The sequence below is a fragment of the Schistocerca americana genome, chromosome 6, assembly GCF_021461395.2.
Source record: "Schistocerca americana isolate TAMUIC-IGC-003095 chromosome 6, iqSchAmer2.1, whole genome shotgun sequence".
NCBI classification, from domain to species: Eukaryota; Metazoa; Arthropoda; class Insecta; order Orthoptera; family Acrididae; genus Schistocerca; species Schistocerca americana.
The window spans coordinates 198,180,895-198,325,073 of record NC_060124.1 but is presented as its reverse complement, the minus strand read 5'-3'; the positions used below and the strand labels follow the sequence as shown (position 1 = coordinate 198,325,073).

Here is a 144,179-nt window from a genome sequence, read left to right as displayed (position 1 = left end):
GCCTCTGGTTTAGTCAGTTTATCCAGGTCCCATCTCCGTAAATTCCCACCTTTTTGCAGTTTCTTCAGTTTTAATCTACAGTTCATAACCAATAGATTGTGGTCAGAGTCCACATCTGCCCGTGGAAATGTCTTACAATTTAAAACCTGGTTCCTAAATCTCTGTCTTACCATTATATAATCTATCTGATACCTTCCAGTATCTCCAGGATTCTTCCATGTATACAACCTTCTTTTATGATTCTTGAACCAAGTGTTACCTATGATTAAGTTATGCTCTGTGCAAAATTCTACCAAACGGCTTCCTCTTTCATTTCTTACCCCCAATCCATATTCACCTAGTATGTTTCCTTCTCTCCCTTTTCATACTCTCGAATTCCAGTCACCCATGACTATTAAATTTTCGTCTCCCTTCACTACCTGAATAATTTCTTTTATATGAAACTAGTTACTAACAGAAATATTGTGCTTTTACTGATAACACAAATCACTTTCGATTCAAATACACTGGCATTGTAGACTGCAATAATGCATCACAGGCTAGACAATGTTATGCGTTTGTGATGGTGAGGCAAGTGGGAGACAATGGTAGGAAGCTTGTGAATCCCCCAACTAACGTTCATCCCATCAGTGCACTGCTGCTAGTTGAATCCAGTGTTGCCAGACAGAGACAGGTTTCCCACAGAATTGAATATGTGGCCATTTTTAAGACTGGTGGGAACTTTAATGAAACACTGGACATTTTTATATTAATTTTGAATATAAGATCCACTCAAATTTTGGAGGCAATTTTTTGAAGAAAATAGTATGTCTTATAGTCAGTAAAATATGGTATTATGATGAGATATTATTAGGTTTGATACTATAGTTAAATTCCATTTATACATTTAAAAAAAATTCTTAAATTTTATCTAAAAACAAAGTACATAGAAATGAATGTTAACTCTGTAACAGCCAGATAAGAAAAGACACTACAGAATGATGAGAAGAAACAAAATGCCATATCATTTGTTTTACAGCAAAAAAATATACAGATTTTGTTTATGTGTGGCCTCTTTACCAAAAGTCTCTAACCAAATGATTTTATTATGATTTTAATTACAAAACTTATTTTTACATAGAAAAACAAAACAGAAATTCACAGTATATCAGAGTATTAACATGCTTCTATTGGTATTTTTCATCCCTGTCTTTACAAGATCATGATGTTGCAAGGGGGCAAGGCAATGTGTATATGTATTTCATAGCGAGTATGTATAACATTATACCTACCAACACTGACTTGTATCTACTGGCTGGTAGTTGGCACTGTCTGGCTCAGTATGAAGTTAGTTCACAGGGTCCATGCCATTTCAGACCCTGAGAGTTTGTGAGTATAATTAATCTATATTGATGTCACCTACCTGAATGAATATAAGGCATGTGTCCTTGGGGACTTTAACATAAATACAACTAAAACAGATGACACCAGTAACACATTTACTAATATGCTACATAGTTTTGGTATATCATCACTAGTTAACTGCGCAACAAGGTTAACCACACATTCATTATCTACCATTGACCACCTAGCTACAGATGTAGGCAGAGAAAACTGTGATGTACTTGAGTCAAAAATCTGGGACTGTCTGACCATCTATGTCAGATTATAAAAGTAAAAGCTTGTGTAAAAAAAGAATCAAAACTGCTTGTACACAAAAGAGTCTACTCTCCATCAGCTTTGCAAGAGTTTTCCTTAAAGTTAGCACATGAAAGTTGGGAAGGAGTATACATAGAAACTAAAGTGGATAGCAAGTTCACCAATTTTATGTCTGAGTTTAAATTAAAATTTGAAGAGACATTCCCCAAAGCATTAATTCCCATTGGAACACCCACCAACAATAAATAGATTACTAGAGGAATACATAAAGTGCTCAAACTTGTAAATACCTAAACTCCATTAAAAAGGACAATAGTGATCCAGTTTTTTTGCGCTACTATAAAAACGACAGAAGGATCGAATTAGCAAATTATGTGAATACCTACTTTAGCAGCATTGCATCGAACTTACAGAAAATTTTTCCAAAAGGTGCTAATCAACCGATGCAGAAGCATGTAGCAAACTCAATGGTATTGCTTCCAACTACTGAGGAGGAAGTATGCAATGTTGTAAGGCAATTAAAGAACAAAAACTCGGCAGGTTTAGATGAAATCCCAATGTGTGTGCTGAAAAAATGCATAAACGGTATCAAAGCACCACTAAAAAAAAATCATAAATGAATCCTTCAAACTGGTTTGTTTCCCTGACTATCTGAAGCATGCCAAAATTTTACCAATTCACAAAAAAGGTGACATAGAAAACGTTGAGAACTACAGACCAATAGCCCTATTGTCATGCTTTTCCAGAGTGATAGAAACAATAATGAAAAACAAGCTTTTGAGCTATCTAAGTAAATTCAACCTCCTCTGCAATGACCAGCTTGATTTCAGGCCTGGTAGAGGTACAAAATCTGCAATAGCACAATTTACAAAAACAGTTTTAGAAGCACTAGATGAGAACAGCTATGTAACTGGCATTTTCCTAGACCTGTCTAAGGCATTTGATACAGTTGACCACCAGAAGCTGTCACATAAATTAGAGGCACTAGGTGTAAGGGGAGTGGTTCTCAAATGGTTTGGTTCATATCTAGAAAACAGAGTACAGTCAGTAGAGATCACACGTCTCCAGTGGATCAAAGTACATTGAGAAACATATATCTGATCCCTCAAGGAAGTGTACTAGGCCCTGTATTATTTCTGGTGTATATAAATGATTTCCCGCAACGTATCAGCCATGGAGAGAAGATATTGTTTGCGGTTGACGGCAACATAGTAATCACCAGTAAGACACCAGCACAAATGTTGGAATATTCTACTGAAGTGCTGAGGGATGTTCACAAATGGTCTCAGGAAAACAAAGTAACTCTCAATGTAAAGAAAACAAATACAATGTGCTTTAGAATGAACAGAAAACAGAGTCCCTTAAATTTAAAACTAGATAACATCTCCATTGATGATGTACCTGCAACAAAATTCTTAGGATTGCACATTGACAGCCAAATGAAGTGGAATGAACATGCTATGAAACTCTCGAAAAAGATATCCACAACATGTTATGCACTTAGAGTCCTTGTATCCACATGCAGTAGTGAATGTTTGAGAACTGTATAATTTAGTTATGTTCAATCAGTAATCAGTTATGGTATTATTTTCTGGGGAAACAGTGCTCAGAATTTACAAACTGTATTTAAAATGCAAAAGAGAGCAGTAAGAATTATAACAAAAAGCACTAAGCGGGCCCACTGCAGAGAACTTTTCAAAACGTTAGAAATTCTAACTGTTCCTTGTGAATTTATATTCCAAACCATAGTGTACATCAAGAAAAATATAGAAAATTATAGCACAAATAGCAGTTTTCATAACTATAGTACAAGAACAAGTCACCATCTTCATCTAGACAGGAAGAATAAACATAAGACTCAAAATAGCTTCTTGTATGAAGGTGTAAAACTGTATAATAAACTGCCACAGAAAATAAAAGAAGCAGATAACATGTACCGCTTTAGGAAAAATCTTAAATTGTTTTTGCAGGAACACTGCTTTTACACTATAAGTGAATTCCTTAGTACAAAATGATTGTAAATAGCTTTTGTTTCACAATATTTTGATAAGGAGCAAAAATGATTGTAAATAACTTATATGTCATAATGTTTAACTACATGTAACAATAAACTGTATAAATATATGAATGTACACAACTGACAACATCCATACATTTTAAAATGTCCACGGATGGCTAAATAAATAAATAAATAAAGTTGTGGCATGTCATATATTCATCAGACAATGAAGGATCAGTGTACTGGCCATAAGTGTCATACAAGCTTACAACAGCTAAGCAAATCAGCTATTGCAGAACATTATCTCAGCACTGGTCATTCTATGGACTGTAACAATACAGAGATTCTGGCACGCACTTCCAGCTTTTGGCATGGTGTTATTAAGGAAACAGTTGAGATTAAATCAGCAAGTAAGCTGGTAAATAGAGATGGAGATTTTTGCTTGAATCCTGTATGGAATCCTGCTCTCTCCCTTGTCAAAAAAAAACAGAGGGCAGAGTTAATTCTACCTCACCTGTTGTTTAGTAATTTTCACTCTAGATAACTCCTGGCACCGGTCATCAGAGAGAGAGAGAGAGAGAGAGAGAGAGAGAGAGAGAGAGAAAATCTGAATTGCCCTGCAAACCATGGTTTTAAATTCATTGCACAGTTCTTGCTAGCTGCAGTTTTGTGTTGAAAATGATAGGATGTCAAAATATTGGTGGTTGTCAATGATGTTACCCAGCTGTATTCCCATTGTATATGCTGAGAGAAACTCAGGTTAAGCAGATAATAGCATATGGTGATTTCAATGTTCCAATAAGCAAAATAATCTGGCAACCTTATTTGGATCCTACAAATTGATCTCAGTGATTAACTTTCCTATATGAGTAGGTAAATAAAAACAGTAGGATCCTAATCGATAATGTTTTGTATGATGAAGCTTGAAGCAAGGAAATAGCCCTATACTCAGTAACAAATGCTCTCTCTCATTAATATGGACAGTTAGTTAGGACAAATAAGATACTGTTGTCTATGTTTACATGCCACTTATAACATTTTCACTATTTACATTTTAATTTTCTAATAAATTATGAATCTCTCTATTGGTTTTTCCTTTAAATACCACAGACTTTAATTTAGATACTGTTTTAACACAAATCCATCTCAGTTTCAAAGAAATTACTTTGACCATTGTACTCAATCATTTGTTCCAGATTTCACCTAATTACATTAATCCTAAATATTCCTACCAATTACAGGACCTATATACATCAATACAAATATAATTTAGTAACCAGTTTCATTGTAACAATTTGATAAGTATAGGTTTACCTATACCACTACCTTTTGTTTACGTCAGTGATTCCAGTTTATTTCAAATTGGATTAAAAAATGTGTGTTTTAAATGGGTTTCAATGGACTGTTACTTCTCACAAGGCACGATACCACCACTCTCCCCTCCCCCATGCATGCACCCCCCTCTCTTTCTCTCTCTCCCTCCCCCTTTTTTCAACCCCTCCCCCTTCTCTCTCCCCTCCCTTCTCCCTTGTCATCTTCTCCTTTCTCTCTTTTTCCTCCCTCTCCCTCTTCCTGAATCTCTTTCTGCTCTACCCTCTGTACTCTTTTCGTATTATTGTGCAACTGTGGAGTCATCTGTCCAAAGACCTGCCTCTTTCATGCTGCCCTTCCTTGTGTCCTTTCCCGCCATCAGCTCAGGAAACTACTTTCAATAATCCAGTATCACTCATCAGCCTTTCCATGGCCACAGTAGTGTCCATTTGCTAGAAAAGGAGCTAGAGTTTGAAAGCTAATGTAATTGCTGTTTGCTGTTATGTGTTTCTATGTTTCATGCTCCAATCCACAGATTGTCTTTGCTTTATCTTAAGTACTACTCTTGTCAAATTCAATCACTTGAATATGTCACCGACTTCTCCTTCTGAAATTAAGAAAATTACATATTCTCTCGAAAATAAATTCTCATTTGGATTTGATCGTCTTTCCAGTAAAGATTTGTTCTCATATAACAAGCTCTGTCTTATCTGAAATATATAATGCATCACTAACTCAAAGCATTTTTCTAGAGAGACTGAAATATGCTATTGTTACCCTCTATAAGAAACGTGGTAGCAGAGATGTCAATTACCACTAAGATGTTTCACTACTGACGTCATTTTCCAAAATTTTTGAGAAGGTGGTGTATTCTAGAACAGTAGCTCACCTGAACAACAATAATATCCACAGAAAATCACAGTTTGGATTTCAGAAGAGTTTTTCTAGTGCAAGTGCTGTTTATTTGTTCACTCACTAAATGTTAGAAGCATTAAATAACAATACAGCACCAGTTGGTATTTTCTGTGATATGTGTAAGGCATTTGACTGAGTGAATCACAATACAGTATTCTCCTAAGTAAACTGATATTTTATGGGATTGATGACATAGCCAGTCAGTGGATAATGTCATATCTAATCAGAAGAATATAGAAAGTTGTACTTTCTAACTTAACCAATGTAATCAGAGGAGATTATTCTAACTGGCGAAAAATCATGTATGGGGTTCTCTAAGGCTCAATCTTAGGTCTGCTAATGTTCTTCATATTTGTAAATGATATTCTGTCTAATATATAACATGTAGAATTAGTTCTCTTTGTGGATGACACTAGTATTGTAATCAAACCAAGTATACATATGACAACAGACAAAATAGTAAACAAATGTTCTCACATTTTGGAACTCCTAAAATAACTTAGCTCAGCCACATTTGCACTTAGAATCATTGCAAATCTAGGAGAGAGACAGATCAGTAAGTTGACATATTTTGCATATTTTCATTCAATGATATCATATGGAATAATGTTCTTGGGTAACTCACCTTTAAAAAAGAAAATCTTCACTGCTGTAAGAATAATATGTGGTGTTTACCCACAATCATCTTGTAGACATCTGTTTGAGGAGTTACGCATTTTGACAGCTGATTCACAGGTATACTCATTCCCCCATGAAATTTGTTGTGAATAATCTAGTTCAAAGGAACAATAGAGTACATAAATGAAATGACATTCACTAAATCACAGCAAGGTTGTCTTTAGCATAAAATGTGGTGTACATTGCTGCACCAAAATTTTTGATAACTTACCCAGTGATATAAAATGTCTGAGAGACAGAAAACTAAAATTTGAAAATAAAATGAAAACGTTTTGCCTTGACTATGTGTTCTATCCATAGAAGACTTTCTGTTGACATAAAGTTTAAAAAATGGTGACTAGAAATTGCTAACTCACATCTGTATGTCTTTCCTTTTGTTTCTAAAAACCATTGTAAATGATCAGCTTGTAGGCATATTTATAAAGTTTGTGATGTGAATATAAACTGACTCATTTGACATCATTACGATTTGTGCAAATGATCTATGGAACATGACGCTAACTAGAGACTCAACAACAACCCGTGAGTTTAAGATTCTTTCCTAATATGAGTTGAAACTGAGACTGTAATATAACAGAAGGTGAAGAACTGAAAGTCTACATTCAGTTTTATTTATTTATTTATTTATTCATGTTCCATAGATCCAGCATATAAGAGAATTGAATGGATGTGGAACAAGTCCTAATTATACAAGAGAACAGTAGCCTATTAATAGCTATGTGGGGACGTAGAACCACTGGCTCTACCCCACAATGGTGCTCTATCCCCTGGCATCACTACAGACGATTCATTCGTACATCTATCTGGTGTTCCCACTGATTCCCAGATGATATAACAAGTGCAACTGTGGTTCTTGAATGGCCAACAATGTTCCCATTGTTTCAACAACAGTCAAACCAGGGCTTGTTACCTCTCGCCAAATGGACGAACACACTAAATTGCAAATCAGGTACAATGTTATCAGTGAAGGTGGTGAGATGAAGCCTGCCACTCCCTTAATTAAGTGTGCTTCATCAACAGTGACCACACACTGTGAACAATGGCTGCCTGACGCCATCCGCACCTCCCACCTAACAAGTGCTACTAATATACTAATCAGTGACAGTGTTAATGGACTACACCACACTTATTTTCATTCTAATGACTCAGCACATATCGACATTCCGTGTGCAATGTACCAAATTACAGACAACCTCCAGAATATCGGAATTGTTGACAAACAATCGCCACCATGTATGACCACCTTCCGTTGCAGAGAACCAATATTTATGGGTTATTGCGGACAAATCCATCCTACAAGTGATCTTCCTGTGCTAGACTATGTTTTTTCATGGCCTAAGTCCTGAACTTTACATTCCGTGCGATACCGTACATCACCCCGGTGACATCACACTTGTTATGGCAGCGCCGCAACCTGTGGCACGTCATCACGATGACGTCACACTGACAACAGCTGCACTGCACTCTGGGACACACCTGCCATGTGACAACAAGCAGGCACACCGTGTTTACCTGCAACTACGCAAGTTTTTCACACCTCATGACCACAGCACATCAATACAGTGAGCATGACCGCAACTACAACCCACAAACTGTGGGAACACAAGGATTACCTACAACTGCCACCGTGTTGGGTGGCCTACACCGATGCACCATCCACCACGATTGCCACAAACCAGGACCTGTCTAACGTGCCGCATTCCCCATTTCCCCCACTATGACACCATCCTCCGTGACGCCGATGCACCTACGTGGCTACTGCACTGCGACCCCAGCTGCCGCCTCTTCCAGTGCCACTAGACAGTGTTCATGAACCTGCACCATATACTTCGCACGACTACAACAACCTCTTACAGGTCCCAGCCCCTCACCACCAGGCAGGTTACCACTGGCCACACACTAAATTACATCTGCCACCGCTAGAAGTTGATTCTCCGCAAGCATGGTTCGCACTTTGCGAGTGCGTGATGCAGTCGACCGGGATCACAGACAACCATGACAAGTTTTTGGTGCATTTGAACCATCTCCACACCAACACCGATCTTATCAGCGAGCTCCTATTGCATGCACCAACCACTGACAGATATCATACAGTGAAGATGCGCATACTACAGTGCCTGTTGCATTACCCTGAACAACAACTCCACCTAACCATTGCTGAGATGTCGCTGGGCCACGATACCTCATCAGTGGTGTGGGGCAGGTTACACCTCCAAATCGACACAAACCTCTTACCAGATCATGCACTCTGGTCACTGTGGCTTCTCAAGCTGCCTGAAAACATACAGACGGCCATGCTAATGCATGAGGACAAACTGCTGGAAACACGGTTATGCCTTGCCAGCTGCATGCTTGCCCTCACATAACATCATGCCTTGATAAACACTCACATCATCTCTGGCACCGATGTCAACACCTGTTACATCTACAGCCAGCCCAGGCTAGACTGCACACCGGCTGCACCCGCGGAGACCACCATGCAGCACCCACTGTGGCCAACTGACAGTCACCGGGCTACTCTGGCTTCAGCTGAGCCCTTCCACACTGTGCCCTCAACAGCCTCACAAGAGACCAACTATCAGATACCACGATAGACCCAGGCACCACGTTTGTTGTGCATGTAAACAACTACCTGCCACATACACGCACAGCCATTGACCCACGCCTAACCATCACAACAACTCACCTGGCCAGGATGCTGCGCCTGCTTGACTGCACCATCCCTTCTGGTTCTACGCACAGTTTGGTTCCAACGCAAGCCGGTGTTGTCCATACTGCAGCTACCCAAATTTGCACAGCGGCCTTTACAGGTACATCAGGTCATTCCCCTGCTTCAAGCCACCTCGCTACGAAACCTGACAACACTCATCATATTCTGTGTCTATATTACAATGGCGTGCAGATCTTTGTCTATAACAACCATCTTAGAGCATACTTCCCAATCGACATAGGTGCCAACATTAGCACACTGCCATCTCAGCTGGCACTGAGGAAATGTACACCATCCACTACACAACTATGTGCTCGAACAATTCAGAGGTTCCCTTGATAGGCACAGCCTTTATCACAGTTCAACTGGAGAACCACACCTCTCACCTATGGACATTTTTTGTGGTCAACACGACAGAGCCAGCATTGGGGGCAGATTTTTTGAGGCATTATAACCCTCTGACAGACCTGGGTAGGGCCTTACTAATACATCATGACAGCCGCATGCCAATCACTGGAGTAAATAGTGAACACCTACTGATGGACGAGGCTCTGTCACTTCCCCCTTACACCTCCAAAACATTACTGGACTTCACGCTAAAGTGCCAGGCATTGTTTGAGGAGCTTAAAACCACAAATAGTGTGCACACTGACTTCCACCGCACCAATGCCAGCTCACAAGCAGTTAACGAACACCACCGCAACTGCTGCTCCGAGCTCACAGCACAACTGCACATCACACAGCAACAGTTGTCGTCACAGCAGCCTGACCGAGATGCTGCCAGGCCTTCAGAACCACAGGTCAGTTCAGTGCCTCTTAACTTCTGGTGATGATGCTCTAGTGAGTAGGCCGTGCGAAAACAGTGATATTGATATCATGAGCAGGTCGAGTGTAAACAGTGACATTGCCTCCATGAGCAGATCATATGCCTCACGTGCTATTCCACAGCAGCCCCATAAAAAGAATAATATTGTACGTGATGGTACTGTACACAGAGGATCATACAAACATACCGCCGTTTGAGTCTCGTACATATTCCCGTATGGAGGACATAGTGATAGACATCCCTGGAGTTGTGAAGCAGCTGAATGGGTTGAAAATAAATAAATCGCCAGGTCCTGATGGGATTCCAATTCGGTTTTACAGAGAGTACTCTACTGCATTGCCTCCTTACTGCCATTTATCGTGAATCTCTTGCCCAACATAAAGTCCCGAGCGACTGGAAAAAAGCGCAGGACGGATCCTCAAAATTACAGGCCAATATCCTTAACATCAGTTTGTTGCAGGATTCTCGAACATATTCTCAGTTCGAATATAGTGAATTTCCCTGAGACAGAGAAGTTGCTGCCCATGCTTCAGCACGGCTTTAGAAAGCATCGCTCCTGCGAAACGCACTCGCCCTTTTTTCACATGATATCTTGCGAACCATGGATGAAAGTTATCAGACGGATGTCATATTCCTTGACTTCCGGAAAGCATTTGTCTTGGTGCCCCACTGCAAACTCCTAACCAAGGTGCGAGCATATGAGATTGGTTCCCAAGTATGTGAGTGGCTCGAAGACTTCTTAAGTAATAGAACCCAGTACGTTGTCCTTGATGGTGAGTGTTCATCGGAGGTGAGGATATCATCTGGAGTGCCCCAGGGAAGTGTGGTAGGTCTGCTGTTGTTTTCTATCTACATAAATGATCTTTTATTTAGGGTGGATAGGAATGTGCGGCTGTTTGCTGATGATGCTGTGGTGTACAGGAAGGTGTCGTCGTTGAGTGACTGTAGGAGGATACAAGATGACTTGGACAGGATTTGTTTACGGCATAAAGAATGGCAGCTAACTCTAAATATAGATAAATGTAAATTAATGCAGATGAATAGGAAAAAGAATCCTGTAATATTTGAATACTCAATTAGTAGTGTAGTGCTTGACACAGTCACGTCGGTTAAATATTTGGGCGTAACATTGCACAGCGATATGAAGTGGGACAAGCATGTAATGGCAGTTGTGGGGAAGGCTGATAGTCGTCTTCAGTTCATTGGTAGAATTTTGGGAAGATGGGGTTCATCTGTAAAGGAGACCGCTTATAAAACACTAATACGACCTATTCTTGAGTACTGCTCGAGTGTTTGGGATCCCTATCAGGTCGGATTGAGGGAGGACATACAAGCAATTCAGAGGCGGGCTGCTAGATTTGTTACTGGTAGGTTTGATCATCACGCAAGTGTTACGGAAATGCTTCAGGAAGTCGGGTGGGAGTCTCTAGAGGAAAGGAGGTGTTCTTTTCGTGAATCCCTACTGAGGAAATTTAGAGAACCAGCATTTGAGGCTGAATGCAGTACAGTTTTACTGCTGCCAACTTACATCTCGCAGAAAGACCACAAAGATAAGATAAGAGAGATTAGGGCTCGTACAGAGGCATATAGGCAGTCATTTTTCCCTCATTCTGTTTGGGAGTGGAACAGGGAGAGAAGCTAGTTGTGGTACGAGGTACCCTCCGCCACGGACCGTATGGTGGATTACGGAGTATGTTTGTAGATGTAGATGTAATACTACCCCTGGCCCACCGGTCTGACACGGCCCCATCGCTTCGCGCCTCACAAACTAAAGACGGCCAAGGGTGCAATCGAGGAACAGTTACATGAGGGCACCATCAGGCCATCAGACAGTGTGTGGGCCTCAGCGATTACTATGAGAATGAAAACAATAAAATGTAGAAACTGTGTAGGAACTTACAGACATTGGAACGTGCACACCATCATTGATAATTACCCCATACCCAATATTGAGGACTTCTCCCAGGAACTGACTGGTGCAGTCATAATTAGCATGACCAACTGCAAAAGAACTTATTCGTAGATCCCAATGGCCACAGAGGACATCCCAAAGACAGCAATAATTACACCATTTAGCCTATTGATTTCCTCTTTATGCCCTTCAGACTAAAGAATGCAGCCCAGACTTGGCAATGGTTCAATGATGGCTTGTTTTTTACCACGCCCTTTTGCTATTGTTACTTGGATGATGAAATTATCTTCTCACAAGCAACTCAGTATCATGAGAAATAACCTCCAAGCAGTACTCAACAAACTAGCATGACATCGTGTTGTGGTAAACGAGAACAAATGCCAACTCCAGCAAATATGTGTTACATTCATAGGCCACCTTGTTGACGCTTCAGGCATCCACCCCAGCCCAGAAAAGACAGGGCAAATCCGTAACCTACCACCCCCAACAGACTATCAAGAGTTACAGCGTTTTTTAGGGGTTTTACTGACAACATCTCCCCCATGCCGCAGAAACACTTCTGGCACACACGGAGTCACTCCGCAGCAAGAACATGGCAGGCAAACGTAAGCTCACTTTGACTTCTGATATGCAAGCAACTTTTGAGAACATCAAAACTGAGTTCGCTGAGACCTTCACCCTGGCACTTCCATCACTGAATGCCCATATGGTTATAACGGCCAACACCAGTGACCAAGCAATTGGTGTGGTGCTAACAACAGGAAGTCCCCGGTGCAACCCAACCCCTAAGGTTGTTCTCATGGAAATTTACCGACTCCCATAAAATGTGAACAGCCTTCAAATGTGAGCTTTCGGTGATACACAAGGTGGTTCAGTACTTCTGAGACGACATCAAGGACCGGTTAATTACTGTCTACACAGACCACCACCATCTGGCTGATGCTTTTAAAAGCCCACCAGCCAATACCTCCCCTCAATGATTCCACCATCTGGACTTGATTCCACAATAGACTACGGACGTCCGCTATGTACGGGTAGCAGAAAACACAGTGGCTGACTACCTCTCATGACTCGCTGCCACATTGGCACACCTTGACTTTGACCACCTAATGGAGGCACAAGCAACTGACACCGACCTTCTAAACCTGCTATCTGGACACACAACGGGCCTACAGCTCAAGCAGTGCACCTTCGCAGGCACAACCAAACTAGTTTGGTGCGACATATCCCAGGGTAGGCAAACACCGGTCATCCCACAGAATTTCAGGAAGGCAGTTTTTGACATCCTCCACAACTTGTCTCACCCCAGAGTACGCCCATACTCATTATACGTATGCTTTAGCGATGACCATTGATATTGCTGGTACTTTCGATAACCTGTGGTGCCCATCTTTCTTTGGTCGCCATAAGGATCTGGAGTGTCCAGAAGTGCTGTATAATTGCCTGAGAGATTATTGTCATGGCCAATATGCTTCTTTAACATGCCCAGGAAAGAAAATAACAAAGACAATAACAAAAGTCTGTCCGCAGGGAGTAGTGTGTGGTCCAGAGTTTTGGGATGTAGCACTGGAGCCCATACTACAGAAGTTACATGATAGCAGTAACATAAGCAGACTGGTAGCATTTACAGATGATGTGCTGTTCATTCCAAATGGTGACTCTGAAAGAATTACAGAAGATAAGTGTAATGTGATGCTCCACAAACTTGATGGCTGGTGCCAAAGTGTTAAACTGTCACTAGCACACCACAAAACAATGTACCTCCTGCTAAAACGGAACTTAATAAGAAACCCTAAAATAAAATTAAATGATGTAATGATTAGGACAAGTGCAGTAACAAGATATCTAGGGGTATTTCAGGATAAACATCATAACTTCACATATCATGTAGAGGAAACAGACAGGAAAGGTACCAGCGTAATGAATAAAACTATAATCATTGCAAATGGACAATTTTGGCTTCCATTGAAAACAATCAGATTATACCACCAATCTATATTAGCATCAGTTATGGGATATGGTGCGGGTGTCTGGGCTCATGGATTGCAGATAGTGAAGTCAGTCTCAATAGTGAGAAGAGTTCAACAAGGCATGCTCCTAAGATTAACGGGCACCCACTGCACTACCCCAAATGAGGCTTTGTAACTAATTCTAGGAATATGCCCACTGGACTTGGAAATTAGGAAAAGGGGAGCCTTTTACTGGTTAAAGAAAGGCGATCAAATGGAAGTACAAGTGTGCTTGGATCTGAGACCAATTCAAAAATAAGCAATAAAAGATTGTATTTACAACTTTGACACTGGCAGGAGAATATATGAATTTCTCTCTAGCATTAGGGAGAGATTAAAAATGAGATTTCTTAACTCATCAAGTGGCCTGATACGTTACCTGACTGGCCATGGCCCTTATGCCCTGTATCTATACAAAACCAGAAGACAGATTAATGATAGCTGCACGTGTGGCAGTGTGGGCACACCAGAACACAATATTGTGGGACTGCATGCTCTATGAAGATACAATAGGTAATGGATGTCAGGTATTAAGGATAAGGGATCCCAAAGCATCACTAATGAGAGTCGACTTCGCACATCTTGGATGATACTCCAGCCATAGTATCCAGGAAGGTCAAGGAAGAGTTTGCAAGGCATTCACCCATAAGTCATCATGCTGCTGTCTAGGCTAGACAACATACTCAGCAGACAGAGAGAAGATGACTTAGGTTGGTGACCACTGAGTGAAACGTTGTCCCAAGAATCTATATTGCATTGGTGCAAGTGGTCATGGAAGTGCGGACTTTAAGAAGTAACAGTGATGGGTGGAATTACTCGCTACAGTGGAAACACTGCCGACATGCTGCCTGACATCCAAGGAATCCAGCAGACTATGGATGTTGACCAGGGTACCACGAGGGCAGATCCAATAGCAGAAAGAACCATCCACAAATTAAATGCACCAAAATAAATGAACAAACAGAGAACAAATTCTGTAGTGTTTGTAGTAGATTAGTAGCTGTGTAACTTGTTAAGGTTTTTAATGTAGTTTTGTAACAGTAGAAACAGTTGTTGTTCTTTTTTTTAATCTCTCTTTTTTTTAAAATAGGTATCAGAAATAAATAATTAATACATAACTTCTAACTCTCCAAGGGAATGTGATTTGTATCACCTTTTTTAGATAACAGGCTGTAATTATGAAAAATAGAATTACGAAGAATAAATAAATAAATAAATATCAGTACTGACTCAACCTGAAAGGTATGTGGAGGGGCCTCAAACAACTTGAAAAGAAGAGAGAAACATTTACGTAATAGAAGCAGAAAAATTAAATGATGAACAAGAAGACCTATTAGAAAAACGTGTTATAATGAAAGATAAGCCAATAATCACTCCTATAATAAATGTTAAAATATGCGGGCATATGATTAAATCATTAGTCAACCTAGGAAGCCAGCTGTGTACAATAGCAAACAATGTGCGTAACAAATTACTGAAATCAGGAGATGAAATACTGACTTTACTGGTCAGTGGATCCAAAATAAAAGCTGTAGGTGAGTAAGGGAAAACAATTAACTGTCAGGTAATGCTGCAGCACGAAACAGAAGGAGAATCATATTGAATGGACACTGCAGTCATGCTAATTTGCAAGAGAACGTTACTATAGGCTCCAATTGGTTGACGGACACAATGCAGAGATAGGTTATGGCAGAAATGAAATGTGGAGGATGGAGAAAAAAGTAGAATTTAATGACAAAACAGTAGATTGAAACAAGGTTTCTTCCATGTATACTGATCATAGTAATTGGAAAGTACAGAGAAGTTTTAGGAAAAAAGATTGGGAATAAGAAAAAGCGCGCCATATTCCATAAAAATAAAGCCTCATTTAACCACATTTTAATGCATTGTATCCTGTTCCACATGCCAGAAAAGTAGTAGAATAAGAATTACAAAAAATGCTGAGTACAGGAATAACAGAGAGGGCTCAGAGGCAGTACAATAGCCCATTAGCCATTGTGGAAAAGAGAAATGGAAATGTGAGGCTTGCTTTGGACACAAGGCAATGCCCCAATGTATTTGAACCAGAAGGGACTGATCATTAAGCACAAGCTTATACAATAATTTGAGGGAGCAAGAATATTTATGTCTTGATTTATGATCTGGGTCATCAAGTCCTGCTGGACCCAGAATCGAGGCTGTCTAAGTTCTATATGAAAGAAGATGTTACCAATACAGAGTGCTACCTCTTGGACTGAATGTATTGGTATCAGCTTCTATCAGGACAGTAGACCAAGTGCTAGGGTAAAAATTAGCAGTTATGCGGACGATATATTGATAGCACATGAAACATGGGAGGAACACATACAGACATTAGAAGAAATATTAGAAAAGTTTAACTTGCACGTCAAAGACTCAATGTTTCAAAAATCAGAATTTGGAAGACTGGAGACACCTTTCCTATGACACATAATTGGGCTAGAAGAGATATAACCTGATGCGGAAAATCTGGTAGCCATAAGAGATTTTCAGATACCAAGAAATAGGAAGCAGTTAAGAAATTTTTTAGGCCTCTGAGCATTCAGTGATGTACAAACTATAAATAGTGTGATGCTGGACAGATTACTGAAGAAAAACAATGCATGGTTTTGGACAGTAGAATTTATGACAGATTTTGAGAAAATGAAACAAAAGCTCCATAATGATCCAATATTGACCAATACAGATAAGACAGAAACATTCTATCTAGCTTTTGATGCATCAGATTATGGTCTTAAGGTCCACTTATATCAAAAGGAAGAAGATGGTAAGTAAGTGACCAAAACAGTTGTCTTTGGTAGTCAGGTATAATGTCCAGGTACTATCTGGCAGAGTGAAAAGCAGTTGTTACAAGAGATCATAAGACCTTGTCATTTTTGTTAACATGTTGACTTTGGCACAGCAGATTGATGAGGTGGATGTTTGCAAGAATTTGATTTTGATATTCACTATGTGCCAGACACACAACAAATAGTGCCAGATGCACTACATTTGCCTTTAGGTCTCAAGAACAAATCAACACCACCTCAGACAAGGGAAACTAGTATTTGTCTTATAAAAGAGGTTACACGTGTAGGGGTAGGAAGAAAGATAAAAAAAATTCAGGAGAGACCAAAACAATGACGAAGAGCTAGTGCTGATGAAGAGAAAATACAACAGTCCCAGTGAAGATAGAATCAAAACATATTACCTTGTGTACAATGGTGTATTGTACTTCAGAAACAATGCAAATGAAGATCAATAAAGAGTGTGTATCCCAGAACAAGGTATAGAAACAAGCTGCAGGCATTTTAGTCCAAAAAATTTATGGAAAAGCTTCAATGAGATTGTTAGTTTAGAATATGGCTAGTCGAATAAGGAAATTATTGGAGAGTTGTGAGATACAGCTGGAAACAAAATGTAGTACACCTGGAGAGATGATGTCAATTTTGACATGATGACATATGCCACCTGGGGTATAGTAGATATACTGATAATGGTTTCAACATTGGCCACCAACGGATAGTGTAGTAGCATAACTACCAGAGCACTATCTATGTCAATCCTTCAATAAGTAACAAACACAGCCAGAATGCTCAGTGTGGAGGAATCGTGAAGCAAGCAGGCAACTATGCCATGGAGACAGACTTGTTCATCCTACAGCCAACTGAACGAGTTTGAAAGGAGTCAAATTGTGGCCTTCCAAGTAGAGGGGTGGTCCCTTTGGGGACCTGCCACACAAGTTGTATGTGCTGAATCAGCTGTGCAACAACGCTGGTATCAGTGGTCACGTTAACATTTTCACACCCGTGGACTAGGTACTGGATGTCCATGCAGCACAGATGCCCACCAGCATCATCATATGGTAAGGGTAGCAGTGGCAGATCGTACAGCTACAACAGCACAGAGAAGAGGGCTTATGAGCCTAGATGCGTCAACTGTTCTGGTTATTAGAAGCAGGATTACGAGCATGCCCAGCTCTAGCCTGTTTTCTGTTCATGCCACAGTATCAACATGCATGGTTTGACTAGTGCTGTCAGAGGAACACCTGGAAGATGGAATGGTGCACCGAGGTCGTCAGCAATGAAGGCAGATTCTCCCTGCATGCAAGTGATGGTTGTTTGCCTGTACAACATAGACATGGAGAGGATGGTCTTGTACAGTGCATCTGTCCAAGACATACTGGTCCCACCCCAGACCTTATGGTATGGGGTGCAATAAGCTACAACTCTCTTTCACCTTTGGTGTTTTGGAAGGGATGATAACCACTTCTCGGTGCATGCAGCATGTTGTTACACCCGTTCTTTTGCTGTTCTTGCAACAACTTCAGCATGCTCTGCAAGACGTGCAGCAACTTCCCTGGTGCGACTTGTCTCTGACTGAGCATCTGTGGGATAGGATGGGACGAGACAACAGCCCTGTAGGCATCTCAACACGCGATATCAGCACATTACTCAACATTTCACCGTGAGTAATAGTCGCTGGAGATCTGAACGCAAAACACCCAGAATGGAATTCACGCATACGAAATCCAACGGCAAAAAACTATACGAACATTCACTAGGCAGAAACTACATTATACTAGCGCTGACTGAACCGACGCACATTCCCTATCAGAGGGGACACAGGCCAGACGTGATAGACATGGCCCTCATCAAGGGCATTACAGTGACACTCAATGTTGCCGTTGAAAACGATCTGCCCTCAAACCACTAACCTGTAATACTATACATTGAGGAAACACTGCAGCACATGGAACAACGCAGGATGTTGGACTACGGGCGTGCGAATTGGACATTGTTCAAGCAAACACTCGATAGCCACATCCCACCTATACACGAAATTAATGAAACAGCACAAATTGACGAGGCAGTAGAAACCCTCACTAACGCCGTCCAGGACGCAATGGCAGGCACCATACCTTATCGCACCTCACAACAACGCAGTGTGGCCCTGCCCCAGGAAATCCTGGGCCTAATCTCAATGAGGAATCGCCTCAGGAGACAATGGCAGCGCACCAGGCGTCCGTACTTCAAACGGCACATTAACAGACTACAGGGCATCATACACGATAAAATACAAACACGTAGAACACAACAGTGGAACCAAAAACTCGAAGGGCTGGACACCCCATGACCTGGCGTGTGGCAACTAGCCCGACACTTCACCAGGGAGAAAATATACGCCCCAACACTTCAAGGGCCTGACGGACCTGCATACTCAGCGGAAGAGAAAGCAGAACTAATGGCCTGAACACTCACAGCGTCATTCACACCGAACCTGGTACCATCAGATCCAGTGTTCACACTTGCTACTGACCAAGAGGTTACACGCATTCTAGCCCAACCATCGCGCGACGACATTCGACATGCTAGCACAGCCGAAGTCTCCTGGGCTATAATGCATTCCGCTGTTAGGAAAGGCCCTGGTCATGATGGCATTCAAAACCGTGTCCTCCAGGAGTTCACGGATAAAGCAACTGAGTACCTAACACACATAACGAATGCCATACTAAATCACCAACACTTCCCCGCCTTTTGGAAGACGGCCAAGGTCCTGATGTTCAGGAAGCCGGGGAAAGACCACAGCCTCCCACAAAATTACTGACCCATCAGCCTTCTGAGCTCGCTCAGTAAGATTGTTGAGAAGGTGATCCTCAAACGCATCACTAGGCACTGCATAACAAATGAAATCCTGAGACCAGAGCAATTCGGCTTCAGGAATCACCACTCCACAACACAACAACTCCTACGGGTCGTTGAACATATAACACATGGCTTCAACATAAACAAGGCTACAGGGGCAGTGTTCCTGGACATCGAAAAGGCTTTCGACCGTCTATGGCACAACGGCCTCATCCGCAAACTCAGCGATGCGGGATTCCCCGACGGGCTGCTGCGTCTAATACACTCATACCTCACAGACAGGAGTTTCACCACTGACGTGCAGGGAAAACAATCAACACGACACGGTATACATGCGGGAGGACCCCAGGGAAGCATCCTAGGGCCCCTACTGTTTAACCTCTACATAAACGATCTCCCAACCACACACAACACAATGATGGCAATCTACGCGGATGACACAGCCATCCTTGCGCAAGATTGGAAACCGTCAAACATTACGTCACGCCTACAGACTGCATTCACAGTGGCCGAGCCTTGGTTGGAGAAATGGCGTGTTAGAATAAACGTCGACAAGTGCGAAGCTGTTCTGTTCACTAGAAGACTGAAGCAACTGCGCAAACACCGCTACTGCAGACCAATAACTCTACATGCACGTCCAATACGTTTCTGCGAGAAAGTCCAATACCTCGGTGTCTGGCTCAACCGGAAACTACTCTGGGGGGACCACATACAACACATGACCAACCGAGCTAGTGCGAGGCTCAAACAGCTCTATCCTATGCTCAACAGGCGTAGCACACTGAACAGAAGGGTGTCGAGGTCCATGTACATGACACTTATCCGACCCCTGATGACGTACGCATCTCCTGTCTGGGGATACGCTGCACCTACATGCCTGCGCCGTCTGCAGCTCATACAAAACAAAGTACTCAAAATCATAAGCAATGCTCCACGATACACACGCATCGCGGACCTTAACCGGGAATACCGACTTGAGACTCTCACGGAGGTAATCCACACACTCACCACAAGACTATACAGAAACTCCAGACATTCGCAGAGCCCGTTTATTCTGAATCTGGGGAACTACGACCACAACCATAGATGGAAACATAAAAGACCAAAAGACATACTTGTAAGGACATAACATCTATCGCCAAGCATACGCAAACATAACGGCACAGGTGAGCCCCTGTTAAACAGACACCATTGCTGGATATCCAGCTGAAATACACTGCCGAATAACTGGCACCACACAGGGAAGCCGTACCGTACACTGCATGAAAACAAGCTCCACACATCCCCCACACAGTGAGATGATCTATGGCCGATCTCCCACTACTGTATAACGATCTTGATTGTTCCAGGAAAGTAGCAGCTGCAGCAACTGGGACACATCGCCATCGCTTGTTGCGGTAATGATGCATGATACCTATACTAACAAATCCAACCTTGCATGAGCTATCGCAGCTAGTAAGCCACTACTGCTCTTACTACCCATCCCACTGTCACAGAGGTTTTTTTCCCACGGCACGAGCCATGGCACTTTTTTCCCTCTGCTCTTCAAATCGCTACCCTCACTCGCGTTTCGTCCACTATCTATCACCTCATGGACCGTGTTAATGCGTAGTCTTACCCAGACGCATGGATAACATTACAGCCCAGCATCCTGTGTTCCACTTACTAGATAACTGACATGTTTACGGAGGTGACAGTAGAACTTTTGGTTTGGTCACCATGTTGGTGCGGGTGTGGAGGGGCCCTATCTCTTTTTTTGGGACAAGAAGTGACTTGCAAGACTTGTCACCCAACACCTCTTTCAAAATTACGTGAACAGGTTGAGCAGGCATGGCATAATGTGTCCTAGGACAGTATTCCCCATCTGTATGATCGACTGGATGCCAGAGCCAGTGCCTGCATTGCTGCCTGTGGAAGCTACACCACATACTAAATACAGATGTTTCACCAAGAATCAATATCTGCTATCCCATAATTGCTTGTGCTATTGATCTGTAAATGTAATCATTTCAAGTACTCCATATGCACTGTTGTAACAATAAATCTTGAGTGAACTGGAAACCTCTAAAAGAGTGTAGTAATTTTTTTTCCAGCACTGTATGACAAGAAACGAAAAGTACTGTGTACAACACAAAGGATTTATGGATGCTACACTGTCAAAACCACAAAAAGAAACAGTCACAGTGGACTGTCTAGAGCCCCTTCCAAAATCTAGCAGGTGAGTAACTTATTTATTGGTGGCAACTGAGCAGTTTTTATGTTATGTACAGTTGTAGCCACTAAGGAAAGCCACTGATATCTAGATGACAGAGAAGATAGCCAAAGACTACTTCGAGATATAGGCCTGCTTCAAATCTGCCCGAATCTTTAACGTCTAGTAAGGTCATCCAAAGACCAGTATCAGTTGCAAAGCAATTTAGAAAAGATTGCTGTATGGTGTGGCAGGTGGCAGTTGACGCTAAATAACGAAAAGTGTGAGGTGATCCACATGAGTTTCAAAAGAAATCCATTGGAATTCGATTACTCGTTGTCAATTCAACTAAGTACCTGGATGTTAAAATTACGAACAACTTCAGTTGGAAAGACCACATAGATAATATTGTGGGGAAGGCGAGCCAAAGGTTGCGTTTCATTGGCAGGACACTTAGAAGATGCAACAAGTCCACTAAAGAGACAGCTTACACTACACTCGTTCGTCCTCTGTTAGACTATTGCTGCGCGGTGTGGGATCCTTACCAGGTGCGATTGACGGAGGACATCGAAAGGGTGCAAAAATGCGGAGCTCGTTTTGTATTATCATATAATAGGGGAGAGAGTGTGGCAGATATGATACGCAAGTTGGGATGGAAGTCATTAAAGCAAAGACGTTTTTCGTCGCGGCGAGATCTATTTACGAAATTTCAGTCACCTACTTTCTCTTCCAAATGCGAAAATATTTTGTTGAGCCCAACCTACATAGGTAGGAATGATCATCAAAATAAAGTAAGAGAAATCAGAGCTCGAACAGAAAGGTTTAGGTGTTTGTTTTTCCCGCGCGCTGTTCGGGAGTGGAATGGTAGAGAGATAGTATGATTGTGGTTCGATGAACCCTCTGTCAAGCACTTAAATGTGAATTGCAGAGTAATCACGTAGATGTAGAGTGATAAAGCAGATTAATAGATTATGTACAATATATTTCCACAACAGACATAGTAAGGTCATTAGAGACGGAGCACAAGCTCGGGTTGGGGAAGGATGGGGAAGGAAATCGTCCGTGCCATTTCAATGGAACCATCCCGGCATTTGCCTGAAACAATTTAGGGAAATCACGGAAAACCTAAATCGGGATGGCTGGAGACGGGATTGAACCGTTGTCCTCCCGAATGCGAGTCCAGTGTGGTAACCACTGCGCCACCTCGCTCGGTGCATAGTAAAGGTCTGCAATGGATTAGACAGAAGGAAAAGATTGAGAGGGTTGAACAGACGCTTATTAAAAAAGCTGAAGCAAGAAAAAGACAGCATGATAAACTGGTGCAAGGTTGGGGATCTGGTGTTAATACATGCACATGCTCAGTCAAACATTGGAACTTTAGTGACATGGTAAGTACCATGGCAATGAACATATTGAGAGTGTAAACGACTAAGTTAATAGCGATCTGTCACTAGAGAAGAGGAGGCAGAGGAAATTTGAGAGTAAAATTAGTAGTGTTGAAGAAGTAATTAAGTGTAATATATGTAACTGTCAGTATTGAGCAGTGTCAATAATATATTGATATATTTGACTAAATTTTCTTCTATTTAAGTTTATGCATGTTTATAGTGACTCTTGTAATGGGCAGTGCTTAGAAATCAGAGTATACAAGGGCAGTTCAATAAGTAATGCAACACATTTTTTTTCTCTGCCAATTTTGGTTGAAAAAACCGGAAATTTCTTGTGGAATATTTTCAAGCATTCCCGCTTCGTCTCGTATAGTTTCATTGACTTCCGACAGGTGGCAGCGCTGTACGGAGCTGTTAAAATGGCGTCTGTAACGGATGTGCGTTGCAAACAACGGGCAGTGATCGAGTTTCTTTTGGCGGAAAACCAGGGCATCTCAGATATTCATAGGCGCTTGCAGAATGTCTACGGTGATCTGGCAGTGGACAAAAGCACGGTGAGTCGTTGGGCAAAGCGATGTCATCATTGCCACAAGGTCAAGCAAGACTGTCTGATCTCCCGCGTGTGGGCCGGCCGTGCACAGCTGTGACTCCTGCAATGGCGGAGCGTGCGAACACACTCGTTCAAGATGATCGACGGATCACCATCAAACAACTCAGTGCTCAACTTGACATCTCTGTTGGTAGTGCTGTCACAATTGTTCACCAGTTGGGATATTCAAAGGTTTGTTCCCGCCGGGTCCCTCGTTGTCTAACCGAACACCATAAAGAGCAAAGGAGAACCATCTGTGCGGAATTGCTTGCTCGTCATGTGGCTGAGGGTGACAATTTCTTGTCAAAGATTGTTACAGGCGATGAAACATGGGTTCATCACTTTGAACCTGAAACAAAACGGCAATCAATGGAGTGGCGCCACACCCACTCCCCTACCAAGAAAAAGTTTAAAGCCATACCCTCAGCCGGTAAAGCCATGGTTACAGTCTTCTGGGACGCTGAAGGGGTTATTCTGTTCGATGTCTTTCCCCATGGTCAAACGATCAACTCTGAAGTGTATTGTGCTACTCTTCAGAAATTGAAGAAACGACTTCAGCGTGTTCGTAGGCACAAAAATCTGAACGAACTTCTCCTTCTTCATGACAACGCAAGACCTCACACAAGTATTCGCACCCAAGAGGAGCTCACAAAACTTCAGTGGACTGTTCTTCCCTACAGCCCCGATCTCGCACTGTCGGATTTCCATATGTTTGGCCCAATGAAGGACGCAATCCGTGGGAGGCACTATGCAGATGATGAAGAAGTTATTGATGCAGTACGACGTTGGCTCCGACATCGACCAGTGGAATGGTACCGTGCAGGCATACAGGCCCTCATTTCAAGGTGGCGTAAGGCCGTAGCATTGAATGGAGATTACGTTGAAAAATAGTGTTGTGTAGCTAAAAGATTGGGGAATAACCTGGTGTATTTCAATGCTGAATAAAACAACCCCTGTTTCAGAAAAAAAATGTGTTGCATTACTTATTGAACTGCCCTCGTATGTAGTTTAATGACTTGAACTAAAATAAGTTACATCTGCCTAATATCGCATAGGGCCCCCACGAGCATGCAGAAGTGCTGGAACATGACATGGCATGGACTCGACTAACGTCTGAAGTAGTGCTGGAGGGAACTGACACTATGAATCTTGCAGGGCTGTCCATAAATGCATAGGAGTACAAGGGGTGGAGATCTCTTCTGAAGAGCACGTTGCAAGGCATCCCAGATATGCTCAATAATGTTCATGTCTGAGGAGTGTGGTGGCCACCGGAAGTGTTTAAGCTCAGAAGAGTGTTCCTGGAGCCCCTCTGTAGCAATTCTGGACATGTGGGGTGTAGCATTGTTCTGCTGGAATCGCCCACGTCCGACGGAATAATGCACAATGGACATGAATGGATGCTGGTTGTCAGACTGGATGCTTACGTAGTTGTCAACTGTCAGTGTCATATTTAGATGCATCAGGGGTCCCCTATCACTCAAACTGCACATGCCTCACACAATTACAGAGCCTCCACCAATTTGAACAGTCCCCTGCTGACATACAGGGTCTGTGGATTCATGACATTGTCTCCATACCCGTACACATCCATCCGAATGATACAATTTGAAACGAGACTCCTCTGAGCAGGCAACATGTTTCCAATCATCAACAGTCCAATGCCAGTGTTGACGGGCCCAGGTGAGGTGCAAAGCTTTGCGTCGTGCAGTCATCAAGAGTAGACGAGTGGGCCTTCGGCTCCATAAGCCCATATTGATGATGTTTTGTTGAATGGTTCACACACTGACATTTGTTGATGGCCCAGCATTGAAATATGCAGCAATTTGTGGAAGGGTTGCACTTCAGTCACACCAGGGTGTATACGGGGACAAAGAAAAAAATTCCCGGATTATTCCCGGATATCCCGTTTAAAAAATGCTTTTTCCCGGGCGAAAATACACTTTTTCTGTGCTAAGTGACAGTAGGTTTTCCGTAGATTTTCCGTCGGAACTGTAAAACTTATCAATCCTTTGAATGGTTAACGTTTTATATAATCGTGTAGAACTTCCCGGAAAAAAAAAGAGAAGACGGAGCAGAGAAGTTTTGGAGAGACTTTTAATAAAAAAGGAGAGAAGTTTTGGAAATACCTTTGATTTGCAGCAACATATACGCTGCATATTTTCGTATTACGAAAGTATAAATTCGAATTGCACCAAAAACAGCGCGTTAGTTTCCGGAACGTTGCAACCGAGGTTGCGATGTCCTTTAGTAAGCGAGTCATATCTCAAGCCACGAGATCTCGCCAGCCGAAGACAGCAGCTATTCATAGCACAGGACACGTGTTATAGTCAGCCAATAGCAAGATTACTGGTTACATAGCGCGAACACACAAGAGGAAAAGTTAACAGTTTACATAAATGTACACAGTACCGTATATCTACAAGAAATGCTAAGCTTCCACATATAATATTGGTCTCTAAGATTAACACGCTACAATAGAAGCTAAACTTTCACATGTAATATTGATCTTTTTTTGCGTGTGTTATACTTTAAGATACATCACACAAATGTGCCAGTTAATTTAAAATTGTGACATACATGCCTCGGCTCGAAATTCTTGTAAGTGGCTGGTCCTCAAACTGTTCAGTTTCGAACGCTCTGTGATTTAGATATCCATCCCACTTTCTCACACGTAACATAATTCATCATGCGTGAAAAGAAATTTACTTTGAAAGTAACGCTTTTCTAACCACCGTTCGCAATTCTGTTAGAAATAGATTCGATTTACCAGTTGCCAGAGAGCTCCAGAAAAAGCAATATTGTGCGTGTGCAATTGCAGTGGTGTAGGAAGCCCGCATGCTCGTGTGTATAAAGCACTAAGAGAGCTTACATTGCACCATAAAAGAAACAGGGCATCAGAGGATACTCCAACGAGCATCGAAATTTCGTAAACCATACTAAAATGCATAATTCGGCTTGAAGTGCAAATTGGCTTTTTCCAGATCCACAATGAAGTAGGTCCCATCTGATATTAAGCTTTTCAGTGTGGTTTTTGGGATGTAAATTTTCTTGGAGTACCAGTACTCTACGATCTCATATTTGGTTCTTTATTATGGCATAATGCCATACATGGCAGAAGATGATAACGTGCACTTGAAATTCAGCGAACAGATGGAACTAGCTAATACTGTAGAATGAAACACTTCGTTTCAAATAAAATGATTGCCTCGGCGGAAATTCTTTAGTAAACTTGCAAAAATAACTTCATTCTTCTGCAAGGCGATTAATGCTTGACTGCTACTAACTTGGAAAGAAAATAAAACAGAAACTGAAATTAATAATATATTTTTGCCCTCCGTAATTACGTGAATGTATTTTAATTCACTTGATAGCTCCCGGCCACAGAAATCCGTTTTGTTTTCATTTGACGTGGGAGCTGTACACGAAGAGAAGCATCGAAATCACTTAACTTAAACACGGGTCACGTAGGACTAACCCCCTCCCCACTACAACTCTGTGCAATCGCGAATCTGGCAGCTAGGGCGCGCGAGAAAAAATTTTCTCGCTTGCATCTGGCTGCTTGCTGCTACTACCGATACAGCTAACAGCCAAACTTCAAGTAGCAGGAGAAGGTACTGCTTAAACGCTGGCCAAATGCGCTGGCAACTGGTCAAACGAACCTAATGTGAACAGTTGTTACGTCATGCTCATAGCAAGCAGTTTATTGTTACGAAGAATTACAGTCTGCGGCCTACGGCCTTTGACATATTTTTGCTATCTGCAAACGCTTGTGCGGGCACGGTGTTTTGTTGTCGTAAATTGCACATTTCCTTTGCCACTAAATTTTTTCCCCCTCTCGTTTATATTTTATTGCTGCAGTACCAGTAGCAGGATACAATAACATTCTTTGCTAGTGAATCAATTCTGCAGTCAACATTACAAAAATTTAACTGAAAGCTAAAAGAATGAAAAATTCCCGGAATCCCGAAAAATTCCCGGTTTTCTCGGGTCGTTTACCCCCTGTACACTGAACAATTCTCTTCAGTTGTCGTTGGTGCCGTTCTTGCAGGATCTTTTTTCGGCCACATCTTTTATTGGATTCCTGATATTCATGGTACACTCATGAAATGGTTGTACGGGAAAATCCCCATTTCATCACTACCTCGGAGATGCTGTGTCCCATCACTCATGTGCCGACTATAGCACCATGTTCAAACTCAAAGCTTGATAACCTGCCATTGCAGCAGCAGTAACTGACATTGCAACTGCACCAGACACCTGTTGTCTTATATAGGCGTTGCTGACCACAGCGCCATATTCTGCCTGTTTACATACCTCTGTATTTGAATACAAATGCCTATACCCATTTCTTTGGCGCTTCAGTGTATTTTGACTGTTGTTTTAAAGCGCAGTGATTCAAAAGCTAGAAAGAGTGGCAGATGTAAGCGGCCGCAGAGAAATTACTAACAGAAGCTATGGCTGACACAGCCTGAGGTGCTGTTACGTGTCGAGAGCCACCGGAGCGAGGTACTGCATTTGACTGCAGAACAGTTCCACGAAGAGCAGCCTGGCTGTTGGGCAAGACTTCAGGCAGCGAATGAAGCAGCAGATGGGAAAGGGAGAATTCAGCAGTCAGATGGACAGCTTCAGTGAGAGCGAACAATGATCGTATCAGCTGACAACAGCAGGTGTGGGCCAGCTATCAGCAGCTTGTCTAGTTGTCATGTGGTGTAATGCAGCTCCAAACCAGGGCAGCGCGTGAGGAGTGAGTCTGCAGATCATCACAGCGATTTAAGTGTGTGCACGTATTCTATCTGGTAACCCAACGCTGTCCCCCTGTCTGTTTATCTCTGCTTATGAACGCAGAAAATTATTTTTTCCCTTATTTGTGATATTTTTCAGAAACTGAAATTTTCATTTATAATTGAGACTCGATTAACTGCATAAATCATTTGGATAATGGAAAATCTGGATAACTGAATGTATGAAGAAAAGAAATTTTTGTGTTATTAACGCTCATTGCCCATGTATGGTTAATTTTTAGGCAAGCTATCACATGGTTTTCTTTCTAGAGTGAACACAAAAAGTTAGATAATTATTCAAAACAAAAATAAAAACAGACTTACTAAAATAAACAAAAGTCAATGGTTATCAAGAGATTAAACAGTTTTGTACCTACTTTCTTAAAATTACTAAAACACTGCAACCTTAGTCATAATATACTTCGAAAAAGTCAGATAGGGTAGTCACTGTAGTTTTATTTTGTTTAAAATATTCAGTAATTGCCATTCAATGTAAATAATTTTTTCTCTTCATTGCTGCTATATTAGGAACTGATTTTGATTTTAGTAATCTCACAGTATCACTTTCTGATTTTTGAACTCTTTCAAAGTGGTTTCACGCCTTGACGTGCTTCTGCATGAGAAGGTCCTACACATCTACGTTTTTCTCTGTTTCGTCATCTTCCGTTTCTTGCTGTTTGTTTGCCCACAATATATTTTCAACGATTGCGTCATCCGACATGATCTAAAGACCTTTGTCATTATTGTCACAAGTCAGACACACTTTCATATCATCACCACGTTCCTGGCATATCTGTAGGTTTGTCGTTACCTCATTTATATCCCCCAAAAAGACTATTCTGTATCAGCTATTCTAATTTTTGTGCTCTCGTTTTAGTATTCTGTTTCCAGCTTTGTTCAAAGTCTTTCTTTCAGTCAAAGCCCGTACCTCCATAACTATGTAGCAACATATCTTTAAATTCATTTCCTTGGAAAATATCAAAAATACTACTACTATGTTACCTTCGTTGACAAAAGTTTTTTATACATAACGCCATTTTAGTGTTTCAACAACACTTTGATCCATTGGTAGTAGCAAGGATGTTGCAGTAAACATTACATTTTCTTTCTGTAACAGTTCAGCAATGGAGGGGTTGGTGCATTATGCAGTAAAAGCAGGACTTTTCCTTGTTTACCAGTTTCGGTTTTTTTTGTATTTTTTTTTAACTTCAGGGATAAAAGTGCTGTCATACCAGTCAATGAATGTTCATCCATGTGCTTTTTTTTTATTTTTATAAATCAAGTTACTCATTCTTTACTAGTTTTACATCCTGGAACTGAACTCACTCACCAAGATGCTAAAAATATGATCGTACTGATTCCAAAAGCCATCCGGTTTCATCAGCGTTGTAAACAAAGTCCAAGCCATAGTCATTTTCGTCCAATTCTTTTTTAAAACCATCTTTAAAAGAATTTGCTGCATCTGCATCAGCTGACTTTTTTCACCTTGCATTTCCAATTTGCAAATTCCACAACAAGATTTAAATCTGTACGAACATCCATTACGTGCCACAAACAATTCATCGCTACCTATTATTCAATTTCACTATAATGGCATTTTACAGGGTAAAGAACCACATATCTTTTGCCCAGTTGTCCGTTTCTGCAAAACCCAACAATTCATAAACTTCTTCCAAAAGTTCATTTTTCGGTTTCTTCTTCACTTTTTGATAGTTATTCCCGCCTTCACTATCAAGTTTGCTATTGTACTTCAGAAACTAATCGGTATTCTTCTTAATGTCGCTTATTGAATAAGTAGGTGTCAGCTATCGTATGACCAGTTTCCTCTTTTTTTTTTTAATGACTCAATGTTTATTTTATCTTTAAGCACTTGGATATTTTTAAGCACAGATGCGACATGACGGCACCAGCGTAGCAACTCAAACAATAATGATATAGCAGCAAGTTATGTCCTTAGAATGTAACATGCCGTGTCTTTCAGTTACATGTTATTCATATGTAAACTCAGTTCTTAGCTATGGCATTCTTTTTTGGGGGAACAAACGCACAAAACATGAACACAATTTTCAAACTCCAGAAAAGAGCCATAAGAATAATAACCAAAAATACTAGTCGAGCTCATTGTAAAGATCTGTTCAAAACACTGGGGATTTTAACTGCTCCACGTGAATACATTTACCTGTCAGTTGTACATATCAAAAATAAAATTGGTAATTACTGCACAAACCGGGCGCGGTTGGGCCACCCTCTCCCCCAAGGGGCGTGGCGGGCTCAGCGGCGTTCGTGGCGCACGAGGCGGAGGGTAAATGTGAAGGCTGGCCGTGTGGCATCGCCCGCTCTGCCTGTGAGTGGATATGTGGCTGCTCCTTCAACAAGGTCCGAGCATGCACACGGGGGGAGGGGTTTATTAGTTATTGGGAGCTCCAACGTTAGGCGGGTGATGGAGCCTCTTAGGGAAATAGCGGAAAGGTCGGGGAAGAAGGCCAGTGTTCACTCTGTCTGCTTGCCGGGGGGTCTCATCCGAGATGTGGAGGCGGCCTTGCCGGCGGCGATAGAGAGCACTGGGTGCACCCGTCTGCAAATTGTTGCTCATGTCGGCATCAATGACTCCTGCCGTCTGGGTTCAGAGGTCATCCTCAGTTCGCACAGGCGGTTGGCGGAATTGGTGAAGGCGGAAAGCCTCGCTCGCGGGGTGGAATCAGAGCTAAATACTTGTAGTATTGTTCCTAGAACCGATCGCGGTCCTCTGGTTTGGAGCCAAGTGGAAGGCTTAAACCAGAGGCTCAGACGATTCTGCGGTGATCTTGGGTGCAAATTTCTCGACCTCCGCTATCGGGTGGAGAAATGTAGGGTCCCCCTGAATAGGTCAGGTGTGCACTACACGCCGGAAGCGGCTACAAGGGTAGCGGAGTACGTGTGGAGTGCACATGGGGGTTTTTTAGGTTAGAGAAATCCCTCCCTAGGCCCGACAAGACGCCTCCTGAGATGCGGCAAGGTAGGAGTAGGCAAAATGCAACAGGGAATAACAATATTAATGTGCTAATAGTAAACTGCATGAGCGTCTATAGAAAGGTCCCAGAACTGCTCTCATTAATAAACAGTACTAGAGACAGGAAGTTGGCTGAAACCAGACGTAAACAGTAATGAAATCCTAAACTCAGATTGGAATGTATACCGCAGAGACAGGCTGGACAGTGAAGGGGGAGGCGTGTTTATAGCGATAAGAAGTGCAATAGTATCGAAGGAAACTGACGGAGATCCGAAATGTGAAATGATTTGGGTAAAGGTCACGGTTAAAGCAGGCTCAGACATGGTAATTGGATGTCTCTATAGGGCCCCTGGCTCAGCAGCTGTTGTGGCTGAGCACCTGAAGGATAATTTGGAAAATATTTCAAGTAGATTTCCCCACCATGTTATAGTTCTGGGTGGAGATTTTAATTTGCCGGATATAGACTGGAAGACTCAAACGTTCATAACGGGTGGCAGGGACAAAGAATCCAGTGAAATTTTTTTGGGTGCTTTATCTGAAAACTACCTTGAGCAGTTAAACAGAGGACCGACTCGTGGCGATAACATATTAGACCTTCTGGTGACAAACAGCCCCGAACTATTTGGAACAGTTAATGCAGAACGGGGAATCAGCGATCATAAAGCGGTTACGGCATCGTTGATTTCAGCCGTAAATAGAAATATTAAAAAAGGTAGGAAGATTTTTCTGTTTAGCAAAAGTGATAAAAAGCAGATTACAGAGTACCTGACGGCTCAACACAAAAGTTTTGTCTCAAGTACAGATAGTGTTGAGGATCAGTGGGCAAAGTTCAAAACCATCGTACAATATGCGTTAGATGAGTATGTGCCAAGCAAGATCATAAGAGATGGAAAAGAGCCACCTTGGTACAACAACCGAGTTAGGAAACTGCTGCGGAAGCAAAGGGAACTTCACAGCAAACATAAACATAGCCAAAGCCTTGCAGACAAACAAAAATTACGTGAAGCGAAATGTAGTGTGAGGAGGGCTATGCGAGAGGCGTTCAATGAATTCGAAAGTAAAGTTCTATGTACTGACTTGGCAGAAAATCCTAAGAAATTTTGGTCTTATGTCAAAGCGGTGAGTGGATCAAAACAAAATGTCCAGACACTCTGTGACCAAAATGGTACTGAAACAGAGGATGACAGACTAAAGGCCAAAATACTAAATGTCTTTTTCCAAAGCTGTTTCACAGAGGAAGACTGCACTGTAATTCCTTCTCTAGATTGTCGAGCAGATGACAAAATGGTAGATATCGAAATAGACGACAGAGGGATAGAGAAACAATTAAAATCGCTCAAAAGAGGGAAGGCCACTGGACCTGATGGGATACCAGTTCAATTTTACACAGAGTACGCGAAGGAACTTGCCCCCCTTCTTGCAGCGGTGTACCGGTCTCTAGAAGAGCGTAGCGTTCCAAAGGATTGGAAAAGGGCACCGGTCATCCCCGTTTTCAAGAAGGGACGTCAAACAGATGTGCACAACTATAGACCTATATCTCTAACATTGATCAGTTGTAAAATTTTGGAAAACTTATTATGTTCGAGTATAATGACTTTTCTGGAGACTAGAAATCTACTCTGTAGGGATCAGCATGGGTTTCGAAAAAGACGGTCGTGTGAAACACAGCTCGTGTTATTCGTCCACGAGACTCAGAGGGCCATAGACACGGGTTCACAGGTAGATGCCGTGTTTCTTGGCTTCCACAAGGCGTTTGATACAGTTCCCCACAGTCGTTTAATGAACAAAGTAAGAGCATATAGACTATAAGACCAATTGTGTGATTGGATTGAAGAGTTCCTAGATAACAGAACGCAGCATGTTATTCTCAATGGAGAGAAGTCTTCCGAAGAAAGAGTGATTTCAGGTGTGCCGCAGGGGAGTGTCATAGGACCGTTGCTATTCACAATATACATAAATGACCTTGTGGATGACATCGGAAGTTCACTGCGGCTTTTTACAGATGATGCTGTGGTGTATCGAGAGGGTGTAACAATGGAAAATTGTACTGAAATGGAGGAGGATCTGCAGCGAATTGACACATGGTGCAGGGAATGGCAATTCAATCTCAATATAGACAAGTATAATGTACTGCGAATACAAAGAAAGATAGATCCCTTATCATTTAGCTACAAAATAGCAGGTCAGCAACTGGAAGCAGTTAATTCCATAAATTATCTGGGAGTACGCATTAGGAGTGATTTAAAATGGAATGATCATATAAAGTTGATCGTTGGTAAAGCAGATGCCAGACTGAGATTCATTGGAAGAATCCTAAGGAAATGCAATCCGAAAACAAAGGAAGTAGGTTACAGTACGCTTGTTCGCCCACTGCTCGAATACTGCTCAGCAGTGTGGGATCCGTACTAGATAGGGTTGATAGAAGAGATAGAGAAGATCCAACGGAGAGCAGCGCGCTTCGTTACAGGATCATTTAGTAATCGCGAAAGTGTTACAGAGATGATAGATAAACTCCAGTGGAAGACTCTGCAGGAGAGACGCTCAGTAGCTCGGTACGGGCTTTTGTTAAAGTTTCGAGAACATACCTTCACCGAAGAGTCAAGCAGTATATTGCTCCCTCCTACGTATATCTCGCGAAGAGACCATGAGGATAAAATCAGAGAGATTAGAGCCCACACAGAAGCATACCGACAATCCTTCTTTCCACGAACAATATGAGACTGGAATAGAAGGGAGAACCGATAGAGGTACTCAGGGTACCCTCCGCCACACACCGTCAGGTGGCTTGCGGAGTATGGATGGAGATGTAGAAACAGTTCTGCCCATGACCATGCAACAAGAGAGAGACTCAACTTACATTTACCAAGAAAAAATAAACATAAAACTCAAAACAGCATTTTCTACCAAGGAATAAAACTGTACAATAAATTACCAAAAGAGGTTAAAGAAATTGCAAAAATCCACTTATTTAAAAAGGCAACTAAGAAGTACCTGTTATGCAATACACTTTATAAGTTGAAGGATTACTTACATAAAACAGGGTAGGGTTTTGATAAAAAAAAAAAAAAATGTTGTACAAATAAATAATAATAATGATTATAAAACATCCAACATTCCACATAACACCTTCACTTTATGTTTCTTTCCTTTCTAGAAATACTTACCCCCAAGCTATGCACAGCACAATACTAACACCTCTTCCTCTTTCTGAGCTCAACATCATCTCGCTCATTATGGAGAGATGCTGACTCAGTTTTTCAGAATAGCAAATGGGAAGTTGTGGTGCAGAAAATGGCCCAGAGATCATCAGTGTGTGTGTGTGTGTGCGTGTAGCGAGTGAAGTGTTATGAAACTGTGTGTGTGTGTGTGTGTGTGTGTGTGCAGTGACTGATAGTGAAATATGAGTGAACGGTGGGGCATTACATTATTTTAATAAGTTATTTGTAAAAAAAAGTATTGTATACCAGGAGTAAATCTAATGATTATGTTTAACTAGAAGTCTGTAAATATATACATACATGAATTGGCTTATTTTAAATTAATCTAAACTTGTAAATACTTTGACATGTCTGATATCCTTGTAAAAAGAGATATACGGATGAATAAAGCTGATACTACTACTACTACTACTACTACTACTACTACTACTGCATATGCAGGTTGGTACTGGTAGTGCACAGTGTCATTTCTGTGCATGCACGAACTAGACTACAAATATGTTTACTTCCGGTTGACAATTCGGATAATTGTGAATCCGTTAACTGAGCTCCAGATAATCGAGTTTCCACTGTATGTCATGTTAATTGTGTCATTTGTGTTTATTAGATTTCAAAAGCATTGCAATAAGCAATGGTAACCTTAGGGCAAAGGAAAGGGGACTTTGGGCAAAAAAACCTTTTTGTGACATACTTGAATAATTTGGAACATTTTATTGATTTCTAGAGTTGTTGTCATACAAACACCACCCCCCCCCCCTTTTTTTTAAAAAAAAAAAAGCTTAAATACATATCTGAAGTGGACTACTTGGTTAAAGTGAATAACGAAACATGATTTGAAAAATTTTGAGAAATGTGTTTCTACGTATTTTTCTTTCAGCATGAGCATTTTTCATTTCATGAATTTTGAAATTGCCCGACACAAAATGTCATTGTAAACTTTAATTTGATCTTTTTCTGCTTAAATAATTCTATACATTGTGAAACTGAATATAACTTTGTTTATAAAAGGATAGATGGATGTGGTGCATGAAAATATTAATACTGAAAAAAGTTACCAAGCTACGAGGGCACCATTGCTATTTTTGATAATTTTCAGTTACAGGAGAATTTTCTTTTGCAGTAGTTGAGAGGATTTTTATTTATTTTCACACAAATTCTAAAAACAATTAGCCGGGGAATGTAAGGACACAGATATTGCTCTTGTACGACTACACGACAGATCAAATCTACCCTTACGCTTCTTTGCTATAGCACAGCAGCAACGTTGACGGGGATGGTCCATAGTTCTAAAAGGAACAGCTTAGCATCTAGAGAACTTTTGGCTCAAAGGAGTGAGTCAGTCGCGCCAGAGGCATCATGCAAATGGGACAGATGTGTATGTGAGAAAACTGATTGTGGTTAAGATAATAAGTTTGACGCACAGGATTAATTGCGTATTGGGGGAGTGACTGTAATTGTAGTGTGCGCGTGACTAGAATAAGAAAGGACGCGATACTTGAAATTAAACTGAAATAATTTATGTCATACAAAAGTGTTGATGTATTGCAACCACTTCATTATTATTATTATTATTATTTTGGAAGGGTCTGAGTTACAGAGCAGGTAGGGCATGTCTCATAGTTATTACACAGTGCACAAGCACTCACCGATACCTCTAAACCACTGGGCCAATTTCAACCAAACATGGTACTACACATATTGCTTACTGTCAGGTAACAATCATTGTGGGGATAAGAACCCTCTACTTACCATAGTTCGGGAGAGATGACGTTAAACAATGATGTGTGAAAAACTTTGTGCCATCCCCTGGTAATTCGATAAATATATATATAAAAAAAAAAGCCTCTGACAGTGACTGTAGTATCATAAAATGTTCAAAGTAATGTCAGATTATTTTAAATCTCTTTTATGTGATAACTTTTGCCCATTCTGATTTGTGTGTGTGTGTGTGTGTGTGTGTGTGTGTGTGTGAGAGAGAGAGAGAGAGAGAGAGAGAGAGAGAGAGAGAGAGAGAGAGAGAGAGAATCTCTGTACTAGCGTATCTGATTAAGCGATGGAATTATCATCTTGTTGGAGCAATGTGTATCATGTAAGTGTGTTCGAGTAATGTATACGCTATTACTTTCAAGTTGTCATGGTTTCCTTTAACTTCAGTTCTCTCCTGTAACACGGAATTGAATAGCAAGAAGTGTTACACTGTATCTCCGTGCAAAGCTCCGCCATTAAAGCTTTGTTGGTTCGCGGCCATATGTCAACTTCACCCCATAAATAAAGCACCAGTTACATTATTTAAAGGCGGTCACACATGTAACTGCACACTTGACAAGCATTAGTTTGTTTATCAGAAAATGTCCGAGCTCAGAAGATGATGTGTTGGCTGGCAACTTTTTAGAACATTATATAAAGTGTGATATATGGAGTAAAGAGAAGTTAAACTAAAATATTATTCCCTTATTAACAATATTATGAAAAGGAAAGTTGCTACTTACCATATAGTGGAGATGCTGAGTCGCAGATAGGCATAACAATAAGACTGTTCCAAATACAGCTTTCGGCCCATAGGCCCTTCGTCAAAAACACACACACACACACACACACACACACACACACACACACACACAAAGGCAACTCACACACCCATAACTGCAGTCTAAGGCAACTGCAGCCACACCAAGACCATGTCATAGACTGCAGTCATATGTGTGTGATTTGCGCAAGTGTCTATCGTCTACTTTTGAAGAAAGCCTTACGGGCCGAAAGCTTTATTTGGAACAGTCTTTTTGTTGTGCCTATCTGCGACTCAGCATCTCCTATATGGTGAGTAGCAACTTTCTTTTTCATAATATTGTTACATTCCACCCTGGATTTTCCATTGCTTGATCATCCCCTAATTCAATATTCATGCAATGGAAACTGTCTCACAGTACTGTCGACTTTCTTCTGTCTTTCTCCATGTAATATTATGTCCTTTCTCTTGATCTACAATTCAGTATAACCTCGTACAGAACGTAATTTAATATAACGAAATAAAAATTAAATCAAACCAGATCACTGACAAACGCTTGCACAAGCTTCCCTATTATTGGTACACATGCTCAAGTACGCACACGCTTTCAGAAAACACATAATCAAAATTCACAAAACGTGTGGGGCTGCCTTAAGAGAGAATGCTATAGTGATCATCTTTGAACAAACAGAGTGTTAACTGAAATAGATTCTTTCATGAACACATTAAAAAGTCTTATACAAAAGTGTAATATACAATAGTGCCTGTACTGCAAATTACATCTGTATCATACATTAAGATATTGTTAATGTGAGTGAAAGTTTAACAACTGTACATACCTTATTAGGGCATTGTAGTGAGACAGCTGACCTATTTTGTGCAGCAGGAGTTGTTTAAGGTGGCTTTTTGTAGTTTAAGTCAGACTCGCCGAGGTTATACACTTGATCCAGGATCTGCTTAAACTCTTTAGCCAAGTTTTCAAATTTTGAAACAAATTCATTGGCAGCAGCTGTTTTGTCAGCACATAGCTTCCTGCTGGAAGTAATTACATTTCCATCAATGTAGCCAGCTTTCACTCATTGTAAACTTTTCATTTTCATTGTCTCGGTCTAATTTTTTAATAGAAAAACAGTGCCTTTCCTTTAATGATAGGTCCAGGCAATGGACAAGCCACATCACAAAGCATTATCTAGAATTTCACTTTTAGGCTTCTTCAAAGTCTTGCATATTTTCAGTCCTCCTCCTCATCAACCTTCACAGTATGACTTTCAAGAGTTTTCCTATTTTTTTTTTTTCCTCGTGTCTTAACAGCTGTTATACCAACCCCTATCTCACATGCAATGTTTTAGAGAGACTCACATTTGTCTATCCTTTTGTGCAATTTGTTTCTCCACTCAGGAATACATTGCATTTACATTCAATAGATACCATAATTTAGTTTTACGCACTTTAATATGTAATAAGAACACAGTCACTAATGTGTAATTTAAATGTGTGTGCAATATCACTTATTGAGTTGGAAACAAATTATTTCACTCTAAAACTCTTCGTACTATTGCACCTATCAGTGGCCAATTGCCTAAACAGATCACCTGAGATCAGATTACAAAAGTTCTACTGTAGTTACTTGAAACTTTCTACCTGTTTATTCATCATCTTGAACATAAGAAACAAATGAAAAGCCTTTGAATATAATAGTTAAATTGCTATACTAGAATCTCAACTATGGAGCAGTTATGCTTCTAGTGCCAAATATTTTCTAATCACGAAGCAATATTTCTGTAGAAAGCGGCTGCTATAACTTTCAAATATCCTTGTTTTTGCCATTACATTTGGAAGCTAGTATAGTGCCACAAAGCAAGAATTTTAGTTTCTACATGCAAGAGTTTAATAGCAATGAATGTACAGCGATTGTGGACTACTTTGCATGTTTTGCAGACAAATCCATCAGATTTTTGGAAGATGTGAAGAATGAGCGTAACTCCATCCTCAGTCTGGATTGTGAGACTTCGGCTGGTCGAATTTCAATAACATAATACCAGTAACCGTTATTTAGGTTTTATTTTCACACTACCAGTTTCGACAATACATTATGTCATCTTCAGGCCTGTGTGAATTGAGAAACCGTCTTGTTACAAACCACTGCAGTTAACAGTACTGCAGTGGTCTGCAACAAGAGGGTTACTCAATTTACACAGGCCTGAAGATGACATAACGTATTGTCGAAACTGGTAGCCTAAAAATAAAACCTAAATAACGGCTATTGGTATTATATTATTGGGATGTGAAAAGTGACAATAAATTTAGTAAATTAAGGAACCATGAATATCTCCTTCATGTAAACACATAAGTAGGTGGTATCAACACAATATGTTAATGGCCTTTATTTTTTCCCTCAATCAGTTTATTCAGTAGACACCCAGTTTGTCAACAAAGTCAAAAGTTAAACAGCTACATTCAACACTGTTACCCTAGGAGTTACTTTGGGAGTGATTTTCAAAATGACATTGGAATGCCACAGATATCAGTTAGTGGTCTATTAATGAAAACACTCTCTCCCCATGAGTTTGAGAACTGTTATCTCAGAGTGAGTTTTAGTTCTGGAATTTTTTTTGCATTTCACAGGTAACTCTAAATTGCTCTCATCTGGTGTAATTGTAAATTATGTTTCATATAAGTTATTTTCTGTAACAATATTTTCTAAAATATGAGAATAAAATTGATAACTGCATGTGCCTTTCACTGAACACAGTCAAGCCAAGTATCGAAAAATGAAATAAAGCTTCTATTTTAATTAGTTTTTTCCTAAAAACTCATTTTTTCCACTGATACCACGTGTGTCAATAAAATACATAGCAGAAATTACTGTAATAAGATAGTTATTACAAATGACAAAAAACCAGACTCCTATTCTAACAGCTCAGATTTACTGTAATTTGAAGGTATAATAAATATTTCCACAATTTTGTACAAAATTTTATGGCTGTTTTAATGAGATACCTTGAGAAATGCATGACAATAAAAGTTATAAAAGAACAAAGGAAAGTCATGGTACTGCAGTCATCTGCATAGGCAGAAGAAAACAAAAACCACTTCCACAATACTGGCAAAAATAAGAGAATAAATTAAACGTGGAAACTAAGTAAGTATATTTTAATATGCTGAAAACAGTAACCAACCACACATGTTAGTTCTGAACAATACTATTTTTACTGTAGAAATTTACATAAAAACAAATTTTGTAGCTGATTACATCTGTAGTGTTGTTTACAATCCAAATGGAGAAAATACAGACTAATGGCAAGTGGCAGGAGGCACAGCAACAGTTCTTTGTCGTTTTCTTGCTTCCAAACCAGAGAAGAATTCGTGAATGTCTTCAGCCCGCACAACCTTTTTGCTGTCAGCAAATTTCCGGAGGTACTCCTTTAGGCATGTCTTCATATCATTATACCCTGGAACAGGTAAGTGTAGTTATATCATATACCAATTTTACTGACCAGAATATTTGCTAACTGCACAAATCCATCACAAAATCACCCAGTTCCAAACCCCCCCCCCCCCAAAAAAAAACCACCCCCGACACACACACCACACCACACCACAAAGAAGACATAATGGTAGTATGAGTAAGCAAACAGGAATGTTTGCTGCAGGTAATACAAGGATGGAGTGCGAGGGCAAAAGAGTACACAAGAGCTGCTGACACGGAGAGTTCGTTCTGAAGTGAAACGCACTGGGCTAGGCCACACAGGATTGAATAGAAAGAACACTGGAATGGGTTATGAAAGCTACTACACAAATTGCTAGTACTTTTAGGAAATGGGCAAGGTTGTGATACAACTCTCTAAAGCAAAGCAATTGAGTTTGAAAATGCAGTATAACCCCACTTTTAGGTTCCTAGAATTAATGTTTTCCCACCGTTTACGACATTTTTTCGTTTCCGTCAAAATTCCTATGTCCACAATGTCAATTTGCACCCAATTTTGTGCCGTCATATTTATAATTTTCCAGTGATTTACACATTACGAAAAAAATGACGCTGGCAAGATGTTGGCCGTCCAATAGCTTTTAGAAATATTACGTGGTTAAGTCTCTTGACACCCGGCACTCTGCTCAGCAGATTTTAACAGGTAAATGTGTAAAAGTTGGAACAATTTGTGTATCTCCTGCTGCTGCCAGGCTCTAATTGGTATGGTGGCTGATGGGAGTAACTAGGTTCATTCAAGTAAAGATATCATGACCAATCACAACTATTCCCAAACTGTCTCCACTGCGCAAGTGCAGTTTCGTGGTTGTTGTGATCATCGTGACACCTTTGTCGAACCATATATAGCGTGTTTTTGTGTTTGGCCACTTGTAGTGCTAGCTGACACTGTCATTCACTTTTCATGGCTCAAATGTTTTTAGTTTAAAAACAGTGCCAGTTATGCATTTTATTCATGCCGAGCAAAACTTGTTAGAAGAATTTATTCTCATTGTCAAGTGCAGCATACTTATGCATTTTTTGTGATGTTACACAAACAATGGGAGTGATTGTTTTAGTGTGTGTGGTTTTCCAGATAACTGAGGCGGTACAGTACCTGATAACCTCAAAAAGATGACTACAATGTAAGAGACACAGAACAACACATATTCAAACACCACACAAAATACTTATGCACAGATTTGGACTCGACACCGAGAAAAAATTCTCGAAATGCATCATGCTAAGTATGAAAAAATATGTAACTAGTGTAGTATTTCATTATTTAAATAATGAATGGCAGCCACAGGCTTTCAAAAACATCGATTATGATGTATGAAATTTGAGTCAAATGTTTCTAATTCCCAGAAAGTTATCGATTCCAGTTACATCGGCAGTTTTTATTAGATAATAAACAAGACCCTGAAAAGTCTTTTGATGCTTCTTATGTACATATATCATACATAAAGTGAGAAAATGCAAGGGGGTATCCTATATGTAACTTTTACACCTTAAAAGGTTATTTCCCATGTGTTACATTTTCTCGCATATCACTGTACTATTCAAACTTGTGGCCTGCTACTTTCTTTATCATAACTCTTACATGTTTTCTCAGGAGTACCATCAATCTAACCCATTTCTGAACTTCCGATGATCCACGCTTTCTGTCAGGAGTTTGAGTTACAGCAGAAAAACCATTTTGTTCTCACAATGCTCTAGGAAAATTAACATCTTCTCAGGCAGACCTACGCTGGCCAGGGTAACCACACGCAACTGGGAGACAACTGATGCCACAGTAATTGGCTGCTGGCAACTATCTTGGCTTAACGGCAATCCATCTTGATAGAATGTAGCATACCTTGAGAGTGAGGTTTTTACAGTCTTTGTGAAACAGGCAATTTTAAGTTGATTCACATGTTCTCCGAGACACAGACAACATTGCACTTGCACACTTCACAGTGGTTGCTTAAGATTTTATTGTGACAGTGAGGGATGCTGATGAGCCAATAGCTCGAGGACTCCAGGGATCACCAGGCCACTACACAGCCATCATTGCCTGGGCCTCTGAAAGAAGACTAGATTTGCAATAGAGAAAGGGAAGCAGTACCACAATTGTTGCACAATTATGAGTATGAATACCTGCATCTGGTTTGAGCGTGCCTGAAAATTTCCAAGAATAATTTGTGTGTGGAGAATGGTGTTCCGTGTCACTTTTAACGACTCAAGACATCCTGCAAATGGCCAGAGGGGAACTCCCGAGTGTGCGTTACTGTATATTAAATATTTTCAGCGAGGAATGTTGACATACTGCTGATGATTTCTTTCGAAACACTGCACAACAGGATGGTTCTGTGTGTAAATGAGGCACAGACAATCATGTGTACACTTTCGGGTCTTCTGCAAGTTGGTGTTCCCATTTTACAGAAAATATTTCAGTGACTGACTCAGTCGTCTTATTCAGGTTCTTTGAATTTTGGTGTTATGTGTGCTCACTGCCTGGACTCCAATCTGCCTGGTTGGAACTGAGCCAGTGAGTACAGACAACAGCAAAACTCGCAGCACCAGAAGATGACAGATGGGTCAGTTGTCAAAATACTGTGCGTAAAATTGAAGCAACAACTCGGCAGAACACGCATAGTAAGACAGAATTTCCTCAAAAGCAAACTTAAAAACATTTAAATGTGCACACCATAGGATGTAAAACTGAGTCAACTTATTTCCCGATTCCCACATTCTTACTGGGTGTCAAAACGGTGAAGATTACTTATATCTTAGGTTAGAAATAGAATATATATGTTAATGTAATGGTACGAAAATAATATGAGAAATACCTAATACTGAACCCTTAAAATTAAGTATGTTTACTAAGTCAGCTAAACTCTGCGACTGAATAACAGAGAAAATGACTAATTCAGGTACAGTTATTAACACATCGAAAATGACACAACTTTTAACGTAGTGTTTTATGAGAAGCAATTAATTTGGATATCTTTTTCATAAAACTCTTCTTATTAATGTTGGCTGATCGGTTCAAAAGTTGCAGAATTTGTAATGCAATGCAAGTCACTTTGAGTGGTGTATAGTAGGGAGAAGAGAATATCAGTGGGTGGGGGTATAGTAAGCCTGAAATTTGTGTTTAGACTAGTAAGGATGAGGAGCTCTCTTCAGAATGCCAGATTATAAAGTTTCGTGTTTTATATAATTTCTGGGAATAAAATGGCAGTGCAGAGAAGCATTGATCCTTAAAGTATTTTGCAAGTGCAATTCACATTGCAACTTGGAATTATTCTTCCTGTGAAGCCACGGAGGAACTTTTAAAATTTTTATAGGGAAGTGTTTTCAAAGTGTTGCCAAAAAAAACTAATGCTGCTGCAAGAGAGCTGCATTTTAGTGAATACACTCCTGAATTTAAAACCAATTCCTTACATTGCACAGCTGATTCTATAACATCAACTCTGGATAGAAAATCAACTCCAGCTATATCAGTTTGTATTGCCATTACAAAGGCTTCAAATAACATTAAGAACTTCTCATATTTTTAAAAAGGGAACTGCTGTGCAGCTGTGTGCAATTGGCCTCTAGACAACAGATGAGCCAAAATCATTTCAAGTACATCTGATTCTGCATTTATTTCCCTTCGCAAGCTACAGTGTTTGCCAATGACATACTCAGAAAAGAGTAGCGAGCTCCTTGTGGCTGTACAGGAGTTTCCCTGGGATATTTAAATTATGTCCCAGAATGTCCCTTATGTATTTTCTGCTAACAACAAAAACATGTTGTACATGAATTATGTTATACACAAACACATATGACATACACAAGCACCATGAAAGAGTCAAGGAAATAATTTTCACATAGACTGTATTTTTATAAGTTTCTGAGCACATTTTCCTTGCAAGAAGTCATGATCCTATCTAGCTTTTTCATTTGTCTGTGTAGGATACTGTATTTTGAAGACTGTTTATTCAATGAGCTCGCATTCAAGGAAGTATACAGGACCATATTCAACACACTACTGACAAATCACCTGATTATTAGAGTGATCAACTGCTGATTCATGCTGCCTGCATAAGTATATATTTTCAGTGTACATTTCTTGAACGGATTCATATCCCTGAAGGTTCCTTTCCTAACGGTATCTATTATGGATGAATGAATGATTGTGTAACATCTCAAGACTCCAATGTAAGAAAAGCAATATTATTACAATATATTTTAATACGCTGCCCTTTGCGATTCTTAGCAAGGCAGCGATGGGCGTTAATTTAACACTCTGACTGAGCAATTGCCTTTCTTTCTTCGAAGATGTGGACGTTATCAGAGATTAGTTCTGGTTAATTATTTGTAGGAGATAGATTTTTTTTGTAATAAGTTCAGCTGCCATTTTGAGGGAGCATATTTGTAGGAGATAGATGTTTCTTGTAATAAGTTCAGCTGCCACTTCTTACGTTTTAGCGTACAAAAAGGGCATATATGAGTGTAGATTGCCAATCTGAACTCTACAGTGCTCTAGCAAAAATTGAAAGGAAAAGTAAATGAAGCTTTCTCTTTATCATTTAATAGTTACTACTAATTCCCTCAGACTTCCAGGTTCGCAGATTAAGCTGCCGGACAGTGACAAGGTTGTGGAGAAAGCAAATTGTTCTCATGCCTCATAATTTCAACTACCACAGTCACAATAATAATGTCAAAGAGACTTTAAATTTACCATAATATCAATTTACTAAATCTACAACTTTATACACAATGAAATTCAAGGATACAGCAGAGGAAGAGACTAACTATACAGAGAGTTAAAGATAGAGGGAGACACTGGTGCAGACAGATGCTTACATCTAAAAACATTATACGATTGAGAATTTGTCTTCTCGGTACCCTACCTTCAATAGCTTCCACTTGCTGAACACGCCCAAGTGAAGAAAGAGCTCGCATGCCTCTTTCATATTGTGATTCTGTTTCCGTACCACTTCCTTCTGCTTCGTAAGCTTGTACAGTGTCCTTTTCATCAAGAAGAAAAAGTACTCCTTCACTTTCATACATAGCCTGCGTACAAAGAAAAGATATAACACCACAATGCCAAAATAATGCAGTGTGCCATGTTGCAACACAATTCTATATCAGTTATCCAGATTTTGTTTCTGGATTAAATAATATTAATTTTAGTAAACATTCATTTTAGTCTACAAACTAAGTATTGGAGGGAAATGAATAGTGCACTAATTATTAAAATGCTGATGCTTAGTGTTTTCCTGACTTTCTTATTACCAAGTTCAGACTGTATGAACTTTTGTGTTTATTTGCCTTAAATCCTGAAAACAAAAATTCATATATCTAATGCAGTGTGGAAATACATCCAAAGTGCACCACACTGTGTGTTCTGTGCAATTCAGGCATATGAAAATAATTACTACTGTCAGGAGAGAAGCATAAAATTGAGAACATTATTTATCAAACAATGGACAATACTTTAATCATGGTCGATAAATACATACCACGAAAAAAAATTAGTTATTGCGGAAAATAAAGCAAGCAACAATTCTATAAAAAAAAAAAAAAAAAAAAAAAAAAAAAAAAGGAGAGAGAGAGAGAGAGAGAGAGAGAGAGAGAGAGAGGCACAGTTCTGTTGGATGTGGTATTCTGTTGCCTCCCCCTGACCTCTGAACTGACTTACCCAGACAGTTATGAGGGGACCTTCAGTTTAACTTTGATTCCGACTCACGGCGAAACTTGGCATTTTTCACGTTAACAAAACTTGCCAGCGAGGAAAGAAGTAGTAAGTGACAGATAAAAAACCCTAGGACTGACTGGGGATTGAACCTGAGACCTTTTGATTTGTAGTCTAGTGCTTTACCACAACCCAGAAAAAACAAACTGTTTAACATAATGTGTGAGAACACGAACTGTCATCACAACAGCTTATTCATGCATAGATTGAATGCCTTATAGAGAGAGTGTGCACGTTTTGGTTGTGTGTGTGTGTGTGTGTGTGTGTGTGTGTGTGTGTGTGTGTGTGTGTGTGTGTGTGTGTGTGTGTGTGTTTTGTTTTATGGTGCAAAAAAACAACTGAGGTCATACGTGTCACACTGCCACAGTCTGGGATTTCTGCAGAAAACCATTCATGACGTGGGTAGACAAAGTAAAGAGATGATCAACTGCAGAATGCTCCGATCTAAATCTACACTGTGCATTCATGAGTAAATGGCGAGATTCAATCCACCACACCAGCCGGCTAGGAATCATACGTCCCATCACCTTGCAAACGCAGCTGGTAAGAGAGATGGGGCGGTAGCTGGGAGGAAGGGATTTGTCCTTAGCGGGCTTAGGTATGGGCTTCATGACAGCATCCAGGAAATGTGCCCTCAGCCCAGATGCGGTTGTACGTGTTTAGCAGAAAGTTCTTGCCCGCAAGAGAGTGGTGCTGCAACATCTGAATGCGGATAGCGTCCAGCCCTGGGGCGCAGGACCAGGATGAACTGAGAGCATGAGCTAGCTCCCTCATAGTGATGGCGGCATTGTAGCACTCACGATTCGGAGAAGAGAAGGGTATCGCCTGAGCCTCTTCCACTTGTTTCCTATGGATAAAGGCAGGGTGATAGTAAGAAGAGGGCGGCCCAAGGTGTTGGAGATAGCAACAGGATCCACGGTGACAGCGGCACCTACTGTCAGGCTGGGAATGGGGGAATGGATCTTGGTTCCAGAGAGCCATCAGAGGTTGGCCCACACAACAGAGGAAGGTGTGAAACTGGTAAAAGAACTAGTGGACGAAATCCAACTAGCTCTTTTGCTATCCCGAAGAACTCGACGACACTTTGCACGCATCTGTTTATAATGAATGCAGTTTTCCCACGAAGGGTGGCAGTTAAAAACACGGAGAGCACATCCCCGTGCGCAAACTGCGTCGCGGCGCACCTCAGTCCACCAAGGGACTGGGACATGATGTGGTAAAGAGGAAGTGTGAGAAAAGGAACGTTTTGCAGCAGTAAGGATAATGTTTGTAAGATAGTCCACCCGGTCATCACAACTGAGGAAATCTTGATCTGCGGAGATTGCCAAGAAGAAGTAAAGCTGCCAGTCAGCCTTAGTAAGCTGCCATTTGGGCATGCATGTGGATGGGGTAGGAGTCAGAAGATGGACAGCACATGGGAAGTGGCCGCTCGAGTAGGTGTCAGAAAGAACGGACCACTCAAGACGATGGGCAAACTGGGCAGGTGTGCGAGGAGTCAGAAAAGAAAATGGGTGCACCAGTGTTAAGGCAGAAGAGGTCAAGTTGGTTAAGAATATTGGCCAAGACGGCATCTCCCTGGCAGGCCCTGGGAGAACCCCAAAGGGGATGATGCGCATTAAAGTCACAGAGTAGCAAAAACGGTGGAGGTAGCTGCCCAGTAAGCTGAAAAGCCAGCCCCGGTGACATCAAAGGACGGAGGTACATAAATGGTACAGAGGGTGAAAGTCGGGTGGGGAAGGAAGAGGCAAACAGCAACAGCTTGAAGACTGGTAGTCAGGGAGATGGGTTGACTATGAAGGTCATCCCATATAAGCAGCTTGACACCCCCACGAGATGGGACGCCGACCTCAGGGGGAAGGTCAAAACGAATCGGTAAGTAATGTAGAAGCTCAAAGCGGTCCTCAGGGCACAATTTCATTTCCTGAAGGCGAAGTACAAGGGGATGCTGCGATGCTAGAAGCAGCCGTAAATCCTCGTCGTGGGACCGAAGGCAGCGAACGTTCCATTGGAGGACAGTCACGAGGAGGAAGAGATGTAGGGGTGTCAGCTCAGTGTCCGTCGAGGGACAGCCAGTGGAGAGTTGCTACTGGAGGGCACAAAAGCAGGAGGATCCTGCTCCACGGGGTCCACACAAGCATCGGCGAGCTTGTGCGGTCAGTCGGTGGAGTCTAACATCGAAAAATGGTTGGTGGTGTGCACCAGCAAGACAGAGACCGGCCAGGCTAAGTGACCACGTGACGACGCCATTGAGCAGGATCTTCGAGTTGGTGAAGGGGAAGACCGTTTGTCTTTAGCGGAATTGTTCGAGCCCTTCAGCTTAGAGGAAGACTTGGGTGTTGGTTGGCTGGAGGGACGGAGGAAGTCTTCCCGGGAGTACTCCTGGCCTTTCCTGCCTGCCGGTTGTGTAGTGGGTAGCTTCGCCTCATGAGGCGAGGGTTTGACAATTTGTTGCACAGCAGGACATGGGGACGGTGATGCTACCTTGCACGGGCTACTTCACAATCTCGGAGTAAAATTTGAGGTCGCACGTCTGTGTAGCCGTGTCCTTCATGGAGCGAGGGGTAACAGACACGAGAACACAGGGTTTACGGCTAGCCCGTAACTTGCGAGGTACTGGGTAAGGCACTTTTTCCTTTACCCGAATCTCTTGAACAGCCCACTCATTGAGATACACGGGACAATCCCGGGAGGAGGCGGCATGGCCGCCATTGCAGTTGATACAGCAGGGAGAAGGAGGCAAACATTCACCCTCGTGTGCATCCCTGCCACAGGTTACGCATTTGGCCGGGTGTCGACAAGAATGTTCTAGTGTGATTCAACCGATGACACTGGTAACAGCGCATCGTATTCGGAATGTACGGCCAGACTGTGATGATTTCGTATCCTGCTTTAATCTTGGACAGCAGCACCACCCTATCAAAGGTGAGAAAAAGAGTGCGGGTGGGCACCAAGGAAGAATTGACCTTTTTCATGACACGGTGAACAGCAATGACACATCGGCCGGAGAGGTACGATTGTATTTCAGCCTCGGTTAGACCGCCAAGCAGCCCGCTGTAAACTATACCGTGAGAAGAATTCAAAGTTCTATGTGCCTCGACACGAACAAGGTAGTCGTGGAGAAGCGAGGTAGCAAAAAGTAGTTGTGCTCGAGTATCACAAGCCGTCTCCAAAAGCCAAGTGCCATTCCATAAATGAGAGCAGGATTTCACAGGGCCCCCAATGGCATCAACATCTTTCTGAATAATAAACGGATTGATTGTGATGAAGGACTGACCATCTTCAGTATGTGATACAACAAGGAACTGTGGTGCAGCGGGAAGGGTCTTCAAATCAGTAGCCTCATTAAGTTTTTGGTTCGTTGACGTTGATGGAGTGACTCATCATGAGGAAATTCCCCACGATTGCCAGTGTCTCCGATGGCGTGCTCCTTCTGACTGGGGGGGAGGGGGCTACATAAGGGGACGCACCTGCCTTCATACCTCAGGTCACACCTCCCAAACATCTGATGAGGGACCAATGGGCAATCTGGGAAGGTTATAGCTCAGGCAATCACCCCTCCCTGGGCCTGGCCTGTACCATGGGGTACGTGCGAACCCTACCTGTCAACCCGGGGCTGGGAATTACGCATTACCCAGTCACCTTTTACATGTCAGACGTGTGGGTGGGCCTTCAGGAGTGCACAGGGAGGAAAGTTGAGACTGTTCACAGGTCAGCAACAGAATGCAGAACATTCCCAATAATACCCCAGACATGTTCCCCAAGGGAGGGAAAAAAAAAATAGCAAGAGGATAGACATGCAGCACGGAAGGGAGAAAGTGCTGCAAAGGCTAAGGCCCCGTGGCAGCCAAGCACGAACCCAGCAAGTTTAATGCATCAAAAAAGAATACACGTGGCTGACTCGGTCTTATGCTGCAGCTCTGTAGTGACAACTTAGCATTGACCAATTCAGATACAAACAATTGTTCAATTCTTCCATCAAGTATAATACCCAGCAGAAGAGTACATATCTAGAGGACAGCATGCTGTTGTGTTTCAACTGTGGACACACTGTTCGGTACAGCAGAGAAAGACGATGAGTGTCTAACGACTATTATGCCACTACACATCAATTATCACAACCGTCCTATTTGGTCCAGTGAACTGCATACAATTAGAGTCAATATGTGGGACGAAAGTTGTTGTCTTAGCCTGGATGAGATCGCTCCCCAACACACTGCAGCCACTCCACATTGCTGTACAGAAGTATCGGCCACTTGCCTAACTGCTGACTGAAGGGAAACTAAGCAAAGTGACTATCTATAGAGGTCAGGCCGCCACATATGAAAATCCTCCTCACGCAACAATTACCCAGATGCTCAGAAATCGCACCAATGGCCAACCTGTCTGGGTACCAGTGAGCTCACGTGCTTCTTTCCTTGTACGTCAAATGCTTATCATTGCCATCTTAAGAACACTCGTGTCCTGTGATAAGAAAGTGATTGTACTGAAGGTCGCAAATGAGGAATACTTCCACCCGATAGGAGCATATATTACAAGAATAGCTATCAATGACAGAATCCAAGCTTTTGAACTTGTCAGAATGTAGCCATAATGTTATTCGCAGGCATCACAAGCAGTCATAGGCAATGGAAGATCAGAGCTTCAGCTTGATGAAGCTGTTTCAACTAGCACAGAACAGAGTACTCTGGACATTCATTTGCCACTGATGACAGTATAATTCTGCTGTCATCAATGACATGAGCACCAGTTGCCAATCAAGATTCAGTTAAACTGCAAAGCTACTGTTGGTTCCAAAAAGTTACAAAGGCTTATAAAAGGAAACTACATACTAATGACGATCACAATCACTGCAGGCAGTCAAAGAGAACTTGTGATCACTAATTTTTATGAGCAGCCATAGCTCACGCGTAAATGTGCATGCATAAGAGCAGCTTACTGTCACTGACTAACAATCATGCTCTGCTTCTCCTGTAGACAGTGCAGTTTTTATTTTGACACCTCCGACTGCCTGAAAGAGCAAAGTATTTCTCAACTACGGACATGCTGAAAGGCTATTGGCAAATTAAGAATGATGAGGCTCACCAGGAAACTACTGCCTTCGTAACAACTGACGGTCTCTGTTTCAAAATTATGCCATTTAGATTGTGTAATGCTCCAGCCACCTTCGAGCATACTATGCGCAACTGGCTTTTGATACCTTATATGGGCAGTATGTCTACTATCTGGATGACATTGTGGTTTTTTTGAAGACACTTTAAGAAAATCTAAGCCTCCCAAAAACCACACTGAACTATGTTCAGACCATAGGCCTCCACCTTAATCCAACAAAATGCTTCTTGATCACCCAGAAATAAATATGTAGTTAGTCCCAATCCACAGATAATAGGAGCAGTCATAGATTTTCCAACTCCTTCGCATGTTCACGACGTGACAAGTTTTTTCAGAATGTGCTCCCGTTACTGGTGATGTCTACAAGACTTCTGCACTGATGCCCGTAGCCTTAAGAATTACTGCAGGGAGACACCAAATTTTTCTGGACCAAGCACAAAGAAATATCTTTACTTGTCCTTAAGAAGGTGTTAACAACTTCTCCAGTCCTAGCATTATATGACGAGAATGCCAAAATAGTCATAATGACACTATCGGTTATGGGTTGGATGCAGTGCTAGTGCAAAATCAAATTCAGTAAGGTGCTGGAAAGGTGATAGCTTATGCTTCCAGGGCACTCTCCAAGGCTGAGATAAACTACACTCTACTGAGGAAATGTGCTTTGCAATTATTTGGGACACCAACATGTTCTGACTTTATTTATTTGGCAGTCCATTCACTGTTGGGAAAAACCAGCATTATGCTGCCTGACTAACCTGAAGGATCCATCATGTTGACTGGCAAGATGGGACATTGAGGCTTCAGGTGTATGACATCACAGTGGTATACAAAACAAACACAAGGACGCCGAATACCTTTTGAGGAATCCTTGAACATAGCAGTGTAGATGAAGTCTGAGTCAACACCACATTAAACAATGTTGGTGCCAACCACAGGGAAGTTCAAGCACTGCCCAAAACCACAGAAGCCTTAATGGAGGGGGAATTGGTCTGAAGAGATTTCCGATCAACGAACAGAACATTACATACGACACACTGTAATCCAATATGGTGGAAACAGTTACCTCTCTTCCCAGCCCATCTAAAGCTAACTATCCTGAAGTATTTCCACGATGCACTAACATCTGGTCACCTGGGCTTCACAAAGACTAGAAAGAGTCAGATGCAGGTGTCACTGGCCACGTCTCTATTAATCTATTGAACACAACTTGAGCTACAGTGAGGTATGCGAGCAAGTGCTTCAATTACCACCAGAGAATCTGATATCAATTCCACATATAGTAGTGCTATTGCAAAGGACTGGCTTCAACCTATTGGGGATGTTCCCGAAGTCCATGAACTGGAATCTATGGATAATAGTCTGCACTTACTACCGGACCTGCTAAGCTGTCAAAAAAGGCGTTGCCAATGGCTGAAGCCCTGGAAATCGCAAGATTTCTTGTAGAAGACATCATTCCGAACCAAGGAGCACCCTGTGCAATGGTGTCTGATAGTGGAAAAATTTTCCAGTAAAAGCTAGTATCACCAGTAATTTCATGTTGCAACATTGCCTACAAGATAACTACCTACCACCCGCATACAGATGGTCTCACAGAACTCTTTAATAAGAAACTGACAGATATGCTCTTGATGTATGTCTATGATAAACAGTGAGATAGGGATCCGTTAATCCCCTTATGACAGCCACTAACAGCACACCGCTCTTTGTGCTCAATGGTCGTGAGGACAACGATGTGTACACTGTTCCTGTTACAAGCAAACGACACTCAGCATGACTAAACACAACACATCATCTGGACTGAGGAACCAAGTCAGTTGGGCTTCACACTGACCTGGATGTGTCTGTTGGTGGAAGACTTGGTACAGATTTTAGGCCTGTGCAGACAATGGGACTACCTGAAGAGTAATTAAAGCGCTACTTCAGACCACATATTGCACATGACATACAAAGTCAAGGACTATGACCCTTCAATAATAAGATGACAATAGCACAGAGACGCTGTCCTTGTCCTCCTTATGAAACTCTGCTAACAGCCCTGAGGCACAGACTGATAACGTGGCCTTCTTGTTTAAGGGAATTGACGACCCCCTCAAGGATCATTAAGCTTCGATGGAAGGGGCTGCCTTCAACACTTGTCATGATGAAGATGATATGACAACAAGATCAAAAAACAAGGATCTTCTAGTCCTCCCAACCATCATCAAGATCTAGATCAAGTGTGCCGTAGTCAAAGCAATGAGGAATTCTAAAAGAGCAGGTCACTGTGTGTCCAGAAGAGAAAGCAATGCTGTGAGCTGTGCTGCATGCAGTGTGGAGTATTGGTTAGCATTGCTAGCTGGTGTGCCACCAGTCGCCAGTTAAAATCCGACCATTCTCAATAATTCGTGATTTAGTAGTTATCAACTCTGAAATGTTCTGTGAATCTCTTAAAGTTCGCATAATTTAGAATATTTGGGATCTATACTAACAGCATCACTCTCTGTCCAGGAGTTGAGTTCTGTTTTGGTGGTAGGCTGAAGTTTGTAATAAAACTACTCTCAGTGCTAAGTGTTTTAATACGCTGATGGCCCTGCTTTTGGATCTGGACTAGATTCTAGTAGCAACACGACTATATACTGAAGAGGAATTTTAAACACTTACCTCCAGGCAGGTGTATTTGGAGGCTCAGTGTCAGTTAGACTGTCAGTGAGAGTGCATCGCGAGTTCCTGCTGCTAATAAGGCAAGTACACTGTTTGTTTATTACATATTTTTACGAGTTTCAAACAGGAGCGACTTATTTTCAGTTATCTGTGTAGTTACTAGTTTATTTTAATAATTTCTTGCATCTTTGAGTCTTTACCCGGCACAACCTTTTCTTTTAATAACAGTTTAGCGTGGAGTAGCACTGTTGCTATCGACCCTCACATCGTGCAGGCTTTTGTTTGTTTTGGTTAGAACAGCTCAGTGTCAGTTAGACCGTCTGTGAGAGCGCACTGTGAATTCATGCTGCTAATAAGGCAAGCACGCCGTTCTTTTATTACATATTTTCATGAGCTTCAAACAGGAGCAACTTCCGTAATGTATAGGAACTGTGATTGCTAAGTACAAATGTGCGCTGAATCGTTCACCCTTCGCTCACACCTCCAGGCTGTGTTGGCTCCCATCACACTGCTTGAGGCTGCTGCCACGGGGCATCACTGCAGAGGGGTTGGATGTGAGGGACGTCGACCACATCCCACATGTCCCCTGATCGGTCTGCTGCTGTGGCTGTCCAGGGTACTGCCTGCACTGAGATTGATCCCTCACCTGTGGTCGAGTGGGAGATCATTCCCAAGTCTGGCAAGCAGTGAAAGACTTTCCAAGGGGCTGATCGTACGGCCTCCTCAGTTTGTTTGGTGAAAAGGTTTTGGGCGTTATCTGTGGCTGACGAAGTCTCTGAGCCAGATACAGTCGTCCAAACTGTTCCAGAGGAAGCTTCTCAGCCCGCGAGGTCTGGGCATTCACAGAGGGTGGGTTTGTTGGTAGTTGGGAGCTCCAACGTTAGACGCGTAATGGGGCCCTTGGGAACATGGCTGCCAAGGAGGGGAAGGAAACCAGTGTGCACTCCGTGTGCATAACGGGGGGAGTCATTCCAGGTGTGGAAAGGGTGCTTCCGGATGCCATGAAGACTACAGGGTGCAGCCAACTGCAGGTGGTGGTCCATGTCGGTACCAATGAAGTGTGTCGCTTTGGATTGGAGGAGATCCTCTCTGGTTTCGAGCAGTTAGTGGAAATGGTAAAGACTGCCAGTCCTGCTTGCGAGATTAAGGTGGAGCTCACTACCTGCAGCATCGTCGACAGAACCAACTGGGGTTCTTTGGTGCAGAGCTGAGTGGAGGGTGTGAATCAAGAGGCTCAGGCAGTTCTGTGACCGTGTAGGCTGCAGAATCCTTGACTTGCGCCATCAGATGGTGGGTTTCTGGTTTCCACTTCATTGGTCAGGAGCCCACTACACACAGGAAGCAGCTACACGGGTAGCTGAGGCTGTGTGGATGGGCCTAGGTGGTTTGTAAGATTAGAGGGCCTCAGGAAACCACAGACAGGGGGCAGGTAAAACACAGTAAGGTAGTTGTAGCAACGATCGGTATTGTAGTTGTAAATTGTTGTAGTTGTGTTGGGAAAGAGCCAGAGCTCCAAGCCCTAATAGAAAGCACTGAAACTCAAATATTTATAGGTACGGAAAGCTGGCTAAAGCTGGAAATAAGTTCAGCTGAAATTTTTCTAAACGACCTAACAGTGTTCAGAAAGAATAGATTAAACACAGTTGGTGGTGGAGTATTTATCGCTGTCAGAAGTAGTTTACTTGTAGTGAAATTGAAGTAGATAGTTCCTACGAAATAATATGGGTAGAGGTTATACTATACAATCAGACTAAACTATTACTTGAATCATTTTACTGACCCCCGACTCAGAAGATATAGTTGCTGAACAGTTCAAAGAAAACTTGAGTCTCATTTCAAACAGGTACCATACTCGTACAACTACTTTTCAGTAGTTGCAGGGGCAACAGTCTGGATGATTGACTGATCTGGCCTTGTAACACTAACCAAAACAGCCTTGCTGTTGTGGTACTGCGAACGGCTGAAAGCAGGGGGAAACTACAGGCGTAACTTTTTCCTGAAGGGATGCAGCTTTACTGTATGGTTAAATGATGATGGCGTCCTCTTGGGTAAAATATTCCAGAGGTAAAATAGTCCCCCAATCGGATCTCCGGGCGGGGACTACTCAGGAGGACGTCGTTATCAGGAGAAAGAAAACTGGCATTCTACGGATCGGAGAGTGGAATGTCAGCTCCCTTAATCGGGCAGGTAGGTTAGAAAATTTAAAAAGGGAAATGGATAGGTTAAAGTTAGATATAGTGGGAAGTAGTGAAGTTCGGTGGCAGGAGGAACAAGATTTCTGGTCAGGTGAATACAGGGTTATAAATACAAAATCAAATAGGGGTAACGCAGGAGTAGGTTTAATAATGAATAGGAAAATAGGTGTGCGGGTAAGCTACTACAAACAGCATAGTGAACGCATTATTGCGGCCAAGATAGACACGAAGCCCATGCCTACAACAGTAGTACAAGTTTATATGCCAACTAGCTCCGCAGATGACGAAGAGATTGATGAAATGTATGATGAGATAAAAGAAATTATTCAGGGAGTGAAGGGAGACGAAAATTTAATAGTCATGGGTGACTGGAATTCGACAGTAGGAAAAGGGAGAGAAGGAAGCATAGTAGGTGAATATGGATTGGGGCTAAGAAATGAAAGAGGAAGCTGTGTGGTAGAATTTTGCACACAGCATAACTTAATCATAGCTAACACTTTGATCAAGAATCATAAAAGAAGGTTGTATACGTGGAAGAATCCTGGAGATACTAAAAGGTTAAGACAGAGATTTAGGAACCAGGTTTTAAATTGTCGGACATTTCCAAGGGCAGATGTGGACTCTGACCACAATCTATTGGTTATGAACTGTAGATTAAAACTAAAGAAATTGCAAAAAGGTGGGAATTTAAGGAGATGGGACCTGGTTAAACTGACTAAACCAGAGGTTGTACCGAGTTTCAGGGAGAGCATTAGGGAACGATTGACAGGAACAGGGGTAAGAAATACAGCAGAAGACGAATGGGTAGCTCTGAGGGATGAAGTACTGAAGGCAGCAGAGGATCAAGTAGGTAAAAAGACGAGGGCTAGTAGAAATCCTTGGGTAACAGAAGAAATTGATGAAAGGAGAAAATATAAAAATGCGGTAAATGAAGCAGGCAAAAAGGAATACAAATGTCTCAAAAATGAGATGGACAGGAAGTGCAAAATGGCTAAGCAGGCATGGCTAGACGACAAATGTAAGGATGTAGAGGCTCATCTCACTTGGGGTAAGATAGATACAGCCTACAGGAAAATTAAAGATACCTCTGGAGAAAGGAGAGCCACTTGTATGAATATCAAGAGCTCAGATGGAAACCCAGTTCTAAGCAAAGAGGGGAAAGCAGAAAGGTGGAACCAGTACATAGAGGGTCTATACAAGGGCGATGCACTTGAGGACAATATTATGGAAATGGAAGAGGATGTAGAAGAAGATGAAATGGGAGATACGATACTGCATGAAGAGTTTGACAGACTACTGAAAGTCGAAACAAGGCCCCGGGAGTAGACAACATTCCATTAGAACTACTGACGGCCTTGGGAGAGCCAGTCCTGACAAAACTCTACCATCTGGTGAGCAAGATGTACGAGACAGGCGAAATACCCTCAGACTTCAAGAAGGATATAATAATTCCAATCCCAAAGAAAGCAGGTGTTGACAGATGTGAAAATTACTGAACTATCAGTTTAATAAGCCACAGCTGCAAAATACTAACGCGAATTATTTACCAACGAATGGAAAAAGTGGTAGAAGCCGACCTCGGGGAAGATCAGTTTGGATTCCGTAGAAATGTTGGAACACGTGAGGCAATACTGACCCTACAACTTATCTTAGAAGGAAGATTAAGGAAAGACAAACCTACGTTTCTAGCATTTGTAGACTTAGAGAAAGCTTTTGACAATGTTGACTGGAATACTCTCTTTCAAATTCTAAAGGTGGCAGGGGTAAAATACACGGAGCGGAAGGCTATTTACAATTTGTACAGAAACCAGATGGCAGCTATAAGAGTCGAGGGGCATGAAAGGGAAGCAGTGGTTGGGAAGCGAGTGAGACAGGGTTGTAGCCTCTCCCCGATGTTATTCAATCTCTATATTGAGCAAGCACTAAAGGAAACAAAAGAAAAATTTGGAGTAGGTATTAAAATCCAGGGAGAAGAAATAAAAACTTTGAGGTTCGCCGATGACATTGTAATTCTGTCAGAGACAGCAAAGGACTTGGAAGAGCTGTTGAACGGAATAGACAGTGTCTTGAAAGGAGGATATAAGATGAATATCAACAAAAGCAAAACAAGGATAATGGAATGTAGTTGAATTAAGTTGGGTGATGCGGAGGGAATTAGATTAGGAAATGAGACACTTAAAGTAGTAAAGGAGTTTTGCTATTTGGGGAGCAAAATAACTGATGATGGTCGAAGTAGAGAGGATATAAAATGTAGACTGGCAATGGCAAGGAAAGCGTTTCTGAAGAAGAAAAATTTGTTAACATCGAGTATAGATTTAAGTGTCAAGAAGTCGTTTCTGAAAGTATTTGTATGGACTGTAGCCATGTATGGAAATGAAACGTGGACAACAAATAGTTTGGACAAGAAGAGAATAGCAGCTTTCGAAATGTGGTGCTACAGAAGAATGCTGAAGATTATGTGGGTAGATCAAGTAACTAATGAGGAGGTATTGAATAGGACTGGGGAGAAGAGAAGTTTGTGGCACAACTTGACTAGAAGAAGGGATCGGTTGGTAGCACATGTCCTGAGGCATCAAGGGATCACAAATTTAGCTTCGGAGGGCAGTGTGGAGCGTAAAAATCGTAGAGGGAGATGAATACACTAAGCAGATTCAGAAGGATGTAGGTTGCAGTAGGCACTGGGAGATGAAGGAGCTTGCACAGGATAGATTAGCATGGAGAGCTGCATCAAACCAGTCTCAGGACTGAAGACCACAACAACAACAACAACAACAACAACAACAACACTCGTACAATTCAATCTACCCTCGATATGCTGGAAAATTTTTTACGTTTAAAGTCAGCGGCTGACACAAAACGTCATCCGAAATTGTACTGAATGCTTTCTCATAAAATTATTTTGAACAAATCAACAGTCATGAGTCCACTCGAAGCGTAAATGGTTGTAAAAGGATACTTGACGTCTTAGCAACAAACAATTCTGGACAAATAGGGAGTATCATGTCAAATACAGGGATTAGCGATCACAAAGCAGTTGCTGATAGGCTGAATACCATAACACCTAAAACCATCAAAAAGAAACGCAAAGTACATCTATTTAAAAAAGCTGATAAAAAGGCTCTTAACGCCTTTTTAGGAGACAGTCACCACACCTTCTGACACCTTCTGATCTGGTCACTTAAGCATAGAAAAGGTGTGGAATGATTTCAGAGAGAGAGAGAGAGAGAGAGAGAGAGAGAGAGAGAGAGAGAGAGAAATTGACGGCAAAATATGCCACCACATAAATCAGTAAGTCATGGTACTGATCCCCCATAGTACACAAAACAGGTCAGATTGCTGTTGCAGAAGCAATGAGAAAAGCATGCCAAATTTAAATAAACGCAAAATTCCCATGATTGGCAAAGTTATTCAGAAGTTCGAAATATAGCACGTATTTCAATGCAAGATGCTTTTAATAATTTCCACAATGAAACACGGTCCCAGAATCTGGCAAAAAACCCAAAGAGATTCTGGTCATACATAAAGCACATCAGTGGCAAGATGTAGCCAATACCTTCACTGAGTGATAACAACTGTGAAGTCACTGACGACAGTGCCACTAAAGCAGAGTTATTAAACATTGTTTTCCGAAACTCCTTCACGAAAGAAGACTACGTAAATATTCCTGAATTCCAATCAAGAACAACTGCCGAGATGAGAAACATAGAAGTAGATATCCTCCGTGTAGCACAGCAGCCTAAATCACTTAATAAAGGCAAGGCCTCCGGTCCAGATTGTATACCAGTCAGGTTCCTTTCAGAGTATGCTGATATAATAGCTCCATATTTAGCAATCATATACAACTGCTCACTCACAGAAAGTTCCGTTCCTAAGACTGGAAAATTGCTCAAGTCACACCAATACCCAAAAAGGGAAATAGGACTAATCCACTGAATTACAGGCCCATATCACTAACGTTGATTTGCAGTATTGTTTTGGAACATATACTGTGTTCAAACATTATGAATTACCTCGAAGAAAATGATTTACTGACAGATAGCACGGATTCAGATAACATTGTTCTTGTGAAACACAACTAGCTCTTTATACTCATGAAGTAACGAGTGCCATCGACAGGGGACGTCAAATTGATTCCATATTTTTAGACTTCCAGAAAGCTTTTGACCGCATTTCTCCCTAGTGTCACCTAATCAAACTGCGGCCCTATGGAATATCGCCTCAGTGTGCGACTGGACTCACGATTTCCTGTCAGAAAGGTCACAGTTTGTAGTAAGTTTGTAGTAATAGATGGAAAGTCATTGAGTCTAAAAGAAATAATATCCGATGTTCCCCAAGGAAGTGTTATAGGGCCTCTATTGTTCCTGATCTAAATTAACGACACAGGATACAATCTGAGTAGCCGTCTTAAGATTGTTTGCAGATGATGCTATCACTTACCGTCTTGTAAAGTCATCAGATGACAAAACGAATTGCAAAATGATTTATCGTGCAAAAAGTGGCAACTGACCCTGAATAAAGAAAAGTGTGAAGTTACTCACACGAGTACTAAAAGAAATCTGCTAAATTTCGATTAAACGATAAGTCACACAAATCTGAAGGCTGTAAATTCAGCTAAAAACTTAGCGATTACAATTACAAATAACCTAACCTGGTATGATCACACAGATAATATTGTGAGTAGAGCAAACCAAAGACTGTGATTCACTGGCAGAACTCTTCCAAGGTGCAACAGGTCTACTAAAGAGACTGCTTGCACCACACTTGTCCGTCCTTTTCTGGAGTATTGCTGTGCGGTGTGGGATCTGCATCAGGTGGGACTGACGGATGAAATTTTGAAGGACGGCTCATTTTGTACCATCGTGAAATAGGGGAGATAGTGCCACAGACATGATACATGAATTAGAGTGGGAGTCATTAAAACAAAGGCTTTTTTCACTGTGATGGGATCTTTTCATGAAATTTCAATCACCAGTTTTCTCCTCTGATTGCAAAAACATTCTGTTGGCACCTACCTACATAGGGAGCAATGATCATCACAATAAAATGTGAGAGATCAGGGCTCACACAGAAAAATTTAAGTGCTCATTCTTCCTGCACGCCGTTCGAGAGTGGAACAGTAGAGACAGCTTGAAGGTGGTTCACTGAACCCTCTGCCAGGCACTTTATTGTGAATAGCAGAGTAATCAACGTAGATGTAAATGAACTGTAGCATACGTTTAGAAATATAGGCCACCAAGCATTCGATAAATGTTATCTAGCAGAAATCTAAGGTGTGGAATATGAATTCCTGCCAATACTGACATGATGTGCTAGACACTAAAGAACAATATAAAACTAATTATGGCTATTTCATAAACCCCACTCATCCTTAGTGTCTGGTATATTACCATTGTCTTAATGAAAAGATATTTGTATGCTTTGCAGTAATAAAAATATAAATCTTGTACCACTTTCTTATTGCATTCCAGTTCATAAAATGTCACAATTTAAACCAGTGATAGTCTTTAATGAGATTTCAGATGAATTTTAGAGAGATAGCGTGTCGTGCATTAGATCTTCTCTGGAATGTCAGTTACATGAGGAGAGAATTCAATGTTCATTTTAAATACGGCAAACGACAAATCTGCTGCCTTATTGATTAACTCAGGGTTTATGTCAAATTATAATAATATTCCAAAGAATTAATTTCCTAATCAGTCTTGTACCCATAAAAAGACAGGTGAAGATAATATCACTACCGTCACCTGCAATACATGTCCCACATACTATATGCAACTATTCACGATATGTCACTAAAACTTGGAAGTAGAGAGAGGAGCACCACTGCATTGTAATTCTTGCTCCACTGCAAACATGGATATAGATATTAGGGTCAATGGAATGAGAGACAGCTGAAACGACAAACTGAACTAGGTCCCAGGGGCACTATGGCACTTTCTTCAGATACTATGCAGAATCTGCACCTGAATTAGTCCTCCTCTTATTCAGAATCCCTCAGGCCTCCTAACAACTGTACTCTGTGATTCAAAGAAACTCTGTAGATCACATCATTTTACAAGACCAGCAACAGAAATTACCCATCAAACTACCATTCAAGATCTCTGACATCCTTTAGCTCAAATGTAATGAGGTATCTTTAACTGAACAACCACTTCATGTCATCCAACAAGGATTCCGAAATTATTGGTCACGCGAAACTGAACTCACAATTTTCTCATATGGCATTGTAAAAGTCAAGCATCAATGCAATCAGGCAAATGCATTATTTCTAGACTGAACAATTTTTAAACCGATACTTCACAAAAGATTATCAACGGAAGCAAAATAATATGGAGAATCGAAAAAATTTGAAGGATACAGCATGTCATCTTGGATGGAAGACTTCAAAAGATGTAGACATGATTTTAACAGTTGTAGACATGATTTTAGGTGTTTCACAGAAGAGAGTATTGGGACCCTTGCTGTTCACGTGTATTCATGACTTGCCTGACAATATTAATAGTTGGTGAATGATGCAACCGGCCAAAAATACTTTTTACAATGTTTTATTTCAGTGCAATAATGGTTTTGGGTTACAATTCCTATCTTCAAATGGCTGACATTTTCAATTACATGGATGTTTTGATCAATAGCGTATTGTCTGCTCCTGCAGTAAGTTGCAGTAGATAGTAATTTGTTTTGATGTGGTCCATATCAATGGTAGGCAATGAAAAGCTCTATCTACATTTTGTCAAATTTTAAAGGAGAAGCAAAAACTGTTTCTTAAAAATAATTCATATAGAAGTGATACAGATAAAGTTGCTACATGTGTAACTATATAGTAGAAGCCTAGTTATTGACATATTAGAGTAACCCATGCATTTTCAAATCTCTCTTTGTTAAAGGAATTACTGGTTATTGGAATTAAAAGGTTTTCAAAGGCACATGAAGATTTTCATTGCCTATCATTGACATGGTTTTCCAGGTCGATGTATATGTTGCTGAATTGCACAATGTGTGTCCTGTTTTCCATGTTGACGTATAAGTTGTTCAACTGAAAACAGCACACATATTGTGTAAATTCAACAACATACACATCAACCTCAAAAACCACATGGTACACAACAAAACAAATGAACATACATTGCAACTTATTGCAAGAACAGACACAATGCTGTTTATCAAAACATTTATGTAATGGGTAACTGGTAGCCCAAAACTGGCTATGGTACTAAAATAAAACATTTTAAAAATACCTTGTGGCTGGTTAAATCATTCACCAACTACTATTAATGACCATGATGTTCACAAGATCCAACATGGATAAAACAACATTAGTGTTAACAGTAACAGCAGCATTTTTGCAGATGATGCAGTATCTACAATGAAGTATTATGGGGCGAGGGGGGAGACCTTGCGAAAATATTCAGTCAGATCTTGACAACATTTTGAAATGATGCATAGATTGGGAAACTGTTTTAAATGTTCAAAAATGTATAATTGTGGTTGCCTCAAAAAATGAAGTGACATCAATGAGTTACAACTGAAATCAGTCTACTTACACAAATACCTAGATATAACAACTTTGATACGAAATGGAATGAACACATGGTTCCATCACAGGTAAAGTGAATGGCAGACTTCAGTTCGCTGGTTGGATACTAGGAAAATACAGTCAGTCTACTAAGGAAATTGATTACAGAACACTCTTGTGACCCATCCCAGAATACTGAGGAACCCATATTACATAGGGTGAACAGAAGAAATTTAACGAATACAAAGAACGGGAGCACAATCGGTCACTTTTATTTGACTCACAACAGAGTGACATGGAGGTGCTGAAAAATCTTAATTGTCAGGAGACTGAGGATAAACACCAACTATCTTGTTGAAGCAGTATATGTGAGGAATCTGGAAATCAACTACAGCCTCTTTTTATCACTCCTGTAAGGACACCTAAGCTAATATTACAGCATGCTTAGAGGCATTTAACTAGACATTCTTCCCATGCTCCACACACAAATTGCAAGAAACTCTAATATCAGATACAATGGAATACCTTCCACAATGTATTTCATAAGCTACTTTACTAAGTCACTGAAGCTGGATTTATAAGTAATTTCTGTAGAAATATTATTATACAATCTTATCATACAGTAAATTTAAGTCTCACAATAGCTAATAACACAGAATCAAACATAATCTAAATGTTGAAGCTCATTTGGTGGGTACTGTACCTTGCAACTTGAACAAGTGCACAGTGTTTTCCGCCAGCCGTCAGAAAAAAATACAGCTCCAAGACATAATGCTGATGCAGGAGGAAAGGTCTGCAGAAGAGGACAGCCTGTGGCACAAGGAAAGAGTATGAGACTGGTGCTCAATAAAAATAGCATTTATACATTCACAAGAAACACAGGAAAGGAGAAGCCTGCAAACGAATCTAAAATTAGGTTAATGAAAAATATTAAGCTAAAAGGGAGTGAGACTCACAGTAAGCAGTGATTAGACTCTCACTATAAAGCATTTTGTTCTCTCTCTCTCTCTCTCACACTCACACACACACACACACACACACACACACACACACACACACACACAAAACTTAGGAAGGTGTACAAAATTTGAAAAGGTGTATCACACTTGTGCAATCATAACCTCAAGCTGAAGGTTGTGATGATGCAAGTACAGATATTGTCAGTGTTTCCACAAAAACAGTTTGCGTTTTGTATTTGGCAATGCGTATCTAATGCGGATGGTGTGTCTAAAGGAGAGTGCCAAAGTTACAGTGAGTTACGTGTAAGCATACACGACCTAGCGGCAATAGTATGAAACAAAGCAGTGTGAAATCACATGCTACAAGCTGTACTGAAGAGTGCTGTCACCTAGTGTCAAAGACATGAAGTAGTATAATGCAATCTTTTTGGTGTTATAAGTAAAAATTATTGAAGTGTAAAGAAACTGAGGATTTGGTTAACTGTAAGACAAAGAATTAAGCAATATTGTATAAAGCATTATGTATTTAAAGAGAGGGAAATGGCTAAGATTAAATAGCTGTGATGTAAGTTAGGGGAAGTATTGTGTGACACAGGACGCTGTGTGGTCCTGCCATTTTCAATTGTCGTAGTCTAGCAGAATCATCGTTATGTTGCCTGTATTTAAAAGTCAAGGTGAAAAATTGCTTTTGCACAAGTGAGCAGACTTTATAGAGTCTCAGACAATTATATTAATAATAGAATAGATGGAAAAAAAAATCAATATTACTTAGCTGTATGTCATCGAATGGATAATTGTGGCTCTGTTTCTGAATATAAGGAAAAGCCAGTATTAGAACGGTGATACGGATATTGAACGTCCCTTAACAGTTGCTGGCTGGTATTTCCTACTAAGCATTCAGCATTGTTGTGGTGCAAGCTACCTCCAAGAGTCATAATTCTAACTAGTAGAGCAGTTTGCAAATTTACGTACCATTTTTGATGGAGCGCTCACCACAGCAACTGAAAACTTGATTACTTTTGTTCTTAGTGCAATTAGAATGTGAGATAAACTTGGGCAGCAGCCATTACCAAAAGTTAAGCTGTGAACAAAACTCTCTCCAGTGTGCCGTGTGAATTTTTTGAACAATTATTTCATTATTATTGGTATAGCATGTTACATGTTTTTTATTCACAAAGTATGAGACATTCCAAATTTGTTTCCTTCGAATGACATCTTCCCACATTGAAAACATTGTAAAGAAACATAAATACCTACAGTTGAGTTAGTGTAAACTGATCCCTGACAGTTGCATTGGGATGGGCCTGGCAGCTTCGTGGGCCTACCTCAGCCAAAAACATAATGTGATTTTGTAAACACCTGTGTTGTCACAGCTCTGTAGATGGCTACTATTTGTGCCTGCAGCCATTAGTACTTCACAGCTGAAAGCTGGCAACAGTGCTATGAACTGTCAACGATCATCTTATGCTGTCTCAACTATGGCTTTCTCCATTTAAAATATCATCTAGCTGAGAAATAAGACATGAAGTTGCCCTCAAAAAGTAATGTGCCAAAATGTCTATGAAATAGCTTAGGCACTGTGATGATAAAAATGAAAATTCAGTGAAAAAATACATTTGTTTTCACATGCAACAAAATGTAAGTGTTTTTCAAATACCAAGGCAGGTTTTTAAAATTATGTTCTGCCCATTAAATTCAAACAGTGGAAACTCCAGGTAGGAATATCAACAACGTAGGAAAAGAGAGATTGCTACTTACTGTAAAGAAGACACATTATGCTGCACACGGGCACAATTAAAAAGACAAATACATAAAGCTTTCAGCCACAACCTTCATCAGAAGAAGAGGGACACACACCATTCATACACACAAGCAAGCACACCTCATGCAAGCATGACCACCAACACCTCATGCACGCATGACCACCACACCTCATGCACGCATGACCACCACACCTCATGCACGCATGACAAACACCTGCCATCTCCAGTATCTTGGGCCGGAAAGCAATTATCACATGGGATACAAGCAGCAATCTGGAGCGGTGGGGAAGGGAAAGGGATACTAGTGTACAGGTAGGGAGAGAGAAGAATACTTTTTGGTGGAGTATGCAGGGACTAGAAGGCCAACAAGTGCAGCATCAGGAGGTTGTTAGCCATGGAAATGGGCAAAAAGGGAGTGAAAAAGGAGGGAAGCAGACAAAGATGGGCGGGTACTTTGGCAGAAGGCAGCAAATAAACTGGGTGGGAGACGAGAATTGGGAGGAGATGAAGAAGAGGGGGTGGACACTGTTGGGTGGAGGGTGTGGGGACAATAGGTTACCATAGGTTGAAGCCGTGATAATTACAGGAGCAGAGAATGAGTTGCAACGAAAACACGTATCTGCACAGCTCAGAAAAGCTGCTGGTGACGGGAAGGATCCAGATGGCTCGGATACCGAAGTAGCGATTGAAATCAAGTGTGCAGCAGGGCTGGTTAATGACATGGCTGCTTTCACAGGTGGCCTGGCCACTGATGGGGTAGGATAAATCTGTGACAGGGCTGGAATAGGAAGTGCTGGGGTGGGTGGATTGGACCGATCTTGCACCTGGGTCTTCCAAAGGAACATGATCCTTGTGGTAAAGACTAGGGACTGGGAGTGGCATAGGGGTGGATTAGGATGTTGTGGAGGTTGAAGGGTGACAGAGCATCAATTCCGGAGGGGTGGGAAATATTTCAGGTAAGATGTCCCTAATTTCGGGGTATGATGATAGGTAATCAAAGCCTTGGCCAGTTAACTATTTTCATATTATGATAACGTGACCTTATGCTTAGGTCCCTCAAAGTGATGCAACAATTAACAGCTCAGATAGTATTTCTTTCTCTACCCAACCAATGGTAATTTGCATGCATAGTCGTGTAATGAAGCACGCAGTGGTAAAAAATTTCATTGAGCAACTATGCCACATGACTGTTTTTGTTCCAATGTCTGATGCCACACAATCAAACACACGTCATTCCTAATTAGAAAAGAGCTGTTACCCAGGATCCCATTTCCTCCATCCAGACTGAGCTGCAGAAAATCCTAAAAATCCAAGGTCCCTCACAAGGCCTCACAACAGCTTCCATAGACCTACTCACTCCACCTGACCCACGTACCCCTACCTTCTACCTATTACCCAAAATCCACAAAGAGAACCATCCTGGCCATCCCATTGTGGCAAGGCTTCAAAGCCGCAACACAACGTATCTCAGCTCTGGTGGACCAACACCTCCAACCTATCACCCACAGACTCCCATCCTACATCGAAGACACAAACCACTTCCTAGAACGCCTCAAATCCATTCCCACTCCCCTCCCACCTGGAACCTTTCTTGTCACCATAGATGCTACATCCCTTTACACAAACATCCCACATACCCATGGTCTCTCTGCCCTTGAGCACTACCTCTCCCAACGCCCACCCGAAGATCTTCCAAAAACCTCATTCCTTATCTCACTTACCAACTTCATCCTCGCCCATAGTTACTTCACTTTTGAAGGCCAGACCTACAAACAAATCAGGGGAACGGCCATGGGAACCAGGATGGCTCCGTCCTATGCCAACCTCTTCATGGGTCGCATGGAGGAGGCTTTCCTGAAGACCCAACAGCTGCTTCCCCTGGCCTGGTATAGGTTTATAGATGACATCTTTGTGGTCTGGACTCATGGTGAAGAAACACTCCTTAATTTCCTCCATAACCTCAACTCCTTTTCGAATCTGAATTTCACCTGGTCCTTCTCCAAAACCCAAGCCACCTTCCTGGATGTTGACCATCTTGTTGAAGCTCACATCCACACCTCTGTCTATATCAAACCCACAAACAAACAACAGTACCTTCACTTTGATAGCTGCCATCCATTCCACATCAAACGCTCCCTTCCCTACAGCCGAGGTATTCGTGGCAAACATATCTGCTCCAGTGACGAATCCCTCAACAATTACACCAATAACCTAACCAGTGCTTTCCTCTCCCGCAACTATCCTGCAGACCTTGTCCACAAACTGATCTTCCAAGCAATACATTCCTCCCCGTCCAACAACAATGTTCCTATCCCCAGACCACACAGAAGTATCCCCCTTGTCACCCAACATTATCCTGGCCTCGAAAACATCAATAAATTACTCTGCCAGGGATATGACTTTCTCAAGTCAACCCCTGAAATGAGATTAGCCCTTGACAAAATTCTCCCCACACCACCCAGAGTTGCCTTTCGTCGCCCCCCTAACCTCCGTAACATCCTTGTTAAACCCTACAATATTCCCAGACTACCTTCTCTACCCAGCGGTTCCTACCCCTGTAACCGACCCTGCTGCAAAACCTGCCCCATGCATCCCCCCACAACCACATACTCCAGCCCCGCTACTGGTAAAACATACACAATTCAAGGCAGGGCCACGTGTGAAACTACACATGTCATTTATCAACTGACATGCCTGCACTGCACAGCCTTTTACATCGGTATGACAACAACTAAACTGGCTGAGCGCATGAATGGACACAGACGAACTGTCCGCCTAGGAGATGTCCAATACCCAGTAGCGGATCATGCCCTCCAGTATAATTCTAGGGACCTAGGAACCTGCTACACTGTATGTGCCATTTGGCTTCTCCCACCCAACACCAGTCCCTCTGAACTGCGGAGATGGGAACTTGCACTCCAACACATCCTTTCAACCCGCCATCCCCCTGGACTGAACTTACGTTAAACAACCTCACTCCCATTTACTCTTCAGTCTTCACCTCTTTCCCTTTCCTCTTTAGCCATACACGCATCTTTTCATCCTATATAGTTGTGTTTATCTTTATACTATACCGTATTTACTCGAATCTAAGCCGCACCTGAAAAATGAGACTCGAAATAAAGGAAAAAAAAAATTTCCCGAATCTAAGCTGTACCTGAAATTTGAGACTCGAAATTCAAGGGGAGAGAAAAGTTTTAGGCCGCACCTCCAAATCGAAACAAAGTTGGTCCATTGTAATATGAGACACAATTTAGGTCGAATGAAAGACGATACAGCTACAGTAGTTTGGTTCGAGTCGTAATCTTAGCAGTTAAGCTTTACCAGGAAGCCATTGCTATGCGTCAGGCGCTCCGTCAGTATTTATACGGATACCCTTCCTTTTTCACGTGCTTCGTCTGGTTTGAATCGATTGCTTATTTTCCTTTGATCTGAGAAGTGCCATTTTCTTTGTTATAGGTGTTTACGTCACTCTAAGCTGAAAATGCATTACTGTACTGCGTCATGCATTGTTTGTCGCATTCTGGTAGTGGGTGTTTACGGCGTGTTGCCGCTCGCGGCATGGCTTGCTTTTGTGCGCGCTACCGCCGCTTAAAAAAAAAAAAAAAAAAAATAGAGAGGAATCATCTCATTAGCGAAACAATGGCAAGAGACTGCTATTTGTTGTTACTAACACTGCTGCTTTCTTTGATAATGATTAACAAGAACCAAATAATAGACTGCGTATGATAGAACATGTTCTGAACGAGAGTTAGGCGCAAATTTTTCTCCGTTTGAAAATCTTTGCGGCCGCTTCTTTAGTACATCAAATTCTGCACTGAAATTAGTCATCTTAGATTTAAAAATCTAGTCAGTTGCCGTGCTTCATTTGACTGTATCACTATTAGGCATAAGAATAATACGAATATAAACATGACACGATATGTACATTCTTCCGCGTTTGCTGTTGTCTCACTCTAGTTTCGTAGTTTATTAGGCAGACAGGATTTAAATGAGATAGCAGCAAACACGAAAGAATACATGGCAAAATGTTTATATTCGTATTATTCTTATGCTGAAGAGAATACTGCATGTGATTCACATTTCATCAGGTTCCTATTAGCAACCATCTCCTCTCACAGGTAGGAAAAAATTCAGAATGTATAGTTGGCCATATTGACAAACATCCCTAACAGTTTTGCTAGTCGGATTTTCGTAGTACATTGAAATTCTGCTACATTCGAAGATGAACAATACGAACTTTGGTTTTACTTCATTGGATAATGTATGAAAATGCAGTGGTCGAAACTCGAGGTGGAGGAAAAAAAGCTCGTCTTCCACCTTTTTTTTTTTTAATTTTTTTATTTACTGGCGCAGAGGTTTTGGCGCCAGTATTTATCTCTGTGCCTACAAAGCATGCCTGTGTAGCGCTACATATATTCGACGGCAGAAGTTAGTTGTGGCGGCACCTACCAACATTTTTCAGAACTTCCGCTTACTTTGCACTCGATTCTAAGCCACAGGTGGTTTTTTGGATTACAAAAACCGGAAAAAAAAGTGCGGCTTAGATTCGAGTAAATACGGTATACCTCTTTACTTCTGTACGGATCCTCTTTGGTTTGAAGCTGGCACAGTACTTACAGTAGAATATCTTCGGCTTCCCTCTGACAACCATGCCTCCATCCTTGCTACCCTCCCTGTTTTCCTTTCCCTGTTGCTTCATAACCTGGGTTGTGAGTAACTGAATCTACTTTCCCTTCTTCCCTTCCTTTCCCCTCTCTCCTCCCTGATGAAGGAACGTTTGTTCCGAAAGCTAGGAACGTAAATTTTCTGTTCTGTTTTGTGTATCTATCGGCTGTACTGATCTGAGGTAAGTACTGGCCAGCCCCTCTATCTCTTTGTTAGTATTTGTTTTAAAATATTAAAAGATATTTCTTACATTATGTAAAAAACAAGACATCAGAGAATACTCCAAGAGCGTCGGAATTTCGTGAACCATAGTAAAATGCACAGTTCGCCTTAAAGCGTACATTCATATGTCCAGATTCCTAATCCAGCCCTCGACCTGATATTACGCTTTTCGGTGTGGTTTTCGGGACGTAAATTTTCCTAGAGTACCAGTACTGTATTATCTTATATATAGTTCTTTATTATGGCATAATGCCATTCGTGCTAGAAGATGAAAACGTGCACTTCAAATGCAACGAACAGTTGAAACTAGCCAATAGTGCGCAATGAAACACTTCGTTTCGAATAAATTTACTGCCTCAGCAGGAAAGCTTAATAAAAGCCAAATTTCCTTAGCAAACCAACAAAAATAACTTTATTGTCCTGCAAGGCGATTAATGCTTGGCTGTCACAAAGGTGGAAATAAAATCTGAAATTAGTAACATATTTTAGTCTTCCGTAATTATGTGAATGTATCGTAATTCACTTGATAGTTCCCAGTCACAGAAATCCATCTTGTTTTCCATTTGATGTGAGAGCAATAAACAAAGAGGAAACAGAAGAATCACTAAATGTAAACACGCATCACCTGGAGATTGAGTGTGCCGACGTGCAGTGCCACGCCTCTTCAGTACACATTCTTATACCGCACATTACTGTATTTCACTCTGTGGAACTCAAATGTGTATTTTGTAATGGATGCCATCAAACTATTTCATGGCAGAGGAAATTAAAATGTACTGTAGTGCTTCTCCTGCTTCCAGTCCGCTGGTTTGACATCCTGCCCCTCTTAAAAATAAACTTTTTTAAAAAAATGCAATTAATAATGGATGGAATTATTTGTAACTGAGAGAACAAGAACTCTTCAGAAAATCTGGACTCTTTATTGCCTATTAGCCAATAACTTGCTCTTCTGTGTGACATAAAATTAAATATATGATATCTAAAACCAGTAAAGACAAAAGACAGGCAAGACAGTACACATTTCTTCAATCCTTAGGTCATAGCGATTTTTCTCTCTAATCTTGCTACAGTTTTACATGGCGTGCTTTCCTTTCTGCGAAAGAACTATTACCTCATCAAAGTTCATCAAATGTTTTGCTAGATGAAAAATCGAAAGGTCGTCGTCTAATACTGAAAAAGCTGTCAATACAAATGGTACCCAAGACTGGCGTGGTTTCTCGATCTAATTACGTTTATTTTGTCAGTGTGCTGGATAAAACAAAATAAGCCTTTCTAATATTGCAGCAATTTTAACACACACCAAATAACCGAGACTGTTTTGGGAATAATGATCATTTTTATAGTATGAGCAATAATGATCATTTTTATAGTACGACAATATAATTTACAAAGTACCAATACGAAATACGTATTCGGCCTACTACAATCAAAAAGCTTTATGTTAGGAAATAGTTTCACGTTTCATTCATTCACACGTTCCAGTTTCTCATGCATGAGGCCGAAAAGTAGTAGAACAAAATTTTTGTAGTAATTTGGAATTGTCATATTCTTCCATAATTTGTGTGATGTCCCCGTTTCTTCTCCTTCCTCATTCTGACAAACAATCTTGTCATCACTAATTCTGTAACTATTCCTACCACTGTCAAAACTGATTCTCCAGTTAACTTTACTAATCCTGCCACACCGGTTTAGTTATCCAGCGATTATTCTCCGGTTAGGTGTTATTATGTTTTCGTACAATGCGTTTTCCGCACTACTCCCAGAATGGAACTTACGCGGCTGCTAGCCGAGGACTAACTGGCCCTGTCTAGTGTAGCGATCTGGCCAAAAATTTTGTCAAAACTTCACTTTCTTGGATACACCGAGAAGATAAATAAATAATCTTTCTTACCTGTTATTCCTGTTAGTCGTTTATTTCCACTCTGGCAGTCTGAATCGATGGATTTCGCCAGTAATTATAACAACGCTGAATATTTGCAAACTGAATCAACCACATAAACAAGCAGCAGTTGGCATTCACCGGTTCGGATTTATTCCACTCAGCTCGTATAGCCCTGTTCCGTTTTGTCTGCAGGAAAGCTCAATTCTACAGACGACGAGGATTCCCCTGGCAGACATCACGTACTCTATGCACGCATTCAAAAATTAACATATAATTCATTCAGAAATCAACTTAGAATGTGTTAAAAAATGTCCAAAAACCAGCAAGGGGTGCGTTTCAAAATCATATGAATAATCGATACACTGACATGCGCTGAATGCTAGGTGCTTTGTGAAACAAGGTTTTTTCCTCAAGAATATGAATTTGCACCCTCCCCTCAAAATTGCCGCCCGGTTCAGATACCCCGGTTTGCCACCTGATCCGGGCCTGCTGCACACGTGTGAATCTGGCAGCTTGGGCGCGCCAGTAAAATTTTTCCTGGATCCATGTGGCTGGTTGCTGCTACTACTGCCTACACAGCCAGAAACCACATTTCTGTAGCCAGAAGCGGGAGAAGGTATCACTCATACGCGACTCAACTGCGTGTGTGCATGAGCCCGCTCATAACTGCTTAAATGAATCTAATGTAAACAGTTGTGACGTCACGCTCATCGGAGGCAGTTTGTTGTTATGAAGCATTGCATAGTCTTCCTAAAGCCTTTGACACATTTTGCTGTTGGCAGACACTTGTACGTGCACTGTGTTATTTTATATGACGCATTTACTTTGCAATTTAAGTTTTTTTTTTTTTCCCCCTCTCTCTCTCGTTCACGTTTAAATGCTGCAGTATTATTCTGCAGCAGCGGGATACAGTAATATGTACGTATGTAGATGTTAGAGTATCAGTTCTTACAGGTCAAAATTACAAAACTTTAACTGAAAACTAAAACAACGAAAAATTCCCGGAATCCTAAAAAATTCCCGGGTTTTTCCCGGTTTTCTCCCGGATGAAAAAAATCCTGTGTTTTTCCCAGATCTCCCGGTTGTCCTGGGTCGTATACACCCTGTGAGTGGCCTGTGCCACACACAGGGATTTGGAGCACATCTCATCATTCTACAGGACAGCAAAGAATAAAATAAAGTGTACTGACTGGGCAAGCGACCTAGTCATACAGTTTATTGCACTAACTTACCATAAAGGGAGGTGAGCACACCTATATTCAATCTGTATTGAAGACAGTTGGGTATAATGTTCAGACTGATTGGCTGTTTTCAACTATCATTTAGGCAAATCAAAGGCTAATTCCCCTTCTCCGTCTCAGGATTACAAACAATAAAAGCGTGTTAAAAAGAAGTTCATTTGAGTGATGAATTTAAAATGACCTTCAAGCCATGAAAGAGTGACCACCAAAAGGAAAAATTGATGAGACTAATTCCAAGGGAAATGTTAGAACACCCAACTCTGTCAGCCTGCTAGGATTGTCAAAGTACACTACCTTAAAATTGAATCCCTTACCGACAATCATTGAATAAAAATCTTAAAAATATAAAATTAAGCTTGGTTTTATTAAAAATCCAAGGCGAAAATTTGTTTTAACCTTGTTTAAGAATGTTCGTGTCCACAACACACATTATATTTGATGCCTTCGATTATCTTCACCAATTTGACTCTTAAGCGAATAAAACACAGAATGTTCCCCTTTATTCCATCAACAATTTTTCTTCTTTAAGGCCAGCAGTGTAATATGTGTCTGATAACGACAGGATTGTTACAGTAGATACACCAAACAGCTGCTTATAATGAGTAATCTTTATTTACAATTACGATAGACTGTTTCGGCTTTATCACCACTTTCAAATACCTGCAATTACGATTTTAGTGAGAATAGGCGTGGATGTCAATGTCATTCATATTAAAGTAGCTGTCTTGTACTCACGGTCAAAAATTTACTACAGATTCTGCACAGAATACCAAAATGTTTCGCAATGAATCATCAACTGGAGCAACTGAATTACATTCTCCGCCAGGGTTTCGATTATCTCTCGTTGCGCCCTGAAATGAGAAATGTCCTGCCCACTATCCTTCCCACCCCACCTACCGTGATATTCTGCCGTCCACTGAACCTACACAATATACTCGTCCATCCTTACACAACCCCCAATCCCTTACCTCATGGCTCATACCCCTGTAATAAACCTAGATGCAAGACCTGTCCCATACATCCTCCTACCACCACCTACTCCAGTCCGGTCACTAACATCACTAATCCCATCAAAAGCAGGGCTACCTGTGAAACCAGTCACGTGATTTACAAGCTAAGCTGCAACCTCTGTGCTGCATTCTATGTAGGCATGGCAACCAACAAGCTGCCTGTCCGCATGAACGGCCACCGACAAACTGTGGCTGAAAAACAAGTGGACCACCCTGTTGCTGAACACGCTGCCCAACATGATATCAATCATCTCAATGGCTGCTTCACAGCCTGTTCCACGTGGATCCTCTCCACCAACACCAGCTTTTCTGAATTGCGCAGGTTGGAACTTTTCCTGCAATACATCCTACGTTCCCGTAACCTTCCTGGCCTCAATCTTCATTAGTCACTGTCCTCACCCATCCAGCCCCCTCCCTGTTCCCATTCCAGCACTACACAGCCGTCATTTCACTGCCACACCCAGTCTTTCTTCTTGTTATTTCTCTCCTTTCCTCTACTTACCCCCTCCCCCCTTTCTCTCCTGCCCTCCATCTAAATTGCAACACGTCACTGTCTGCCACTTCCACCATACTATCCCTCCCCTCCCCACCCCAGCCTCCTACTTACCCCCACCCAGTTGCCACTCCCATCATGCACTGGTGCTGCTGCTCACAGTGTGGTTTCAGTTCTCTGAGACTGCAGACGTGTGTGCAAGTGGCGTTTGCGTGTGCGTGGCAACCAACAAGCTGTCTGCCCGCATGAACGGCCACCGACAAACTGTGGCTGAAAACCAAGTGGACCACCCTGCTGCTTAACACGCTGCCAAATATGTTATCCCTCATCTCAATGACTGCTTCATAGCACGTGCACATGTGTGTGTGTGTGTGTGTGTGTGTACTGCTGACAAAGGCCTTAATGGCCGAAAGCTATAATTGTGTGAATATTTTTGTTGTGCCTATCGCGACTCAACATTTCCGCTATATGATGAGTAGCAACTTTCCTTCTCTGGTAAAGATAATCTTAAAAAATTTTAGCTAGTAAAACAATATCACTGTTCATCTGTACAATCTTAGTAAACATATAGCGTCGTAATAGTGGAGCTGTCAAACTGCTGCCACATCATAATTAACATTTAATTTTAACTTCCAACAACGTTTATGATCTTATTAAAGCAGTGACAGTTGCAAAAGAGTCCACTAATGGCGCAATATGGACATCACATCAATCCAGACGTGAGTACGAGACAGCTACTTTAATATGAATGACTTTGACATCCATACCTATTCACAATCTGTAGGTGCTTACACCCCAAGTGCCTGTACAGATCACAAACACTCCATATACATGTGATAAATGCACACAAAGAAGCTTGTAAACATATTACACGGTGACCAGCAGAAGATAAATAGCAGGGTACGGGGCACATCCCACAAGCTACAAATAACTACTGTACATTTGTTGAAGGGCATCTTCAAAAATCATGAGCTGCCCTTAAAATATTTATTAGCTAAACCGGTAGAGGCCTGTTTACAATGTCAGTTCCATGTTGATACTATATTACAGTTACATCAAATATGACCAAGAAACGTCACTGCCTAAAAACTGACAGCAATAACATACATGACAACCTGTGTACTAGGAGAGGAACTTCAAGTTGGACATCAAGTTGGCTGATAAACATGTTAAGTGCAGCTCAGGCATTTAGAATGTGACTTTTAACAAATATTTACAAGTTGAAGAACACCAAGCATTCAAAATTATTACTACTGAAAATGTCCTATTGGAGCATATTAATCTTTAAAAGTAATACAATTGATGCATTGTTGGACCATTTTAGACGATTATCAGGCACATCAATCCATGCTGTGCTATCAAAATACAATCAAAACCAAATCATTATATTAAGCTGCGTTACTACTTCATCTTCCCCATTTTCATTTAATTCAGACTTCTGAAAAGATCCTGGGTCAAGATTTATGTTTAAATCCTTCAAATGACACAGGTCTCACTTTCTCATTGAATATGAACTCTCACCAATTTTAAAACTGATGTCAATGTCCCTCAGTTCTATTTGTCATGCTGGCTATTTTCTATACTCAACCTACAGCCCATTAAGCATAAATGGTAGACCTAATGTGTAAGGCACTGTAAAAAAGTTAAAACTTCACACTAAGGATAAACAGCACAATAAGACTTCCGAGAAGGCATTCTCTACTAGTTTATCTGAAGAATGAAGATGGATTTTTGTCTAAAAAATATTTTCTTGTTTACTGCTTGTCCTAGAAGTAGATTTTCTTGCTTTCTGCTTGTCCTAAAAGTTGATCACAACTATCAAAAGCTACAAATACATTGTGACACCCCATAGCTGAAACTGGAATATGTCTATGAAGTGTTCTTAACTGCACATATTTATAAAGAAGTCAAACCTTGTTTTATTGTTGCATCAGCACCATCATCTGTAACGTTGACTACAGGCCCTGCAGCATACCTCGCCAAGAAATTATGCTGCTTGACACATGCTGAACACACCATTTCAGCATATTCTTCAGGCATTGGCTGGCCTAAGTGCTGAAAAATTATATGTGGCCTCAGTACATAATTAACATTGCATTAATAAACATAAAGATAAAACAATGGAAAATTCAAGATGGAATAATGACACTATTATTAAGAAGTAAGCTTTTGGCCAAAAAGGTCTTCACTGGAATTGGACAACACACACACACACACACACACACACACACACACACACAAGACCAGTCTCTGGCTGCCAAGCCCAGACTGCAAGCAGCAGCGTATGATGGGAGAAGCAAATAGGGTGGTGGGGGTCAGGAGGAGGCGGGGGTGGCAAGGGGGACGGATAGCAGTGTAGAGCTGGGGGACAGTAAAGTGCTCCTTGTGGGAGAACACGGGGATGATGTGAGGAGTTTCCAGGACAGCTACGTGGAGTTGTGAGGTTAGACAGAGAGTGGCAGAACGGGGTGGGAGTAGCAGAAAAGGAGGAAAGTAAAAAGACAGTGGGTGCATTGGTGGAATAAAGGGCTGTGTAGTGTTGGAATGGGAACAGAGAAGGGGAAGGTGGGTAAGGGACAATGACTAACAAAGACTGAGGCCAGGAGGGTTACAGTAATGTAGGATATATTGTAGGGAGAGTTTCCACCTAGACAATTCAGGGAAGCTGGTATTGGTAGGAAGGATTGAAATGGCACAGGCTGTGAAACAGTCACTGAAACTAAGAATGTCATGTTGGCAGAGTCTCAGCAACTGGGTGGTCCAGCAGTTTATTGGTCACAGTTTGTCAGTGGTGATGGTGGGGAGGATGTCTGGGACAGGTCTTACATCTAGGTCTATTACAGGGATATGAACCATGAGGCAAGGGGTTGGGAGCAGTGGTTGTGTATGGACGGACGAGGATATTGTGTAGGTTGGATGGAGGAGGACCAGGTGAAGCTAATGGGGGAGAAGGGTTACAGGTTTTGGGAGAATGTGGATGGATTGTCCTCACTCTTGATCAAGATCACAAAGACGTCATCAATGGATCTGAAGCAGATGAGGGGTTTGGGATTCGTACCCTGAAATGAGGAATGTCCTACCACTATCCTTCCCATCCCTCCCACAGTGGTATTCCATTGCTCAGCAAACCTACACAATATCCTTGTCCATCCCAACACAACCACAGCTTCTAACCCCCTTCTATCCCTCTTATTAGTTTGTTTGGCATATATCTCTCAATTCCCATTGATACACGACGCTCCCTGTTTGCTCAAAATTATCTCTTGCGAAGAGGTCAAGTACACTTTTGCAATCATTTAAACTATGAAAGGGCTCCTGAACCGATTGTTTAAAATAGTTTTCTGAGAAGGCATTCAGAAAGATTTCGGACTCCACAATTCTTACAATGGTTGTGAATCGTAATGTCAGAGCCAGATCTCGAAAACTACTATTGGTTTCTAGGAACGTGTAACAATTCTTGTTTCACCAATTATTAATGACCCTTAAAAAATTACACTGAAAAAAATTTGTAGTAGTTTGTGTAGAGTGCTAGATAAGGAAGTTACATACAGTAACCATATGGCAACATACTCTCCTCTTTGCTTGCTATCATTTGCCAAAATCTTGCTTTGATATCTCAAACTGTTCATGAGTACACGGGTATTATGAATATTTCATTTTTCCTTTACCGTCTGGGCTTGTAAGTGGACCACGGTGCTCTCTATAATGTACAATCCATTTTGTTGAGACTCGAATGAGTTATAAATCCCATCCAAAGTTTACATAATAGTTCAGCACACTTACTGCGTTTGTTAGGCAGCAACATATGATCTTATGTGCAATAGTTTACTTAATGACGATAAACAAAATAGTTCATTATGAAGCTAAGAGAGAAACAGAGAGAGAGAGAGAGAGAGAGAGAGAGAGAGAGAGAGAGAGAGAGAGTTCTTTACAATCAGATCATCTGAGAAAGATTTCAGACTGGCTGACTTGCACATTTATCGTTCACACAGTCAAGCGAGTTGCTCCCCCCCCCCCCCCCCCCCCGCCCACTATACCTGCACATTAAGCAGTACTGCAACAACTGTCCAACGCAGCTCTGCTCTGCTGTGCCACTAAACTATAAACTGATACACAGAATGTTTCACGAATTCATAAAACATCCATAGTCCTTTAAGTTCACAAGATATTCACCACAACAAATATTATATTGACACACAATAAAGAGGCACAGAGGTGAAGTTACAAAGCAAAATAATGTGAGATGTACTTAACCTCCAATCACAGCCTGTGTCCAGAATAATTGCTATACCTGGTCACTGAATTGAGTTGACACAGTAACTTAACACTGGACGGTGGATCAAATCCCTGCCCTGCTATTCTGATTTAACATTTCTATGGTTGCCCTAAACTGCTTAAATTCTGGTGAAAGGGCATAGAAGAAGACATGTTATTTCCATCCCGAGTACAAACGTCTTTACTGGCTTTAACACCCTCATTGTTGATGGGATTTAAACCCAAGTCATTCTTTCTTTTTTGGAACTATTCAGTACTGTTGTGAACTACACCTTGTAACATCACAGTCACTGTCTTTTCCTTCTCTTAACCAATGTACTGTCTTTCAAGCTCACCTGGATCTTGCTCTATGCTACATATTAGTCTGCCCCCCCCCCCCCCCCCCAAAAAAAGGAAGGAAAGAGAAAGAGAGAGAGAGAGAGAGAGAGAGAGAGAGAGAGAGAGGACTGACAATTTGAATATCCAACTCTCCACAATAAGTCTGAGTCACACACTGAGACACTAAGTTAATACTGTGTTGTACATAGGCCAAATAGATCAATCAATGGAACAAACAAACAGAACAGTCTGATGAATATTCAATTGCTTCAATTTTGGCACTAAAAATAGAGGGTATTTTTTTGTCACTTACCACAAAACTGGTATTGTAAATTTATGTGCTGTTGAGGAACAGCATTTGGACTGGTAAAATCCCCACCCTTAACTTCTATAAATAACTTATGACAACTGACGTATTTGCACAACATTGATCTCTGACACATCTTTATCCTCCCATCTCACTTAACTGATAGGACATTTCTTCAGGCCTACTGATATGAGAATGAACTTATCTTAATAATGTCATAAAAATAAATTCTGCTGTCACAATGTAAAACATGGATGAAGATGAGTTACCAATATGCTCTGTCTGTGGCCATCACCACGTCCATTACCTGAGAGGTGTGAGTATTCCCTGAACACTGAATGTCTTCTCTATCTTAACTCAGTTTCTTCAGTAATTGCACCCATGCTGCTTCTGATATCACTATGACCAGCTTCAAGAACTTATAACCAAACTATCACGTTTCAACCGAACTTTGACTGGACTGTGCTACCAATCAGCAAGTCATTCCAAATGCACTTCGACATCATTACATCACCACTTAAAGTAAACAATGGGAACTTAAGCCGAGAGCAACGCTCTCTACCGTTTATAAATAGAGATAAGCTTTTAAACATATGCATTTACTTGATCTCAAAATCAACGTAACTATGTTTGAGATCAAAAAACATCCAGCATAACAACACAAGAGGCAAAGAGAACAATGATTTTCCAAAACACAAACTGTACAAAACAGGTAATATCACACAAAACACACTGTCTGCAATTTGACATGCAAGTGGGGATGATGATTTATCTTTTTGAGAGTGTCTTCCATCAAAGCTAGCACACACCCCACCTATTGTCTCTCAATGCTGCCGCTAGTCTCGGATAATTAGTGATTTCAGATGGTGTGAGGTGGTGGGGAAAGGTGAGTGGTAGTAGTGGTGGTGGTGGTGAGGAGGAGGACTACAAGAAGGGCTTAGGAAAGATCACAGAGGGGTGGAATGCGAATACACGCGGCAGTAGATTGTGGGATTGCTTAGGAGTGTCAACAACACTAAGAAGAAAAATAAAACAGTAGATGGGGAGGCGTGATCAAGAGCAGAAGAGAAAAGTAAGGTGACGGGGACAGGAACCACAGAGGGAAGTAAGATGGAGAAGATAAAATGACTCAGGGGTAGGTGTGGGGACAGGAGAGTTGTATATTACTGGAACAGGAGGAGGATGAGAGGTGTGGGTCTAGTGGAGGCAGACCATGGAGTTATGTGATTAAATATTACACTGATGGAGGATTCCCATCCGTGCAACTTGGAAACTTGATGCTGGATGCAAATATCTACACTGCATAGGAAATGAAACACCTGCTGCTGAAGTCGCAGTATTTTCTGTAACTGTGGTCTAGCTGGCCATTTGGCCATGGTTTGACTGTAAACATATACGCGAGTGGAATGTTTTGTTATTAATGTTGCAAGGAATGTCAAAGAAAGGGCTGCAATAGAAGGAAGTGGGTGAATGTATGGAACACATCTTGTACTGGGGTCTCCCACAGGAACACTATCCAATTGGGATGGGGCTGAGGGCAAGAGGGGCAGATAACAATGTTGCACAGGTTGTGTGGGAGGTGGTGGAATATCACTTAGGGAGGGCATTGCAAGAGGTAGTTAGGAAAAGTGATTGGGTTGTTAGAGAGACCCAGGAAGCACTTGCAGATGAAGGCAGAGCTTCTGCACGACTGCTCAGAAACTGTGAGAGGATGTTAGTTGTTACGGGAGACAGCACGTGGGAAATCATTTTGGACAAGACTGAGAGGACAGGGAAGAGGTCTGTCACTTCAACTGCAGAGTATCTGCAGGTGGTCAGGTTGCATGGAATGCATGTTTATATGTGGACTGGGCACTACCTGACTGTTTGTGAATAGTTTTGTTGGTATTATTTATTTATCATATTGTTTTACAAGGACACAAAAGTATCTACAATCGAACTGAAATCTCCAAATGGACAATCAGTCAAGAGCATTTTGAGTCACTTTATGTAAAGTTCTTAGATCACCATTAAATGCTCAAAGTGGGCACTCATCAACAATGTGATTTATTGTTTGCTCCTCTGCTCTGCAATCACAGTCGGCAGATGGGAGGAAACGTCACTTCTTCATGCTGTACCCACAACTTCCTTGGCCAGTCCTAAATCAGTTCAGCCTCAACCAGATTTGCTGTGGTACTTCGAATTCCATGACCTCCTTTGTTGGAGCTCGAACCAGATGTGTATTGTCAGGTGGCTGTTCATTACAGAGTTGTCGCTATTTGGAGGTAATGTCTAAAGAACTAATACTTTTTAAATCTATCCAGGGTGGTTTGTGTGATTTCAGGTGAGTTGTTGGTGGATCTCGTTGGGTGTCTTACAAGGGAAGAGTAATCTTTTTACACAAATTTACCTTAGCTAACATTGCTCCGCAAGATGTAAGGAGAAAAGCAGTCAAGACAGCCAGTCACTGACTGGGAGTAGATCTGACAGTGTCAAGTGCTAACTCTCATGGCTCCATAACAATGCACATCAATTTCTGTTGTATGAGCATGTTTTCCACACAGGAGAGCAATATTCTCCACCAGACTACCCAAACGCGAGTGCAGCAGAGCACAGAGTACTGACGTCCGCATCATAGCTGCTTCCAGAAATCTTGCGAAGTAGATTTACTCGTGAGCCAAGTTTCTTAACTAACTTGATGCACTATTTATTTGAAGGTCAAAGACCAATCTAGAGTGTTTCCTAGATATATTGGATTGTAGTTATGTGATACTTCAACTCCAATGAAAGTCACATGTAGCTTCCTTAGGGCTGCTTTATTACTTAGGTGAATGCAGTAACCTCAGTTTTATTTTGGTAGGCAAATGATAAGTTTGATGTGAATAGACTCGATATGTGGCTTATAGCTAAAAAAGAATCAGATGAAACAAAAGGGAGAAGGTGGTGTAAACTATTGGGAATAGGCTATGCCATAACTATAGCCATAGAAAAAAGTATTCACAAACTGTTGTTCATGTAGAATAAGTTTATTTATTAGGATTAAAGATAACAACCAGAGATGTTATTTGGTAAACTAACAGTACAAGGTTTCCTCCCTAACCTGTACACATAAAATGATTAACTAATTTAACATGCAGGAAGTAAATAAGAATTTTGTACCAGCTGACTTCACACAGTGGGAAAAAAAGTATTCATAAACTACTAGAAATGTAAACACAGAAATGACACTGAACCGCTTGCAGCAAGGAATGCTTTCAGTGGCAATCTGCACTTTGTGCACGTTGGTTCTGACTAGAGGTGAATGCTGCACAACAGCAAAATGGGTCGCAAAAGGAAGGAAACAACTGCAGAGGAAAGCTGGTGAGGTTCATTTACTTTTGTGATTTACACGTGGAGTTGACTGTACATGTACACTTATGACTAGCTGGCGAGATGTACACATTGCATCACTGATGAATCCTTTTATCAATTGTTGCTGTTTTTATGGTGGCAAAATGGTCAAGTAGTAATTTGACTTTTTGTTGAAATATTTCAAGGATGCGGCATATTCATTTGAGTAGTAATAGCTTGTCAGCAATATTGTATGAGTGACCGATAGTTTGGTTGTCTGTGTAATCTCTGGTTGTTTATTTTTTTATCTGTTGTTCCCAAATGTTAATAAAATTTTCTAGGTAAGATTTATGTTTGAACTTGGCTCTGTTCGTTTAAAATGTCATGTGGATAATTTTTCCATGAATATATAAATTTTCAATTCTTCCAGTGTGTTCATGGCTAGTTCCCTTGGTATTGCATGTAAGATTTGAAGTGCAGTTTCAGTTTTATCGACTTTATGGATTTCAGAAACCAAAACCTTAAAGGCAACAAAATTGAAACTGCATTTCAAATCTTATACACCATACAAAAAGGTCCAGTCATGAATATACTTGAAGAACTGGAAATTTACATACACATGAAAAATTATGTGCACAAGAACATTAAAAGAACATTACTACCTAGAAAATTTTATTGACATTCTGGGACTTGACAACAAATAAAAAATAAACAAACAGAGATTACAAAAACACCTAAATTATCCCACTCTTGAAAACAATACTGCTGATTACCTATAACCACTTTGTGAAGATACAGCACTGAAAACTGTCAACTAACTGCCAAATTACTGCTTGACTTTATGTGACCATCATAAAAACAGCAAAAATTGACAAAAGGATTAATCAGTAAGTATACATATACAATTAACTTAATATATCTATGTTGTGAAAGTAAATGAACTTCACCAAATGTAATATTCACAGGTGTAATTGACAATAGCAATACTGCCAAAATACGCCTATTGTACGAAACATAATAAAACTATTGGCATCTAACTTGGAAGATTCAATTTAAATTGCAATATTACGTCATCTTTCGTACTGTGGGCCCCAACTGTACAAAACATGTGTTTACTATGAGTAAAATCAGTCATTTATTTCATTATATTCTGTTCACATCCTCCAACAATTTAAAGTCATGGTACCAAAACACACTGTCTAAAGTAAACCTATTTTTTTACGTAGTTAGTGTCGGCATTACTTTTTAACAATATTGCTGGAAAAATGGTCTCAGTTATTAAAAAAATAATGCACAAATATTCCTAATGTCCAAACTCGTTGTGGTACATGTGGTCAAAATGATCTTAAATCATTTTTAAAATTTTTCTGCAGTGATTGCACATATGACAGCAACAAATGATAAAATTTTTGTGTACACTTACCCTTCCATGGAACCAATCTTCACACACAATGCACTGAACCATTTCGTCAGGCTCTTCATCTTGGGGATCAGGATATGGTCTATGGCATGTACAGTACACGCCACGGAAATTCTGATTGTACTGGTTCAGCTCATTGACACTATCTCGCTCCTACAAATTCAAAGAAATATTTTTCTTAATTTTTGGGGGAGAAGGGGACCATTCTTAATAACTGTTGCTTAAGTCTCTGGTAAATAATTATTATGGGCATGACTGAACGTACTTTTAACATTTTACATGCAGAGCAACACCACAAGCAATCACAATTTTGTCACTTAATGCTAAGATAAGCAGATTTTTTCCTTAGCAGTGTGTATTACGATTGTGGTGAAGTTCACTAGTTTCATGATTTAGCAGTTACTTACTTTTATGGCAGGATGCCCTTTTCCCTGACTTATTGTCAGTAAACCTAAGGGAAGCCGTATGTGCCATCTGCTTGAGTGTGGATATATTTTATTTGTTTGTATATTGTCTTTTCTGAGACAGTACCCATCACTTGGAAAAACAGCCCTGAAGTTTAGGCAAAAATCAAACACAGGCTGGTCGATGTACCACACAACAATTGTTAATACAGTTCGTGGATTCGACCAGACATTAGTGTCCATCCCTGACCTGTAAGGTAGCATCCGATCTTAAGCTATGTAATGTCTCGGTCTCAGAAGTGGAGATACGCAGCTGTTAAATACGCTTCTATGTACTCTTCCACAAAAACTTTATCAGTGAAATGAAATTAACGTACAGCCTGTTCTAGTAAGAATAGTAAGTATGCGGTGGCTATTCTTTGATGTTATCTGACAAACAACGATTAGAAAGTTAATTACAGAAAGACATGTATTTGTGGAAACATTGCCATAATTAGTGATGTTTCAAACGGTTCAAATGGATCTAAGCACTATGGGACTTAACATGTGAGGTCATCAGTCCCCTAGACTTAGAACTACTTAAATCTAACTAACCTAAGGACATCACATACATCCATGCCTGAGGCAAGGTTCGAACCTGTGATTGTAGCAGCAGCGCGGTTCTGTACTGAAGCGCCTAGAACTGCTCGGCCACAGCAGCCGGATAGTGATGGTTAAATCGAAACCTCCATCTCGACATAGTACTTACAAATTCAATTTCAGATCTGAAGATACTGAGTCGATAGCACAGCTTCTGCTTGTTTAGATAGGACAAAATGAATGAACTATGGAAAAACTTAATGTTCTCGCACTATGTTTTGTGCAATCACTAACTAAATCTCAAAGAAAAGGATCCCAGGAGTAAGGAATAGCAAGAACAAGCCCGCTAAGTATTCAGGAAAAGCTGAAATTGAGACAATGTACACCTATTTTACTTCAAGGCATAAATGAAGATGATCTGTATGGGCATATGGAATTCTGGAAGTTGTATACAATCTGACAAGAAGCTGACTTCAAGTTTTGGAAAAGCATTCTTTGGAGCAACGAAGCAAGTGGCAGAGCGAAGAGGCACAACTGTATCTACTGGGATTCTACAAATCCCCGTGTAGTGATGGAGAGGAAGTTAAACTTCCTGACATGTGGGTATGGGCATAGATTCTCAGTGGTGGGCTATTTGCGCCTAATTTTTTAACAGTACTGGAAAATAGTCCACTTTTTGAACATTGGCATTTGATTATGGATACATTGATAAGTCGACAAGACAGAGCACCACCGAATTATGGAGCTATTGTGAGAGAATTTCTAAATGGAAACTTTAATGAACGGACTGGGAGACGGGATATTACTGATTTGCGTCTATGACCTCCAGATATCACTTCCATCGACTTTTCAGTTTGGTGTACACTAAAAATGAGGTTTATCCTGTCAAGATTCTTGACTGAAGCAATGAATGCAGCCAGAATTTGAAAACCTAAGGCTTCCAGAAGATTTGTGATAAAATTTGTAAATCAGTGTTAGAAAAAATGCTATGTTTGCTTAGAACGAGGTGGAAAATTTTTGAGTATCTTTTGTAGTTTCATTGAATTCTAAATGTTTTTCTATTCAATAATAAATTTGTATTTTAATTTTTTTATTACTGGATCATATGCATTTTTGACAACTGACTTGCGGCCCACTCCGTATTTTAGGAGGTGGTAGTGCACATTAATTCAAATGAAACATTCCTTATAATTTGGGTTCAATTTTTATTGGTTACAGAGACAGAGCTGTTACAATGTAACCCAAACAAACACCAGTATTTGCAAACACAAACAATTTCAAAGATCCTACCTCCAACTTTGATGTACATTTGAATTCCCTTGACAACACCATGTTTCTCTTTTCTTAAGTTGTCTTTATTTTCTTATTAAGGACAGTACTATTCACAATCAATTTGTTACATCACACACACACACACACACACACACACACACACACACACACACACACACACACACCTCGCTTCATTTTTCAACCATCTTAACAGGCAAAAATCTGAAAGGGTAATGCCTGAGGATCTTGCTGGCTAAGAAATTTTACCATGTCTACCAATACGTCTTCCAGGGAATGTTACATTTAGATGATGTGCCACCTGACAGTATGTGCAGGAACTCAATCATGCTGCAAGAACACAGCTATCCTTGTTGTCAAAGGAATCTCTTCCAATAATGTTGGAAGCAGTTTATAACGATATCCTAGATAATAACAATTTGGTAAGAACGGGCCTAATCAACTGATTATCTGCATCACACCACGCATTTACAGAGAAGAGTTCTTGAAAATGTTTCTCCACAAAGGCACATCGGTTTAGTCGGACCACCACTGTGAGCCAAAAACGGTATTGATGCTATCACAAATGAAGGTGTGACTTGTACACTTCTGACATTGTCAGTGTGGAGGCAGTCTGTAGTATTATAACACTGAATTAATTTTCATCTGCCAAAATCACAGGATTTGTCAGTGGTGATGAATGTGAACACTTGTAGTTGACGCAATGATGTATATACATTGCTGTTATTTTTAAACTGACATGCTAACTTCCAGACCAGCTCACAATACCAACATGGACATACACTGTACAGCACCACTTAATGTAGTGTAAAAGATTGTCTAATGTAAACATAAATCCAAAGATAGCAACAGAGCACTGCCAAACCTATATGAATAAATGATTTTATTGTCTTTGCAGTTGAAAATTTATTCAGTGTCCATGAAAGTGGCTTCATCAGTTAAAAGTGTTAATGGGATTACTCAGCAGCGTTTCCATTACAGTGCATGTACACAAATATCACAATGGCATACTTAGCATTTGAAAATGTGTGTGGTATGCCTAACTGACCAACAAAACCACAATCACAGACGAAAAATTCAATTATGTAAACTCAAGCACGACTTGATCTTATTCTAAACTAGCTACCTATTATGCAAATGATGATGATCCCCTTGAAACTGGAGTCAACAGAAATGAACAAATGCGAATATGCATTCAAAGACAATTCACTAGTGATCACTACCATTCGTTTGTATCCAAACAAGAGATACATGAGAGGGAACAAAACCCAACATGAGAATGCACTGAATGCTGTGTTACTGTTTTTTTGGCCCTAATAACTTGCACACAGGATAAAATACTATACGTTTACAGCCTCGATGCAAAACTCTGATAGTTACAGAGGCTTATTTTGCATGCCGAGTGTACTGGTTGACAAAGTAAGCTAAATGGCACAGGAAAGAAAGAATTTAGGTGTGCCAATTTGTATATGAACATGAAATGCATGGAGGTAGTGCACTTAACACTAAATTGGAGTTCCAGCTTTCCTTAGTATTAGTCCAAAACTTTGCCTGTATCTCAGCTGATGCTTTTCACTGGTTTCTTTCTACAACAGAGGAGTAAATTTAAAAGTAAACAGTAAATTGTGACAAACAACATAATCTGAATAACACTTATTATTATAAACTGGACACATTTATGTTTGTGAATGTTTGACATTTCAATAGCTGCTATAAAGCAGAAAGTTTCTGATGCATGCAGTGACATAAGCGAAGCACTTCAAGGATTTTATAGAAGTACATATAATTAAGGTAATGCTTTCAAATAATCTACTTGATCACATCTGCTATATACTTCTTTAGAGACAAGATAGCATGATACCTGGTAAATCATCTTCATTTACCATAAAAAATTTCTAACATAACTGTGATCTACCAGCCATGTAAGTTAAGTTCAGATACCATGAATATAAGGAATGAGAATGATCGTGTCACTTACATATTTGAAATTTAAATTATCGTTAAGAGATACATATTTACACTTGTTTACTTTCAGGGAAATTTACAGTGCCTTTTCATTTAAAAAAAAAAATAGTTACAAAGCTTGTGCTTATTCACTCCTTTCCCATTGCAAGGATCTACTGAATTTATCGTCTCTCTCTCTCGTGCCCAGGAGAACATCTCAGTGCTTTGGCAATTTCCTACCAATCATATTTCTTTACTTTTGTCATTTGTGGATGTCTTGGAGCTTAGAAGCATATATAATATCTATATTCTTTTACTAACAACATTACATTGTCTCCAGACCACACCACCATTCACGCACAATGCGTCAAGAAAGCTGATGAAAGCCTTCTGTACTGTTAGTGCTAAAGCGGAGAGAACAACAACTTCCTTTGATGGCTCACTAAAAGACAGAAAACCAGTAGCAAGTGAGTGAACACAAACAAACAAGAGCGAAACATGGCAAATGCCATTTGATCACGCACACCTAGCATTTACAGCAGAGAATTCTTGTCTGCTTCAGGGTAAAGGGGGCTTACAAACAATAGTCATACTGTGTATTAAACCTTCAATCACAGTATAACTGCTCTCTAGTAAGCAGTTAGTGCAACTATGGAGAGATTACTGCCCTTTGGGGTACAAACAAATGTCAAATGTTTTAACAATGATTTGTAACTAGAAATGTTCGTACTAGATTTCTTGTTCTATAGTTGATGCTATCTTGTGAAGGCGCGTAATCTGGCACTCGGCTATCTTTCTCATTCTTTATGTAGATATCCATATATAACAACAAGTGTATACAAATAAAACAGTTTTCAATTGATGACAATGTCTGAAAACGAGTCTGTGATAATATTGTGGCAGTTTAATTTAAAGGTCCGTCTTGCTCACAAAAACTTTTACACATCGCTATCACCGTTTTCAGCTACTGCCATCTTCAGATCTGTTACAAACAACAACAGTAGTGTAACCAACTCAGTTCAGTTAGTTGAAGAAAAATCTATAACAGGTCTGGAGATATATAAGAAAATTAAAAACACACACACGACCCTCAACTGCAGCATCTCAGGATTCCAGCCCAAGATGCCGGAGTTGGTGGTTCTGTGTGCAATAGGTGTGCTTGCTTGCTTGCTTTTTGTGTGTGTGTGTGTGTGTGTGTGTGTGTGTGTGTGGGGGGGGGGGGGAGGTCCTTTTTTGCTGATGAAGGCTGTGGCTGAAAGCTTTTTGTGTCTTTCAATTGTACCTATCTGCAACCTGACATGTCTTCTTTGTAGTAGACTGCAATCTGTCTCTTCCTACATTGTTGACATCCCTACCTGGAGTTTCCATTGTTTGATAAATAAGAAATATTTATGTGATTAACATATAACAATGAAAATAATCAATTATTGGTAGTATAATGTAAATGGATAGATAAAAAAAGGTCTACTCACCAAGCAGTGGCAGTGGACCACCCACCCACCCTCACACAAAAGGATTTAACTTTTTCAAGCTTTCATAGCCAGTGGCTCCTTTTTCTGGCAGAAGAGTTGAAGGGGAAGGAAAGGAATTAAGGAAAAGGACTGGAGAGGTTTAGGGAAAGGGGTAACGTTTACAAATGTCACCCAGAACCCCGGGTCAGGGGAGACTTACTGGACAGGATGAGAAGGAAAGGCTGATTGTTGGGGACTGCACCAGATGACATTTGAAAACCTGAGAGCTTAAAGGTGGAAGACAGGGTAATATGCAAGACAGAGATTACTACTAAAACATCCTGCACAAGTTAAGAGTGAAAAGCTAAGTGAATTGTATGTAATAAAGACACGAGAGGTGACAGCAAAAAATAGACAAATGAACGACGTAGAAAACTAAAATGGAGTGAAGAAAGGAGTAGTTACTGTGAGTAAATGTTACGACAGAAGGAATTAAAGTAAATGAGTGACAGGTGGGTGGTGAGAACCAAAGACATGTTGTAGTGCTAGTTCCCACCTGCAGGGTTCTGAAAACTAGTGTCTGGGGGAAGAATCCAGATGACACGTGCAGTGAAACAGGTGCTGGGGTGGTGACTGTCATTTGTACAGCATGCTCTGCAACAGAATATTGTGTGTTGCCTGTATACACCCTCTGCCTATGTCCATTCATTCTGACTGGTATCAGGGTAGTGGTCACGCCAATGTAAAAGGCCAAAGAGTGTTTACAAGACATCTGGTGTACATGTCGTTTCACAGGTGGTTCTCCCTTTGATAGTATATGTTTTGCCAGTTACAGGGCTGGAATAGGTGGTGGCAGTTTGGGAGGGCAGCGAAAAGCTATTCTAGATGTGGAAGGCAAAATCTTAAGACAAGAATGGATCTCATCTCAGAACATGATTTTAGGAAGTCATGGCCTTGTCAAAGTAGCTGATTGATACATTCAAGACCAGGATAATACTGGATAACAAGTGGTGTGCTCCAAAATTAATTCCTTCCGTCTCAGCATTTATTCACAGTAACCACTCCTTCCTTTACTCCATTTTAGCTTTCTAGGTCTTACATTTTCTGACTCGTCTATATTTCACTGACCCCCCCCCCCCCCCCCTTCCCACCACTGTTATGTGTTATGTACAATGCACTTAGCTTTTCACTCTTATTAACTAGTGCACAACGATTTAGTAGTAATTTCTGTCTTGCATATTACCCTGTCTTCCGTCTTTAAGCTCTCAGGTTTTCAAATCTTGACCAGTGCAGTTCCCAACAATCAGCCTTTCCTTCTCATCCCATCTGGTAAGTCTCCCCTGACCTGAGGTTCTGGGTGACTTTCCTAAACAGTACCTCTTTCCCTAAACCTCTCCAGCTTTTTTCCTTCACCCCCCGCCCCCCCCCCCCCTTCCTTCCCCTTCAACTCTTCTGCCAGAAGGAGGAGTCACTGGCTCCGAAAGCTTGTAAAAGTTAAATCTGTTTGTGTGTTTCCCCCCCTGTCGCCACTTTGCGAGTAGATTTTTTTCATCTATCTATTTTACATTGCATTACATGATAAACAGCTGCACATACCAGCCAAACAAACTATAAAATATTCTGATGTAGGTATCAACAGCAAATTATACATGTAGGTACATCATAAGTGCTAGTGGTGATTCAAATGCGTCAGGTATTTATACAAATAAATGAGGTCAGCAGGGGGCACTATAGCTAGGGTACATGAATAGCCAGTATTGCCTATTTGATAGCTGAAATGCAATGGACACGGCAAAATGAACGTCTGATAATAAAAGATGTACTGACATAGAATATGTGCAATCAGATCCACGCTTATGATCAACATACAAGGCGTAAATAGTAATAATGGGAAGCTCTTAGCTTGGCAAAGTAAAATAGAAATTGTGTAAAAGCCAATATAAAAAGTTTTTAAACCATAACCGTATGTGTAAGGTAATTAACAAAAGTGAATATTAATTAAAAATACACCTGGAACAGGATCTCAATGACGCTGCCTTGTGGCTTCTCTGTAAGAAGTTCTTGTTTTACTGTGGCTAAACTTGCGTAAGAAGGCCTAATCTTCTCACTTCTAGTGGCTGGTGTGCACAAATGCCAGGCCAGGAGCTTCCCACAATTACTGTTTTACTACTCATACTACATTTTAACTACTAAATCTGTGATACTGGTTACTTGTGTACTCTAGCTGTAGTGTCCTCTGCTGGCATCCGTGTTATTTGTATAAATACCAGACACACCCAAGTCGTCACCAGCACTTATTATGTACCTACATCAGAATATTTTACGGTATGTATGGCTGATATGCATGGCTGTTAATCACTTAAATATTTCTTTTTTTTATTTTCTTATGTATCACTAGGTCTATTACAGATTGATTTTGCTTCAGCTAACCGAACTTAGTTGATCATACCTTTGTTTTCGTGTGTAACAGATATGAAGATGGAAGTGGCTGGAACCAGTAACAGTGACGTGAAAGAGTTTGTGTGATCAATAGGAACCTGTAAAACAAAGAAAAACTGTTTTCTGTGTCAGTCAGTTATTTTGCCACTACATGTTTTAACGGCCCACAGCATCATCTTCAGGTGGAGAATTGTTTATTTACATGGCTAGTGTTTGTGAAGAGCACAGGCGACTTTTCACAGCAGCAGACCAAGGGCAATGTAAGTTTTGTTGCTTCTGCCGCTACAAGTAAAAATTGTGTACTTAGGAAAGTTACTTCCGAGGTTAAAAAAACACAAATTTCTGACAGTGAATTAGACTTACACAGGCAGTAAGAGTTGCAAAACCTCTGCAGACAGCTGCCTGTTGTATGTTCTCTCTGACGTACATTATGTTTACACTGTCACTTCGAAGATGTGCATTTCAGACATGTCTCCTTTCACTGGATATAAGGATAGAAGATTGAATGGTTATGTACACAAATATGTTTTACTTTAAGAATATGAATGGGCTATACCAGAATATGGATACGTGAACAATTCAATTATTATATTAATTTCATATACATAAAAAAAATCTCAACAGATCATACATATATATTTTAAGTTGAGCTTATTGGGAAATGAATGCGAGTGGATACATTAATTGTTGTGCATTGCAACTGAAAGTTATGAGAATGCTTTAAGTACTTCGTCAAATATTTTTCAAAAGTTGGTTTGAGTCTGTTTCATTACTATCATTGAGTAGATGTTTCCATATTTCTTGGGCGATATTAACGAGGAAGGAGATGCATGCTGTTAGTGTATTTTCCTGATTCCTGATGGATGCATTCCAGACCAACAACAAAATTTGACAGACTACCTCATCACCTGGAAAGCAGACAAGATAAATTTTCATCCTCAGACATAATACACACCCTAAAAAAAGTTTTGCATCACCTCAGTTCCCAGAACTCCTGAAGATAGACACTGACTGTGGATATTGTATCACAGACACAGTTCATTTGACTGTTCAGAGATTCACTAAATCCACCAAAAAGATGTAAGCAAGCACGCATGAGCAGCGCCTATTAGACGGAGGGGGCTCACAGCTGATCAGTTCCAGTCATTCAATCGGGAAGGAGGTACACAGCTCGTGTTGTTTATAGTTCAACAATGCCTAGACAGTCAATACTGCAGTTCTATCACTTCCACATTGTTACTTTGTGGCAAGGAGGACTGGCTCTCAACAAGGGAAGTGCCCAGGCATCTTGGAGTGAACCAAAGTGATGTTGTTCGGACATGGAGGAGATACAGAGAGAAAGGAACTGTCGATGACATGCGTCGCTCAGGCCGCCAAAGGGTTACTACTGCAGTGGATGACCGCTACCTACAGATTATGGCTCGGAGGAACCCTGACAGCAACACCACCATGTTGGAAAATGCTTTCTGTGCAGCCACAGGACATCATGTTACAACTCAAACTGTGCAAAATAGGCTGCATGATGCACAACTTCACTCCCAAAGTCCATCTTTGCAAGTATGACACCATGCAGCGTGGTACAAATGGGCTCAACAACATGCCGAATAGACAGCCCAGGATTGGCATTACGTTCTCTTCACTGATGAGTGTCGCATATACCTTCAACCAGACAATTTTTGGAGGTGTGTTTGGAGGCAAACCGGTCAGGCTGAACACCTTAGACACACTGCCCAACGGGTACAGCAAGGTAGAGGTTCCCTGCTGTTTTGGGATGGCATTATGTGGGACCAACGTATGCCGCTGGTAGTCATGGAAGGCGCCATAACAGCTGTACGATACATGAATGCCATCCTCCGATCGAAAGTGCAACCATATCGGTGAAGCATTTGTCTTCATGGACGACAATTCGCGCCCCCATTGTGCACGTCTTGTGAATGACTTCCTTCAGGGTAACGACATCGCTTGACTAGAGTGACCAGCATGTTCTCCAGGCATGAACCCTATTGAACAGGTCTGGGATAGATTGAAAAGGGCTGTTTATAGATGTGATCCACCAATCAATCTGAGGGATCTACGCCAAATCGCTGTTGAGGAGTGGGACAATCTGGACCAACAGTGCCTTGATGAACTTGTGGATAGTATGCCACAACAAATATAGGCATGCATCAATGCAAGAGGGCATGCTACTGGGTATTAGAGGTACCAGTGTGTACAGAAATCTGTACCACCACGTCTGAAGGTCTCGCTGTATGGCAATAAAAAGGGCAGAAATTATGTTTATGATTATCTCTATTCCAATTTTCTGTACAGGTTCTGGAGCTGAGGTGATGCAAAACTTCTTTTGATGTGTGTATATAAAATCATGTGTAGTAAACGCCCAGCTCAGTACATAGGTCAAACAGGCAGTTAACTTCCACACCAGATTCAAAGACATATCAATGCCTTCCGATACAACACATCAAACAAATCTGCAACAGTCTCCCATACAAAAAATACAGGACATCTATTTAACAATGCAGAAAGCAATCTTAAGATATTACACACACTGAACAAAAGATGTATCTACAAGATCTGACAAAGTGCTTAAAGCATTCTCGTAATTTTCAATCTCAACGCATTACATTTAATGTAGCTATTCATATTCATTTCCCAATAAGCTCAACCTACAATATACAAGGCAAAGAAAAAATTCTGCTCTTGGCAGACTCCTCACCCCAAATCAAGACAAGCAAAAGCTAGTCCCACCAACAGGCTTAATAAAAATGTTATTTAAAAAAAACGAAGCTCTGGGACACTGTAATTGCTTGCAGCATGACCAATAACAGGTAGTACAAACTATGCCCTGTGCCACACTGTTCCACTAGCTCAGTGACACAATGCAGCACTGTGGGGAATGGTTATGCAGATTCGTTGATGTTCAAGTCGCATTTGCACCAAATTGTATTCAATTTATACCTCCAACACAGCATAATTTGTATTTTTATTACTGTTACTTTTAATGAAACACTGACACACAACATGAACTCCTTACAGACGTACACGATCACACGTGAAGCCATTAGAAAATAATAGCGGATACAATAACATCGTCAGTAGCCAATGGCGTACAAAAACCACAATAGATAGGCTACAATAGATTGCTCAATATGCTAAAACTCCATTCTGTATGTTTGATGTCCAGGCTTATCTTCACAGAGACAGTACAAGCATGTTTTAGAGATGTTCAAACCAACCACCTTGCATTTGCAAACACTTCGCCACTCGCCTTATAATACTTTGCTGGTCTCTATGCAACATACCTACATCCACCACTGCCAAAGCGGCATGCATGCAAACTATTATGTCTTGTGCATCCACGGGTGGAGTACTATAAACTTGTTCCTTTAAGGGCCCACAATTAAAAATCTAGTGGATTAAGGTCCAGAGAATGTGTAGGACAGAACCCACTTTGCAGGAAATGCTCCATTTAAATAGTTATGCACATTCATTCCGAAGTGTGGCAGTGCACCATCAAGCTGAAACCATAGCTGTCGCTGAACACCAACTGCAAAGTTTTCTAATGGCTCAGGCAATGCATTGCAAAGAAACATACAATCCACAGGTGCATTAAAGTTGTCCAGGACTAGATAATGGCCCAAAAGCATTCCTCCCACAGTTCGAACCCACAGGTTTATTCCAAAGCGTGCCTGAAAGCCATGTTCACAGATGACATGTGGATTGTGTTCCGATCAATAATGGCTGTTGTGAGGTTGAAAATACCTTCATGAATCAGTATCATGTTATTTATAAAATGTTCCTTACCTTATACTTGGTGGAAAAGCTATTCACAAAACTGTATTCATTGAATGCAGTTTCTGGCCGCTGGTGTTGAATTAATATGTAATGATATGGATGCAATTCTTAATCGTGCAACGCCTCAACAACCAGTCTTTGAGATATCTGGAACTGCCTTGCAATCTGACAGGTACTTTGCAGAGGTGACTGGTGAACAGTTTCAGGAATTGCGTCCTCTGTCTAGTTCTCGGATGACCTCTGCCCATTCCTTGTGGACGAAGCAACCAGTTTACCAAAGGCATTACTCCTGACGATGAAAAACATTTGTATAAGGATGGTGCCTTTGAGTGAATCATGCAGTATATGTTCGGTTATCAGATGCACTCAGCATCAAAAGCATATCAATGTACTCATCGTTTGTGTACTTCATCGAGAAGCTGTCCTACGTGAATTTGACAGGATCAGTTATGGATGTGCACGTAAACACATGTATGCGGTTTCTTGGATCCCACTGTCAAGTGATAGGCTGCTTTCATGTGACAATATGACAAGAACTAGGGAACAGAGGTACAAAAACTAAAAGGAAACTGATGCGGATCTGAAACATAGCTCCACTATGGATGTGGGTTTGATGTCCCAGCAGTCCACTCACTGGGCTACGACGGCTGGTATGGTACTGTGGGATCTATATGTTCCTCTGCACATTCCAATGTGCTGCATGATGTGACTGCATTGTCCACTCTTAATTTTTAAAGAAGTGTTTTCAAAATGCCAATGGACTTGCTGCAGCAGTAATATCCATTCCCATCAGATCGCCGAAGTCAACTGCTGTCGGGCTTAGCTAACACTTCAATGAATGGCAGTCCAATCTGCTGAGCACTGTCGGCAAGCGGGCTGCACTCACCCCTTGTGAGGCAAATTGAAGAGCTACTTGACTGAGAAGTAGCAGCTCCAGTCACAAAAACTGACAACAGCCAGGAGAGCTGTCTGCTGACCACATGCCCATTAGTATCTGCACCCAGTGACACTCATGTTGTGGATGGTTGGTTGGTTATTTGATTTGGGGGAGAGGACCAAATACTGAGGTCATTGTTTCCATGATACAGGATGGCATAAATCAAGGGAGTATCAACACAAACAGCACAGTCTAGTCAATGGGAAGGAATAACATGCAAACACAAAGGGAAAACGGACATCCAGGTTAGCGGGAAGAGGATAAAACAAAGGGCGTAGGTGGCAATGGGGAGAGCAGGGGTGTCCCAGAAACACTACATGCTATGGGGCACAGCACCGCCACTGACCTGTCCAGACAGCGACACTGTATCATTGTCATAGTAAAAATGGGACAACAACAAGAGAAGAAGACACAAGAAAAGGGGAAACAAAACAGCAGATCAGACAAAATGTTGGGAAAAGGCAGGGAAACATAGCCAATGTGGAGGTAAAAGTCAAGGCCTCCATAACCAACCTATACTAACTGAGGAACTCAAATTCAAGGACTTATACCTGAGAGTACAAGCCACTTTCACAAAGAAAACAGAGGGCAGACATAAGCATGCGAGGGTCACCCACTAACACTCAAGACAATGAAGGTGAGTGGGCACACTTAGTGTGAAGGGCCAAAAGGTGGGGACAGTCTAGCAAAATATGGATCATTGTGAGTGGACTCATGACAGAGTAAAAAACCATGGGCCAACCTAGTGTGGCCAATATGAAGACGGTAGATTCCCACCGATAGACACAAAGGGAAGAATACCACATGGTGGGCGTCTCTTTGATGGCGCAAAGTTGATTAGACAGGGCGGGGAGGGGGGGTTCCAACACCATTGGAACAATGGAGGCTTTCAGTCGCCAGAATGGAGGCTTTCAGTCGCCAGAAGAGATCCATACGAATCCATGGCTGAGGAACTAATCGGGGATGGGGGTGTTTCAGGAGAGAACATGGGGAAGAGGACAAGGAGGGCAGATGAAAGCCATGGCGGAGAGAAGCAAGACGTAGTCTAAACTCAGTAAACTGACCTACGGGTGGGCAGCAAGCAGGCGACAGCCTCAGGGCGCGAAAAGAATAGAACAGGAAAGGTGAGATGGGGAAGAACAGGTAGCGACGGCATAGGAAACCAAGAGTTGGAACTGTCAAATCTAAAGGCCATGGATCCCAGAGTCAACCAGAAGATTACTGACAGGGCTAGTGCAATATGCACCCAGTGGCTGAATGGATACAATGATTGTGAACCAGGTCCAAGAGGAGCAGCTGGAAGGGACAGCTGATCCATAAAACTTAACAACCATAGTCCATACGGGAAAGAACTAAAGCCCGGCAGAGAAGGGTCGAACAATGCACACCCCAAAAGGTGCGGGCAAGGAAGTGAAGAACACCGAGTTCCTGAAAACAGCCATCATTCAACTGAAGGATATGAGGCAACGAAGTAAGCTTGTTGTCAAAAAGAAGACTCAAGAAACCGAACTGGACGGCCATGGTCAGGCACTGGGCACAGAGGTAGAGCTCCGAATCAGGATGGTCCATAGTACTGCAGCAGAAATGCACCACCCTCGACTTAAAGGGAGAGAATTGAAAATCCTCTGAGACTTTCCATGTGGAAGTGCATCAGATGGCACCCTGGAGCTGTTGTTCCGTGGGGGTCATCGAGTGGGAGTTAGCCCAAATACAGAGATCATCGACATACAGAGCAGGAGTGACCAATGGTACAGCAGAGGCCACAAGCCCACTGTTCCCAAATACAGAGATCATCGACATACAGAGCAGGGGTGACCAATGGTACAGCAGAGGCCACAAGCCCACTAACAGCAATTACAAAAAGGACACTTAATACAGAGGCCTGTAGAAGGCCATTCTCCTGGGTCTGCGGAGAGCTTAGAACAGCATCAACCGAGACTCTGAACGACTGGTGGGACAGGAACTGGCGAATGAAAACTGAGAGAGGGCCTCAAAAACCCTAGTCATAGAGTGTAAGGAGAATGTGACAGCACCAAGCTGTGTTGTATGCCTTACGAAGTCCGAAGAAAATTGCAACAAGATGGCAGCACTGACAAAAAGCCTGCCGAACTGCAGTTTCAACTCGAAGCAGATGATCGATCAAAGATCATCCAAGATTCAAGGACCCAATTGAGTCGATAAGCCACCATCCATTATAGCAACTTGCAGGGGACATTTTTCAGGCTGATAAGCCGTAACTATCAAGGGAAGGTGGATGCTTACCACACTTAAAGACATGGATGGAATCAGGGCCAGGAGCTCAATCCTGAGAAGAAGAGAGGGCCAGAAGAAGCTACCATTCAGTAAAAGGTTCACTGTAAGATTCCTCCTGACAAAGGGTAAAATATAAGCAGTAAGCTTCAGCCTGCTGTATCTGGAGGAGGAAGGCAGCTGGATAGAAGGCTGATGCTGATGCCGTCACAAAATGGATCGCAAGGTATTCGTCCAGAATGGGAGACTGCCACTGACAACCTTGGAGTGCGCAGAGTGTGGCCCGCACCTGTGATGAAGGGACAGAAGAACCGAGAGAGGAGACAAAGCGTTCCCAATACACCCATTTGGTCTGTCTGATCAAGTAACGGGCTTGGGCGTCAAGACGTGTAAAAGTGCTAAGGAGGACAGGTGCTGCTTAAGATCATGGAAGGCATGACGACAATCACGGATAGCGGTGGCAATAGCCATTCTCCACCATGGGGCTGGCCAACAGTGAATAGGGCCTGTCAAGCAGGGAATGGCAATGCCGGCAAAGCGGATTATCTCATCGGACATATTATGGATGACTTCGTCAATACAACATGACAAAAAAAGTGGAAACACAAGCTGAGAGTTGTACAGAGGCTAATCGGCTTGATGGAATGTTCAGCAGGAAAATCTGGTCACCAGGAGACGGGGAGGGAATGAGAGAATCAACGGGAAATGGTCACCGTCACACGAGGTCATCGTGTGGCAACCAGTGTAAGAAACGAAGAAGGGGAAGGGAAGAGAGCAAAAGATAAATAGCAAAGAAAGTGTCATAAACAGCACTAAAATTAGCAGGGGAACACTCATTAAGAAGGCACAGGTCATGGTCCACAAGAAACTGATCAATGAGTGAGGAGCCCCAACTAGATGGAGAAGCACTGACCTACAAAGGGTGATGGGAATTACAATCCCCGAGGTTGGAGGAAGGGAGAGGGGAGGTGCTGAAGGAGGGCTGTTATGGCAGCAGTTGTAAGTGGCCTTTCAGAAGGGAGAGAGATTTTGCAAACCGTGATGGCAGAGTCCAACTGGACCCGAACAGCAACTGCTTCCAATGTGGTGCAAAGTGGGGTCCATGCACTAACAATATCCATGTGGACCAACATGCAGACACCAGTGGAAGCCCTCAAAGAGCTGACTCAGTTCCGAAAGAAAGTGCGGAACACACAAATGTACAGTTAGGTCAGCATCAGTAAAATGAAATTCCTGGGTTGGGTTGATTTGGGGGAGGAGACCAATCTGTGAGGTCATCGGTCTCATTCGATTAGGGAAGGATGGGGAAGGAAGTCGGCCACGTCCTTTCAAAGACACCTTCCCAGCATTTGCCTGAATGTTATTTAGGGAAATCACAGAATACCTAAATCAGGATGGCTGGACACGGGATTGAACCTTCGTCCTCACGATGAGATTACTGAAGAATGACGCAAGCTGCCAAGTAAAGGGCAATAAGGGATTACAACTGTGGGACACGACAGCAGTATCCATTACAGTTCCACTGAGTAATCACGGAATGGGAGGTGAACAGGCTGGAGCCGATCACATCACCATCACTGATGAGGTGACATCCATAAATAAGATGTCTGATTCAGGTTGTGAGATGGCACCTCCAGGGACACAGGGAGGACCTTGTCTTGGGACTTAGTTTCTTCTTCTTCTTCTCCTCCTCCTCCTCTTTCCCAAGTTGTGGAGAGCAGGGCGCGCACGCACGCACGCACGCACGCACGCACGCACGCACACACACACACACACACACACACACACACACACACACACACACACACACAGAGAGAGAGAGAGAGAGAGAGAGAGAGAGAGAGAGAGAGAGAGAGAGAGAGAGAGAGAGAGAGCAGGCTTCGTAGAGGGGGGACACGACTGGAGTAAGGAAGACGTAGGAGGGGGTCAGGGGTGGGGGTCTTATACCAGCACTAGCAAGAAGTTGTATCCCTTGCCGATTTCAAAGAGCAATATTTTTCCGATTCCAATACACCGGCAGATGAAAGTAGTATTACCTTTATCCTCTCATCTCAGAGTAGTTTTTTGGTGGTCCAGATCCTCCTGTGCCACCTCACTGGCGATCCAATTGCGATGAAGATCATTGGAATACTTCTGTAAATTCTCTCTACTGCACTACTAAATAAATAGCCCCACTTCTTACAAACAGGGGTATATTTTGCCCAACATTTTCACTACTACTTTTCATACTACAACTAACAATTGTTACGATAATACCACTCTTGAGTACATTCAAACGTCCATACATGTATACTGTACGACCTGGGAAAAAAACTACCACTCTTCAATTGTTCATTAAACCCTTGTTGGTGCATCATTTACTCCATGGCTCTCCGATTCACACACTTGCTGCACCATGGCACAAATGATGGATGACCAGTGGTTGTACTACCATTTTTAGTGGTCCCCTTCTCGCCTGCTCCGCATTCACTGCATACAAGAAAGGAAAACAGTTTCTCTTTCCCACTACATATGTCCTTATTCAATTTACTCACAAGCATCTCTTGTTGATGGCTTTCCAATGGTGTGTTGGGATGTTTGCAAATATCCCGAAACACTACAGAAGAAAGAACGCAACGGAGGCAAACGTGGAAGTCATCGACACAGGGTGGAGTCGCTCATATTTTTGATGAGCCACAGTGTAAGAGAAATGATCCAGGGACTTATACTCATGGATCTTCTTTTCTTTCTTGTAAGCCAGGCAATCTGGTGAGTGTGAAGAGTGATGGTTATGACAATTTACACACATGGGTGGTGGAACACAGGGGCCCCATCATGGAGTGGGTGGCCACAGTCACCGCATAGTGTCTGCTGGTCATCGGGAAGCCGTGTGGCCAAAATGCAGGCAACAAAAGCACCTCGCAAATGGTGGGACAATGGCTTCACATCACACCAGTAACACACAACCTTGGCCTTCTCTGTGAGGGTATCTCCTCCGAAAGCCAGAATAAAGGCTCCGGTACCAGTACAGCTGTCCTTACAAACTTTTAGCACATGTCGAACAAAATGAACGTCCTGTCATTCCAGATTAGCCCTGAGTTCCTAATCAGTTTGAAGGATGAGGTGCCTATGAAAAATGTCTCCCTGGACTATATTCAGAGACTGGTGAGGTAACAGATGTCACCAATATCACAAGCACGAAGAGCTGCAGACTTGGTGGCAGAAGAAGCTTTCTTTGATCAACCCCATCTTACTGAGAGACTTGTTCTCGATATTCTCCACAAAAAGCAATGGCTTTGTGGCAGTGAATGTGTCCCCACCTGTTCTAGTACAGATCTTGTAGCGAGGGAAGTTTCCCACCCACCTGGCAAGCATGGCCCTCTTCCCAGGATGTAGCCAGAGAAAGAAAGGCTGCAGGGTCATCAAAAACAGAATTAATATATAGGCTGCGGATGACAGGTTGGTCGTTCAGTACCACTGGGCCTTCCGAGATCTGTTCGGATGGAGTTTTTAAAATGCACCCAATCTGATTCCGCAAGATAAACTTTGGTCTTGAATATGGATGAGGAAGCCCAAGCTGACCTCCAACTGTGGCATTTTTTTCTTCACTCTGTATATGTATGACTTGATGTAATCATTCTATACAAATGAAATTAAAATAAATATTGAATTGTACAAATGTCCACATTCTGGTGCAGTCCACTAAAAAAGGGTCAATCTTTTATATTCGTATCCAATGTAAGCAAGAAAGTCTGCAGCACACAGCATCTCTGAAGTTTGTTTATGATCATGTCATATCTAGAAGTTCAAAGTATATTACCAAGAAAAGTAAATCGACAGCTGGTCTCGGTATATACACTGGCTGACCAGAAATTGGCCACGTCAAGTGCATTTGGCGTCACGTGTATCAGGTCTGTTATGGAGAGTGTGACTGGAGATGACGAACACTGTAGCAGATGGTTCTTAGCGTGCACACATGCAAAAAACTGACTCCACAGAAAGACCCCACTTCAGCAGGTTGGTCTTGCCTTTAAGGTACTTGAGAGTAGTCTGTTGAGAGTCTTCCATGCTGTCCACTTTTCTGAATGATCAGGAGGAGATTTTTCTTCAGAACCGTCTATTTCTCCAGATGCTGACATCCCACTCCCCCCACTTAGAGAACCTTGCTCACTGCGGTGCTCCTACAAGAGCTTCAGTAGCTGCCAAGAAGTTCTTTATTGATTTCCACTGAGGCCATACAAATGGTGGACTTCCTTAGCCACAGCCTTGCTATTCCCGCATCTAGCAGTCTATCTGGTCTCTAATATCAGGATGGGCTATGCCAGCAAAGTTTATCTATGGGTGTTATGTCTTAAACAATCCATGATAATGGGACAGGTCTCATCATGTGCCAGATTTATGTTTCTGGCATAAATGGGCTTGTATTGTGCCAAACATGCATATTCACTACTGGAGTAACACAGCACTAGCACACTAGTTCTCACAGTGTGTGGGTGAAATCTCCATACAATATCAGTCAGTGTCTGCACTACGTTGTTTCTGGAAAACTTTAGCTTCATGTTTACGCACAATTCGGCTACAGGTTTTTCCTTATAGTAGATGATAAATTCTTGCAGGGCTTTTTGATAAGGTTTGCTCCACCTTTTCAAAACAGTTAGCCTAAGCAGTGATTGCAGAGTCATCAGCACAGATAAAACTCTGGGTTTCTTCAGGCAATGGCTGATTATTACTGTAGACATTTAATAGCTATGGTGCAAGCAGCACTGAAGTGACAGTGTACATATTATGTACAGTGAACAGGACATAAAAAAGGAAGCAGTATGCAGACTTTTCTACAACTCTGCCACACCTGTAATTACAACTCACTGTCAGAAACTCATGTTTTTAACATCAACAGTGCCTTTCCTAAATACATAATTTTTATCATCAACAAAATATGAAACATAACCTGCACTGCCCTTGGTCTGCTCTGAAAAAGTGTCTACTCCTCACCAACACCAGCCATGTAAATAAATAATTCTCCGCCTGAAGAAGATGGTCTTAACCTTGGAAACACATAATGGCAAAATAAATATGTGACAAACGCAGAAAACAGTTTTATTTGTATTTATCAAGAGTTGCAGCCCTCATTAATGCTGCCCTTTAAGAACGAAATATTCGTAACAATTGTACTTTTATGCTACTTGGGCTAAAACAGTGACCCCAAAAAAAGAAACAGCAATGTTGTCGCAGCACTGCAGTGCTTTGACGTCATGGTTCTCTTTTGCACATACTTTTTTTTTTTTTTTTTAATGGGTGGGCTGAATGTACTGATACAGGCCAACACGGTATGTGACAATTGTCACATGTAATCAAACAAGGATGGGAAAGACCAGAACACCGACAATGTTTATTTTGCTTCTTTGTTATTTTTGGAACAGACAGATTCGTAGCATAGCCCACGGTCTAGGTAATGTAGTACGGTTAAGGGCAGGTAAACTCAATTGATGTGATAGGACAAAAACGCAAAAAATTCTTGGTATGGCACATATTTTACGCATTTCTGATTTAAATATCGGTTTCACTTCGACAATACCGTGGATCAAAGAAGATGAGGGGTATCAGCAGATTCAATATTTTCATGTTTTGTTTAAAAGAAACATGATTCAAAACACCAAGCTTGATTTTTATCTTCTGTATGTGTCTGTTGACTCACACGACAAAATCTTTAATTCTTTAATTGTTGGTCATGATGTGTTTATGCCTCATGTAATCTTGCATTTCATTACATAAACTAATCTTCCAATCTTACAACTACACTGTCATCATTAACTTACTTCACAGCGGATGGGCAAACCAAACCACCATTTTTTGCAAGAAGGCAAATGTCCTAAATTTATGTTCATTTGTTAATGACAAGTTTTAACATAGGCAAAATGTTGTCTGCATTGATTGACTGTTCCAGCTCTTGGTAGAATATTTTGTACATTATGAATGAAACACACACAATACTGCTGTAATATTTATTATTTGTTACACGAACCAGATTTCGGCTGATTCACCATCATAAGGTACACAGAAAAGTATGTGGTGCAGTGGAATTTTGTTAGGTCAAAAATTTTAAACTTGTGCATGTGCAGAGTATCTCCAGTTCCAGAGACGAAAATGTTAATGTTAGAATAGGAATAAAACAAGCAAGGTTATTTCAGTGTAAATGAGATGTAAGATTATTTAACTAAGATAAAATATGCAACACATTAACTAATTAACTACAGACAAATTACACCAGTTGTACATAGAAGAATATAACTGACCAATACTTTGGTAACACATTCCAAAGATGTGGCTGAATAAATACTCTTGTCGTTAATAGATCATAAATTACAAAGAGATCAGATATGATAGTGATATTAAGCAGGTGCGTGATTATACAAAGTAAAATTTTTTTGGGACAATGGAAGCGTCCAAGTCCACCTGTCTGCTTTGCCCCATGACGTACGGTGCAGTTGTGTGTGATGTCATTACAGCAGAGTTTTCGAGTAGGTTGTGTTTGCAGATGTCATGTTGGGTTTGATGGCGCCCTCTGGTGCTGTATGTGTATGTGCTGTGTGTAACTTGTTATATTGCCTTCATTTGAGGTTTTGTGTACACAGTGCAACTTTGCTGGGAGTGTTAGCTGTTGGTCATGCATCGTGCGTTGGAAGTGTTTTCAGTGAGTTATTAAGCTTTCTTTTGTTTATGTGTTTGGCATTATTGTTAGTCATAGGGAGGGAGAAGAGCCACTCTTCATAACTTGCAATCTTATTTAGATGAGTATTGCTGGCAGATGAGTTTCCTTGGGGATATTGTTATTATTTTTTTTTTTTTAAGGGGCTGCAGGTAACATGTATAGGCCAGGGATGGAGAGTTGAGGGATTGTGGACTTAATAGAATGCTATGGGGGGAGGGGGGAAGAGGATTGTTTTATAGTTATGTTGTAGAGGACCCATTTGGTTGCAGCTTTTGTTGATTTGTAAGGTGTGATTTATTTTCGTTTATTGTTTGTTTTTTTATTTGTTGTCTTTCTTTAGGAGGTGTGTGGTATGAGTTTGTTTGTGGCTGGTTTGGAAGGGTTTTGTGTGTGTGAGGAGGAGGGGGGGGGGGGGGGCGCCTTTGATTTGGGTGGCCAATCTAGATTGTATCACTGGAGTATGTTGGTGTTAAGTAATTTTTGTTTTGGGTTTATTCTATATGAACTGTGATGTTTTGTGTATTTATGGTAGATTGATTGTATTTTAATTAATGTAGTGGTGTCTGATTTTTGGGTTGTTGAGGTGTTGGGAGTTTTGATTCTATTTTTCGTAGTTGTAGGTATTGTTTTTTTGGTATGACAGTTGTGGTTGAGCTATACAGAGCAATGGAAATTCCCGATTCCACTTTTCATAGTTGTAGTTGTTGGTTGTTTGGTATTGACGGTTGCAGTTGATCTATATAGGTCACGAGAGGTGTACGATTCCTGTGAAATTTGTTGGCATAGCAGAATGCTGTCATTTTGTGTTTTTTCTGTCACTTTACTTTGGGACCATGCAGTTTTTTTTTCCTTGTTATATATTTAGCCTGTCTCCACCCTAAACCCTCAATTTCCTGTGGTCGTCCCATTAGTTACGTTTTATTTTTGGAGTGAGACGTTGCTGTGTTATTTGATTGTTTTCACGTTTGTTGGAGTGTATATGTTGTGACGTCACAGATGCCATATTGCAGATGCTGAAAGCAATGCTTTCTGACATATTGGTGACATGAGTCAAAGCAGACAGGTGGAATATGATAGACATGTGGTAATTAACTACCATAATTTCAAGTATGGAAATGTGCACCATTTGTTGCATTCTTGAGGTGGTGGGTTCAGGGCAGTGTAAAGAAGCGAATACCTCTATTTTTCTGCCTTTTGTGTGTTATAGGCTACACTAAAGGTAGAAGGGTAGACATACCCACTTGGAGGAACACCACAGATGTTGGAAACTTAGAAAAGTAGACTCAACTTTTGCAGACAGCCTGTTTAAAGGAGGTCATAGTTACAAGGTAAAACGAAGTATTAGATCACATCCACAAGGAAAGGAAGGTGAACTGTCATGAAATTAATAACCACATGTCTATCAACCGAAGCCCAGTACTGAATAACAAGATACGGTTCCCTTACTCACCATTTATAGCTGCAAATACTACTCATAATCCCACCCAGGCCATTTTGTAAATTAAGCCTCTTGCTCACATGCTCCATTTCCTTTATTTCTGTTACTATAACTTCCCTTGTTGTGTTAAACAAATTACATTGTACCATATCTGATCTGTTTGTAATTTATGATCCATTAAAGACAAGATTATTTTGTTCAGCCACATCTTTGGAATGTGTCACCAAAGCTTACTGTTCAATTATGTTCTACGGACAGCTGTTGCAATTTGTCTATAGTTCATTTAATTGTCACGTATTTTATCTTAGTTAAATAATCTTACATAACATATACACTGCAATGTAACCTCACTTGTTTTATTCCTATTCTAACATTAACATTTTCATCTCTGGAACTGGAGATACTCTGCACATGCACTAGTTCAGGATATTTGGTCCAACAAAATTTCATTGTACCTATATCTGCGTACCTGATAATGGTGTAACATCCAAAAACTGGTTTGTGTAATAAATAATGTAGAATATTATCCCCGTGTTGTGTGTGTTTCATTCACAATAAATGTTTTGTAACTACCCTCCAGGCTGTAAATGATAATACTTAGCATTTCATTTCTTGTTTACACTGAGTACACAAATTAAGCAGACAATGGAGCTCTCTGGAAGACACACTCTTCACTGACTTGGTATTAGATTTACAAGGTTCACTCAAGCTTCGCGATTTTTTTATCATCAATGTCCTAACTGGTGAGTGCAGATTAAGTTCCGTTTCCTGCTCCCCCCACCACTTAGCTTTAATATACATAAACCCATAATAAGCCACAAATAGGCACAAAATAACGGCAATCTCACAAATTCAGTGCCAAGAACGAAGAGAGCAAACAAGTATAAAATACCGTACTAAAGAGTACACTTCCATGAAGTGTCACCTGATGGAATAACTAAAATATGGTTATATAGTTTAGCAATATACTAACAAACATAAGGTTAAATACGAGAACTCTGGATAGCCTATACGGTTTGGAACATAAAAAAACACTCACAGGTTCCAAATTACACTTTCTTGGAAATCTGCTGTTCCCGCAGTCACAGCGGAAATTCCTAGAAAAAAAAGAACTGAATTAATATTATGTTCTAATTTTACGTAAAGCACGTCAGAAGTGAACTACAAACTTGCGAAATGCAGAAAACAACTACTTCGAAAACAATGTCATCAAATTTAGTTCTCTGGCCTATCACATCTGTGAACTTTTACACAAGACAAAAAAATGAACCTATAAAACATTGTCTTACGGAACCTTTTAGTATAAAGCTCGACCAATTCGTGGCCTTCATGGCAATGGTAACTACATGCAAGGCATATTCCACCTGGTTTGAAATCATCGTTAGTTAACGGAATGCAAGTAACACATGCATACAAGGCTTGTCTCTTCACATAACCCTGTAACAAAACCAAGTCATAACGATATTAGTATTCCACCGGCAACATATGTTAGTTAGCAAGCTGCAAGAATACTATAGATGTCACAACACGTTTAACAATAAACAGTCTTCAATAAATTGTGTTTGGTACTAGTCCACTCAACGCCATTACGGCGCAGTTCAACTCTTACCTGTGAATATGTACAGTTCTTGTCATCAGAGGCGCCCAGAACAGCTTTCGCATCATCTTCAAGTTCCAGTTCTTCTTTAAGAACGTCAAGCATTGTTACTTCAGTGTTATCTCCTGTTTCTTCTTTATCCATGTCTACGTTATTTACAGTACGTTCACTACCTGGTGTTGAGCTTTCCGCCATTTTTCACGTCTGAGGTTAATTCGAAACTGACGTGTGAAATTTGGCGGGAAAGCTAACCGCCAAATCTGTGTCTCACTAAAAACTCATTTCATAACCTTGTACTTTATTTAAAAGTGCTGTTACTTTTGAGAAAGAATACCATGTTTACACAGACCACGTTCCCGACTGCACGATGTATTTTACTTGAAAAAACGCAGAGTAAAAGTTTAATACAATAATATTAACTAAAGTAATTCTAATGATGAAATACTTTTTGTTAATTCAGAGCCAAATTAACTTAACATGAAAATGATTGTTAAATTTCTACGAACAAACAGTTTCATGACAATGTCATTGAGGTACGTCGTAAACAAACGACAAGTGAATAACGCCGTGCACAATGTTGTTGTTTGGAAGTTGGAACTGACTTTTCTGTTGAGACGCTAAGTGTTTCTACGTTGTTAGAATAATATTTTCTTAGTGATTATTTGTCAAGAATGGAAGTATATCCCATACGTCTACAGCCAGGCGCTGAAATAAAATCAAGTCTTTTGCAGTTTGTTAAAGACCGGGATCTTAATGCTGCATTTGTAATTACTTGCTGTGGAAGTATAACACAAGTGATACTTCGATATGCAACGTCAGTGGAAAATGGCATCGTAGTAAGTACGAGTACTAACGTTGTTTGGCATCGATCAAGATTTCAAGTGTGAATGGTTTAGTTTCGCGTATTCTTTTATCCTTCCATTTGGTGATTGTACCACCTCACTACATCGTTTTATATATTGATGTTTTTATGCATTTAATACTTACATCGGAGAGCTTGACTGATATGTTTTCTTGTGAGATTTGGCTAATTGACTTACCGATAGCTGGATTAAGTGCCAGTGACAGTAATAAAACAAATTTGCCTCACGAATGTCGAAACCACTGATCTTACATATTGCTAATTTATCATTCATTTTAGATTTGTTCCCACAAAACGAAATGGAGACGCATGTTAGGTAAAAATGCAGACATGTTTCCCTCCTCCAATCGGTTTCAAAAACCAAATGAAACAGGAGGTTCTCAGAGACATTCTCAAATCTCAAAACATCTATGATGTATATACGCAGACAAGCAACGAATGAAGGTTTGTACCAATGCTGGGATTCAAACCGGGATCTCCTGCTCACTAGGCAGATCTACATCTAGCCTATATCTGTACGCTGCAAACCACGGTGAGGTGCATGGCAGAGTGTACGTCCCGTTTTACCAGTTATTAGGGTCTCTTCCTATTCAATTCATGTATGGAGCACGGGAAGAATGATTGTTTGAATGCCTCTGTGCGTGCAGTAATTGGCTCTGATCACTATGGGACTTAACTTCTCAGGTCATCAGTCGTGTGCAGTAATTATTCTAATCTTATCCTCAAGATCCCTTTGTTAGCAATATGTAGGGGGTGTAGTATATTTCTCGAGTCAGTATTTAAAGCCATTTCTTGAAACTTTGTTAACAGACTTTCTCCAGATACTTTATATCTATCTTCAGGATTCTCTAGTTCAGTTCCTTCAGTATCTGTGTGACACTTTCCCAGGGATTAAACAAACGTGTGACCATTCATGCTGCCCTTTTCTGTGTACTTCAGTGTCCCTAGTCTTACCTGGTACAGGCCCCACACACTTGGGCAATATTCTAGAACCAGTCACACGAATGATTTTTTTAGCAATCTCCGTTGTAGATGAACCACACTTCCCCAGTATTCTACCAAAAAATGGAGGTCTACCGCCTGCTTTACCCACGACTGAACCTATTTGTTTGTTGCACTGCATATCACTATTAAGTGTTACACCTAGATATTTGTTTAGGTGGCCGATTCCAACAGTGACTCACTGATTTTGTAGTCAATAGGATGCTAAGTTTTTTCGTTTTGTGAAGTGCAAAATTTTACATTTCTCAACATTTAAAGCAAGTTGCCAATCACTACACCACACTGAAGTCGTATCAAGATCTGAGTGAATATATATGCAGCTTCTTTCAGATAGTACTTTATCGTAGATAACTGCATTGTCTGCAAAAAGCCTTATTTTACTATTAATATTGTCTGTGAGGTCATTAATATGCAACGTGAACAGTGATAGTCTCAACACACTTGCTTGGGGCATACCTGAAGTTACTTCTCTATCTGCCCCCTGTGGGTCCGGGGGTTAGAATAGGCCCGAGGTATTCCTGCCTGTGGTAAGAGGCAACTAAAAGGAGTCTCGCATGTTTCGGCCTTTGTGATGGTCCCCTGTAGGGTTTGACATCCATTTTCAAAATTTTGCCGAAGAACGAGCCAATTGGGGAAGAGCGCCTTACATGGTGCATCGTGTCCATCATGCGGTGAGACCTATTGCATCCTTTGTCGACGTGGATCTGCACTTCTGCTCATTCTCCAACTGTTGGGTGAGGTCAACTGTGCAGTATAGTTTTCTACTCTGATGATGATAATGGACTTGATTTCTTGGTTGCACCTGATATCGAGCACGGTAGCCAGTCCATTGTGGTGGGGCCGCCATGCACCCTGTTGGTTGCAGCCACCTGACCACACATGGATCGCTCTGCTGATGCCTGCGCCGTTAACTCCCCATGTATGCCAAGGGGTAGATGCCTGTCCCCCTGGGGTAATCGGGACTCGTGGCAGTGGCCAACCCGCCAGGTGGCCTTTGCTGCGGCTGGGTGGCGCCCATGGGGAGTGGGTTTATGACATGCGATGAAGTGAGTACATCATCTCTTGCTGGTGGTCAAACTCCGGCAGTCTCTAAGCGTTCACAGGCTCAATTCAATGTACAGAAATATGACCCAGAATCGTTCCCCTCCTTGGCCACACCATATGAGGAACATCAGGCTAAGGATGGCAGCGGCTCTTATTCACCCCGATACCTTGTATGTTAGCTAGCTGATGGGGAATCTTTCATGATGATGAAGCATCAGTTTTTGTTGAGCATTTAGAGGACAAGTTTGGGGAGGTGCAGGCTTGTCCAAAATAAGATCTGGGTCAGTCTTGATCAAAACAGCATCCTCTGCCCAGTCACAGGCATTACTCCCTTGTGACAAGTTGGGGGATATTTCTGTAACCATCATGCCCCATAAGAGGTTAAATATGGTCCAGGGTATCGTATTTCACAGGGACCTTCTTTTGCAGTCCGACGATGAGCTGCGTGCCAACTTAGAATGGTGAGGTGTACATTTCGTTAAGCATGTCCACTGGGGTCCGAGGGATAATCAGGTTGCCACTTGTGCCTTCGTCTTAGCCTTTGACGGTTATACATTACCTGAGAAGGTCAAGGTGATGGTCTACCGCTGTGATGTAAAACCCTATATTCCTCCCCCAATGCAGTGCTTTAAATGTTGGAAGTTCGGTTATATGTCTTCCCGTTGTCATTCCAGCGTCACATGTCGAGATTACGGATGCCCATCACATCCCAATACTCCATGTGCCCCGCCTCCATCTGTGTCAACTGTGGAGAGCACAATTCACCTTGCTCGCCAGACTGCAGGATTCTCCAGAAAGAAAGGAAAATCATGGAGTACAAGATCCTGGACAGACTGCCTACACTAAGGCTAAGAGGAAATTTAAATGCCTATGTCCTGTACCCATGACATCATCTTACGCCCCCGCTACAACAGTTCTAGCCCCATCAGCTCCACCAACCCCAGTCACCTCTCAGAGCCGGAAGACTACACCTGCCCCTTGATGGTGGGGGGGGGGGCACTTCCCTCCCTGTTGCTCCTGCACCACCTATTTCAGGAGCAACACCCCCTCAACCAAGGGGACGTCCATCCCCACTTCTAAGCCGGATAAGTGTACAACGTCTTGGGCTGCTCTCGCTAGGAAGGGGTCCCTTGGGTCACTCCCTTCCCAGGTTTCTGGGAAAGATCGACACCCGCCAGCGGATGAAGAGCCCAAAAGCAGCTGGTCGCAGGGCTTCACGCTCATCCTGACTCTCAGGGACTGAATCAGTGAAGTCCTCCTCCCAGCCAGAGAAACCCAAGGATCAGCGAGAGAAATCCACAAAGAAGGTCCCCAAGACCAAGGGAATTTCCGTGGCACCCACACCATCGCTGCCTCCAAGCTCTGCATTTGCGTTCAAGGTGGACATTCTGGCGTCCGCTGAGGATGAAGATCTCGCCAGACCCTCAGACACAATGAATATGGACTGCTCAGGCAAAAAGTTGGTAGCAGCAGATGACTCTGAGGCGTAAACTGCCTCATTGAATGTTCCATGCCATCCCAGTCTCACGATGACATCATCCTCCAGTGGAATTTCAGTGTTTTTTCCACTGCCTGGCAGACCTACGGCAGCTGTTAAGCTTTGCACCTGCTTTATGCATTGCCCTCCAGGAAACCTGGTTCCCGGCAATACGGACCCCTGCAGCTATAAGGGACACTACGGGAACCGTTGCAACTGTAATCGAGTGTCAGGTGGAGTTTGCGTTTATGTCCTAAACTCAGTCTGTTGTGAATCTGTGTCCCTTCAAACCCCTCTTGAAGCTGTGGCTGTCAGAATGATGATGGCGCAGGAAATAACTGTCTGCAATGTTTATCTTCCTCCAGATTATGCAGTACCCCTGAGTGTATTAGCTGCACTGATTGATCAACTCTCTAAACCTTTCCTAGCCGGCTGCAGTGGCTGAGTGGTTCTAGGCACTTCAGTCTGGAACCGTGCGACCGCTACGGTTGCAGGTTCGAATCCTGCCTTGGGCATGGATATGTGTGATGTCCTTAGGTTAGTTAGGTTTAATTAGTTCTATGTTCTAGGGGACTGGTGACCTCAGCTATTAAGTCTCATAGTGCTCAGAGCCATTTTTGAACCTAAACTGTTCCTAGTTTTGGGAGATTTTAACGCCCATAACCCCATGTGGGGTGGCACCATGCTTACTGGCTGAGACAGAGATGTCAAAACTTTACTGTCTCAGTTCGACCTCTGCCTCTTAAATACTGGGGCCATCACACATTTCAGTGTGGCTTGAGGTAGTTACTCGGCCATTGATTTATGAATTTGCAGCCCAGGACTTCTCCCATCTATCCACTGGAGAGTACATGATGACCTGTGTGGTAGTGACCACTTCCCCATCTTCCTGTCACTGCCCCGGCATCAAGCCCACAGACGCCTGCCCAGATGGGCTTTAAACAAGGCAGACTTGGAAACTTTCACCTCTGCTCCACATGGGAACATCAATGTGATGGTTGAGCAGGTGACAACAACCATTTCTGTGGCAGAAAACGTGATCCCTCACTCTTTAGGGTGCCCCCGGCAAAAGACAGTCCCTTGGTGGTTGCCGGAAGTCGCTGAAGCAACTAAGGAGTGTCAGTGAGCTCTATAGCGGCACCCTTCCCTGGAGCACCTCATAGACTTTAAACGGCTCCGTGCTTGTGTTCACCAACTTATCAAACAACGGGGAGAGATATGTCTCGACCATTGGGTGCCATACATCACTGTTGGAGAATTACTCCCCAGCCTTTCGCACTCTCAAACGGCGGCTGGAAGGTTAAAGTCCTCTCGTTTACTACACACCACAGTGAATCCTATAACGCCCCATTTACAGAGTTGATGCTCCTCAGTGCCCTTGCACATTGCCCCGACACAGCTCCTGGACCAGAACGGATCCACAGTCAGATGATTAAACAGCTCTCAGCTGACTACAAGCGACATCTCCTCATCATCTTCAACCGGATTTGGTGTGATGGCAGCTTTCCATCGCAATGGCAGGAGAGCACCATCATTCCGGTGCTCAAACCCAGTAAAAACTGATGTGGATAGCTATTGGCCATCAGCCTCACCAACGTTCTTTGTAAGCTGCTGGAACATATGGTGTGTTGGCGGTTGGGTTGGGTCTTGGAGTCACATGGCCTACTGTCTCCATGTCAGGGCGGCTTCTGCCAGGGTCGCTCTACCACTGATAATCTTGTGTCCCTAGAGTCTGCCATCCGAACAGCCTTTTCCAGGTGCCAACACCTGGTTGCCATCTTCTTTGATTTACGAAAAGCGTATGACACGACCTGGCGACATCATATCCTTGCCACATTATACGAGTGGGGTCTCCGAGGCCCACTCCCGATTTTTATGCAGAATTTCCTGTCAGTTCGTACTTTCTGTGTCCAAGTTGGTGTCTCCCATAGTCCCCCCCCCCCCCCCCCCCCCCCCCATACAGGAGAAAGGGGTCCCGCAGGGCTCTGTATTGAGTGTCTCTCTATTTTTAGTGGCCATTAACGGTCTAGCAGCAGCTGTCGGGCCATCCATCTCACCTTCTCTGTATGCAGACGACTTCTGCATTTCATACTGCTCCACCAGTACTGGCTTTGCTGAGCGGCACCTACAGGGAGCCATCCACAAAGCACAGTCATGGGCTCTAGCCCACGGTTTTCAGTTTTCAGCCACAAAGTCATGTGTTATGCACTTCTCTCGGTGTCATACCATTCAGCCAGAACCAGAACTTTACCTTAATGACGACCCACTCACAGTAGTGGAGACATTTCGATTCTTAGGACTGGTTTTTGACACCCGATTGACTTGGCTTCCTCACCTTCATCAGCTTAAGCGGAAGTGCTGGCAGCACCTCAATACCCTCCGCTGCCTGAGCATCACCAACTGGGGTGCAGATCGCGCTACACTGCTGCAGCTCTACAGAGCGCCCTTGTTCAATCACCCTCAGTGTTGCGTCTACTTGACCAAGTGTACCACTGTGGTGTTTGCCTAGTGGCAGAAGCTTTTAGGACAAGTCCAGTGACCAGCATCCTTGTGGAAGCCTCAGTGCCTCCATTGCAGGTTAGGCGTGCACAACTGCTGGCCAGTTACATAGCACATGTTTGTAGTTCTCCTGTGCATCCGAATCACCGTCTCCTTTTCCCACCCATGGCGGTGCATCTCTCGCATCGGCAGCCCAGGTGAGGGCTTCCAATTGCAGTTCGTGTCTGATCCCTTATTTCTGAACTGGAGTCCTTGCCTTTACTACCTATACTTGAGGTCCATTTACGTACACCTCCATGGTGTACACCTAGGCCGCAGCTTCGCCTGGACCTTTCACATGGCCCTAAGGACTCAGTTAAGCCCACGGCTCTCCACTGCCACTTCCTCTCGAGTCTTAACAAGCGGTTTACATCGACGGCTCGATGGCTGATGCTCATGTCGGCTTCGCATATGTCAATGGAGGACATATTGAACAGCATGCCTTGCCCGATGGATGCAGTGTTTTCACTGCCGAGCTGGTGGCTATATCTCCGTTCATGCCCTGGGGAGGCGTTTCTTCTGTGTACTGACTCCTTGAGCAGCCTACAAGCTCTCAACCAGTGCCACCCTCATCATCCTTTGATAGCGACCATCCAGGACTCCATCTATGCCTTGGAACGGTCGGGTCGTTCGGTGGGGTTTGTCTGGACCCCAGGTCACTTCGGAATCCCAGGCAACAAACTTGCCAACAGGCTGGCCAGACAGGCTATGCAGAAATTGGGTTCTCTGCAACTAACCTGCATTCAGTACTGTGCCGCAAGGTTTTGCGGCTTTGGGAGACGAATGGCATAATCTCAGCATGCACAACAAACTGTGTGCCATCAAGGAGACTATGAATGTGTTGCAGTCCTCCATGTGGGCCTCTCACAGGGACTCTGTGGTTCTCTGCCGGCTCCACATTGGCCACGCTTGGATGACACATGGCTACCTCCTGTGCTGTGATGACCCACCTCAGTGTCGGTGCGGCGCCCGGGTGACAGTGGCCCATATCTAATTTTAGCTGACGTCTCATCGGCTAATTTAGCTTTACGTTTTATACGCGATGGTGGGTTTTATCATTCTATATTAGTTTTAGCACGTGTTCTTTGTCCATTTGTGTTCTCCATGCTAATGATAGGGTGGATGTTTTAATGTGTTGCAGAGTGGCTGGCTTTTCCTTTTTATTCTCGTGGTCGGCTAGCCATGGTCATCTGCTCTCTTGTTTTTACCCCTTCTACCTGTTTCTTGCATCTCTCTATGGTTTTCTTTTCCTGGTCTTATCCATGCTAGTGTTGGTTGTCCCCCTGTCATTATTCTGGTTCTTCCCTCCTCTTGTTATTGTGCTGTATATCTCCTTTCTTTTCGTCTTTCCATTGTGTAATTATTTTACTGGGAACAAGGGACCGATGACACACCCCCCCCCCCCCCCCTCTTTTAAACCAACCAACTTCTCAATCTGAAGACTACTCTCCATCCAAGATAACATGCTGTGTCGTTCCTACCAACAAGACAGATGCGCTAACCACTACGCACCTTCGCACAGTGGCTTTACACAACTGCATGGACTACCCAGCACACATACCTTCCTTCTCAATCCAAATTCCATTTTAAAAAAATCTTTGAAAAACTTAGGAAAATCAAACTCGTACACTAACTTGACACCTTCGGTTTTCTGAATTGTAACCAGCCTGGTTTTCATACAGGTCATAGCACAGAAACAACTATACAGACCTGTATGTGAGAGATTGTTAGAATTTTAGACAATAACAAATTGATGTTGATCTCCACCTCAAAGATAGCTACATCAGTACCTCCGTCCATATCAGACCTACTAACCACTAGCAATATGTCCACCTCGGCAGCTGCCTCCCATTCCATACCAAGAAGTCCCTTTCATACTGCCTAGCCACCCTTGGTCATCGCATTTGCAGTGATGAGCAGTCCCTCTTGAAATACACTAAGGGTCTCACTGAAGCCTTCACTGACCATAATTATCCTCCCAACACTGTACAGAAACAAATCTCCCGTGCTTTTTCTTTCCAGCCTCCCACCACCTCCCAAAGTCCCACCGTCCGGCCACAGAGGAGCTTCCCCCTCATAACTCAGTACCACCCAGGACTATACAGCTGAATTACATTCACCGCCAGGGTTTCGACTACTTCTTGTTGTGTCCTGAAATGAGAAATGTGCTGTTCACTATCCTTCCCACTCCTTCCACACTGGTATTCTGCCGTCCACCGAACCTACGCAATATACTCGTCCATCCCTTCACAACCCCTGCTCCTAACTCATTACCTCACGGCTCATACCCCTGTAATAGACCTAGATGCAAGACCTGTCCCGTATATCCTCCCACTACCACCACCTACTCTAGTGAGGTCACTAACATCACCTATCCCATCACAGGCAGGGATACCTGTGAAATCAGTCAGGTGATCTACAAGCTAAACTGCTACCACTGTGCTGCATTCTAAGTGGGTATGACAACCAACAAGCTGTCTGTTCCCATGAGTGGCCATCGACAAACTGTGGCCAAGAAACAAGTGGACCACCCTATATCTGAGCATGCTGTCAAAACATGACATCCTTCATTTCAATGCTGCTTCACAGACTGTGCCATATGGCTCCTTCCCACCAAAACCAGCTTTTCTGAACTGCGCAGGTGGGAACTTTCCCTGCAATACATCCTACGTTTCTGTAACTCTCCTGGCCTCAACCTTCGTTAGTCACTGTCCTCACCCATCCAGCCCCTTCCCTGTTCCATTCCAGCATTACACGACACTCATTCCATCGTTGGATCCAGTCTTTTTACTTCTCTCCCAACCTAGATCTTCTCCCTCACCGTATTCTCCTTGACAAACTGGAGGCAGTAGGCATGAGAGGAATTGGGAAGAAATTATTTGAATCCAATCTCAAACATAGAACTCAGGTTGTCAAACTAATCTCATCTCGAAACAGGCAAAAAATAAAGTGGGTATCAGATACTAAGAAAGTGTGGGTGGGTGTCTGACATGGTTGTGTTCTTGGCCCTCTATTGTTCGTGATCTATATAAATGACATTAAATTACACACAGTACGGTAAAGCAAATGAGAAGGATGATCTGTATTTATTATTGAGTAACCAGGATATGGAGAAAGTACAATGTATCTAAAAATTTTGGGCATGTGTATTGATTATGACTTGGGCTGGAAAGATTTTTTAAAGTCAATTCTGCATGCTTTGCTGTGAGAATAATTTCTACAGTTTGTAGCACAGTGTGTACAAAACCAGTACATTCTGCTTATTTCGATTCTGTTGTAACTTATGGAATAATGTTCTGGGGTGTAACAAAATCTTGCTTGAGAGATATTTTTGAATTCCAGAGAAAGGCCATTAGAATTATTCACACAGCTCTCCACAAATACACTACAGCCCTTTATTCATGCAGTTAAAAATACTTACAGTACCATACTATGTAGGTACATATTCAAAAGTGTACTATTTCCAAGAACATACTTGAGAAGTTTGCGTAGAAATTCAGGTTTCCATAACTACAGTCACATCTTGGTAAGAATCTGCTTGTAGAAAGAGCTAGAAAAACAGAAATGTGAATTATTATGGAATAAAGCTGTGTAGTGCTCTGCCAGTTTGCATCGAGAGAATGTAAGATGAGAGAAAATTTAAGTTAGAATTAAAAAATTACCTGCTAAATAAATGCTTTGACTATATATAGGAATATTTTGAATCCCTAAATAACTAACAAATACTTTTATTTTCTTCAATGTAATTTGAATTGTTATTTTAATTGTAAATTTTATATTGTTATTCTTTCGAACTTTAAATGATGTGATAAATGTGTCTCTCAGAGTGTACTGCATGCATGTCAGATCATTATTTACTTGTCCAGTGAGCATGTAAAAGACCAGTGCATTAACTCATTGGATCATTTTTTTTTAATAAATTGTAAAATGTTAAGTTTATTTTGCATTTCCTGTATCATGTAAGCGATGCAAAGGATAATGATAATCTAAAAAAAAAAAAAATCTAAATGAAACTGAAACTATGGGTTCTTAGTAACATATTAGAACTAGTTTGTTTTGTTAATCATAGTCCATTGCCACAACAAGAGACAAGAGATACTGTATTCTATGAACATAAATTAGGATTGTGATTATAGACACACACCCCTCCCCCCCCCCCCCCCCCCCCCCCTGCCAAAATCTTGGTTTTGGTGACAGACTCATCTGTGTTGGAGATCTAGATTACATTAAAAGGTTATAATTTGGTTGTGCGTAGGCTAAACAAACAAAAATTAAAGATAAATAAAGTTTATATGGTATCATAACGTAACCAATTATTTATGTTTGTACCATATTTAAATGCATTTTACCATATTTAATGGAATTTTTGTAGATAAATTCAGAGAATGCTTGTTATGTACATATGTCGCAATTAAACTCAGAAAAATCAGTGGGGGTACTCGGTGTTACTTTTACTATCAGTTTAAAATACTTTTATCCTGCTCCCTTCATATACGTGAGGACGGATGTCTTCTTATAGCAGCACGTGTCTTTAGTCCTGATCTTCAGTGCTCTGCTAATATTCTTGAATTGATGGAAACCTGAAGTAGCAGTAATTAGTTGGAACTCTTAACACTTCTAAAAGTCCTTAATTATCAAAACTCACCCATGTAACTAATGCTGAAAATGTAACTTCGCTAAACAAAGGCAAAATCAACTCCACAACACCAACCAACCACAGACTAGCATAATTATCAACTAACAACACAAGCCAAAAACTTAAACACCAATTTCAGTATACAAGAAACACACAGCCACATAAACACATGCACCATACATAGGGCCTACTACGATGATGATGATGATGATGATGATGATGACAACAAGAAGCGATAGAGCAATTAGATGAAAAGAAGCAGAAATTACAAGCATTGGCCAAACGACTTAGAAGATACAAAAAAAGTGAAAATAGAAGGAAACAAAACCAAACATTCAACACAAACCAAAAGAAATTTTACCAGACAATAGATAACACACACATTAAAATAGACAATCCACCAAACATAACAGACATGGAACACTTCTGGAGCAACATATGGTCAAACCCGGTACAACATAACAGGCATGCACGGTGGATACAAGCAGAAACAGACACATACAAGATGATACCACAAATGCCTGAAGTGATAATTTTGCAACATGAAGTCACCCAAGCAATTAATTCTACTCACAATTGGAAAGCCCCTGGAAATGATAAAATACCAAATTACTGGCTAAAGAAGTTCATCTCAACACATTCACATCTAACTAAATTATTTAACAGTTACATTGCAGACCCATACACATTCCCTGATACACTTACACATGGAATAACTTATCTGAAACCTAAAGATCAAGCAGACACAGCAAACCCAGCTAAATATGGCCCCATAACATGCCTACCAACAATATACAAAATGTTAACTTCAGTCATTACACAAAAATTAATGACACATACAACACAGAACAAAATTATAAATGAAGAACAAAAAGGCTGTTGCTAAGGAGCACGAGGATGTAAAGAGCAACTGATAATAGATGCAGAGGTGACATATCAAGCTAAAACTAAACAAAGGTCGCTCCACTATGCATGCATTGATTACCAACAAGCTTTTGATAGTGTACCCCCACTCACGGTTACTACAAATATTGGAAATATACAAAGTAGATACTAAATTGATACAGTTCCTAAACACAGTAATGAAAAATTGGAAAACCACACTTAATATCCAAACAAATTCAAATAATATCACATCACAGCCAATACAGATTAAGCATGGAATATACTAAGGAGACTCATTAAGTCCTTTCTGGTTCTGCCTTGCTCTGAACCCACTATCCAACATGCTAAATAATACAAATTATGGATACAATATTACTGGAACATACCCACACAAAATCACACATTTGCTATACATGGATGATCTAAAACTACTGGCAGCAACCAATCAACAACTCAACCAATTACTAAAGATAACAGAAGTATTCAGCAATGATATAAATATGGCTTTTGGAACAGACAAATGTAAGAAAAATAGCATAGTCAAGGGAAAACACACTAAACAAGAAGATTACATATTGGATAACCACAGCGGCTCCATAGAAGCGATGGAAATAACAGATGCCTATAAATATCTAGGATACAGACAAAAATTGGGAATAGATAATACAAATATTAAAGAAGAACTAAAAGAAAACTATAGATAAAGACTAACAAAAATACTGAAAACATAATTGACAGCAAGAAACAAGACAAAAGCTATAAATACTTATGCTATACCAATATTGACCTACTCATTTGGAGTAGTGAAATGGAGTAACACAGACCTAGAAGCACTCAATACACTTAACATGTTCACAATGCCACAAATATAGAATACATCACATACATTCAGCAACAGAAAGATTCACATTAAGCAGAAAGGACGGAGGAAGGGGATTTATCGACATAAAAAACCTACATTATGGACAGGTAGACAATTTAAGAAAATTCTTTCTAGAACGAACAGAAACTAGCAAAATACACAAAGCAACCAGTCGTATAAATACATCGGCTACACCACTGCAATTTCATAACCACTTCTACAACCCTTTAGATCACGTAACATCAACAGATACGAAGAAAGTAAACTGGAAAAAGAAAACACTACATGGCAAGCACCCGTGTCATCTAAAACAGCCACACATCGATCAAGACGCATCCAACACATGGCTAAGAAAAGGCAATATATACAGTGAGACGGAAGGATTCATGATTGCAATACAGGATCAAACAATAAACACCAGATATTACAGCAAGCATATTATTAAAGATCCCAATACCACAACAGATAAATGCAGACTTTGCAAACAACAGATAGAAACAGTAGATCACATCACAAGTGGATGTACAATACTAGCAAATACAGAATACCCCAGAAGACATGACAATGTAGCAAAAATAATACATCAACAGCTTGCCATACAACATAAACTAATAAAACAACACGTTCCCACATACAAGTATGTACCACAAAATGCACTGGAGAATGATGAATACAAATTATACTGAAACAGAACCATTATAACAGATAAAACAACACCACATAACAAACCTGACATCATACTCACCAATAAAAAGAAGAAATTAACACAACTAATCGAAATATCCATACCCAATACAACAAATATACAAAAGAAAACAGGAGAAAAAATTGAAAAATACATCCAACTGGCTGAGGAAGTCAAGGACATGTGGCATCAGGATAAAGTTGACATTATACCAATTATACCATCAACTACAGGAGTCATACCACACAATATCCACCAGTACATCAATTCAATACAGCTACATCCAAACTTATATATACAACTACAGAAATCCGTAATTATTGATACATGTTCAATTACCCGAAAGTTCCTAAATGCAATATAACATATACCGTACAGTTAAAAGGAAGTCACACTTGATCAAGGTCCGCGTCACTTTCCATTTTTGACCAGACATAACATCTGAGAAAAGAAAGAAAGAATAATAATAATAATAATAATAAAAAATCCCGTGGAGGCCCGGGAAAAGAATAGGCTCCGGTATGTTCTGCCAGTCGTAAAAGGCGATGGAAAGAACAAACCACTAATAGGGCTAACCCCCCTTTTAGTGTGATTACTTGGTTCAGGACAGAACTAAAGAAGCCTCGGACAAGCGCCGTCATGTTCGGGGACGACGCTTGAACCCTATGCCCGCCCACAATGGTAATGACACTGCTAGCCAACTGGAAAATGATTTAAATCCAAATAGAGGTGTTTTGCAGGATATGCTTCCTGCAACCACCCTAGAAGGAAAACAAAGACAGAGGATGAGATGGTCAGATGAAGTTATCGACACCTCATGTTCTGTTATTACCAAGCAACAAACCTAGGAACCAACACAACTGTATACAGATCACAAGTATACACAACATTTATTACCAGATACCCGGAATTAAAATTTTTAACAGAACAACGACTAGCTGATCAGATCCGTGTAATAATAAAAAATAACAGGATACCCCAGTCAGAATTAGAAAACATCAAACAACAAGTACAACAAATACTGGAACAAAATAATGTGTAATCAGAAGAAGAAGAAAATACAGTAATGGACTCAAACATCCCAGAGCAAACAAACAAAGACCAACACGCATCAATTAAACAATCAGAGGAAAACGAAATCTTAAGACAGCCACCAGAACAAGCACAAATAGAACACGAAGAGACACACGTGTTAGATATAGAAGAGGAATTTCAGCTGACATATATAGAATACAAAGACACAAATACAGACATCAGACCATTCTTGCATAGACCGCCAAATAACCCACAAGTCGAAACAACAATAAAAACTATCAACACAATCATACACAACAAAATAAATGAAAATACAACTATGGAAGAGTTACAACTACTGGTTTATATAGGAGCACTCACTACACTAAATATACACACTAGGCAGAGATCAGAACAAACCAACACACAGAAGAAACCCACAAAACCAGCATGGCAACACAGGCTACAGATCAGAATAGAAAAACTGAGAAAAGACATCGGACAGCTAGCACAATTTATAAAAAATGAAATATCAGACAAAAAACGAAATAGGTTAGGTAAAATCTCACAACAAGAAGCAATAGAGCAATTAGATGAAAAGAAGCAGAAATTACAAGCATTGGCCAAACGACTTAGAAGATACAAAAAAAGTGAAAATAGAAGGAAACAAAACCAAACATTCAACACAAACCAAAAGAGATTTTACCAAACAATAGATAACACACACATTAAAATAGACAATCCACCAAACATAACAGACGTGGAACACTTCTGGAGCAACATATGGTCAAACCCGGTACAACATAACAGGCATGCATGGTGGATACAAGCAGAAACAGACACATACAAGATGATACCACAAATGCCTGAAGTGATAATTTTGCAACATGAAGTCACCCGAGCAATTAATTCTACACACAATTGGAAAGCCCCTGGAAATGATAAAATACCAAATTACTGGCTAAAAAAGTTCACCTCAACACATTCACATCTAACTAAATTATTTAACAGTTACATTGCAGACCCATACACATTCCCTGATACACTTGCACATGGAATAACCTATCTGAAACCTAAAGATCAAGCAGACACAGCAAACCCAGCTAAATATCGCCCCATAACATGCCTACCAACAATCTACAAAATATTAACTTCAGTCATTACACAGAAATTAATGACACATACAACACAGAACAAAATTATAAATGAAGAACAAAAAGGCTGCTGCAAAGGAGCACGAGGATGTAAAGAGCAACTGATAATAGATACAGAGGTGACATATCAAGCTAAAACTAAACAAAGGTCGCTACACTACGCATACATTGATTACCAAAAAGCCTTTGATAGTGTACCCCACTCACGGTTACTACAGATATTGGAAATATACAAAGTAGATCTTAAATTGATACAGTTTCTAAACATAGTAATGAAAAACTGGAAAACCACACTTAATATTCAAACAAATTCAGATAACATCACATCACAGCCAATACAGATTAAGCGTGGAATATACCAAGGAGACTCATTAAGTCCTTTCTGGTTCTGTCTTGCTCTGAACCCACTATCCAACATGCTAAATAATACAAATTATGGATACAATATTTCTGGAACATACCCACACAACATCACACATTTGCTATACATGGATGATCTAAAACTACTGGCAGCAACCAATCAACAACTCAACCAATTACTAAAGATAACAGAAGTATTCAGCAATGATATAAATATGGCTTTTGGAACAGACAAATGTAAGAAAAATAGCATAGTCAAGGGAAAACACACTAAACAAGAAGATTACATATTGAATAACCACAGTGACTCCATAGAAGCGATGGAAATAACAGATGCCTATAAATATCTAGGATACAGACAAAAAATAGGAATAGATAATACAAATATTAAAGAAGAACTAAAAGAAAAATATAGACAAAGGCTAACAAAAATACTGAAAACATAATTGACAGCAAGAAACAAGACAAAAGCTATAAATACTTATGCTATACCAATATTGACCTACTCATTTGGAGTAGTGAAATGGAGTAACACAGACCTAGAAGCACTCAATACACTTAACACGTTCACAATGCCACGAATATAGAATACATCACATACATTCAGCAACAGAAAGATTCACATTAAGCAGAAAGGAAGGAGGAAGGGGATTCATCGACATAAAAAACCTACATTATGGACAGGTAGACAATTTAAGAAAATTCTTTCTAGAACGAGCAGAAACTAGCAAAATACACAAAGCAATCACTCATATAAATACATCGGCTACACCACTGCAATTTCATAACCACCTTTACAACCCTTTAGATCACGTAACATCAACAGATACGAAGAAAGTAAATTGGAAAAAGAAAACACTACATGGCAAGCACCCGCATCATCTAACACAGCCACACATCGATCAAGACGCATCCAACACATGGCTAAGAAAAGGCAATTTATACAGTGAGACGGAAGGATTCATGATTGCAATACAGGATCAAACAATAAACACCAGATATTACAGCAAGCATATTATTAAAGATCCCAATACCACAACAGATAAATGCAGACTTTGCAAACAACAGATAGAAACAGTAGATCACATCACAAGTGGATGTACAATACTAGCAAATACAGAATACCCCAGAAGACATGACAATGTAGCAAAAATAATACATCAACAGCTTGCCTTACAACATAAACTTATAAAGCAACACGTTCCCACATACAAGTATGCACCACAAAATGTACTGGAGAATGATGAATACAAATTATACTGGAACAGAACCATTACAACAGATAAAACAACACCACATAACAAACCTGACATCATACTCACCAATAAAAAGAAGAAATTAACACAACTAATCGAAATATCCATACCCAATACAACAAATATACAAAAGAAAACAGGAGAAAAAATTGAAAAATACATCCAACTGGCTGAAGAAGTCAAGGACATGTGGCATCAAAATAAAGTTGACATTATACCAATTATACTATCAACTACAGGAGTCATACCACACAATATCCACCAGTACATCAATACAATACAGCTACATCCAAACTTATATATACAATTACAGAATTCCGTAATTATTGATACATGTTCAATTACCCGAAAGTTTCTAAATGCAATATAACATATACCGTACAGTTAAAAGGAAGTGACGCTTGATCAAGGTCCACGTCACTTCCCATTTTTAACCAGACTTAACGTCTGAGAATGTAAAGAAATAATAATAATAATAATAATAATAATAATAATAATAACAACAACAACAACCCCGACAACGATGATGATAAAAACATACTTACCAACCAAAGTCAGTTGACACATTATAGTCGAGTCAGGGTAAGAAAATCTATGTCAGTTGCAGTGAGCTGGGCATGGCTGCTTTGTGCACCTACATCCACCAATTATGTAATACCCTTTTGTAAATGTACCTATGGCAACATCTCACTGTTACTGGAGCTCTATAGATGTCTTAGTTTTTCACGTGCAGGCATTTGCACTTGAAAGCTGGCAACAGTGCCGCCAACTGTCATGGATCATTTTACACGGAATCAACTATAGTAGTATGGCAATAGCAGACGTGTCATCAGAACAATCTTTTGAATGACCAATGGATAGAACACCCTATATTACCCTGTCGATAATGCCCATGGTTTGAAATGTAGGAACTTTGGCCAGTCTCATACTTTGTCCACTAACGTTACACTTGATATAGTCAGCAATTAAATTGAATAACTATAGGCATTTAATCATGATCAACATGCCGTCCCCCACAGCAACATGCAGTGATTTACTCGTGAACTTCGTTGTCATATCCATAACTAACGAAAAACAAAACCTAAATCTTCAACCATAAACAACTAACTGCACCAATAATTCCAAACCTGAAAATAAATAACTCAGTAACAAACTGCCTCTTCCACTATTATTCGCACATGCAGCACTCAAGAAGTCCAGTGAATCATTACCAGCACTCTCAAACAATTTAGAAACAAACATCTCACAGCAGAGGATGCCACCACATACTCCAGCATGCCCTCTTCAAGCGCAGTCACTTAAAATACGCTGCACTACAGTGAAGTCGAACAACTCATCACAGCTGTTTCACTGGTCAAAGCAGATTTGTGGTCCCACAAACTTCAGTTGACCCCTTACTTGAATTGTACTTATCCACACTGAGCTTTATATTTTCTTTCAGCTTTAATCACAGTTATCAGATCTGAACTTAATGTTCTCAGTTATCTTTTAAATAGGTTAGTAGTAACACACTATATATTCAAACAATATAAATACTCTCCTAACTTTCTTGATGACCTTTTTGTCTTTGGTGACTACTGTTTGTGAAACAGCTTAATGGTCTCTCATGGGGGACACACTTGAAAAGATTGGATCTGTTGTAACTAGCAGGTTTAGAAAGGTATTTCTTTCTTGTGTGAGTTGTCGGACTGGTTATTAGAGGCAGTTACCAGATCAAGTTTTTAGCAATAGATCGTAAGACTGTTGGTCCATTTTGCTAATAATGTATGTATAGTCTTCCCATCGATGCTTTGCTGGTGAAAGTCTCCATCTACTGCTACAATCTATGGGGAGGGGGTTGTTATTTTCTATGCTACATAATAAAGGCTGTCTTTGAGTGACCCTGTGGGACATCTTGATGTGGCTGAATCAGTAGAAACACCCGATCATTTATCTAAGTTCACTGACTGCGGTTACTTTCTCCCACATTAGTTAACTAGATGTAATGCATCTGCAGGTTGCTATAAACACTGCTCCTCCTCCTGGAACATATCATTTTCATATTGATATGTGTTCTCAAAAATTTCTGTACTGTCTACTTAATGTTTCAACTGATTCTCAATTCCAAGTATGTTGTGGGGGTGACTGATTTCTACAAGAGATGTGACCTCTTGGGACTTTTCCACAAAAGCTCCGTCAGATAACAATTAATAAGTTGAGATTCTTGCTCCCTGCATATGTTGTATAATTATTGAAACTGTTGGTTTATCTGATAGCTGATGCTGTCTTTTGTATTGGGGTGGGGGGTGGGGGGGGGCTGTTTCAAGTTGAATAAATTGCTACTCACCACAGAGGGGAAAAGAATGTTAGAAATACTCAGCTAATGGAGTAAGTCCTTCATCAGACACAGAAAAATCACATTCACACAGGCACAACTCACACCCACATAGCCAATGTCACCCTTGGGTGATGAGGTCTGGTGTTAGCAATCAGAGGCAGCATTGGCCGTGTGTGTGTGTGTGTGTGTGTGTGTGTGTGTGTGTGTGTGTGTGTCATCACAGCACAGAACTGGTGAAGTTTCTTGTTTAGACCTTCCGTTCAGCTCCATACCAAAGATCCCGATCAGTCTTCAGAACGATACTGCAAATCGACAGTTATACACAGACATTGTGAGTGAGGCTAGCTTTCTTGACCACTTGTAACACTATTGCAGAACCTTCAAACAGATTGCGAGACTGCACTTTATTGACTGGCAGTGGTGTTGCTATCTGTTGGCCAGAAAATCTGTGTTTAATTTACAGGAAAGACAGTGATGTAGGACAGTTTTGCTGAGATGACGGACTTGTAGAATTCAAAAGGATTGTCTTAGTAGTAAGTCCTATTCAGAGATGGCGTAAACTGATACGTGTGTTCATATTCAGGCTTTGTAAATTGGTGGTCCTCTTCTGGAATAAGAACGAATGTGATGTTCTTCATAAGACACGTTGATGTACACCAGGAAACCCTCCAAATTTAATGAATGATTATCCAAATAGGAATTGAAACACTTTATCTTTGATGTACTGGGATGCAGTGAGCCTTCAACTAACCAAGTTAGAAGAGTTTAGGTTGATGGGCATGTTGTTAATATGTTCTCACCTATTTTTTGGCAAACATTAATCAATAAAAGTTAGAAAAAAAAGCTAAAAGTTTAATGGGGCATATTTATGCTCCACGACTCATTCTTTGAGCAACAAATTGTGACAGCATAGAACAGATATTGATGGGCTGTAAGTGCAATGTAAGCTGTTTCCAAAAATATATAATTAAGTAACTGGAGTATAACAAAATTAAACAATGGAAAGCTCAGGATGGAAAGAATATATTGCTACTCATCACATAGAGGAGGTGTTGAGTTGCAGACAGGCATATTGAAATGAAAAGACTGCTAAACATTTAAGCTTTCAGACAAAAAGTCCATCTTTTCTAAAAAACAAAAAAACAAAACACCACAAACTGTGTGGCCACTTTTGGGCTGCACCAGCTGGAAGCAGTGTGTGTGTGTGTGTGTGTGTGTGTGTGTGTGTGTGTGTGTGTGTGTGTGTGTGTGTGCGTGCGTGCGTGCACGCACACCTGCTGTTTTGGAAGGAGGACTTTTGTCTGAAAGCTTAAATGTTTAACAATCTTTTCATTGTGCCTGTCTGCAACTCAACGCAACGAGTTCTATTTTACCTTGTCTTGTAGCATGCGGTGTACGTTTCACATAAATAAAATCTTTCTAAGAGTGTCTAGTTTTGTTCACACCTTTGTACAGTATGATAAATATTTTGGTTGAATTATAATGAGAAAAAAATAAACTCACAAATTTATGACATCAAAAATAAACATAATAAAAATAAAATTACTTGCTACTTGTTTTGGTTAAATTGCAGACTCATAAAGAAGAGAGACTGGTAGAGCCAATGGAAATCCTTAGCTTGACAGGAACTGTAAGTCGGGATGGTGCTCATTTACACACATGTTTAGGGAGACATGATGGGTCAGTGGTGGGAGGTCATGTGATTGATAGTATGGTGGTGCAGACAACAGCAGAAATAGTTGTTGGGAATGCAGCTAGTTACAAGTTCACAAGAGTAATGGATTGTGCGACAGGATATGGTGAGCTGTGTGTGTCCAGTTGTCATAAAACACAAACTGAAGGATGTTTTACAACTGAGTAGCTAGCTAGTTATAATAGATATTATTTAGTCTGGCAGGAGTCCAAACAGCACTTCTATATCATCAGCTGCAAAACCTTGAAGATAACTAGGTCAGTTATTAAAATATCACGCAGAAAAATGAAATCTTCAATGTAGATGAACACCTGTAAGTATAACTTCTGTTATTCAAATGGGTGCATTTAAACTGGATTGTAGTTTCCATACAGAACTGCTGGATGACAAATGAACAGATAATCCTGTTAAACAAGGCAAAATAAAAGTATAGTGGTTTACAGGTTCATGATTTTGTGAAATTTCATCCATTCCAGTTTGTTGGGTTTACTTGCTTGCTCCATAGAATGTGCAGTAGACTTACAAATTGGACAGGATGATGCAACATTTCTTGTAACTGTTTTGTTTGTTCAGATGTGTAAATTATAAATCTAAAGGTGGTGGTTTCAATCCCACTGGTGGTGAAATTTTTTCTTCTCCTCTTTGAATTAATGACATTAACCTCAGTCGATTTGGGTGTATGAAAAAAATGTAAATATTTAGTTATAAATCCCCTTATAAATGGACTGGTGTAATATGTCTCAGACTGAAGTAACAGAATGAAATATCTCTTCCAGTAGAACCATGGTGTGGAATGAAACTGATGTTTGTGTTTTTTACATTGCTCTACTGAAATGAATTTGGGGAACAAGGAACTGTGGAATTTTGAGCACTTAGTGATCAGGGATTCACACTCCAGTTCCAACAAGATAAAACCAGAACAGTTGTGCAAGGAAGGAATTAAATTTTATAAAGTGTGAATGAGTATAATTATTAGAAAGTGACAATTAGTTTATCAAATGATAGTGGAGGAAAAATGATTTGTATCCACTACAGCATCAGCTCTCCAATTGGCTCATGTGCTTTGACATCACAACATAACATAGGCTTGCAGCATTTAGGTGCTCCGAGAATGTACTAAGCTACATAGTACTTTTTCCATTGCTGAAGTATGACATAACAACTTCACAAAGAAGAAATAAAAAGACCTGCCTGCCATTATTGTAATATCATCAAGATTGGTCCACTACTTTATAGAGATACAAGTGGCAAACTAATGGGAATAACTTTTAAATGTTTGTCGTATTAGTGGTGGTTTATTTTTGTGGACAAGATATCAAAGCTCGGAATCTAGGCTTACACAAAAAAGAACATTTTAGACTTGTTCACTCATAAGTAAATGTGCAGTAATACAAAATAAAGTTTCATTACTTTGTGTGAAATGGATACCGAGGTTTCCAACTTTCATTTTGGTGGCACTTAATGGTGAAAAGGTATTCCAATCAAAAACGGTAATGACCTAAAAATAAGTGTAGCCAGCCAAAATGATTTGAGTAATTTAAAATTTCAGGCTAGGTGCAAATAAAATATAATTATAAGGTATGTCAGCTCAGATCATCCACTCACCACACAGTGTCAAAAGCCCACGTTGAATATCAATAAACTGAAACTGATTATTGCTCCTAGAGACCCACAGTAGTTTACCTCTTGCTGACATATTTGTGTTTAGTGAAACAGTCATGTTTTGCTTGAATATTATGTTACATTTTTAAACTTTTTCATAAATAAAAGCACATGTAAACACTAAGAGAAATGAAATTTTGAGTGTTTACTTTGATTCTTATAAATTACTTTCAGTCCTTTAATGACCAAATAGAATTTGAAATAAAGTAATGAGCAAGAAAACTAAGAATGATTGATTATGGTGTAATTGTAATGTTTCGTTAATTCCAGATTCATATATTCATCAGAAGGAGGAAAATTCCTCAAAAATCAGGAACTCAGGAGCCTGAATAGTAGAAGAAACCCACCTTGTACCCAACAGTCAACATCATATGGTTGCTCCAGTTATTATCAAATTCAAATGCAATATTGGAAACTCCAGGTAGGAATAACAACAATGTAGAAAAAGATGGATACTTACTGTACAGGTAACACACTAGACTGCAGAAAGACACAATTAAGAGACACTTGCACACAGTCTTTTGGCCACACCATTCATTCACACAGGCAAGCACTCCTGTCAACTCCAGCATTCTGCATTTACATCTATACTCTGCAAACCACCTTGAGGTGCATGACGGGGGGAATGTCACATTGTACCAATTATTAGGGTTTCTTCCTGTTCCATTCACATATGGAGCATGGGAAGAATGATTGTTTGAATGCCTCTGTGTGTGTGTGTGTGTGTGTGTGTGTGTGTGTGTGTGTGTGCAGTAATTCTTCTAATCTTATCCTTGCAATCTCTTTGCGAGCGATACGTAGGGAGGTTGTAGTATATCCGTGTAGTAATCATTTAAAGCCATTTCTTGGGACTTTGCTAACAGACTTTCTCGGAATGGTTTACATCTATCTTCAGGAGTATCCAGTTCAGTTCCTTCATTATCTGTGCGACACTCTTCCATGGATTAAACAAACCCGTGACCATTTGTGTTGCCCTTTTCTGTTTACTTCAATATCCCTGTTAGCCTTGTCTGGTAGAGGCCCCACACACTTGAGCAATATTCTAGAACCAGTAACACGAATGATTTGTAAGCAATCTCCTTTCTCGATTAATCAGACTTCCCCAGTATTCTACCAATAAACCGAAGTCTATCATCTGCTTTACCTACGACGGATCCTGTTTGTTCATTGCACTGCATCTCTCTACAAACCATCAGATAGTTAGATGAGTTGTCTGATGCCAGCAGTGACTCACTAATGATATACTCATGAGATACTACGTTTTTTTCACTTTGTGAAGTGCAGAATTTTACATTTCTTAACATTTAGAGCAAGTTTCCAATCTCTCTGGCCCAAGCTCCATAGGTGGTGGGCTGGTGTGCTTGCTTTTGTGAATAAATGGAGTGTGTTTCATTTTTTCAGATGAAGGCTGTGACTGAAAGCTCATGTATTAGTGTCTTGATTGCGCCTGTGTGCAACTTAGCACGTTATCTTTACAGTAAGTAGCAATCTGTCTTTGTAAAGTAGTAAAGAAGTAAAAACTTTGAGGTTCGCCGATGACATTGTAATTCTGTCAGAGACAGCAAAGGACTTGGAAGAGCAGTTGAACGGAATGGACAGTGTCTTGAAAGGAGGCTATAAGATGAACATCAACAAAAGCAAAATGAGGATAATGGAATGTAGTCAAACTAAATCAGGTGATGCTGAGGGAATTAGATTAGGAAATGAGACACTTAAAGTAGTAAAGGAGTTTTGCTATTTGGGGAGCAAAATAACTGATGATGGTCGAAGTAGAGAGGATATAAAATGTAGACTGGCAATGGGAAGGAAAGCGTTTCTGAAGAAGAGAAATTTGTTAACATCGAGTATAGATTTAAGCATCAGGAAGTCATTTCTGAAAGTATTTGTATGGAGCGTAGCCATGTATGGAAGTGAAACATGGACGATAACTAATTTGGACAAGAAGAGAATAGAAACTTTCGAAATGTGGTGCTACAGAAGAATGCTGAAGATAAGGTGGGTAGATCACGTAACTAATGAGGAGGTATTGAATAGAATTGGGGAGAAGAGAAGTTTGTGCCACAACTTGACTAGAAGAAGGCATCGGTTGGTAGGACATGTTTTGAGGCATCAAGGGATCACAAATTTAGCATTGGAGGGCACCGTGGAGGGTAAAAATCGTAGAGGGAGACCAAGAGATGAATACACTGAGCAGATTCAGAAGGATGTAGGTTGCAGTAGGTACTGGGAGATGAATGAGCTTGCACAGGATAGAGTAGCATGGAGAGCTGCATCAAACCAGTCTCAGGACTGAAGACCACAACAACAACAACAACATCAGACTGGCGCAGGTAGTAAATTGCGAATATGTATAACTCATTGTGAAGGGAGGCCTTGTAAAACTGTAGTAGTAGTAGTAGTAGTAGTAGTAGTAGTAACAAACACAGTTAAGTGAATGATACTCATGCAGACTGGGAAGAACTTAGATGGTAACTCTTTGTACTAGAAAACTGCCCTTAAGAATTACGGCACTATTTACATTGTTTTGAGCTGTTTTGTTTACAGTTAGCAAATGTGTCCAAACTTAACAAATTTGCAAACTTTTCCAGCCTTAAATAAAATGTGTGGTTCACAGTGTAGACACAGGTTATTCATATTGAATGTAATTAATACTTCTTAAAATATAGGATTTGGGAGAATAAATTGACTTAGGTAAAAAAAAAAAACAACAAAAATATTTGAATTGTATTACACGGTTTAATGTGTGAAACTAAAAATTGGTCAGTTTTACTTTCAATATTTCGATAATAAAAAAAAAGAGTGGGTGGTTAAATTGCAATGCCTATGAACTGGTATTAGTGCAGATAAGTCATATGGATATAGTGAACAGGTTTGCTATTTTTCTGGAAAATCTGGAATTCTCAAGGCATTACATGTTCCCTGAAATTTAGTGAAATCTCTGGGAATTCTTTGTTTTTAATCTAGCATTGTAATTTAATTTTATTGAGCTCTATAAATCACAAATTTTAAAATAGTCTATATTTCAAAGTGTGTTAACAATATGAATACTACTCCACACTAATTATTGATGAATGCAGACGTGTGTGAACCCTAGTCAAAGCGTACAGCAGGATTTTTCCATCTTCGAACAGCTCTGAGCACCGATTGCATTCAGTTTCCTGTTTTTACTTGTGATGACAAATAGAAACTGGTCGTTCTGTCCAAAAGAAATAGCTCGACACACTTGGTTTTACATGTAACTGCCTAAATTGGTGGTTAGGAGATACCCATTCACAGTAGACAGATAGACAAGCACATAGCCAACACTAAACCTGTGGCTAAGAATTTCGAGTCACACCCCGCCTTGGGGTCTGAATGTTCCCAGGAATAGCTGAAATAAGAAATGAAGTAATGGCCGTGTCATCTTAAACAAGATTCTTCATGAACATATTGTCAGCTTAGTCCAGCTTAGTGCTTCGGATCAGATATCTTATGACAATAGACATATACACCATGTTTCTTTTTAGATTTAGTGACTGTGTTCCTACATAGAAGATGGAAAGATAATTTTGGAGGGCGTGGGAATTCTACACCGATAAGCCAAAACGATTATGACCACTGCCCATCGCGACATTAAATGCGGGCACGTGACGCAGTAACAGAAATATAAGTGGGGCATACATGAATAGGAGATCACCCTCATGAGGATTTTGGCTGCAAATGGAGGAAATCCACTGAGATACACAACTTTGATGAAGGGCAGATTATTATTACACAGAGTCTGTGAATGAGTATCTCGAAAATGGTGAAGCTGGTCGAAAGTGCATGTGCTACTGTCATAAGCATCTACAGAAAGAGGTAGGAGGACAGTGAAACTACCACTAGGTGCTAAATGGTTGGACATCCATGACTTTTCACAGAACGTGGAGTTCGGAGGCTTGTCTGCTCTGTAAAGTAGGACAGATGGTAATCTGTGGCATCTCCAAAAGAGCATAATGCTGGTGCGGGCACAAGTGTTTTCAGAGCACATCGTTCATCGTACATTGTTGAACTTTGAGTTCCGTTGCAGAGCACCCTTACGTGTTCACATGTTGACCTAACAATTTCATCACTTACAACTGTAGTGGGCACAGAACCATTGGAATTCAACTGTTGATCAATGAAAGTTTAGACTCTTCGGATGAATCATGTTTTTGTAACACAAGGTCAATGTGTGATGAAGCAAGCTTGGATATTTTTTACTTCTCCTCGTTTTGCCATCTGCCTCCTTAAAATTCTTTTTATTTTTTTAACTAGTTACCAATAACATACATGAGAATAATCTGCTTTTTCATAAAAGAGAAAGGTTGGCCCTCAGTTTTAAAGAAGGTAACACCAGATCTAAGTTTGTGCTTAGTTTTACTTATGTAATTGATTTCCTAATTTATTTAAACTATTCCTAGTTAATACTTTCATTATTGGGCGAAATCAGTACCTGTTTCGTAACTTAAATTCTATTGTTGGTGTATAAACAAATATAAATTCTGTACTAATTATAAACATTTGGAACACGAACTAATAGTACTCTTAAAGGATTTATTTGGCTCTATTCAAAAACGTTAGCAAAGCCAGCCCTTAATTAATTCCAAAGGAATTAAAAGTATTGTTTGCATAACTATATTAATTTCACAATTTAAACAAATAATTCAGCCCAACTATTGTAGTAGAAGAAACTGTTAAAAAGACGTAATTTTTTTATGTATTCAGTTAATTTACTGAGTTAAAGACGATAAACTTGTGTTGGTTAGAACAACAACAGTGCTTCAACTAAACTGTGGAATAAGTGTTAAACAATTAGGCTGTGTGTAAAACCAATGACAGTGTGTGCTTCATACATACCTTGCTATCCTTCAAGAACTGTGAACTTTGTTGTTAGATTTTTACTGCTCACAGATGTTCAATAATTTACTATTGTAGCAATATGTGGAGGTTTGCCTGCAAACTATTTACGAGGCATATCGAAAGTTAAACAATAGCACGGGCCATGAAAATGTGTATATGAGGGGGTTGTGAAAAGTGAAAGTAAAAGACAGTAAAACACAAATGTGCATCTGTTGGCTACATTATTTACAGTAAGTAGTCAGTGTTCAAATTACAAACCCCATTTTTCAGCCAGTGTAGCAACGAAGTACGTCGACACTGAGGACAACAAATGAAATAAATAAAGCAGGCGGAACCGCTACAAATGGTCATCACAGACACCATCATCGAATTAAATGGTGGCTCAAAACGTGCAGTGCGCCATGAATGCAGGATGATGCGAGCAGTATTATGTTACGGGAGACATTCTCATTCTCATGCACTTGTTTGGGGCCTGTGGTGGTAATTGAAGACACGCTGACAGCTACAAACCACCTGCATCCCTTCGTGCTTGATGTCTTCCTGTGTCTCTGAGCCGTTCCGGCTACAGTAGTTTGAAGAGCTTTATAGTAAACTCAAACTGATGTCTCTGCGACCAAATTCGCCTGATGTAAATCCAATGCAACCCATCGGGTCGCTATTGAATGCGATCACCATGTATGCAAATTAGCGACACATTATGTATGCAAATTATGTGACCTGTGTGCATAGACATCTAATGCCACTTACCTCTACAAACCTACCACCAACTGTTGCATCTCTGATATGCAGAATCAGTAATATATTTTGTTCCAAAATCAAACAAAGGAAAATCCAGGATGGAATGTCACAATATTGTGAAGAGGAAAATGCTACTCAGCATATAGTGGAGATGCTGAGTCGCACAATCACACAAAAAGCTTGTGGCCAATAAGGCCTTTGTCAGAAACAGACGCGAGTGTGCCCCCCCCCCCCCCCCCCCCCCCCCCGCACACACACACACACACACACACACACACACACACACACACACACACACACACACACACGTGGGCACACAACTGTAGTCTCTGGCAGCTAAAGCCACACTTCAGTGACTTCAGCTACCAGAGACTGCTGTCGTGTGTGTGTGTGTGTGTGTGTGTGTGTGGGGGGGGGGGGGGGCAGCAGCAAATGGTGGGAGGGACGCATTGTGGTGTCGAGTGTTCAGGGGACCCATGTTCCCCAGTACGTACATCACTTTGGCTAAGGCCAAACCTGTGCTGACGTGTAGGGTATCGGCTATGACCTCTCAGGAAGTGTACCATACTGTGACTGAGGTCAACAAGTCTGAGCCTCAGCCATTCCCTGCTGTTCGGGAAGAAGGAGAAGAATCCGACAGCTCCTGTCAGATATTTTAGATTCCTTTTAACCTGTCTCAACCTTCCAAACATTTAATTCGTACTTTTCTGTAATAAGCTTTTATCTCATCTACCTTGTCCAATCTCCCAGTTTTGAGCCGGTATGCCACTGCCCTGGCATAATGGTTTGGTCAGTGGGGTATGTTGCAAGTACAATGCACTGGACTTCCACAAATAGGGTGCCAAATATCCCTCACATTCTGAGTGAAACACCTCTTTGTCCACACCTCACATTGCTTCTGTGGGCCATGACAGTTTGTGTGCCCAGGCACTTGCTGCAAAGAGAGCTGTATGATACATTCATAGTGCATGCAATGGTAATCTGTAGCGAGTTGAGTTTAGTGTGGCAAGTTTGTGCATTAGTCTTGTTGCATTTCCAGTTGCAAGTCTTGCTGCTCGTTGAATGACAGTCGTTCATCGAGGTTTACCCCTAGGTATCTTATTATTTTCCTCTGTATGCTGGTGACGTTCAGTATATGATTGAATTTCTGTGCAGTGCCCCTGTCTTGTTTCTGTAGGAATGGTTTTGTGTTCCTGCTTACCACTGAGCCTTCCTATCTGTGCAATGGTTGAGTAAGCTATTGTATGGGACTTTTTGTGTCATCATCTCTCATAGCCTTGTGAACTAGACAGGCCACCAGATATTGTTGAAGGCACCGGCTACGCCTGTTGCTACTGCTACTGAATATTTTTCTTGTGTCTCCTGTATTATTTGCAACACACGGTTAATTGCATCACCTGTTGAGCTTTTGGATCTAAAGCCGTACTGATATGGCCTAAGGCCAAAGAGCCTCTCCTGTTTCTTAACCAAAGTGCTCAAGAGGCAAGAGGCAAATGAACCTGTCAGTCTTTGGGTACCAATGCTTTGAATTTTTAATGATTACTATCTTTGCACTTTTTCACTTGGGAGGGACCCTAGTTACAGAATACAGTGTGGTAGCTCCAGCAAGGGAAGAGGTAAGTAAACCAACATCCCAAAAATAAAAAGCAATTAAATGTTTGATATGAAGAGGGCGACATGCAGCACAAGACCATTGCTCAAGTAAAAGTAAGGAAAATAGGGCTAGCAGTAGGGGTATATAGATCAAATAATACAATAATGCTACAGATGATGCCCCACTTTATACAATCATTTTCCATAGCAACTGCAAAGAGGCATATTACAAGTAATGATGTACTTGCAGTTAAATGTGCCTGGGATAGTCGAAGACAGTAATATGCTTAAAATGTAAACAAAGTGGTCACTGCTTCATTAACTTTTGGGCGTGCAGCCACATTAATTCCACTTTTTGTTCTGATATTTTGACTATGTATCATTCAGCCATCTTCCGAATGACCTGAATGAGTGACACTGGCACTTGCTCCATCCTTATTAGATCTGTGGCTGTGATTTGGTAACATCTTTAAGTTTATTACAGAAAGCGCTGGTTCCATGGTTTATCCAAGCTGAAGCCACTATCTCTATAAATTAATTTCGTGCCAAGTCCCAGAAAGATGAAAAATTTCGACATTTTCATACACCATAGAGTGCCCAACTTCAATACATTGCTCTGCCACCACCAGTTGGCTATATATGTTGTCTGTACAATGTTTGAAAGGTCACACTCACAGGGGACTTGTAAACCACAGACTTCTGGAGCAACAATGATCTTTACTGGAACCCAGGAGTGCTGCTGTCTTTAGTGGAGGGTGAAAAACTTCTTTTACTTTGTGTATTCTGAGGATCTGTTCTATTTTTGATGAAAGGTTTCCCCACATATGGCAGGAAAGCTGCGGATTTAAAACTTTCCATATATTCTTCATTCCTTATGCCCACCATTGGTTTCATTCATAGTGCCTTATGTATCTGCTGTGGAGTATACTTGCTGGAGTCAAAAACTCTCTTCACATGTATAAGCTCGTCCAGATTGCTCTCATCAGCAATTATGTGTACCGTAGTTCTGAGAACACTCTTCACCTGGGAAGGATGGTGGCAGCTATTTTCATGTAAATGTAAATCTGTATGCGTCTATTTCTGATGTACTACATTTCCCAAAGTGCCATCATCTTTGCATTATACCAAAACATTCAAAAATGGAAAGCATCCCCCTTTTTCAATTTCCATTGCAACTGGATTTGTCTATGGATGGAATTCAGATGGTAAAAAAATTCTTGTAATTTATATTCACTATGGGGCCACACTACAAACATGTCATCAACATAACTCCAAAATACTGTGGGCTTCAAGCTAGCAGATCCCAGCATCTTTTGCTGAAAATCTTCCAAAACAAGTTGGCGGCAAGGGTCTACACATGGTGACACTGTCAGTCTGTTCAAAAAATTCATTATTAAGTAAAAAGTAAGTCAAGATCATGACATATTTAAACAAAGCTGAAATCTATTAAATGTTTTGCCAATAAGAGATAATGCCTCTGAAAGCGGGACCTTTGTAAATGACATTACATCAAAACTGACTAATGTATCAGAACTGTTCAGTTTCAGCGATTTTACTTTGCCAACGAAGTCTGCAGAGTTACACATGTGATAAGTACATTTTTCCATAATAGGCCTTAATAACAAAGCTCAGTGTCTGGCTCAGTCATATGTTGGAGAGCCAGTGTTACTCATTATTGAACACATAGGAACATCGTTTGTATGGATCTTTGGAAGTCCATAAAGTCTCGGAAGAACTGCACTACTTGATTTCCATCTTCGCACCACTTCTGTTGGAAAAGGGGGGGCGGGGGGGGGGGGGGACATGTTCAGAAGCAAAGCGGCCTTCCTTACCACTTAGTTGGTGGGGTCTTTGCTGATTTTTTTTGTATGTGCTGTCACTCAGTAAACTGTACATTTTATAATGATAGTTGTTACAAGACATTAAAAGAGTGGCATTACCTTTGAAGCTGGAAGAACCACCACCTCAGTATCTTCGCGAAGCTTACTGCGTAGTGCAGCCCCTCTGCCTCAGATATACTACTACTTTGTGGGTGAGCCTTCGTAGCTGCTCGACAAGTTCCGTTTGTTATTTCTTCTGCTGAATCCATGGAAAGCGGTCCAACAGCTACTTCAATGGCACTGATGAATGCAGGTATTGGTAAAGCCTTTGGCATGGGTGCAAAGGTCAGTTCTTTACTTAAAAGTATGTTCATAGCATCCTCCGAGTCAATTGGCCACAATGTGGGAGACTATGAATAAACTGCACGGAAACTAAGGATATAAGAATGCAGTCGCATTGGGCCTTGTCTGAAAAAAATAGTAATAGTCGACTGCGAAAACAAAAATGAATTTGTAAAGGAAGGCATACATGGGTAAATTAAATTTTTACCGGAGTGGAGCACAGGTTTGTTTGGTGCAAAGGAGCAGTTTAACAGATGGCAGAAGGTATAATGTGTAGAACATATTAGAATTTGAGGAACAGCTATTATGATTGCAAAGATTGAGAATTATAAATCTTTGAATAGTAAACGAGAAGCAGATTGCAAGTGAGGCATCTCTTCCATGTAGTAGGGAAAGATGTAGATTTTCAAAGGGATGTTGCAAAGAGATTTCTTTAATAAGGTACGGTTGTCATTAACTATGCTACCAAAGGTCAATAGATATGTAGAGAAAGGACTGAGGTGAAGATAGAGCCAGAGTGTGAGTTTCATACAGTGAATGTAAAGTATAGTTCTCTCTTTGACTGGGGTATTGAATAACAAGCAAAAGGTGGGTAGAAATCCGAGGTTTGTAAGGACAGGAAGAGAACCATTGCCCTTTGACAAGAGCAGGCAACATAGCTGGAGAAAATAAAAAGATATGGTGAAGAACACATAACAATCAAAAGGATGCTGACAAAAGAGCCTTGAAGAACCATGTACATAAAATAAGAATAGA

At 40.9% G+C, this 144,179-nt stretch overlaps 2 protein-coding genes across 3 annotated transcripts; one reads left to right on the top strand and one right to left on the bottom strand.

Annotated features, from left to right (window-relative positions):
* Positions 1–40,427: 40,427 nt before the first annotated feature.
* On the bottom strand, positions 40,428–111,111 carry LOC124620384 (putative E3 ubiquitin-protein ligase UBR7). 2 transcript variants are annotated; one of them, XM_047147058.1, is made up of 8 exons: positions 110,636–111,097; positions 110,321–110,463; positions 110,066–110,123; positions 85,818–85,967; positions 78,099–78,240; positions 64,651–64,757; positions 45,646–45,808; positions 40,428–40,754 (listed from the first exon to the last, which is right to left on the bottom strand). In XM_047147058.1, exons 1-8 carry the CDS (start codon positions 110,816–110,818, stop codon positions 40,597–40,599), a joined length of 1,104 nt encoding a protein of 367 aa, XP_047003014.1. In that variant the 5' UTR covers positions 110,819–111,097; the 3' UTR covers positions 40,428–40,596. The 2 variants fall into 2 exon arrangements, with proteins under 2 accessions (XP_047003014.1, XP_047003016.1); XM_047147060.1 differs by lacking the exons at positions 110,066–110,123; positions 110,321–110,463 and having other exon boundaries at positions 110,636–111,111.
* A 79-nt stretch (positions 111,112–111,190) lies between these two features.
* On the top strand, positions 111,191–134,167 carry LOC124620386 (bifunctional protein GlmU-like). The gene is made up of 2 exons (XM_047147063.1): positions 111,191–111,459; positions 132,289–134,167. The coding sequence occupies exons 1-2, from the start codon at positions 111,295–111,297 to the stop codon at positions 132,574–132,576; spliced, it is 453 nt and encodes a 150-aa protein (XP_047003019.1). The 5' UTR covers positions 111,191–111,294; the 3' UTR covers positions 132,577–134,167.
* Positions 134,168–144,179: the final 10,012 nt, after the last annotated feature.

Coding starts and splice junctions, on each gene's coding strand:
- LOC124620386 (XM_047147063.1), top strand. CDS start 111,295: ATGGAAGTATATCCCATACGTCTACAGCCAGGCGCTGAAATAAAATCA. Junction 111,460..132,288: donor CAGTGGAAAATGGCATCGTA/GTAAGTACGAGT, acceptor GTTAAATTGCAG/ACTCATAAAGAAGAGAGACT.
- LOC124620384 (XM_047147058.1), bottom strand. CDS start 110,818: ATGGCGGAAAGCTCAACACCAGGTAGTGAACGTACTGTAAATAACGTA. Junction 78,241..85,817: donor AAGATTGGTTCCATGGAAGG/GTAAGTGTACAC, acceptor ATAATTTTTCAG/CACTTAGGCCAGCCAATGCC. Junction 40,755..45,645: donor GCAAGTGGAAGCTATTGAAG/GTAGGGTACCGA, acceptor TACCTGTTCCAG/GGTATAATGATATGAAGACA.